This window comes from Papaver somniferum, chromosome 6, assembly GCF_003573695.1.
Source record: "Papaver somniferum cultivar HN1 chromosome 6, ASM357369v1, whole genome shotgun sequence".
NCBI classification, from domain to species: Eukaryota; Viridiplantae; Streptophyta; class Magnoliopsida; order Ranunculales; family Papaveraceae; genus Papaver; species Papaver somniferum.
In genome coordinates, this window is record NC_039363.1 from 7505909 (window position 1) to 7650087 (window position 144179).

The 144179-nt window shown below is 36.4% G+C and overlaps 8 protein-coding genes, 4 long non-coding RNA genes, 1 other non-coding gene and 1 pseudogene across 13 annotated transcripts; 6 read left to right on the forward strand and 8 right to left on the reverse strand.

Annotated features, from left to right (window-relative positions):
• Positions 1-20352: 20352 nt before the first annotated feature.
• Positions 20353-23739, reverse strand: LOC113285389. Its single transcript, XM_026534289.1, has 6 exons — positions 23562-23739; positions 23148-23459; positions 22303-22467; positions 22169-22222; positions 20969-21115; positions 20353-20831 (listed from the first exon to the last, which is right to left on the reverse strand). The coding sequence occupies exons 1-6, from the start codon at positions 23736-23738 to the stop codon at positions 20454-20456; spliced, it is 1233 nt and encodes a 410-aa protein (XP_026390074.1). The 5' UTR covers position 23739; the 3' UTR covers positions 20353-20453.
• A 2315-nt stretch (positions 23740-26054) lies between these two features.
• Positions 26055-27478, forward strand: LOC113285390. Its single transcript, XR_003328628.1, has 2 exons — positions 26055-26298; positions 27041-27478. It is a non-coding gene; the product is annotated as an uncharacterized LOC113285390 (long non-coding RNA).
• A 15850-nt stretch (positions 27479-43328) lies between these two features.
• Positions 43329-45180, reverse strand: LOC113286838 (7-deoxyloganetin glucosyltransferase-like). Its single transcript, XM_026535463.1, has 2 exons — positions 44571-45180; positions 43329-44460 (listed from the first exon to the last, which is right to left on the reverse strand). Exons 1-2 carry the CDS (start codon positions 45073-45075, stop codon positions 43532-43534), a joined length of 1434 nt encoding a protein of 477 aa, XP_026391248.1. The 5' UTR covers positions 45076-45180; the 3' UTR covers positions 43329-43531.
• An 880-nt stretch (positions 45181-46060) lies between these two features.
• Positions 46061-47755, reverse strand: LOC113286839 (7-deoxyloganetin glucosyltransferase-like). The gene is made up of 3 exons (XM_026535464.1): positions 47210-47755; positions 46561-47112; positions 46061-46419 (listed from the first exon to the last, which is right to left on the reverse strand). The coding sequence occupies exons 1-3, from the start codon at positions 47712-47714 to the stop codon at positions 46163-46165; spliced, it is 1314 nt and encodes a 437-aa protein (XP_026391249.1). The 5' UTR covers positions 47715-47755; the 3' UTR covers positions 46061-46162.
• A 357-nt stretch (positions 47756-48112) lies between these two features.
• LOC113290411 (7-deoxyloganetin glucosyltransferase-like) lies at positions 48113-49687 on the reverse strand. The gene is made up of 3 exons (XM_026540018.1): positions 49186-49687; positions 48691-49069; positions 48113-48587 (listed from the first exon to the last, which is right to left on the reverse strand). Exons 1-3 carry the CDS (start codon positions 49685-49687, stop codon positions 48113-48115), a joined length of 1356 nt encoding a protein of 451 aa, XP_026395803.1.
• A 914-nt stretch (positions 49688-50601) lies between these two features.
• LOC113290412 (UDP-glycosyltransferase 85A8-like) lies at positions 50602-51318 on the reverse strand. Its single transcript, XM_026540020.1, has 2 exons — positions 51158-51318; positions 50602-50836 (listed from the first exon to the last, which is right to left on the reverse strand). Exons 1-2 carry the CDS (start codon positions 51316-51318, stop codon positions 50602-50604), a joined length of 396 nt encoding a protein of 131 aa, XP_026395805.1.
• A 3215-nt stretch (positions 51319-54533) lies between these two features.
• LOC113285391 lies at positions 54534-55347 on the reverse strand. The gene is made up of 3 exons (XR_003328629.1): positions 55122-55347; positions 54992-55031; positions 54534-54835 (listed from the first exon to the last, which is right to left on the reverse strand). It is a non-coding gene; the product is annotated as an uncharacterized LOC113285391 (long non-coding RNA).
• Positions 55348-59569: 4222 nt separating this feature from the next.
• Positions 59570-59932, reverse strand: LOC113286596. Its single transcript, XR_003329369.1, has 3 exons — positions 59896-59932; positions 59709-59803; positions 59570-59630 (listed from the first exon to the last, which is right to left on the reverse strand). It is a non-coding gene; the product is annotated as an uncharacterized LOC113286596 (long non-coding RNA).
• A 1405-nt stretch (positions 59933-61337) lies between these two features.
• TRNAR-UCG lies at positions 61338-61408 on the reverse strand. Its single transcript has one exon. It is a non-coding gene; the product is annotated as a tRNA-Arg (tRNA).
• Positions 61409-99121: 37713 nt separating this feature from the next.
• Positions 99122-99221, forward strand: LOC113292194 (annotated as a pseudogene).
• Positions 99222-105273: 6052 nt separating this feature from the next.
• On the forward strand, positions 105274-106369 carry LOC113285392. Its single transcript, XR_003328630.1, has 2 exons — positions 105274-105719; positions 105830-106369. It is a non-coding gene; the product is annotated as an uncharacterized LOC113285392 (long non-coding RNA).
• Positions 106370-107660: 1291 nt separating this feature from the next.
• Positions 107661-108624, forward strand: LOC113286840. Its single transcript, XM_026535465.1, has 2 exons — positions 107661-107904; positions 108008-108624. The coding sequence occupies exons 1-2, from the start codon at positions 107758-107760 to the stop codon at positions 108449-108451; spliced, it is 591 nt and encodes a 196-aa protein (XP_026391250.1). The 5' UTR covers positions 107661-107757; the 3' UTR covers positions 108452-108624.
• A 20544-nt stretch (positions 108625-129168) lies between these two features.
• Positions 129169-131845, forward strand: LOC113285393. The gene is made up of 8 exons (XM_026534291.1): positions 129169-129321; positions 129415-129456; positions 129723-129831; positions 129935-129996; positions 130381-130647; positions 130862-130958; positions 131329-131437; positions 131601-131845. Exons 1-8 carry the CDS (start codon positions 129259-129261, stop codon positions 131677-131679), a joined length of 828 nt encoding a protein of 275 aa, XP_026390076.1. The 5' UTR covers positions 129169-129258; the 3' UTR covers positions 131680-131845.
• Positions 131846-135923: 4078 nt separating this feature from the next.
• Positions 135924-136964, forward strand: LOC113285394. Its single transcript, XM_026534292.1, has 2 exons — positions 135924-136277; positions 136389-136964. Exons 1-2 carry the CDS (start codon positions 136053-136055, stop codon positions 136827-136829), a joined length of 666 nt encoding a protein of 221 aa, XP_026390077.1. The 5' UTR covers positions 135924-136052; the 3' UTR covers positions 136830-136964.
• Positions 136965-144179: the final 7215 nt, after the last annotated feature.

Sequence of the window (144179 nt, forward strand, 5' to 3'; positions counted from 1 at the left end):
GGACCTGCTGTATCATTGTAAAACTTGAGCAAGAAATGCTAATAAAAAGGAGTTTACAGAAAATTAAGTCTTGATCCACCTCTCCTTCACAACAAATACAACTCTATCAAACCACGAGAGTTTTAAAATATCAAAAATTCAACAAATATCTTCGGAATTTGTGTAGGTACACGAAATAGGTTTGCCACGTGTCAGATATAAAGGGAAGAAATAAGGATAGAAAATTTCCCTAAAAGATCCCAGTCAGAAACTTGTCAATTCAAAAATCAGAGTTATCTCGTCGTCGATCGCCCTTGCGAAGTAGAAAGAGAGTGCGTGCGGAAGCGACGAGACTCGCACCAAGTTGAAGTATCCAACAAGATATCAAGGACGAAGTAAGATTACTTGGCTGAAAAGACAAGCCACGAGATAGATAAATTATGGAGAAAGAAAGAGACAGGTGTCCCGACAAGCCCATGTGAAGTTAGCGAAAGAAGGGGAAAAACTTTATGAAAAACGGTCTGGGCGATGTATAAAGCACTACAACGAGAACGTGACGAGATAAAATGAGTTGTGTTCCATTAGGGTTAGATGGCCTATAAATAGAGGTCCTTGGGATCGGATTTTGTGGAGAGTGGGAGATCTAAGCCTAGAGTGAGATTAGGGTTTCCTTGTATTCAAGAACTTGTATCTTTGTCACTTTGGGTGATTCTTCAATAAATATTTATGTGTTTATATTACTTAGTATGTCTTAGATCTTGGTTAATATCATTTTGGGTGTGCTGATGGGTTTCCAGTAGTTACATTTTGGCGTCCAGAAACAGGGAACTTAGAACGGGGATTCATCCTCATCTAAGGAGTGGAGAGAAGCTGAAGTTGTAGGAGAGAGAGATCTTAGTGAGACATCCCTTTTAAGAGTAGAGTTTAAAGGATAGCCGATATTGAAACTAGGATAAGTTGATGACTAGAACACCAGATCGAGCGGCACACATGATAGCGACGGGGAGAAGCAAACGATTGGAGGCCAAAAGAGGAGGAAGAATGGAAAGAGGAGGAACATCAGCTGTAGGAGAGAGACAATGCGTGAACTAGCGGGATACTGAGGAGGCCAACGAAGATCATTTTGGAGAGGGTTCTGTACACACTTCTGACACGAACACCATCGTAGAAGAAGAAACAACTCGTGAGGAATTGGAGGAGAATATCGGTGAAGAAGACATGACGTTGGATCAGCTGAGGGAAACGCTCCGTCTTGAAAAGGAACGAGATAGGTATGTAGCGGAGAAGCATGCCCGATTAACGAGGCAAAATGCCAGGTTAATGTTCCAGAATCGTCAACTGAATAAAGAAGCGGCAGCGGACGCCACGAATTCGGAGGTGAACGTGATATCATCAGGAGAATAAGATTTACGAAGAAGGAGATACACCCGCGAGGACGACAGAGGAGAGAGAATAAGGAAGCGACGAAGAGAAAGCAGTGAAGAGATAAGACTAAGAAGAGCATTGGAAATATCAAGCTGGGAATATCAAAGGAGAAGATATGAATAAGAGAAGAAGCATGAGGAAAATGAGAGGAGAACAGAAGATGAAAGACAGCTCTAATTCAACCGGAAGGATGAGGAAGAAAGGAGACGTGGCGAAGGAAGGCTCAGTGTGATGATAGGAGACCGTTGGGAGAGAAACGGAGGGAACCTGAACCAGGAAGTCTTGGATGAACTGCGAGATATGAGAATACTGATAAACAATTCGCGAAGAGGCAGCAGAGTGCAGCTGGAGGAGGCAATAGAAGAGGCCGATAAATCTCCATTTACCTATGAGATAATGTATGCGGACATCCCATAGAAATGCGTGCTACCAATGCTACCAAGCATATTCAGCGGATCTGAGGGTGCTCTGCAGCACTTGAAACATACACCCTTTCATTGATACAATGGGGACGAAATGATGTGGTACTTTGTCGATACTTCCCCGCGATCTTGGCCGGGGAAGCGTTGGCCTGGTTTGATGGGTCACCAGAAAGATCGATTTCGTCGTTCAAAGACTTACAGAGGATATTCCTGACCACTTATATAACTAACAACATGTTGAGGCCAGGAATTGAAACTCTATTCAATTTGAGAAGGAGACCCACAGAAAGCCTGCGAGGATTGGTGACGAGGTGGAGAACGGTATGCAGCGAGCTTGCAGGGAGATTTGACGAGAAAAATTTCATCTTAGCTTTCGTGAACGCTTTAATCCCAATTGACTTGTTGTACACTCAAATATTCATTATTCGAAACTCTTTTACGATGAATGAATTGAGAGAGTACCAAGAGGAGTACATAGCCTTGGAAGAAAAGCAGAGGCAAGTTAGCGACGTGGCACCGATTCCAGCGAAAGAATGAAATTCAAGGCTATTACCAAGGACAGTTCATGTCGTGGAGAATGATTCGAAACATGAGAAGGGAGATCATTCAACTCCAGTCCCAGCGAAGCTTGTAGCTGTATCAAGTGGAGATCAAGAATGGATCGATCAACAAAGGTATGAGGAATCAAGACAAAGGAATTACGAGCCACGAAGTTACAATACAGGGTATCAACAAAGGAATAATCAAGGACCTAGATTTGGAGAGCGGAGACCAAATGCACCAGATTTTGAGGATTTGAAGCTCCCTAGGCTTAACACGACTGTGGAAAAGGTATGGGAGACAATAGTGTTAACAGAAGATATCCCACCACCACCCAATTTGGGAAGAGAGCCACCCCAAGGGACTAGGAGTCACGAGTTTTGCAAATATCATCGTTTTCATGGGAACTACACGAAGGACTGTCGAAACATTGCCGATTATACTTCATCTGATAGAGCAGGAAAAACTCGCACATTTTCTGGAAGGCTATGTGCCACCACCACTTCGTGATAATCAGCAGATATACCGAATTAAAATAGATCGGGGAGCACAAAAGCCAAACTGTAATACAATAATACATGCAACGAAGAGCATCCAAAATTTCCATGACAAAATACTTAAAAGGGTACATAAGAGGGACTTTGAAGGAAACGAAATATTCAGCGTTACAACAAGAGAGCCATTAGAGGAATGGCAGAAAAGAGAAATAACGTTTTCAGCAAAGGATGCACCCGAAGGAGGAAATTCTCACACAAACCCCTTGGTTGTAACCCTGAATTTTGGGAAGTACTCAAAGTGGGAATAGGATCAAGCCGAAAAGAAGAAAATATAGGCGATTGACAGAATCTTGGTAGATACGGGGAGCTCGTCGATATACTATTTTATCATACCTTTAGAACCACGGGGTACAAGGACTCAGATCTCGTGCCATCCACGTACAACATATATGGGTTTAATGGAGTTGCATCTAAGCCGAAAGGAGAACTAGTTGTAAAAAAATTCGCTGGTGAACTGGAAACGAAAGTCGCAGTCTGCGTGATAGACATAGACTCACCTTACAATGCTCTCATAGGAAGACTGTGGATACAAAGGATAAAAGGGATTGCATCTACATATCATCAGGCAATACGATTTCCCATGCCAAGTGCGATTGGCGAGATAAGAGGAGATCTCCTGGACGCGCAAGATTGCATCAAAAAGGATGTCCATAATTATGAGGAGAAACAAAGAAAAAATATTGAGCAAAGGAAAAAGGCGTGCGAAGAAGAAGAGCGGAGCAACTGATGGTATTAACAATCGGGACATGTGAAGAGTTGGATGCAACATAGAGGGACTTGGACGAGGAGGAAAAAATGACGAGTAATGGTGAGAAGGAACACGAGATGACTTCATAAAAGGGAGGTCAAGCTGAGGTAAAGCAAAGTGGAAAGGAAAAGAAAGGACTGAAGGAAGCGATGCATCGAGAAGTGAGAAACAAACCCCTATCGTTAAAGGAAAAACGAGCACCGCGAGGAGGAGCAAATATAAACACTTCTAAGTGTAAAAGGGCGTTGAAATAAGAGGCTGATGAAAGCGTTGAATTGCATGATCCTCTAGGTAAAGGGAAAAAGTCTTACGAGGAAGAATAAATGCAGCGGTTGAAAGAAGAACTCTATCAAGAAAGACGAAAGAGAGAAGACTTAGTGAGGGAACACATAAGGTTGGAAAGGCAAAATGAGAAGCTTATAACTAAGAACAACCATTTAAAAAGAAAGCAAGAGGGGAGTAGTGCCCAAAGAGGAGAATATGCTCCGAAAAGGATAGCTGAAGGATGTCGCGACTATCGGCGAGATGACAAGGGGCGACGGGAACAAAACGAACGAGAAGACTTAAAGAGAGCCATAGAGAATATCATGAGGGAATTCATAGAAAAAGATTATATAATGCAGCAATCGATGGTGGCCGGAAGGAGAGGAAACAATACTCAAATAATAGAAAAGGTAACCGGGCTGCAACCCAAACTAATGAACAGATGTGCAAGAAGGGAACCATGCAAACCAGAAATAGCAGCATTGTTTTCGTTAAGGCAAAGAGAAAATGAAAATATGCAAAGTCTAGTGGCGAGATGGGACGCTATCTGCAGAGAACTAAAAGGAAGGATTTCAGAGGAAGATTTAGTGCGCTCATTCATCTTTGTGTTGTCAACTAGGTAGTTATTATTCACAATGTTATTTAAGATCAGAAACGAAGTAAATATGAAGGAATTGAAAAGATATCAGTCTGAGCACATTCACATGGAAGAAGAACACTGATAATCGAGGAAGAGTGATAGAAACCAGATGAATATACTTAATTCAATCTATCAATTGATAACGTATCAAATTTCAAAAGGATAGCAGTGTAATTTTTATGAATTTTGATAAATCGTATCATGAATATGAATTTCACAAGAGCAAGGTAAGACCTCATGTTAGGAGGAAAATAAGATTTATGAAATAAGCAGTTTCTAGGGAAACTTAAAACCTTCGCCTAGGAAGGCTGAGAATCCACGGCATGCACCCTAGTTCGCATGAAAGTGCAAGAGGCAAGAATTAACGCATGTCGTGAACAACTCTCAGAGAAATAAGTTAGGGGCAATGATAAGACCTACCCGCTGAGGGTCCATTTTATAACGGCCTTCAGTAAGGGGTGCAGAAATATGACCAAGGCGCCGACGTATTCGGTTTAGCTGCGGGTGTCTGGGACGTCTGGAGCGTTACCGGACATGTCCATATGGAAAGTCTTGGCTACGATGCACTCGATCCCAAAGAAACCCCACTTAGGGTGTGGCTTCGTAACCCCAATCCATATCGGCGAAGGTGATAAGAAGCCACGAAAACAACTGAATGTCGTAATAACTGGATGGAAGGAGACCAACATGCATGTTAGGGTTAACCTCCTTGAAGGGGCAATCAGGGGGAATATAAAGGGATGGAACCCTCCAAATTAGGGAGTTGTGTGACCAAAAAAGACGGCAATGTCATGGGGCTAATGTTCATGGGACCAGCTAGGCCCGTCGCATTGTCGCGGAGAAAAATAAAACAAATGTTAAGACGAGGTTGATGGATTATTATTTGAAAGAGTAATAAGCGCATGAGACTTCGTCGAATTAAAATCCTTCAAAAAGGATGAGGCAAAATAAGACCTTAATTAGGAGGCGCACTAAGACCTTGTATAAAGTAACATATAACAATCAGAAAGTGAATAAGAACTAAAGGCGGCGAAATAATTCTTGGAAGGTAAAGGCAAAAAGGTAGCAAAGGTAAGGCTGTCAGAGGAAAATAATATTTTTTACATTTTATATTCTTCTTTAACATTATCCACACGAGACTTAGCTTTTCTCCCCGACGATAAAGGCAAGAGGCAAAGGCAAGAGCAAATAACATAAGAAAATCGATGATGAAGACAACATGAGAGATGCAGACGAAATATAAGATAAGATGTGGCGAGATACTCCGTGAAGGATTTAGCAAGTCGAGGCTGGGGAGGTATCGATTAACTATACACCCTACCTCGGAAACACACAAAAGAATAAGAGGCAAGTATATACTTTAAATTTCATTATTCTTTTGAGTATTCCCTCGGTAAGTATATACTTGGAAAAATAGAAAATCATGGTGATAACATAAAATTCAATCAAATTTCTACCCAAAAAAGTTAAGATATTTTGCCCCCCAAGCTTGGGAATGCCCAGAAAGATAAATTGTTTCCAAAGTAGTCAAGCATAAAACAAAAATATGAAAGAAGAAAACTAAGACTGTTGCTGAAGAAGTAAGTCGTCAGTAACTGTTGTCTCAGGGATTTCATCACCCGTTCCAGCAAGACCAGCACCAGTACTAGCGGAGGCACCCTTGGACTCTTCCCCCTAAACCTTAGTATCATCGATCTTTTGCTCCTCGCCATCTTCAGTGAGCCTATCTTCTTCACCCGATATGACCCTATCATCCTTTGGTTGCTCGTCATCAGAGAACACCTCCAGAGGAAAAGTAGGATGAGGAAGACCCTGCTCGTCGCAGAAGTTGCCGATAAGAGAGACCAGATAGTTCTGAGTATTCTTGCGAGCACACTTCGGTACCTTCGCAGATGTCTCAATCATCTCGTCCATATCAACGTTCAAGTCATCGACCTCATTCTTGAGATGAGAAACCTCTGTGTGAAATTCATCCATTTCATGAGAAATGTGAAGGACTTGGTTCTTATGGCGCTCTTCGGATTCTGCAAAAATAAAAAAACGAACAAAGCTTCATCAGAAACTGGAAGTTTGACATCATCAATAATATTTCGCACTGCACCTAAATTTACCTTCCATCTGCAAAATAGTGGTATTCAAGGTTCCTTGGACGTCGGTATACAAATGATCCAGCATGGAGATCGCTAGATCCGACTCTTGGAGTTGGACACACAGCTCATGATATGCATTGTCCCAACCTTTACCATGGCCATATTTTGAAGTATCTTTATCAGATTGAATGATAAGATCACCCTTGTTTTGGCGAGAATCTGCGGACTTGGCTTGAGAGGAAGATTTGATGGACTTCGGGCGAGAGGAGTTATCTAGCTGAGACTGAAGGAGTTCGTTTAGACCAGCTACCTTATTATGAGACTTGCGAAGATCAATCACAACCTTATTTTTGTTAGTGATCACGCGCTCGTTATCTTCTTCCAATCTCTTGTAGGCAGTTAATGACGAGGAATGAAGATTCCGCGACGTGAGGAGGGAATTGTTGACTCGTTGAAGTTCCAGCTTGAGGCGCTCATTGTCATCATGAAGATGGTGATTCAGCTCCTTATTACGAGAACAGTCAATGGACAGAAGATCTACTTGCGAAAAAAGAGTTTCGACATTCTCATTTAAAATTGTATTCTCGGACACATAACAGTCATTTTGGGTCACGAGGTTCATGTTCTCGGCATGAAGATTTCCTAATGATGCGGATGCTTCGGAGGCACTTGTTTGGCGTTGCATGCACCGATATTGACGAAATACGAAATAAGAAAATATCAGAAGTAAAGACAAAGGAAAAAAACGAATCTGCGAGGGGAAGGAACTTACTTAGAAGCTTCTCTATCTTCTGACTTTGCCTGTTGGAGTGCTCCTTCTCTTTGAGATCCTTTGCCAAAGTTTGATTTGAGCTTCATCCTTCTTGGCTTTCTCACGGACCAGTCTAATATCCACGAAACTGGCCATATTACGATTGACCTCTTATAAATCAAAGAACCAAAAGTTAGAAGCAAGCCTCGGAGTGAGAGGGAGGTCGAACTGAGGAGATACAAAGGATTCACCTGGCATATTAAGGCGGAATGTTGCTGGACAGACAAGTTCATAGAACCGTTCAGCATCACAGAAGAATCTTGGGAAAGAAAATCGTCAAAGCTAAAGGTCACCAAGGATTCTAAGGAACGGGACCTCAGAGCTGGATCTTCGTGAGCTTTGTCATAAACATCCCAAAGAAACTTCATGTCAGGATCATAAATGAGGTTAGACATCACCGACGAAGCCGCTTGCTTCTTCTGCTCGCTGGCAGAAGGATCCTCAGTGGGCTTCTTGGAGTGCTCATCCTTGAGAAGAACAGGAGGATCAACTACATTAGAAATGCGGTCGCGCGAGGCTGAGAAGGTTGAGGCTTGGGAGGATTAGAGAGGCTTGTAAGTATGGAAGATTTCGGAACTGCGATCAAAGCAGCTAGATCCAGGACCTTCCGTTGCCTCTTATGCTCGCCTGAAGGAGGGGCACTAGTCTACGAAATAAAAAGATTAGAAGGAAGATGGCTAAGAGTTCGAATCAAGCGAGGTAGTAATGATGACGAAGTAGAATACCTGAGAAGAAGAAGGAGGCGGAGTAGGGTGATAACGCCTTTTTCGCCCCTTTGTTGACCCCGAGGTGGGATGCTTAACAAGAGGAATATCGTCCTGCAAGGAGAAAAGGATTAGGATTTAAAGATATCGCGAGAAGAAAGTTATAGGCGAGGTGGGTACCTGTTTGGGAGTTGGGGACTTGGTGGTTACAACCATTTCCTTTCCCATCCTGAGAAAGTCAGCGGCATTGCATTGAGAACTTAAAGAAAGGAGGAACATGAGAACTAATCGAATCCCGAAGCAAGGAAGATCCTAAAGAAAGAAGTCATACCTCGGCTGGCACAGACCACCGAAGCCTGCAAGGGTCGCAACCAGCGAGGTAGAAATGTTTAGAAAGAGGGCTTTGGCGAGGAAACCCTTTCTCGTCAGAACAAGCTCAATGCCCCACTCCTGGTGCTCTCTCATGCTTGTGAACTTCGCCGAATAGTTAGCCACGAAGGTTTCCACGTTGAAATCGCGAGAATCGAATTATTCATCCACTGATGGAACCTGCGAGATACCACTACCAGAACGGATTTTAAACTCGTTGGAGATGCGAATTGCGTTACCCGAAAGCTGAAAATCCCCGCAATGCAGCTTTCCCAGAATCTCGAGGAAGATGGGGTTGGAAGGATCGTAAAGTGGGAAAGTTAATCCAGCCCTCAAATGACCAATCGTGACGATCATCTTATCGGCCGTCCAAGTATCCGACTGAATCCACATGTAGTTAAGTTCCATATCCTGAGTAGCAATAACAGGAGGACTCACAGAAGAGTCAACATCAGGAGTTAGGGTTAAACCCATCTTTTAAAAATCTGCTTGGAAATCTTCAAAGGATTTAAGAGAGGTAGTTGCGGAGACATTCTTGAAAGCCATGATAATGAAAGAAGAATAGAGGAATAAGAAGCGGAGCGACAATGGCAGAAGAAAGTAAAAACACAAAACCAGATAAAAGCAAAAAGAAAGAAGAGGAAAGGAAACCCCAGACTTAGGTCAGGTGGGATATAAATAGTACAAGAATGACGACTGGCTTAATGGGTTGACGGCACCATAGACACGTGGAGGCAGGGAAGTGGAGAACGTGGCGGCTAGGGAATCCGAAGCGGTTCTTATTCCATTCTCGTATGACTCGAAAAGAATAAGAAAAGGAAAAATGTAGGTACACGAAATAGGTTCGCCACGTGTCGGACATAAAGGGAAGAAATAGGGATAGAAAATCTCCCTAAAATCTCCCAGTCAGAAACTTTTCAATTCAAAAGTCAGAATTGTCACGTCGTCGATCGCCCTTGCGAAGTACAAAGAGAGTGCGTGCGGAAGCGAGGAGACTCGCACCAAGTTGAAGTATCCAACAAGATATCAAGGACGAAGTCGTAAGGGACGAAGTAAGATTACTTGGCTGAAAACACAAGCCACGAGATAGATAAATTATGGGGAAAGAAAGAAACAGGTGTCCCGACAAGCCCATGTGAAGTTAGCGAAAGAAGGGGAAAAACTTTATGGAAAACGGTCGGGGCGAAGTTTAAAGCACTACTGCGAGAACGTGACGAGATAAAATAAGCTGTGTTCCATTAGGGTTAGATGGCCTATAAATAGAGGTCCTTGGGCAATGTATTGGGGATCGGATTTTGGGGAGAGTGGGAGACCTAAGCCTAGAATGAGATTAGGGCTTCCTTGTATTCAAGAACTTATATCTTTGTCACTTTGGGTGATTCTTCAATAAATATTTATGTGTTTATATTACCTAGTATGTCTTAGATCTTGTTTAATATCATTTTGAGTGTGCTACTCGGTTTCCGGTCGTTACAACTTGTCAGGGGAAGTATCAGTCATTCAGCTCAATATTTCTTTAACATCCCCGGGAATATCAGAAGCTGTTGAGAAGCAAACCAGAAGAGAATGGCTTGATTTTTCAAGTCAACCCATTAATGATGTCGTAGGTGTTTGGACATTTTTTGGTCCTACCATACGACAACGTAAGATGAATGGTCGTAAGACCTTAAACAAACACGTTACTAAATATATCGGGCCGCAATACAGTAGCACACAATGGTTGCAAAAAAAAAAAGATTTTTTTGGGATCATGGTTATTTTGGGGATCATGATTTTATTTTGAGTAAAGATATTAGAAGTAAATTTAGGTCATCCCATATCTGATATTTATATTAATATCTAAATTATCCTCATAATTGGGCCGACCGACCGAAGGGCCTGAAGGGAGGGAGTCCCTTTTATGACTACTTTTTTGTAAATGTTAACCTATCAAAAATGTTCAATTTGATAAAGAAATTTACATGTCCATGGTTACTTTTTCACTAGACAAAATTGTCCCTTCCTTTTAGTCCAATTACTATAACTCCTTTGTGTATCCTATTTTTAGGGGTATAATTGGAATTTAAACTTTAATATAACATATCTAAAAATCCTTGTCTTGGAATTTTACAAATTTTATCTCGTTGGAAAGCTTATAAAAAAGTCTTCGCAACGAGTATAAACAACAATATCAAATTTGGAACTTTTATGAAAAATTCGGAAGTGTTTATCATTTCCATTATGCAAACTACCATATAGGATGCATAACATATCATGCAACCATATTTTGATTTATGGATCGACTAATTTTCCGTTTCTGGAAAAGTGATAATTTAGTTCAGTTTCATAACATATCATGTAACTTTTTCTGAAACGGAGCTAAAGTATCACTTTTTCTGAAACATAGCGAAAGTATCATTTTTTCTGAAACTAAGCAAAAGTATAACTTTTTCTGAAACGGGGCGAAAGTAGTCGCAGACAAACACCATCTTCAAACTCTTCTTCGGTCGGCCCTCCTACCGTGACAACGGTTGTACTAGTTAATTTCAGGTTATGATTAGTTAAATGATTTAGTTAAACATAATTAGTGTAAAATAAAAAGATTGGTTTTTTATTAGATGAGTAGAATTATTGTGAGAGTAAAGTTAGAGAAGATGAAGGAGAAAAACATGGAAAATATATTTTTTTTCCAATTCACTAAGTTTGGGTATTCATGTGATGAAAACTCATCTGATTCTTCATCTCCATCCTCTGCTAGAGTATTTGTTAATCTTCACAGTGATCCAGATATGAGTTATTTCTTAGATGGTAATTTTATTCTTCCCCAAACTCAATCTCAAGATGACTATGATGGATTTTATCAACCACAACCGGAGGAAGAGTATTTGGGTGTCTAGGTATGCTCCAAACTTAGATAATGTATGTTGAATTGGTCAAAACTTTCCTAAAAATGTAAATTTTTCAAGTGGATTTGGGCTTGTTCGGTTACCTTATGTGAAGAACAGGTAACCAAACTCATCTGGAAGTGTAGTTCGGTTACTTTAGCTAAACACGCAAGTAACCGAACTCATCTGAAAGTGTTGTTCGGTTACTTTCTCCAAACACGCAGGTTACCGAACTCTCCATTAATGAAAGTTTCTAGGATTCAAGTGTTAGGTTCGGTTGGTTCGTAAAAAATTAACAAACCGAACTTTACGTAAAAATTAGATCTAACTTAGTGTACAAAGTTCGGTTAGTTCGCAACCAATTAACCGATAACTAACCGAACTTACGTATAAAGAATAATTAACTTAGTGTACAAAGTTCGGTTGTTTCGCAAACTGCATGTTTACGACCTAGCTAACCGAACTTTACATAATATAAGAGTACGAACTTAGTGTACAAAGTTCGGTTGTTTCGCAAACTCGAAACAACAACATAAACAACCGAACTTAACAAACAAACAAAAAATGTGAAGTTCTAGGGTTCTATTCGGTTACCTAGATAAAATAGGAAGTAACCGAACTTTTTATTTGTTATTTGTTCGGTTACATGTCAACTTTGCTTTATGAACCGAACCTTGAGTTCGGTTATTGCAATAAAATTTACAAGTAACCGAACTCTAATGTAATTCCAATTGATGTTGTTACATTTCTTGTAGATGGAATGCCAACCTATACCAATGGATGATCAACCTTCTCCGGTTGATATGTTATTCGAAGATACATATCATCACTATGCTAATGAGTTGGTATTTGACTTACCTATTGATGCGAAGAATAGGGATAGAGAACATGCTAAGAGAGTCAAGTGCGTCTTAGTTTTGAATGGAAAAGAAAGCCAAACTCGTTTTGAAATGGTTTGTGAGAGAAGTAGAGATCCTGATGTTAGTCACAAGAGGAAGGGTTATGAGTATAAAGGAAAGACGACGAGGAAAAACACAACATGCTCAAAGAAAATTAAATTCCCGTTCAAACTAGTATTTAGCAAGAGGAAATTAACGAAGAAATGGTTTCTAGCTATGGATAAGGTGGTAGGTCGTTATAACCACCCTCGTCCGGAAGATCTTGAAGGACATGCAATGGCTGCAAGGCTCACTCCTCAGGAAATGGAAAAAATTGCTAAGTATAGGAAAATGAGTATTGCACCTTCCGTTATGCTTTGCTTCTTAAAGGAAGATAACCCGGATAACGTATCATCTTTGTTCACCATTTACAATGCAATTGAGACAATTAAAAGGAATGAATGGAAGGATAGACAAGTAATGCAACAATTGTTTTTTTTTTTGCTCAAGAGAAAGGCTACGCGGTTCAAAAGAAGGTAGGTCCGGAAGAAGAAATAACCCATCTCTTCATTGCTCATCCGAAGAGTGTTCAATTGGCTCAATCCTTCCATGAAGTTCTTATAATGGATTGCACTTACAAGAAAAACAAATACGAGATGCCATTGTTGAACATTGTTGGTCGGACGTCGACGAAGTCACCGTTTACCGTTGATTTTTATTTTCTAAAGGACAAGCAAGAACCAAGTTACCCTTGGGCGCTACAACAAGTGAAGGCGATCTACCGAGATGATGATATCCCCGGGGTTATCATGAAGGACAATGAGGTAGCATTGATGAACGCAATAGAGAAAGTCTTCTCATTGGCACATAATATGCTTTGTACATTTCATATATGGTGCAATGTGATGAATAAGTGCAAGCCTCAACTTTGTCCACCTAAGAGGATATGATTGGAAGAGATTACTAAGCTACCGGAAGATAAAAAAGCGGATGCAAAAGAGGTATTCGATAAACAGTACACCATAAATCACGTTAAATGGGTACCCTTCTCCGGGGAATGGGAGGCATTGACTTGATCTCTCACGGAAGAAGAGTATTATCTAAATCTTGTCGAATTTACCGAACATTGTTCTAGACCCGAATATCCCGAGGATATTGTAACGTTTGTGGTGGATAAATAGTTGGAACCGCACAAAGATCGCTTCGTTTATGATTTTACCAACCACCATAAACACTTTGGGAACCAAGCGACAAGTTTGGTAGAATCGGCTCACCACCAGTTGCAGAAAAATCTCTTTGGAAGTGTCGATAATTTTGTGCTTGTGTTTAACGCAATGGAGAGTTACTTTAACCGCGAGATTGAGGGTATTAAAGAGAATTTTCAAAAAATCCGCATCATGAAGTACAAGAAGATTGTAGACAAAGGTGGTAACATCAAGAAAATTGAGGACCTTCGGTTTTTCAAGGGACTACACTATAATGTTTCACATGCTTGCATTAAGATTTTAATGGTTAAGGTGAATTTGATAGACATATGGGGAACCAAGCCGGACGAGGTGTGTGTTTGCAACATGATGAAGTTTATGGACTTCCTTGTCGCTACATGATAGCTAAGTTGAACATGGTATAATCCTTTTAAGCGATATAGATCCACATTGGCAACAATTAAGTTTTGTCCCTCCTCCAAAGGGCGATGTCGGAGAAGAGTTATATGACAATGAAATGGGTAGAATAGTTATCGAGATGTACCGGAACAAGAACAAACTCGAAAGGCAAATCTTTTGGGATGAAATGGGACCAATCGTTTATCCACACACTTCGGAGAATGTGCAAGAACCGAATAAGGGCAAGGGCAAAGGTAGGTCAAAAACCAAAGAAACAAAAAAACAAGTTAGAGAATATGCAAAGGTGTTAGCTAATAGGAAAAGTGAAATGACCCCTTTTACTAGAGATCCTCCATGGCATGAGCATATCGCGGCGAAGTACCAAGAAGATTCTAAGAAAAGGGCTAGGAATATTATTAAAAAAGGCGAGACAAGTGATATGAAGAAGAAAGGACCAACGTTACACTCTCAACCTACTCCAATTAATGATACACCACCTCTTCAAGAAAGGACCAATCTTGATAAAAGGTTCTTGGAAGAGATACCTCCTTACATTAGAGATTACGTCATATCCATCGATGACGTCCCTCCGGATGGTAACTGCGGTTTCCACCTTGTCGTACAACAATTAGGGCCTTTCACTCACGGTTCCAAGTTATATAATGATAATCAAATCACTTATGTCCGTCAAATGTTGTTGATGAAGCTAAAGGAGAAACCGAAATTTTACAAGACAATGTTGGCCGATGGGGATGCTAGTCTCAATATGCAATTTGTTAGGTATCAAATCCGTCTCCACGGGGCCAATTCAATCACAAGGGATCATTGTATGGGAATGCCTATATGTTGGCACTTAATCACCGAAACATTCAATAGCGTGGTTCACTATTTCTCAAAAGGTGTTAGTTTCTCATACAATCCGAAAACAACCATATGTGTCGAGCAACTTAGACGTAGAAGAGTGGTGATTGCGTTGATTGACAACAACCATTTTATCGTCCTCAGGTTACAAGACAATTGTCCATTGCCTCCGATATGCGGTCACTCTTATTGGAATGGATTTTAACCCCGACATAGTGTTGGGTTAGTGCATTATGTATGAACATAACATAGAGATGTGGAAAGCTTTGCAGGAATCAGACAAAATTATACACGAAGGAAAATTTTCACTTGAGGATGATTAAATGTACCATTCGTTCGACTAAGTATGCTTTGAATATCAACATATGAATGAAAGATTGTGTTTTTTGGTATTTGGTCTTTTTTTTGTGTGTTGTTTGCAATGCAATTTATATAAGTTCGGTTAAGAAATAACATTACATGACATTACCGAACTATTACATGACATAAGTTCGGTTTGGAAATGAAATTACAGGACATTGTCGAAATTAAATTACAAAAGACTTAATACCCAAAACACGTTATGAAAAAGTCTCTAAGGATGCGGAAATGATCTTCATATTTGAAATCCTTTCCTTTCCATCGTCACTATTCATTCTTTGACATTAAAACGATTTCCTCGTATGTTTCACCTCTAAGTCGACTCTTCGCAACAATCCGATACAAAATCAACAAATACACAACTCTTTCTCTAATCTTTTCAAATCGAATGAACAAAGGTAGTTGGTCAAGGTTACCTGTGTCGTCGCAGAATTTCTCATGAATTTTCCCCCAAAAAGTATTACTCATAACACTATTGCCTCTTCGTTCTTCATCCCTCTTTGGAAAGCATAGAACGTAGTTTCTACAAATAGAAAGATCTTCTTGTAGAGTAAATTTATGACTAGGAATTGCCATTTTTATGAAAATTTGATTGAAAATGTTAACCATGAGAGGCATATATATACCATTAGGGTGTAAAACGGATATAAAAATAACCGTTCTTTTTGTCAGAAGAAGTACATTGTTGTCTCAACCCTAAAGTTCGTTAACATAGCAAATTTCCATATAACCGAACTCCATGGTTAAACAAAAATCAGAATCTCAGAGTTGGGTTCGGTTACCTGGAAAATTTTAGCAGGTTACCGAACTAATTTGTTCAGTTTACCAGGTAACCGAACTACACATTGGCTAATACCTGGTTTTGGCACCCCATTGTTCGGTAACCTGCATAAACTTACCAGGTAACCGAATCCAACTCTGAGTATCTGAATTTTATTTAACCTTGGAGTTCTGTTATATGGAAATTTTGCGATGTAACCGAACTCCAAGTTCGGTTGCTAATGTTTTTTTGCGAAACAACCGAACTACCGCATTGAATAAGAAAAATTTGAATGTAATAAAACACATGACATGAGTGTAACATCAAGAACATAAAAATACCATAACTAATTGTTTTAAGTCTTCCAAACGCAAGATAACAAACTACCAAATCCGCAATTAAAAAGTCTTCCAAACATAAGAAAACAAACTACCCAATCCGCAATTAAAAAGTCTTCCAAGCATAAGAAAACAAACTACTAGTTGTTTCAATCACTCATTTACGACGACCACTACGAGAAACTTTTCCACTCTTGCCTTTACGAGCTTTAGCTTTTCCATCGTCACTAAGAGTGTCCTCTTCACTGCTTTGTTGTTCAACCATTCGCCTCGAACCTTCCCCTTATTGGCGACTCCTCTTCACCGACATTGGATCAACAACATTGGGTGAAAAATCATTAGTCAATTGGTTGTAGTGGTCCGTTTTATTTCGAGTGTTCATCGGCTCTCCACTCCGGATTTTTTTTCATCAGTTTCTTCAACAATTTAGCATCGGACTTCACCTTTTTGCAACCAAAGTCATAAACAAATGACTATTATTTTTTAATATTTCATAGCATTTTGAAAATAAAAAAGAAGAGTTAATATCTTGCCGCCGAATTCCATAAAACCAAGGACTTATCACCACAGGTAGGCGTATTCTTCATAATTCTCTGAGCCTCTTTCTACACGAACTTTGCTTTCTCTTTCTCAGCACGGGCTTGTTGGACTTTGTTTATTACACGAGGATGAGAAAAAGTTTCATACCATTCAATATATCCCTCGTCAGCAGCATTTGGATCATCATACAAATCGTGCAAGTCTTCAGTTGGAACAATATAATACCCCATGTTGTTCCAATGGTCCACTGATAGAGCAGGTTCGTATTCGGGAACAAAATTCTTTTCGATGTCCTTAGATCCCCGCTTCTTCACCTTGAAGTTGAATTTTTCCTCTTATGGGACAGTTTGGACGCAAGAAAATTGTCTCAATACTCTTCGAGGATAATACATTGTACAACTGCCAGGATAAAACAACGGTCCATTGTAACCCGCGACAGCTGAGAAATCAATAACCTCAACATCTTCCTCTTCTTCATCCGAATTAAGGTTGTATGGGTGGAAAACCACATCTTCAGCCGTTAAAGTTCTCCCTCAACCTCAACACATTTTGTTCCTTATTCTCTTCCTGTGAGTTCAAAAATTCATATTTACAAGTTGTAGGCTTCCCATATTTCCAAGGACTGTGAGCATGAGACAATTTCAGTTTAGGGAAGTGGTCGTACACCCAAACCTATGAGAACAACCCACAAATGATACATTCGCAGTATGATTAGTAACAATACACATTCATTCATTCACTTAATGAAGTTTCAAACACACAAAGGATAATTCAACGGCGTACCTGGACAAGGGTGTATAACTCTCCAAAGAAAACACTCCTAAGCCTCGAAGCTTTTCTGAGCTCCACTATAATAAATGAAAGAACCGCAATGCCCCAATAGTAGTTGTTCACCTCATCAAGGGGGTCCAATAGCTGGATGTAATGGGCATTCACCACGTGACCTGAAGTATCGGGGAAGAAAATGGTTCCTAGTTGACATAACAAATAAGCAGTCACATGGTGCTTAATCTTCTCCTCGGTCATCATCAACTTTCCTTCAAGAAACAAATTTCTCGTCCCACTAAACTCATCAAACAAGGTTGTTATCTTGATCTTTTTCAACGTCTTCTTGGACATGCGGTCTTTGTTAAACGGGTTATGCTCATCACCTTCGTCAGGCTCTTTTGCAGCCTTTCTAAACTCAAATTGTGCCTTGTCAGAGCTCCATCCTAGACACTTTTCGACCAACTTTTCAAGACGTTCATAAATCATTGAGGGATCATAACCTTCTCGAATACTTGTTCCCGTAATTGGTAGGCCTGTGATTCTAAAAAAATCATCCGGAGTTATTGCCATCTCGCCAAACGGTAGATGAAAGGTATTCGTCTCTGGGTAAGCCCTCTCGAAAAATGCAGTAACAGTGACAACATCAAATTTTTGGTGCGTGTGTTGTATCGCTTCCAAAGTACACAATCATATACCGCCAACTGGACCGCATCACACTCATTGTCTATATTCCATAACTTGTTCTTTTGACATTTTAAATCACGAGCAACATTATTATGGTCCTACAATAACAACATCCTATATTATATACTAATATATATATATGTCAAAATATAATAAAATCATTGAGAAATCTTCATGGTTAAGATTCAATACCTTTGTCGAATATATCTTGGCAGCCCATGAGTTTTTGTAGCTAAAAAAGACCTCCCCTCCATCTCTTGGAGTACCATAAGTTGGGTTCTTTGGTGGCAAACACAAATATTCATCAGGAATGTATGCATATCTAGCACAAGGTATTTTAGGCGTCTTTCTAGGTTTTTTCTTGATTGTTCCTGTTCAACTTCCTCTTCATCTGAGTCATTCTCTGCTTCGTCATCTTCATTGTCTCCATCCTTATCTCCATCTTCCTCATCTTCTTCATTGTCATCCCCATCATCCTCATTTCCTTATACGACTTCAGCTGGTTCCTCTTCTCCTCCTTGATTATGTTCTTGATTACCCATGTCTTCCACAATTTCTTGATTAACTTGTTGTATTACATTGTCAACATTATCTCTATTGACATCGTCTTGGATGACAACACCTGGTAATGACCCACCTCCAAACTTAGCATTTTTTGCTCCAAGCTTATCGGCACCTAAGTGTTTTGGGCCTCTAGGCGTGGGAGTTCTCAAATCTTCCGGTAATGGTTGGTTGGATTTCTTAACTTTTCCACTAAACAAAAAAACAAAAGAAATTAGCTTAACCGATAAATGATTGACTGAGTCAGACGCAACATAAGGTACTCTCAGCATAAGGTTTGGTTAGTAGGATTAATTCAAGAAAAAAAGGCCAACTCAAGAAGAAAAAAATGTGTTTCAGGGTTGAGTTCGGTTTGTCCAGCTTTTTTGCGAAAAAATGAAACTCCACATATATATGTAATTAACAAAAAGTTCGGTTACACTACAGTATTTCAAATTTATGCGGAACAACCGAACATCTTGGGTAGAGTTTGGTTATAAGAGAACTCAACGTAGGGCGAAAAATAGTAAAGTTCGGTTACTTGAAAAAACAATTTTTCTTTTGCAGAGTTCAATTACAATAAAGTTTTTCAAGTTTATGCAAAACAACCGAACCTAGTGGGTAGAGTTCGGTTATATGGGTACTCAATATATTAGGAAAAATGAAAGAGTTCGGTTACATAGAAAAATAATATATTTTTTTGGTAATATGCGTAGAGTTCGGTTACATGGCAGTTTCAACAAGTTTTGTGAAATAACCGAACTAACAGTTCGGTAACCTGGTTTTAATTCCTATAGAACCAAACTGTTCTTCATGTTCTTCATACCAGGTAGTTCGGTGAAGAAACTAGGGTAACAATAAAACATGAAATAACCGAACTTTACCCTGTAACTTCCATATGAACACTATTTTGATGATTTCTACTCAATTGAACCGATGAAAATCAAACTAAAAGTAATGGGTTTGTCGGGAAATACCTGCGAATCGGTTCCATGGAAGATTTAGGGTTGTTCTTGCGACTGTTACGCGGAATCAATTGTTCACCTTCCGGTTCAAGTTCTTCCTCAATTTCATTTGCTTGATTAGCTAGATGTCCTATTGGTGGACCTGCTCCTGTAAGTATTTTAGTTTGCTTTCGAAGAACCATTTATATAGTTGATTGATTAATCGACGATGAAAATTTTATGAATCGACGATTAATAAATGAAAACGATGTTGAAACGAAGAAGAAGAAGAGGAGAGAACAGGAGGAGTGCAGCAGTTTTTGTTTTGTTTTGTTTTGTTTTTCAGATTAGCCGATTTAAGGTAGGGTTAATGTTAATTAGGATAAGGTACAAATTAATAAACTCACTACGTAGGGTTAGTGTTAGGACACCCCGTACGATTGTAGGGTATATGTCGTTATAAAACAATGGTCACAAAAAAAAGGATGGTGCCCAAAAAGAATGGTCCCAAAAAATGCACCTTGTGCTGGAGCCCAAGAAGCCCCCTCCAGAATCGGGCCTGTTATTAAAGCTTCTATCGAGGGTCAATGCGTAAGCGAGTAAAAAATCTACCCTATGTCGTCCTAAAAATTATGCAAATGGAAAAGCAACCCTTTACAAAATGAAGGGAGTATATATGAAGTAAAAGATACTTGAAATTTTAAAAATATCTTTCCACTACAAGAAAATTACTAACTTAAATATTATTCAAGTGTATTAATTTCTATGGACACATACCACCAGGTCCTCCGAATGCCATTGATATCTCCCAGTCTGATCCTAAATTACCAGCGAACAAAATATTATAGCAGTCTAATGATGTATCTTGCTTAGTTTGTACTCCATATGGATTTATGTTCACAAATTGCCCTTTTTCGTCAGCATATTTCATTCTAGTCATATAAGCTGTCTTCAAAAAGTCTTGAAGTTGAGGTAAATATCCGTTTCCCATCGACGGTGTTGGCATTTGAGATTTTGACCCTGCTATACCTCCATATCGTACAACTGAAGCATGACTTGCTAAATGAGTAAAGATTTCCTTTGGCCAATATCCTATATTGATGCCGTCAACGATCAACCACCAGTTACCAGTTGGTGGGTCCTGATTATTTTTTGTGAAGAAATAATGCAAGAAAATCAACTTATATTGGGAATAAGAATGTATATAAACATCATGATTTTAAGTTGTTGTAAAAATTTATTTACTAAAATTTTAAAATGAAAATGGTTCACACTTACCCGACGTACTTGGAAAGATACTACACAGGCATCTTCTCCATAGACTGATATTGGGTCAAAATCCGCACCAAAAGATATCTCATTATGAACTTGAACAAAACCAGGACAAAGCATATTGAAACATCCTGTTTGTTTGCTACCATCAGCCTGTAAATTAAGATTTAAACAAAAAAACAATTACTGTAATGAAAAATATATCAGGGTAAATCTATCCACACTCACGGGGAAATCATATTCAATATATACATATAAGAATTGAGATTAAATATGAAGCTTCCAGTATGGGCGTATAACGGTTTTATGGTTATACAATAGGACTTTCTTAATTTATCTAGGATAAATTAACAACTTCTCTAAAATAAAAAAGAAACTTCGATCATGACTGGATTGTGTGATAAAGTAATAACCCTGCAAAAATTAAAATTAGAATACGAACTTTAAGTTTTCTATAAAGCCTAAATAATGTATAAATTAATAATTTGTATCATAGCATTGCGTTATTTTGTCTTATTTCCAACAGCTGTCTAGCACATTGGTAAAAGCACCGCTTTGCATCCATATTATGGGTGGGAGGTAGGGGGATCGATTCCCATTAGGGAAGGTTGGATCCACTACTTTCACCAATTTCCTACATACATAGAGTTGAAATTGGGTCATTTTGATGGATGGCGGTTGAATTAGTAGTGGGGACTAGCTATGCCATGTAAAAAAACAAACGGTTATGCCGCCTTATTAAATTAGAAAAATCCAAAATTGTTTATTTCTTATTCGCATTGACATGGTATTGGACTTTATCTCATTTTCTCTATCCCCTTGAGAAGTTCCGAAGTGATTTTAATTTATTGGTCTTTTTATTGTGATTTAATTTTAACATCAAAACGTATGCATTTAGACACAAGGATATACTTGCTCATATTATATCATAAATGAATTAGAAAGTAATTTGAATTGAAAATAAATTCTTTGGATATTTGTTATTGTTAGAATATGATTCTGAAAACTAAATTAAAATTTGAAATGTCTCAATATATTAACAACTTATTAATTTATCTATAATTCAATACTTTTCTAAATTGATAGTATTTAATAGTCAAAACTATTAATTTATCAAAATGTTACGGTGTCAAAAATATATTAAGAATGAGCAGTTGAATAAGGCGCAAAAAGTAAAACAAGAAAACAATTAAAGATTGAATTTACCGTCCAATAACCAAATAATCGACTGCTGTTATCACCAAAGAATGTAGGATATGCCTGAAAGTATGTAAATGTAGAAGTATATTATAGATAAATGTTAATATAAATATTTTTAGTAGTAGAAATAGATGACTTACCATCCACCCAAATTCAATGCTATTTAATTTTTCTGACGGACCATTTTGTATCCAAATTTGGGAAGTGCTGAATTCATCGGAATTTAGTTCAAGTCCATGTACACTCATATTAGCTGCCCCTCCAAAGTATGCTTTTCCTTCGCTAAGTTCTTCGACCGATACAAACTATAGATAACAAAGCACGACATGTACAATATCTTAGAAATTGGTAGACAATTTTCCTCGGAAAAAGTTTATTTTAGAAATTAGGTAACATAATTTAGCAAAAATGGTTGCACATCAATGTCTCATGCATGTGATCCCATTATTACACAGAATATACATAAACCTTTTTATGAATCGTCAAAATGAACAACACTAAAATACCTCACTCACAAAAAATGGGCCAAAAGCAAGTCCCCCTCACCTCAGAAAACAGGTTTATGTAAGTGGACGGTTCTGGTATTATCTATTTTGACAATTCACGGAGAATGATTTTGGAAGTTGATTGTTTTTGATGACCCACTAAGAATTATTCTAAAAAAATTAATTGCTTTTAATTATGTTCCCCTAGTTAATCAATTCCGATCGACAATAAGATAATTGAAAAACCAAGTTTATGCCGTGATCGATTACTGTTGGTTCGTGTTCCCATACATCCAATCATATTTGTCTTTTTTGGTATAAAAATCCAAACCAGACAATGTAGACTTGTTTGTGAGATGATAAAACATGTAAGGGTGACAATAATTCCGATAAATGAGATTATGACCTAACGAGCATATCAGTAAAATCCAAATCCATTTTTCTGATAATTAATTAGAGAAAAGCGACAACACACATAAGGAATGGAGAACGATACTTACATGGTGGTTCATATGCGAGAATGTGTAAGCATTTGTATGGATTTGATCGGCCTTCCGTAATAGCTTTTGGGCTAAAACTAAGTCTTCTTTTTTCGTCCTGCGGACAGGTATTGTCCCTAATGGGCATCGTTTACTCTGAGACCCATTGTTGATTTTCCAAACTTGGAAAATAGTTGTTGAATTGTGTTTATTGCTTGTATATTCTGGAAATGAGCTTGGGACCATTTGAATCTTATGATTTCTTAGCAGTGGATGATCGAATGCTGGTTGTTTATGAATGTTTATGCAATCGATTGTATCTCCAAATTTGGTCTGAAATTATATTAAATACATGTAGAAGTTAAATATATTAAATTTTGGTTTTTCTTAACAATACTTAAGTTTAAAGAGCAAGGAAACCAGAAAAACTCTTACCGTGATGGTTTTAATTGGCTTTTTGTTTAGAACTTGCAGTTGTCTTTCCAGATTTACATCTTCTTTTTGTTTTCTCGATGTACTTCCTTCTATTCCATCTATAATGTGTGTTTCAGCGGTAAGAATAAAAGATATTAGGAGAAATAGCACCACCAGACTATGATTTGAGTACTCCATCGTATAGGTAACCTTGTATCTGCAAATCAAAGAAAAGTAACCCCTTAAATATTTTTTTTCTTCGTAAAATGTTAATTAATACCCGTTATTTTTGGTTAATTGCATTCAATACGGGTTATATTTTCAATGCTAGACAAGTGCACCGTTAAACTTTTGTCTTTTATAACCGTGCATGCGTGATCTTTCCAAAAATTCATTTCATTCTTAAAAGAATAGGATCGTTTTTTAATAAACATTTTAATTAATAACATTTATTATTAACAATATGCCAGAGAAATGAGCCATTAAACCTCTTTTATAACCGTGCATGCGTGATCTTTCCAAAAATTCATTTCATTCTTAAAAGAATAGGATCATTTTTGAATAAACATTTTAATTAATAACATTTATTATTAGCAATATGCCAGAGAAATGAGCCATTAAACCTGTCTTTATCCGCTTTACGTATTTTGAGGTCATTTGCATCATTTCAAAATGATGCTATAATTAGCTCAATAATTTTTAAGCTGGTTAAGGGCAATTCCATTTCTTTTGGTGTTGATAATTCATATCAATAGGGTATAGGGAAAATCAGAATTTTATAGATATTTTTTCCACCATGGAAAATCTAGATAAATATCCATAAATATAAACTCACATTATATTTTTCTATTTTACATAAAAGAATTAAAAATATATCATCCAGTTAAAACCAATCGGGTTAGTTTTCAAAAAAAAAATATATATATTTTAATAAAGTTGTTATATCCGGCGAATTAGTGATCGGACAAGCAAAAACACAAATTTCTCCCTTCGTCCCTATTATATAGGCGGAGAAGTAAAAATTGTAGTCTCTCTATATATATAGGCGGATATCTATTTTCAATGTGATTTCTTCCCTATATACCTTTATTAACGAGTATGATATTCACAAACTAAGTTAATGCCTGTAGTAAGTTTATCCGAGCATGACTTGTTCTTATGGCACAGTAACCGGCTTCCTTATGCCATGAACTTCCTCAAAGCTATTCCTATTAGTAGGCTTGGCCAAGCCGTTGGGCCTCAACAATTTCGAGTTGTCCTCCAATATCGCCTCGGGATACCGTTTTTCAATGACGATAGTCTCTGTTCGATGTTTTCGGCGATGACGTTCTACACTGTGCCAAGGATATAGGGACTAAATATCGACATGATATTGCGAGAGATGTCGTGTTTGATATATGCCACAAAGCCAATGTACCTGCCAGAAAAGAAGCCTCCTTAGGACTTCGATCTGACTCCGACAAAGAATTAAAGCTAGGGGATATCATTGTGCTGAATTGGGAAGGAGGGAAGGACGTTTGCTTCGATGTCACAGTAGTTTCTCCCTTTACCAGTGCTGGAACTCGACGCTTCACTCCTGGACACGCTATTTCCATGGCCATCAACCGCAAATGCAACAAATACCTCGAGAAGTGCCCCACACATGGTTACGGCTTCGGTGTGCTCGCATTTACTACTCTAGGGGAATTAGGTGAAGATACAATTGCCTTTCTGAAAAGATTAGGGAACTGCTTCACCAGTCACAATGCGAATTACAAAATAGGCGGTGCCCTTTTCCATAGATTAGGAATTATAATTCAAAAGGGGGTTGACGCTCAGCTTGTAGCCAGGCTTCCTTCCACCGACTTGTAACTGTTTGTTATATGATATGATCAATATTAATGCACTACATTTTTTAATGGGATATTTTTTTTAATATATATATTCATATTTTCCACATTTCCTAGATAAATGTATTGGAATTGGTGAGGGTAAATTTGGTACAATTAGGAAAATTTATAAAAACGATATAGTTCATGCTTGTACATGTGCAGTTTTTTAATACGCAGATTAGCAAATACTCCCTATGTGTCTATCATACAGGCGGAGAAGTTAAAATCTCGTAGAATAAGAAATTGTTTGCTTTTCATAAAATTTCATGTTTTTTTCTGTTTTTATCCTTTGTCTTATTCTTAATACAATTTTCAATGCAATATAAATAAGGTTATATGGATCAAAAGATATCTTGAAATTAGAATTCCGCCTGTTTAGTGGGAATAGAAAAATCCAATATTCTACCTATATAAGGGACGGAGGGAGTAGTTTCCAAACCATGACATGTTATGTGACAACAAAATCACAAACTAAGACCTAAATCTTACTGGTCAATCCCACTCGTCAAACCCACTGCTTATGTGGCAATAATTTGACTTGACGTTTTCGTCTTCTTCTTCAGGTTTTAATCCCTTTCAGATTAACTCTCACTCGGTAAAGCTATGAACTCATTCCGTATCAAAAAGAATAAAAGAAAAAAAAAAAAAACTAGGAGCTCACTTTAATACAAGAGCGTTTGAGAAGGAGAGGGTTGAACAGATGGAAGGAATCAAAAACGCAGACTTGCTCTCCTTCAGGTTCACAAATAATAAACCCTAATCTCCCTTTTCAATTTGTGTGTTCCTCAATTGTTTCGTGAATTTTATGCTCAAAAAGGAGTTCAAACCAAACAAACAAAAATCAATTTATCATGCAAAATTTCAACAATCAGATCCATCAAACAAAGGTATGTAGTATTTGAACAGGTCAGTGCAGCATCGAAATTTAAGATTTTAGCTTATATGGGTTTGTGAGAATTTATATCAATCTGTGTTCGGTGGTAGTGATAAACTTAAGCTGCCATTTGGTTTGTTTATCATTATTTGTGTTAGCTTGGTTAATTTTCCTACTCTAACTTGGTTAAACTTGATTGTGGTTTTATCATTATTTGTGTTTGCTCAATATGTCGAGCTGTGACCAATCGGATGCTTTATGGGACAGATGCATGAACTGATTTGAGTACTAGGGAAATGTTCATCACCGTCTGCAGTTGGAAGGATTTTTAGTTATTCATTTCTTAATAAAGTTCTCATTTTCTGATTTAACTGAGATTGTGTATATGTAAGCTAGCATTGATAGTTATTATTTGAATTGCACCGAATTAGTATTTTGCATAATGAAATGTGTAGGATATAGCTATATTTAATGAGATGGTCTTAAACCCTTATGGCTGTCTTATATGTGTGATTGCGTCGTATCGGGCCATTTATGTTTGCTGTCAGAAACAAACAAGAAACCTATTCTTATTAGTTTAGATTGTGTGATCAAATGATGGCTACTAGGATTGTTATCACTTACCCTTATTATGGTTTGCACATAAAGTGGTTGGAGTGTGAATACGAGTTGTCATCTTTGAATTTCACTCGTTCATGATCTTATCTATGTTAGTATTCTGTACAGAAAATAACGAGTTATCCTTGTGATTACAGAAGGAAACCACAACCATCCTTTCGCCGCAAGACACATCATTGGATCACACAACCACTGCAGCTACTACTAGGCTCCTCTCAGGTTCAACCATCAGCAAACAGTCCCTTCTCTTCATCATCAAGACATCAACAGCTCCTTTATTCCCTTACACTGCTAACATTGCTACCCTGTCAGCCTTCCGCACTCTAAACTGCACACTGGTTGGCTTATAACATTAAAGTTTTAATCTTTTCGTGGCTTAAAGTCTATCATCCTGCAACTGCAATACCCTTCAGCAACTGGAGTTGGTTTTGTACTTGATGTTCTTTTTGGGTTTTTTGATCATTAGAACTTGTCTGTATTGTTAATACATTGTACAGTTTTTCTTTTCTTTGTAATAGAAAATGTAAACTTTAAACGCCTACTTTAAAAGATATGGTATTTTTCCTTATGCTTAAGAATGTTCCTGTGTTAGGAGGTATGATGCTTTTAGAATAGGATCAAAGCCATAAGCATCTTTCAACAAGTCATAAGGTAGTTAATTCGAATAGGATCAAAGCCATAAGCATCTTTCAACAAGTCACTCATCTTGTTAATGTAAAGAAAAGGATTATGTATTCCAGTTAAGCATCTTTTAACAAGTCACTCATCTTGTTAATGTAAAGAAAAGGGTTATGTTTTCCGGTTCTACAAGAATGACTAAACGTAAACATCCTAATAGAATATATTTTCCCTTATTTAACGGTCACAGGATATTCTCATTGATTGACCGTATTCATAATAATATATATTGCCTAACATCCCTCTAAGGACAGGGAGGCGTGTTTTACCAAAACCAACATGGTATCATCCTAACTACACGATCCTCTTCTTCCTCTTCCATTATCTTTTCTTCTTCAACAACATCAATCATGGCAGGAGATAAAAAGACACTACACCCGGCGTTTACCATCAACAACATCAAAACCCTCATCCCTATTCTCCTAGATATCAAACAGGATGAATACTCTTCTTGGGTTTTTCTGTTCGAGCTCCATCTTCAGGCTCATCGTCTTCTCTTTCTCATTGATGGATCCACACCACCACCGGATGTCGACGCTCCCACCGTGCTTCAACCTGACGCTCTCTGTCGTCAATGGATGTTCTCCACCATGACCAAGGATTTAATGCTCACCGTCCTCAAATCTGGCAAAACTGCTCAAGAGATTTGGGATCATCTCAAGAAACTTTTTCAAGACAACAAAGGTAACCGTGCTGCGACTCTTGAACGTCAGTTTGTTAACCTTAAGTTTGTTGACTGCACTAGTATTGATGATTACTGTGATAAAATTAAATCCCTATCGGATCGATTACGTGATCTTGATTTTCCTATGAATGATAAACGACTTGTGATTCAACTCGTCAACGGCCTTCCGGAGGAATACAACAAGGTGGCCTCCTTTATCCAACAAGCTATGCCTACATTCGATGCCGCTCGCTCACAGCTGCGAACCGAAGAGATCCGCCGCTCTCAACAGACCTGTACGTCTTCACCTACAGCGCTTGCAGCTACAGCTTCGACCACAGATCGTGGAACTCAGCGCTCACAGCGCTCAGGCTCAGCCAAACGCAGTGGCAGTCGATCGTCCTCCTCAACTGCGGATCCACCACTGCTGCCAACTCCACCACATCCTTACCAGCTGTATCGTGCACCAAATCCGGCTTACAGCAATCACTGGACACCACAGTGGGCAACGCCACCTTGTCCGTATCCCACAGCACCTCCGGAAACAGCATGGCAGCAACCTTTCAGTCACAGCTCCTACCGAGGACGTGGACGCAGTGGACAGTCACGCGGTCGACCTTCCAATATTGGACGTGGACAGGCATATGTCACTCCATCCACGGAATACCTTCATCCCAGTGACATTGCCGAAGCGTACAGTTCGATGAGTTTACACTCTCCTGACGACGCCTTTTATATGGATACCGGTGCCACATCGCATCTCACCGCAGACTCAGGTACCCTAAACACTGTTTTTAATACTAGCAATGTTCGTTCCATCTTAGTTGGCAATGGTAACAGTATTCCAGTCATTGCTTCCGGTACCAAGTTCATCGACATTCCATCTCGCACCCTAAAGCTAAAAGACACTCTTGTTGCTCCTGACATTATAAAAAATTTGGTTTCCGTTCGTAAATTCACCACTGATAATCATGTGTCTGTTGAATTTGACCCATCTGGTTTTTCTGTGAAGGATTTGAGATCGAGGAAGATTCTTCTTCGATGTAATAGTTCCGGGGAGCTCTACCCTATTACTCCTTCTGTCGTGCCACCTTCAACTTCGATCTTGCCTCATCCAATATCCCTTCTCACGTGCTCCTATGATGTTTGGCACAGCCGACTTGGCCACCCAGGGAAAGCTATCTTAGATAATTTACGTGCAAACTCTTCAATTCTATGTAATAAAAATCAGTCTACTAAACTTTGTCATTCCTGTCAAGTTAGTAAACATATTCGTCTGCCATTTTCTGATTCAAACTCTGTCACTTTTGTCCCATTTGATATAATTCATAGCGACTTATGGACATCTCCATTGCATGTCGAGACTGGTTTCAATTACTATCTTATATTGCTAGATGACTTCACAAATTATCTATGGATCTTTCCTTTCAAATTAAAATCCCAAGTTTATACCAAGTTCTTAGAATTTCGCTCTTTCGTTGAAACACAGTTTGAACGTGAAATCAAATCTTTCGTTTTCACTTAATTTTTGGTAGATTTTCTCACGACATTTTTTTTCGTTGTCATCAAGTAATGTAAGATTTGAGCAACATGTCTATGCGGTAAAACCGTCCAATATCGACATTTATAATCAATATGACAAAGTACTATTTCAGTTATTTAATGCCTACTGCAACGAAAATATTTTCATAGAATTCAATAACGAAAAAGAAAAAAATCACACCGGTTGATTGTGATGTTGTTTGATAAAAAAATGTAAGAAAAGCTCTCCAGCCAAAAAAATCCTCAAATTTAAAGACTAACGTCGAGAAACAAAATCCCGAGCAGATCCAACTATGCTCGGACATCCCTTTTTAGCATTTGGATATATATTGGACAAAATAGGCTTGCCATTCTCTCTCCAAGGTTCTTTTATTTTTGTATCAACAATTCTAGACACACCAGACTATGATTTTTCCCAAGGAAAATCTAATGGCCTTTGGTACGCCCTCTAGTAATGAGATTACAGCCACAAAAGAGTGAATATGCCTTCCACGTAGGGAAATTCTAGTCAATCACTTTACCTTGAAAGATTGTTGGAGTTTATTTTTGGGGTGGGGTGTAGTGGCGGAGCCGGATAACGAAGTAGAGGGTGGCTAAAAAAATAAAAAGAAAAAGAAGGGCATTTGGGTGGACCAAATCTAAAATAATAAGGAGATAAATGCAAATTATAAGATAAATGTAAATGTGTTTCATGGATTATTTTGATTTTGAAGAGGCTAGATCCAGGATTAATCAACTCTTGACTTCTCACTGTGGGGTGAGGAATATATACAAATACCAATGAGAAATAAATATCTTACAGAATAGAAAAAATTTATGCTCGTTGCACAGATAATTTCAAGAGCTTCTCGAATATATAAAGTTAACTAAATCCGATATATAATAAGATGTGATATTTTTGAGTTTTTTTCTTAATTATTATGAAAACAATGATTTTTTATAAATATGGTAAAATTAATCCAACGGCTGATCTTAAGAAATCCAACGAATGTAGTCAATTGTTCACATGGAAAAAATAGTTACCCATCGGATGATCGAGTTTTGATCTTAGGAAATTTAGTGACCGACTTTTAGAAATAATTTTTTGAACTTTCATTTGTGTTGTTTGTCGTAAAAAAGGAAAGTGATTTAAATCTTCCCCACTTGTTTTATCTTTATCGAGGAATGAGCTAAATCTATCATTTTCTTTTTTAAATTTTGAAATAAAATAGCAGAGCAAACCCTCAAACATCCTGGTTGCATTTTATTTGGGTTCATACTTTCTCGGACGCTGGAAAGAGAATTTCATTCTTAGGCCTACTAATATACACTATGTCAAAAAATTTATTGGTCGTACCAGGTGGCATGGTAAACCATCTACACCATTATGATAAGTATGACGGTGATGCAAGTGACGCATAATGATTACGCGTTACAGAATTGCAGGCAAAGTGAGTGTGCATCCAGGATGGCGCGACACTACGTAGACTGTGAAGTGCCAAGAATGGCATAACCCACAGGACCAATGAAGTGCAAGAGCAACACTACATTGTAAAGACATTTGACTAAGGAATGAAGCTATTGACCGACACAATGGAGCTTCATTAAGGCAAAGGCAAGACTAGGCCAAAGTTGCGAGATGCAACATGCAACATGCGAGTTGGCATGTTGACATGTCCGTGGAATTGAGTATGCCCAAACTGAAGGACGATTCAAAACAAGTGGAATAGACTAAGAGTTAGTCTATGCATTAGTTCCAAGCAGGGCCAAAAGCTTGGACACATGAAAACCAGTTGGTAACGGAAGAGTGGCATTGCCGTTGTCATGCGAGTTGGCATAGTGAAGCATATGACGTCACGAGTAACTAGAGTGAGTTCAAGGACTTGGCACGGATGCTGGAAGCATAAGAATGGTACGTGCATCATTTTAAAGCAAGAAATTGGCAGTTCCAAGGTGGATGGCATCAGTTTCAGGCCAAAGTCTGGTATTGCACAACAAGTAGTGCAATACAGCTTAAGTGACGGTTATGAGTGGGTTGCGAGTTTCAAGCATGCCAAACATGCGAGACAAATAGAGGACGGTTGTAAAGGGAGTTTATGATCGTGGGAGAAGGTTGCCAACTGCAAAAAGACAGGTGTTGGATGATTGGAGAGACTTGGAGAAGAACTGGCCAGTTAGCACAGTTATTGGCGGTTATGCAACTGCTCCATGGGACAGATGGCTGTCTCCAGCGTGTGCAACGGTTGTGCACGATTTTGGCAAGTTTAGCTACTGTATAAATGGTCCTAAGGCATGGGAAATTTTTCAGGCTGGCACATGAGAGTGTGAGACTCAAATTGAGAGAGTTTTTGTAAGGTTAAGGCTTGGTTCAAGGTGAGCAAGACTATGCAAGTCCCTAAGTGGGCAAGTTTTGTATTTCTTTCCTTTGATACAATAAAATGATCTAATTGTGTCATGTTCTAAGTGTTCTTCGTTGGCTGATTGTTGTCAGCAAAGTATGGTATCAATTGAATGCATTATGGAGTGCATTTGAGAAGTTTAAGTAAAGAGAAAGAAGAGTAAAGGCTTCCGCTAGTGAACTGAAGAGTTGGCTGTTTGCATTGGTGCAAACTTATAAGGATGAAGTGCAGGTGGGCGAAGTTTTATTCGCAGAACCACTGTGCTACCGGGTTACACTTTCGCAGAAAATATCTGGGGTGTTTGAAGGTGTGATAGTTCGGGTATCAGAGATGTGTTTGGTACACAGTTCAAGTATATTTGTTGGATAATACGCTGATATTTCTTTCTCTCTTAAGCTATTTTCCTGTGATCATGTAAGTTATTGCATTGTGTTCAGAAAGTTTGCAATAGAAATGGGTTCTAATGGCATGATGATTGACGAAGAACTACCGGGTTCGTTTGATCAACTAAAGGATTATGGTGATCTTGGAAATACGACCATTGACTTTGGTGCAAAAGGCCTTGACATTCCTCTTATTTCTGAAGATAGTGTCAGGTTAGATTTACTTGAAGGAAGAACGTCAGATTGGTTTAATTAACTTGACGAAAGGGTAGGTGCAGTCGAGGACAAGGTGTCCGATGCAACCCTATTGAATTGCGATACCAATGCTGAAGTAACTGAATTGAAGGAGCAATTAAGTTACATAAATACCATGCTAACAAGTCATAGGATGCAAATGTCAGACGAGATGGAAAGTATTCGCAAGTTAATTAGTGATGGCAGGTGCATGGAGAAAGCGCTGATCTTATCTCCGAGCCAAGAGTTTACGCTGGTTCCAGAAATGCTAGAGAAATTGAGAATTTCTTGTATGACATTGAAGCATACTTTGAGGCAAATGGAACTGGGGAAGGATAAAAGGTAACTCTCGCAGGCAATCACCTTGGTGGTGATGCAAAGGTTTGGTGGAGAACTATGTTGCAAGAAGATGAAGCTGCTGGTTATACCAACCCTATGTCATGGAATGACATGAAATATGGACTGAGATGTCAGTTCTGGCCAAGCAATGGTGCTTGGTACGTAAGATAAAGTTTGCGTAGGCTAAAGATGACAGGTACACCATAGGCCTATGCTGAAAACTTCCTTGTATTGGTGCAAGAAGTATGTGGCATGAGTGAAAATGATCAGATGTTCCAATTTTTGAGTGGCGCGAGTTCGCAGGTTATTGTTGAACTCAAGAGGCGCAAAATTCAGAATATCCAGATGGTTGTTCAGGCAATAAGAGAGCTTACTAGTTCCACAACGATTGAAGATGTGCAAAGCTGTGAAGGTAAGGCCAAAGGAAAGGAAAAATATGTTGGCATCAAGCGTAAGCATGAACCGAAGGAAACTGAATTATTCCCTTCATCCCAGAAGTATAGGGGATGTTTCATTTGCAAAAGTTTGCATTTCTCAAGAAGCTGTCTACTCAAGGCGCAACTCAATGCATTAGTTGGGGATGATACCACGCAGCGAAGTTGTTGCGCACTTCGAGAAAGGTAGAAACTAAGCTAAAAATAAGAAGGTGTGTTGCTGTCTCCTTTGGCAATACCTAGTGCAGAAAATGTGGCATTTTCTGATCTTGATTTGCATAGCATTAGTTTTTTTGGTTGTTGCAAACTCTTGTGTAGAGTTTGGTTGTACAGATTTTCATTTGAGTTTTCAAGTTTGTATATACTTTGCTTTGGTGTAAGCAAGTTGCTTTGTTGATGAAGTTTTAGCTTTCCAAAAGTGGTCGGTGGATCAATCATGTAATGGTACATGATCTTGTTATGTAAGAGAAGTAATGAATGATGTTTTCATTTATAAAGTCTTGCCTCTTTATTGACGAAGTATATCTAGTTCATGGGGAGATACTGCAAGTAGCATATTTAGCCTAACGTTTGCAATAACAAGATAAGTTGAGAGCTAGTAAGCAAAGCATAGGACAAGGGTCCTAGTTGATGTAGAAGTGGTATTATTTTTTGGGAATTGCAATATGGCACGATGGCAGATGGGCGGCGACAGTGCAAGCAATGCAGCAAGATAAGAATCATTTCATCAGCAAGCATGAGTTGGGTAGAACTCATGGCCGAGAGGTGCACACACTTTCCATGAAACATGCAATGCAGTTCAAATAAATAGTTAGAGACCTATTGGCTTTGAAGGCGATGCATATGGACAGCTAAAAGGTTAGCTTATGTTATGTCCAAATGATAGTTAGTCACAATTGCGGAGATGGGATGTGCAACTCAATAGTTTTGCTTTAGTGGGTTAAGCAAAGTAAAATTGCAAGTTCAGTTCGGATATGCAACATGACATAAATATAAAGAGTATATACTTTGTGGCCAAACCAAGAGAAATGAGTTCTTGGGTGTTGCTGGCATGAACAGAATGTGGCAAGGCATGAAGTGGAATATTTGGGTATTTTGTACGTGAGAAACACCTATGCACTTTGTGACATGTTTAACGAAGAGGAATATAAGACAACAATCCAAAGGCGGGTTGCCAGCAAAACTGATTGAAAATGAAGCCAAGTCATTTATAAGTCCTTCTCATGTTGAGTTAGATGCAAAAGGCAAAGTCGAGATGCGAAAGACTATGGCAATGATCGTGGTGATCAGGTTAAGAAGAATCATTATGTGCGTACACTTAGGCGTAAATGATTCGAGGCAAAATTCAGGCCAAATTTGGAGGGATTGGCAAAAAAAGAATTTCAGCTTGTATTTGGGTATTGATTCATGATTTGAGTAGCATCTGAAGCATAGTGCACAACGCTAATGTGTGACTCAAGTATATGAGATCAATGGCAAAGCAGTAAAGCTAAGTGGTTCTGACGGTAACTCAAGTAGGTTAAGACAAGTATGACGTTCATACTTGGTTGTGTTCAACGAGGACGTTGAACAGATTAGGTGGGGGAGGTCTATGACGGTGATGCAAGTGACGCATAATGATTACGCATTACAGAGTTGCATGCCAAGTCAGTGTGCAACCAGGATGGCGCGACACTGTGTAGACTGTCAAGTGCCAAGAATGGAATAGCCCCGCAGGGACAATTAAGTTCAAGAGCAGCACTACATTGTAAAGAAATTAGGTTAAGGAATGAAGCTATTTACCGAAATAATTGAGATTCATTAAGGAAAAGGAAATACTAGGCCAAAGTTGCAAGATGCAACATGCAACATGCGAGTTTGCATGTTGGCATGTCCGTGGAATTAAGTATGCCCTAACTCAAGGACGATGCAAACAAGTGAAATAGACTAAGAGTTAGTCTATGCATTAGTTCCTAGCAGGGACAAAAGCTTGGACAAGTGCAAACGAGATGGTAATTCAAGAGTGGCATTGCCATTGTCATGTGAGTTGGCATAGTGAAGCATATGACTCCACGAGTAACTAGAGTGAGTTCAAGGACTTGGCACGGATGCTGGAAGCATAAGAATGGTACGTGCATCAACTTAGGGAAAGAAATTAGCAGTGGAAAGGTGGCTGACATCAGTTTCAGGCCAAAGTACGGTATTGCACAACAAGTGGTGCAATACAGCTCAAGTGACGGTTATGAGTGGGTTGCGAGTTTCACAAGCATGCCAAACACGCGAGACAAAGAGAGGACGGTTTTAAAGGAAGTTTATGATCGTGGGAGAAGGTTGCCAACTGCAAAAAGACAGGTGTTGGATGATTGGCGCGAGATGGAGAAGAACTGGCCAGTTAGCACAGTTATTGGCGGTTATGCAACTGCTCCATGGGACAGATGGCTGTCCCCAGCGTGTGCAACGGTTGTTCACGGTTTTGGCAAGTTTAGATGCTGTATAAATAGTCCTAAGGCATGGAAAATTCGGCAGGCTAGCACATGAGCGTGTGAGACTCAAATTAAGAGAGTTTTTGTAAGGTTAAGGCTTGGTTCAAGGTGAACAAGTCTGTGCAAGTCCCTAGGTGGGCAAGTTTTGTATTTCTTCCCTTTGATGCAATAAATTGAGATAATTGTGTCATGTTCTTGGTTGGTTGATTGTTGTTAGCAAAGTATGGCATTAATTGAATGCATTATGCGGTGCATTTGAGAAGTTTAAATAAAGAGAAAGAAGAGTAAAGGCTTCCGCTAGTGAACTGAAGAGTTGGCTGTTTGTATTGGTGCAAAATTATGAGGCTGAAGTGCAGGTGGGCGAAGTTTTATTCGCAGAACTACTATGCTGTTGGGTTACACTTTCATAGAAAATATCTGGGGTGTTTGAAGGTGTGACAGTAAAACATATGAGTTATTCAATCTCTAACGAATAATATTGTCTATTTCACCAATGATATAGTCCATGTCACTGGATATTTTCTGAATATCACCAATGTTTGACTCAACTTATCCAATGGACGACTCTATAACGCCTATAAATACTGCACCTCCACTCCCGTTCCTATTTACACCATCTCTTCTTTCGCCTTAGAAAAATTCTTTAGTTACTTTCTCTTTCGCCTAAGCAAAACTTTTTAGTTACTTCCTTCCAAAATGAGTGAGAAAAAAAAAAGAAACGGAAAAGTCAAAGGATCTACTGGAACCCCCAGACAGTGGATTAAATTATGGCGTGGATAAAGAATATGAGTTTCAACATGTTAAACAACTAGCATATGATGGCGAACACCTTGTACACATACTCGGTCACCCAAAATGAGTTAATTTCGTCGCTCTAAGGGGTGGATAGTATGATTTTTTGTATGGTGTTCAAGTTATTTGCCATTTCTGTTCAAAATAGAGTCCGAAGATAGCTTAGTGGCGTTTACATGATATATAACCTAGAAACTATAAAACTCAAATAATGAAAGTTCTATTCGAACGATGGGTAAAGATGTCTAGTACAATGGTTAGGAAACCCCCTTTCGTCCAAAATACATGCGGGAAGTAGGGGGATCGATTCTCACCAAGGAAGGTTGAATCCCCTATTTTCACCAATTTCCTCTATGGATGGAGATCTGAGATTGAATCTTGTTGTTGGGAGTGGTGGTTGGACAAGCAGTGGGGCAAGTCCAACTTCCTAAGTATGCTTAGAGACTGGGCCTAGCTGTGCCACATATAAATAAATGAATAAATATTCGAACGATGGTGGGGATTACAAATACGTTCTTTTCCAAATATTTTGAATGTGGTAAATTTATTTTTTCTTATAATTAAATTTTTAGATTTTGTTCTTAGTTTTATATAAATAAACAAATTCTAATTATAAATATGTTATTAAATAGAATTTACACCGTTAGATTTCTACATGTTGACGGGAATTCCATGTGAAGGAAATTTACTTCCATTGTCGAAGTGAAATTCCCGGGCTATCCCCTTATCAACAATTGAATCTTTTCGTTATTCCTTTAACATACTAAAGTGGGAGTCGGAAGATAAATGGAAAGAAGACCTCCTTTATACTCAAATGATGTAGAAGGAAATCAAGCATATAGATAAATAAGAGCATATGAATTAAGGAGGATAGGTTGAAAAGTTTTTACAATGTTATTTTAGGTAAATGAATCAAAAAAAGTTAGATAGTAAATAATATTGGTACACCGAACATTATTAGGAGCTCGAACGTGTGTTTTTGTTGTGGACAATAAGCCAATGTTTATTCCCAAATGCCAGTTCAGTGGTGTTAATTGGTTTTCTCGAATCATTAAAAGATTTAGATCAAGCGCCAAAATATGATTGGGGCCCTCAGTAATTGCTCGATGTATGTCAAAGAATCGTTAATGGTTTTTGCGGAGTGTTCTAGGTAAGAACCAATATTTTTCACACTATTTATTTATCATTTTAACATGGTAATGTACTAACCACCAATGTTATTATTTTTAGTATTGGTGGTATACATATTTTCATGTTTGTGAGCCTTCTCTTCACAATCACACCAATGTTTTTCCAAGCATACATAAGTACGATGCCGATAATTTGCGGAAAAAAATGATTAAAGATGGTCAACATGCTTCCCTTGTTCATAGGACTCAACAATTGTGTATATAAAGCCCTAACCTTGTTCATATGTTGTATGCAATAATCCCTTAGTTCGAAGAAATAGAAGCTCAAAGAATGCTAGAGCCGAGGATTGTGTTATAGAGTCTTATTTTTGAAGTATGGCGAAAGACTACTTCTTACTTCACATATGGAACAAGCTGAAAATTTGATCCAAGAGCTTAGTTCTATAGATGATTACCTATATTGGTTCAACACTATTTTCAAGCCCGATGTTGCTATGCAACTGTTAAATTTGGATCAGATGGATTATCAAGCTTTAGATAGGACGCCGCTTGGTGATCCCTTCCTAACCTCCACAAGAGACATGTGATGAATTTTTTACATCCTAATTAAGCAGGTTTATCGTCGACTATGTCACCATTTTCTTGGTACGTAGAGACTCTAGCTAGATTATCCATGTCTGGAGATATAGTTGTTGTTCCGATTGTTCCTAGTGAACTAGAAAAGACTTATTTATAATGGGTGGGTATGGGGGTAGGGGTGGTGATGCTGGTGGTTGATGCTACATCGGAGAAGTTTCAGAACCAGTTGAACGATTATTATGATCTACTACATACATGGATTTCAGAAATTCCATTTGAGTTAGATGCAAAGAGTGAGGGAACGCATAATGTTTATCATGAGTATTTCTCGATATTCCTGTCATGGTGGAATAAGTACGATTCATGGTAGTATAATCCCAAGTCATGGTAGCAGAAGTACGAGTCCCGGTATATGCTCTAGTCCTGGAGGTAAAGATACAAGTCCTGGTGGTTCAACTTAGCGAAGGCGTGGAAGTGAAATAAGTCAAAAAAGTTTAAGAAGTGGTCCCATACGTATTGTAGTGGTAGATAGTTCTACTCTAAATGTAGTGTTAGATACTCAAGTACATGGAGGTAATAAAGTCATGGACATGGAAACCACTACTATAGGTTTGTTTAACCAATTTACAACTAACACTATGACTCCTGCTTGTGGCTTGACCATTGAAGTAATTAGGAAATCTATTTTGTTTACCCCATTTACCTCGACCTCATCAGCATATTACGCATTTCAAACTCACGTATTAATTTCAAGATTTCTATTATGTTCCCCTCCACCCAGTGAACCCGTTTACTTTTGAAGGTTATGACGATTTTGAAGAGACTCAACCACCAAGTCAATATCAAACCGGCTCAATCTTTGAAACGATAAACAACACTCTTGATCTAGAAAGCATGATCAATTGTATCTTTAATGGTGAGGGAGGAAATGATCAGGGAAATAGGTAGTCTATGGATATAATTTAATTTAAATATATTTTTAATGTAATCTTTTTGTTTTTATTAATGAAAATTATATATATATATATTAATGTTCAAATCCAAATTAGTTTTACATTTCATTAAGTTCCAATAATATGTAATGATAATTAACCGCAATTGCTACTTAATCATAATTAAATATCTACAAATGAATTTTGTAGAGTTGATAACATTCATCATGCTTAAACTGTCTTCTTTCGTTGTCTTCAACAAATTTGGTACGAGCTTTAATTTTTAGTTAGTCGATTGAAAACCCAGGATGATCCCCTTTTATCATCCACAAAATTAGCGCATATTTTTTCCCACATCTTTATTGATAAAGCAATATCTTTCTTGAAGACAATCATTTCTTCTTCATGAATTTACACGACTTAGCGCCTAAACCTTTGAAACACCGTGTCCCGTAAATCAAAAGTGACTAATTAAAATCTCTATCACTGCAACTGATATCCAACATCGAATTAGAGAAACATCTTCTTCTCAACAAAAGCGAGTACTAGCCACTTTGGTGTAGCCATCACTAGCCATGTTGAAATGATGAAGTTGAAGTTGAGATGGTGTGAGTTGAAATGATATTGAAGTTGCATATTTATAGGGGGTGAGTTCTTGGCCGTTAGATGATGATCTGCCGATCGATGATCATAGCGATGAGCGAAAAAAATACTAGCGTTGACGTTATTCTGAACGTCAAGCAATTCGGGGACCATCAAACAAAGGAATCTCTCTCGCTCTCTAGATGCTATATCGCGTATGCCTAAATGATACTTTCTCCATTTTAAAAGAGATACTTTCAGTTTTTCATTTTAGCCTAAAAATAGGCCAAATTGAAAAAGTGAAAATATTTCTTTTTTAAAAATGAAAGTAATATATTTGACACTTGAGCACATACTTTTGCCATTTTTTCGTATCCATGATGGGTATAAAAGTGGCACATTATGTCGACACATATATAATAATAGGTTTTAGGAACCATATTCTTTGAACCGAGGCAAGGAAGACCAAATCCACAAGCTTCTACAGGTTTTGATTTCTCTGACTTTGTAGGAACCCGTACTTTACTTATATTTTTACGAAAGTGATTTTTATTAAGTGCGTCCATCCTATATTGAATATCTTTAAAATTGATTTTGTGTTGAGTGTGGAAAATTTCCGAAAAAAGAGTCTCGTGCCTAACCAAGTTTAAGAGGGGTCGGCCGGAAGTGATACACTTACCGAGTGTTTATCCGATTTTTCATTCCGAGAGGGAAATCAACAGGGGTCGGCCGGAAGTGATACACTTACCGAGTGTTTATCCCATTTTTCATTCCGACAGGGAAATCAACGGATCCGGTCGCTTTCTTAGCATTGACAATGGGGGAACTTAGGCGCAGACTCAAAAAAATTTATTTTCTTAACGCCAGGCCCATAATTAATTTTGGATACTGTCGCACCCAAAGTTTTTTAGAAAATGCGTAGTTACTCTATTACCCTCAGCGGTTTCTTTTCTCCTCCTCCAAAAACTCTGTAACGGATTTGCAGAGTAAATTTTTTTCTCCATTTAAATCCTAGAAAATCAATTTCATACTCTAAAAAATCAACCTATAAACTACTTACAGTTTACAAATCCTAGAAACAACATTTCGAAAAAAATGAACGAAACACAAACAAAATCAACATTTTATTTTCCTTTGATACTTTCACTTCCAGTTAACGAAAAATAAATGTGGATAACAAGTTATGCAGTACAAAAATAAATGTGGATAACAAGTTATGCAGTAAATTTTTTTTTGCATAACTAGTTATGTAGTACAAAGAAAATGTGCATAACCAGTTATGCAAATGCATTACAAGTTATGCAGTACAAAAAAAGTGCATAACTAGTTATGCAGATGCATCAAAGGTTATGCTTATCATAAATCACTGCGGATGCAAAAAAAAATACATAACTAGTTGTGCAGTACAAAGAAAATGTGCATAACAAGTTATGCAGTACAAAAAAAATGTGCATAACCAGTTATGCAGATGCATTACAAGTTATGCAGTACAAAAAAAAAATGTGCATAACTAGTTATGCAGTACAAAGAAAATGTGCATAACTTGTTATGTGGCACAAAAAAATGTGCATAACCAGTTATGCAGATGCATAAGACACTATGCAGTACAGAACAATGTGCATAACTAGTTATGCAGATGCATCAAAGGATATTCTTATCATAAATCACTGCATATGCAAAAAAAAAAATGCATAACTAGTTGTGTTGTACAAAGAAAATGTGCATAACAAGTTATGCAGTACAAAAATAAATGTGCATAACCAGTTATGCAGATGCATAAACAATGTGCATAATTAGTTATGCAGTACAGAACAATGTGCATAACTAGTTATGCAGATGCATCAAAGGTTATGCTTATCATAAATCACTGCAGATGCAAAAAAAAATGCATAACTAGTTATGCAGTACAAAGAAAATGTGCATAACTAGTTATGCAGTACAAAGAAAATGTGCATAACCAGTTATGCAGATGCATAACTTGTTATGTAGCACAAGTAAAATAAATGTTATGCAGTACAAAAAAAATATGCATAACATCTTATGCATGTGCAATCAAAGACAACAGAAACTCAAAATCCCCAGATTTAAATCGCAGATTTTGAAACAGAAACCCTAGTTTTATTGAGAAGATTATTCAGAAAAGGATTTGGGAAAAGATTTAACAAAGAGAAAGCTATTTTCGTGGTCTAGAGAAAGATTTGACAAAGGGAAAGATCCAAATGTTAAAAACGAAGAATCAGAGTTCACCATTATTTTCTTCTCGCTTCTCTCTGTTCGTCTCTTGAAGAAAAGGATAGTTTGGCCTTTTAAAAATTGAGAAGCAAAATTTCAGAAAATTATGGGTCTGCTACGAATTTTTGACGGAAAAATGGGTGCGCGCCTGAACTTTTCTGTTCGTGAGTTTGACAGTGATGGAAGTTGAGAAAATGGGTTTGTCTCTAGTTTTCACTCGACAATGATGAATGGGTAAAGCCGGCCCAACAATTTATTAGAGGCGGGATTTTTACTCGGGATTTTTGCTCCCCCACATTTTCCACCGTCAATAAACTTTATCGTTTTTAAATTGCCGATCCACTGTCCCACCCACCTCGTTTACCAATTCAAGCGAGAGAAAAATTGGAGAATCCATGGATCAAATGGTTGGCCCCCGAATAGCTATTACTCATCTTCTCCAAATTTTCTCATAATTAAATCTCCAAAACCCTAACTTACCTGTAATTTTGGGTTTTTGTAATCTTCATCTTCGATTTAAGGGTAATTCTTTAAGAATTATCATCTGTAAATTTTAAATGATTTTACTCCGCTTGTTTTTCTCCTAATGCTCTTGATTTTGACTCGTAATGTTTGCTTGTCTGTTTCGATTATAGGGTCCAAATGGTGACCCATCGGAGTACAATAATTGTCGAAGTAATGAAGATAATCCATGAATTGAATTGCTACTTGCTGATTTGTCTTATACAAGTAAGATTTACTATCCTTTCAGTTAATTTGGCATGTGATTTTGTTAATTATCCGTCTGTTTCTTAAACCTCAATTGTTGAGATTTAGGTCCTAGACTGTGATTTAGTTGGCACAGAACATGTCTTGGATTGAAAACTACTTCCATATCTGCGTGTTAAATGATATATCTAACCGCACATGTAGTTTGCGAGCTGGTATTAGTCATTTTCAGTCATGTTCAATGTTTCCCATTCTTGATAGCTATCTGCATCATTAGAATTTTAGGTTGTTCGCCATTTAATGCTTAGAAGTTAGGTGAGGATAATTATTTTATGGATGCCTTTGTCTACCAGAAATTTTAGAAACGGAGTCAATTTATTGCATCATTTTAATACATCTAGAGCAGCGTTAGAGAATTACCATTTTTAAGATTTATGTTAAACACTGAACCCACAAGACCCGTAAACAATAGCTTCTGCTGGAATGATAAATTTAAGTAGCTTTAACAACTGCATTATTATCTGAATGTGAACCTAACACCATTCACATGATAATCACTTTACACTGCTAATAAATTAATTATCTCGTCCACGTTAGCGTAAGAAGAGCCACCAGGTGATGTGGCTTCTTCAGCTTTCTTCTTCAACTCCATGGCCCTGCTCTTCATCTTTTTACCCGTTTCACCTTCCATTAACTCTCTCACCATCTTTTCAACTTCATCTCTCTTCACGTCATTATCAATTTCCATTCCAACACCCCAATGGTTACAAGAGTAACTGCAGTTTGTTAGTTGATCCCCGGAAAATGGCCAACAGATCATAGGAACTCCACTTGATAAGCTTTCTAAAGTTGAATTCCATCCACAGTGTGTTAAGAAACCAGCTATGGATGGGTGATTCAGTACATATTCCTGTGGACACCAACTTGCGAGCAGACTTCTTTCTTTGGTTTCTATTACGAACTCAGGGGGGAGTATTGCAGACTCACCAACTACGAGATCAGGTCGGATAATCCAGAAAAAAGGGTGTTTCGTATTAGCCAGTCCCCAAGACAATTCCACAAGTTGCTGAGTGGTTATAACAGCTATGCTGCCAAAATTAACATACATGACTGAATTGGGTTCTTTGGAATCAAGCCACTTGATACACTTGGTATCCTCTTTCCACATATTTGATCCAATTGACTGCAGCCCATGTTGTGGAATTTGATTGTCAAGATTGTGAAGAGGACCAATGGTGTAAATCTGAGGCAGTGATAACTGAGACTTGAATGCATCCAGTACCTCGATTTCTAACTCATCAAAAGTATTGAAAATCCAGGCTGTGGCTTCATAACTCCGTTTAACTTCTCTTAAAACATAGTTCAGTATGGCGTCATTAGGATCCGTTGTTCGAACGGAGCTAGGAAGATCTCTGAACAAGATATTCTTAATTCCAGGTATCCAGTCAATTTGGGTGTCCATACACCCATTTGTGAAACAACTTTCATCTGCAGTCACAGGACAAAAAAGTTAATGTTTCACAATTAGATCTTGATCTTGATTCATGATTCAAGAATCGAAAATATGTCAATAACACTTGGCTTCCTTATGTGTGTACCTTTGAGTGGAACAAGACCTCTTTCAATGAGATGAGGATAATGCATGAAACAAGCGAGGCTACTGAAGCTAATAGTATGAAACAACAAGTCTGGGATTTCTAGCTCTTTAGCTACTTGGAGTGTGAAGCTCATTCCTGCGTCAGAAACTATGCAGGTCACAAGAGGGACATTCGACACTGAATTGTTGTTTAGTCTATGGACAAGGTTCCGGAAAGGTTCTAAGCAAGTTGTTTGGGTGGATATGCAGAGTGATACAATATCTTGGGTGGCATTTGGATTGGTTGGTGGTGGAAGACCATCAGGGATTGTTTCAAAATGAAAATCAGGCAAGCCTATAAGTGAATCTGGTCCTCTCGAATTGAGTAATCGTTGATGATTGAATTCTGTATTCACGAAGGTTACATGAGATCCTCTGTGATGAAGAATTTTTGATAGCTTCATCATGGGACTTATGTGACCCTGAGCTGGAAATGGGATGCAAACTACATGAGGCTTCTTGATCATCTTCAAATATTGATGTTTCTTCTAGTTTTTCCTTCTTCTTACAAGAAAAATAGCAGGCCTTGAAGTTAAAGCAGAGAGTGTGGATTAGAAGGAAAATGAATGGTCCATAGAGTTAATACAATTAGTTGAGTTTTTAAGGTTGTGGCCTACGTAGTAAATGCAGTTGCCTACTAGCAGTGAATTGTCTTTACTGATTAGTGGAATATATAGCCAGAACGGTTATTGATATTAACCATGTTACTACAGGAGTTCAACCATAGCATTTTACAGTCGTTGTCACCAAATACATTAGCCCATGGTTTATCTCCAAGAAGCTCATACTCACCAAAGATTGTCAACCATTGGATATTTAAGCAAATCATAATGGCAACCATGGCCCATCATGACAGCAAAATATACATAACTCCCTTCACCTGTTAATTATTTTCTAGGATTTTGGATCTTCACATTTCCATACATTGCAAAAAGATTAGTGCTCTTCCTTTTCTTGATTTTGACTAATAAACTTTCTCATAATTTTTACTTTGCTGTCTTTTATTTTATTTAAACTTCAATTACAGGGTGTAAATGGTGAGACATTGGAGTACAAGTATAAGGAAAAAGAACGAAGGAAGGATCCCTGAATTCAACCATTACTTGCTAATTTGTCTTGTACAAGTAAGATCTATTGTCCTTTCTGTATATAACTCGTGTTAATTGGCATGTGTTTATTCTCATTCCTGTCTTACATCCAGTTATTAAGATTTCGGTCCTAGTTTGTAATTTAGTCATTACAAAACATGGCATGGTTCTCAGTCTTGATAGCTTACTGAGTCATTACAGTTTTGGATTGTTTTCCATTTAATGCATAGAAAGTTGAGTGTATGAAGACGGGCTTGTCTACTTAACATTGTTAGAGTCAATTTACGGCATCATTTGAATCCATTTTGAGCAGCATTAGAGGGTAATCATTTTTAAGATTTACGTGGAACGCTAACCCCCCCGAGACGCATGTACATGATTGCTTTTATTGGAATGAAATTTTGCAAGTAGCTTAACAAAGGACCGAGGACGGGTCTAGTACTGGTAGCTAAGAACTTAACATTATTCACTCGGCAGTGATTTTACACTCCCAGAGTAGTTTGTTAATTATCTCGTCAGTATTAGTGTAAGAAGAGCCACCGGGTGATGTGGCCACTTCGGCTTTCTTCTTCCACTCCATGGCTTTGCTCTTCATCCCATTCCCGATTTCTCCTTCCATTAACTCTCTCACTAGCTTTTCAACTTCATTTCTCTTCACCTTATTATCAATCTCCATTCCAACTCCCCAATGGTTACATAAGTAGCTGCAATTTGTTTGTTGATCTGCGAAAAATGGCCAGCAGATCATAGGAACTCGATTAGATAAGCTTTCTAAACTTGAATTCCAACCACAGTGTGTTAAGAAACCAGCTACGGATGGGTGACTCAGTACGTATTCCTGTGGTCACCAACTTGCGAGCAGACCTCTTTCTTTGGTTTCTTCTATGAACTCAGGGGGGAGCATTGCTGACTCACCAACTACCAGATCGGGTCGGATGATCCATAAGAAAGTGTGTTTAGTATTAGCCAGCCCCCAAGCAAATTCTACCAGTTGTTGAGCAGTCATAACAGCTATGCTGCCAAAATTTACGTACAAGACTGAATCAGGTTTCTTGGACTCCAGCCATTCTAGACATTTGGTTTCTTCTTTCCATAGATTTGATCCGATAGACTGCAATTGATGATTTGGAATCTGATTGTGGAGATTGTGAATAGGACCAATGGTGTAAATTGGAGGCAGTGATAACTGTGACTTGAATGCATCCAATAACTCCACATCTAACTCATCAAAAGTATTGAAAACCAATGCCGTAGCTTCATAAGTTCCGGCAACTACTTTTAAAGCAAAGTTCAATATAGGATCATTAGGATCCGTTGTTCGAACAAAAGTAGGAAGATCTCTAAACAAGATATTCTTAATTCCAGGTATCCAGTCAATTTGGGTGTCCATAAACCCATTTGTGAAACAACTTTCATCTGCAAAACAAGCAAAAAGTTAGTCTTGCACAACTGATTCATGATTCAAGAATGGATAATATGTCAATAATATGTGCTCGGTGCCTTATATGTGTACCTTTGAGTGGAACAAGACCTCTTTCAATGAGATGAGGATAATGCATGAAACAAGCGAAGCTACAGAAGCTAAAAGTCCAAAACAAAAATCCTGGGATTTCCAGCTCTTTTGCTACTTGGAGAGTGAAGTTCATGCATGCGTCAGAAACTATGCAGGTCACAGGAGGGACGTTCGACAATGAAGTGTTGTTGAGTTTGTAGACAAGGTTCCGAAAAGGTTCCAAACAAGTATTTTGTGTGGATATGCAGAGTGATACAATGTCTTGGGTGGCATTTAGATCGGTTGGTGGTGGAAGACCATCGGGGATTGTTTCGAAATGAAAATCTGGCAAGCCTCTAAGTGAATCTGGTCCTCTTGAATTGAGCAACCGCTGGTGATTGAATTCTGTATTCACGAAGGTTACATGAAATCCTCTGAGATGAAGAATTTTTGCTAGCTTTATCATGGGACTTATGTGACCCTGAGCTGGATATGGGATGCAGGCTACATGAGGCTTCTTCATCATCCTCAAATATGTGATGTTTCTTCTAGTTTTGGCCTTCCTTTTATAGGTAAAAACAGAAGGGGTTGTAGATAGAAGAATGATAAATGATTTTTAGAGTTAATATAAGTAGTTGAGTTCTTGTGGTTAGGTTAATGTAGCTGCCTACTAGCAGTGAATTGTTCGTACGGATAACTGAGTGCTGGATAACCATAACAATTATAGATGTTAACCATATCAGTATAGTAGTTCAACCATAGCATTTATAGTTATTGTCGTCAAATACATAATCCCTTGGATTGTCACCGAGAAAATTATACTCATCAAAGATTGTTACATTGGATAAACTAAGTGAATCACATTGAAAAGCATGGCTATCATGATAGCTAAATGTACAGAATTCCCTTAACTAGTCAACTACTTTAGGCTGCTTGTTGCTCATCCTTATTTCTGCTAACAAGTACAGTGTTTACAATCTTATTGATATTAACGTACGAAGAGCCACCAAGTAAAGTGGCTTCTTCAGCTTTTTTCTTCCACTCTAAAGCTTTGGTTTTCATTTTCTTACCCTTTTTGCTTTCCATTACTTGTCTCACTGATTTTTCAACTTTATTTCTCTGAACAGCGCTATCGATCTCAATGCCAACTCCCCAATTCTTACATGAGTACCTAGAATTTGTCTGTTGGTCCCCATGAAAAGGCCAACAAATTATAGGAACCCCACTAGACAAACTTTCGAGGGTTGAGTTCCACCCAGAGTGTGTCAAGAATCCAGCTATCGATGGGTGGTTCAGGACATCTTCTTGTGGGCACCAACTTGTTAGAAGCCCTCTTTCTTTTGTTTCTTCCACGAACTCGGGTGGCAGCATCGCTGACTCACCAGCTACCAGGTCAGGTCTGACGATCCATAAGAAATTGTGCTTACTGTTTGCTAGACCCCCATGCGAATTCGACAAGTTGACTAATGGTAATAATGGTGCTGCTGCCAAAATTCACGTACATGACTGAGTTGGGTTCTTTTGAATCAAGCCATTTTAGACACTTGGTATCTTCTTTCCACATATTAGATCCAAGCGACTGCAACTCATTTTTCGAGATCTGATTGAGGAGTAGCGGAAGAGGACCAATGGTGTAAATAGGGGGCAGGGACAACTGAGACTTGAATGCAGTCAAAACCTCCATCTCCAGAGCATCAAAGGTATTGAAGAGCATTGCTGTAGCTTCATAAGCTCTTCCAATGACTTGCAATGAAAATTCAATCATGGCATTATTGGGATCTGTTTTTAAGAAGGAACTCGGAAGATCTCTTATCCGGATATCTTTCATTCCTGGTATCCACTCGACTGGGGTATCCAGGTACTCGTCGGTGATGCTCTCATCTGCAGTACACACATAATAAGGAAAAGCTTAAAACTTTATTATTGGCTTAAGTAAAGTGCAACGAAATTCTCCTTATCAACAATGAACCTGTGGATCATATCACAATTATGCTTACCTTTGAGTGGGACAAGTCCTCTTTTGGCGAATTCAGGATAGTGCAGAAAACTACCGAAGAAACAGAAGCTAATCGCCCAGTATGATATTACTGGGATTCCAAGCTCTCTACCTGCTTGTAAAGTGAAGCTCATGCAAGCATCAGAAATGATGTAGCTTACTGGAGGGACATTTGAATATGTATTACTGTTTTTAAGCTTGTTGATAAGGTTTCCGAAAGGTTCTAAGCAATTCTGTTGGGTTGCACCGACAAGAGCTAAGATATCCTGGCCAGCATTCGGATCTGTTGGTGGAAGACCATCAGAAAAATTTTCGAAGCTGAAATCAGGTAAGCCTTCTAGTGAATCTGGTCCCCTTGAATTTAAAATACGTTGATGATTGAATTCTGTGTTGACGAAGGTTATATGAAAACCTCGGAAATGAAGAATTTTTGCTAGCTTCATCATGGCACTGATGTGACTCTGGAGTGGGTATGGGATGCAAACCACATGAACTTTCTCCATATCTGTTCAGTCTGGTTTTCTCAATCGGTTTCTCAAAACAATAGGTTGTAGGTTCTAATCTTTGTTTACTCACAAAGTTTGCACTACTTCTAAGTTTAGGTGTCTGCCTTCATATATAGAACAAAACACGTGAGGTTCAAGAATACGTGAGATGCAAGAACTTTCCATTTTTTTCAGTACATCAAGGACTAGGACCACCAGGTCAAACATGACAACAGAGCGGGACCCTTACCCTTAAGAAAACTAATATGTGGCTAGATATTATCTTGTTATAGTATGTTTATTGATGTTGTTAGAAAATTCTGAACATGGGTGTTGCTAAAGTATGACTGTTTAGATAAAGTGGAAATAAATAAAATCCCAAGGAATATCTTGTTATCGTATGTTTTTTGAATTTTCTAACTTTTTAAGTGTGTTTTTGGATCTTTAGAACAAGACTAATGAGTCATTAGTAATGACCTATGTATTCCACAAATTGCATAGGCGCGTGAAATTTGCAGCTGCTTGATCGGCCAAATTCTGGTGTATATCGAAAATCACTACCAATTGTTGCCCGACTTTACATCACTGACCAAGTTGGCCAATATGTTTTTGTCGATGAAAACCTTGCTTTTTACAACGTGAGCTTGTTTAGTACGCCCATGTTTGATAATAAATCTTGAAATATGAACTTATCATCTTATAATGTTTTTTTTTTGTCAGATTACGACGGTTATAAATAGAGGATATGGAGCGGCAAGAGAATGATTATAATATAAAGACATGGCACGACAAGAGAATGCTTGTAACATAAAGGTAATTCATATTTATTAGCTCTTCAATCTTTCCTGGTAAACCGTAATATAATTGAGAATGGTGTATACTTTAGTAAGCTAGTCATACATAACTTCAACCGAGTTCTGACAATCATAGTCTTATTGGTATTTGATTTTCCTAACAAGTATTTCATTTATAATCTTGTCCGAAGTAGCATAAGAGGAACCACCAGCTGAAGTTGCCTCTTCTGCTTTCTTCTTCCACTCCATGGCTTTATTTCTCATCTTGTTACCTTTCTCTCCTTCCATTAATTCTCGCACCAACCTAGCAACCTCATCCATCTTCACATTGCTATCAATCTCCATGCCAACTCCCCATTCGTTACACAAGTACCTGCAAATTGTTTGTTGGTCTCCGAAAAATGGCCAACATATAACTGGAACTCCACTGCATATGCTTTATAGTGTCGAGTTCCAACCACAATGTGTTAAGAATCCAGCTATTGATGGGGTATTCGGAACAGCTTCTTGCAGGCACCAACTTGCTAGCAGTCCTCTTCCCTTGATTTCTTCTCTGAACTCAGGTGCCAGCACCACCGACTACCAGATCAGGCCTTATAATCCATAAGAAGTTATGCTTGTTGTTTGCTAGTCCCATGGGAATTCAAGGAGTTCCTGAGTAGTCATAACAGTGACGCGGCCGAAATTGACGTACACGAACGAGTTGGGTTCTTTGGAATCAAGCCAATTCACACACTTGATATCTTCTTTCACAGATTTGATCCTATAGAGTGTCTCATTTTGTGGAATCTGGTTGATGTAACTGGAGAGGACCAACTGTGTAAATATGTGGCAGTGGCAGTCTAAAACCTCCATCTCCAGGGCATCAAAGATATTGAAAATGAGGGCTGTGGGGGCATAAGTTTTTCCCGTTTTTCTTATTGAAGCATGGTGTAGTTGTGGAAAATCCCACAACTCCACCTTTGTAATGATAATAACACAAAGCTTAAGTCATATTAACATTAATGATATTATTCATCACTTTGATGCTTATATGATCTTTCGAAACACATCTATTATGATTGCTCTTACAATGGATTATTCAAATTAGGATTCATACACAACAACTGAGAAATATAAAGATATAAGCTAAGTTGTAAGATTAGTAGCTGATGCAGTGAATCAGGAGAACTTCAACTCAGACGGGAGGATTTACAATTTGATTTTAAACATAAAGAGTATGCTTAAGAATAAAGCTCTCTGACATTGCAATTATGTGCCAAAAGAACAAAATAAGGTTGCTGATATTTTAGCTAAGTTAATTAGCTAGGGTTTCTTTTTTCCGTAGTGTTTGGATTTCATCAATATCGGATAAGATTGTATCTCAATTACAGGAGGATGCACATCATGTAACACGCGGCTCTTAATTAATGAAATTTTCAGCTTCAAAAAAGAAGAAGAAGCTAGGTTGTAAGATGAACTTGTTTTCTTTCTTTACTTAACAATTTCTTAGCCTAATTCTTTTGATTGATCTCTCTCTTTCATTTCTGAATCCTTATATAGGCGAATTTATCTATAGAAGACAATCATAGTTCATGTGCAAGATTTCAGTTGACAGATTTTATTTCAGTTTGTCTTACTCGCCAGGCTTTTAGAAGCTGTCTCTGTCTGTCGCGTTGCTGTTTGATTCTGCGCTCCTTCTGATGTAGTAGTTAGTGATCAGGTTATCTCTGTCGCGTGATTATTCCTTCGTGCTCTCTTCTCATTCGCGTGATCATTCTTCGCTTTGTTTTCTGGTGATTGTTATATCTTCGTGCTTAAGGTTGTTTTATCAAGGACGAAATTTGTCTATTTGTCTTGTGCCATATTTTACCCCACATTTTTCCTCTTCTCGCATTGCTCCACTTATAGAAGAACGATGCGAGAACTCTAGTCAAACTTCGCAGAATTGTTGTTAATTGTTTCATATTTTTTCATGGTGTCTATATATCGTGCGATCACATATTGCAAACATACTGAAAGGCTTTGATGGTTAAGATGATATCCATCAGGTTGGCAATGAGATCGTAGACTCTACACCAATGCTCTGACCTATAAGAGAAAGTTAGTAAAGCATTTGAACTGGTATGAGTATGTCCCTAGAATTGTACTTGTTTGAAAAATTGTACTTAATGTTGTTTTTAAGTGTCTTCGCCTTGTTGCGGGATAATTCTGAAGTTGAGGTCATTGAAGATCATGTGGCCTGAGCCTGTTATCGACCGGCTGTGAAATCCCGAGTTAGTTGAGGGTTCCTTCAGTGACAAAGTTGTGGTGGAGGATGTTTCTCCAATCACTACAAGAATACCTAGCTTAGAGCGTCCACAGTGGTGCGAGCATAACTAAAGACCAAAGACTAAAAAAAAAGATCAAATTTGGGTTTAGTCCGTCCTGTGGCGTAGCGGGTGACGAGTAAATTTGGTCGCGCGTTGATATAAAGTCCGCTTCATCGTCCAGCGTAGATAAAGATTACGCCTGGCATGGGGCGTTGATAAAGATAACGCCTGGTATGGGGCGTTGATAAAGACAACGCCTGTATGGGGCGTGAACTATAGCAACGCCTGGTGTGTGGGACGGAGATTATACGTTCGCCTGGGTTCAAAAAAAAAAAAAAAAATGGGGCGTTGATAAAGACAACGCCCCAAGCAAAGTTTTCAAAACTTTGCAAATTTGGGTGCATGACTATATCAACGCCCCATTCAAATTTGGTGTCCGGCGTTGATTATACCAACGCCCCATCCAGGCGGACATTATACCAACGCCCCATGCCAGGCGTTGATTATACCAACGCCCCATTCAGGCGGACATTATACCAACGCCCCATCCAGGCGGACATTATACCAACGCCCTGCATCAGGCGTTAACTTTACGAACGCGCGGCTACAGGCGGACATTATACCAACGCCCGTCGGGTAGGCGGACATTATATAAACGCCCGACTATATTTGGATTTGGTCTTAATTGCCGACCAAATTTGGTCCGAGTTTTACTCTTTGATCAAATTTTGATCGATGGTCCGTCCCACTACGCCAGCCCACTCGACACCAAATTTGGGTTTAGTCGTCCACTGCAGTTGCTCTTAAGCAACCAAAATCCTAGCAATAACCCAGAATTTTAGTCGCTTCCAGATATGTTTGCTCGCTCGATCTCTTTTGCATGTAATTCATAACGACCAAAAATGTGCTCTTATAGTAACAACCAAAAACAAATGAGTTGGTTAAACTTTTCTTAGCGCCTAACTTCCACCCACCAGCTGTTCAACCGAGAGTTGGTTTTTGAAGTAGGCGTTTGCAATCTTAGTATTAACGCAGCAATCTTATAAAATTTATATGATGGAACATGAAAACTCATTCAAATTAATGCTTTGATTCACATGATCAAATGTTTGGACAAGCAAATGGGAAAAAAAATTACACATGAATCGATTGAATTAACATTTCTCTTTTACAAATCCAACAACCCACATCTCTCAAGTCAGAATCTGAAACTTTTAACACTCAGATAGTCAGATTCAACAATTTCAAAAGTAAAACCCAAGTTTTGCCTTATCCTTGCCTTCTCAATTGCTGGCAAATATATCAAGCCTAAGAATGTCTGAAGTTATGCAGAATAGCTAAATCAATAACTGCCTTATCCTTGCCTTCTCCACTGCTGGAAATTGTTTTCCATTCTCAAACACATGTGAATCAAGAAAACAATGCTTCCAGACATACAAAATAAGCCCCAAATTTATAGTAATTGAACCTACGAATCTACAAATTTATCAATCTTACAAAATACTCAGCACAAGTATAGAATGAATTAAATTTCAATAAACTTGATCAAAAATCAAAACTTTAGAGAACCCAGATCTAAAAACTTAGAAAATTTCATGTACTAACCATACAAAACCTCATAGAATCTACTTAGAATCAAAACTAGCATAAATAGATCAAAATCCATTAATTAAATGCCTCCCTAGCATACTAATTCACACAGCTTGACCACCTGAGTTTGAAATTCATTTACATCTTAATTTAGCCGATAGAAAACAACAAAAGATACCCATACACACATTAACGAAAAACAGATTTCTTTAAACATGAATAAACTATGAAACTCACCTTTAACTGTAAATCTATGTTAAGAACAGAGTGCTTGAGCTTACATTATGCGAACTTATGAACTTACTGACAAACAATAGCACTAAGAAGTCACTGCGCCAACACACACAGTCATACTCATACACTATGATGTATTAACTTAAAGTTTTAAACAAAGAAAAATAAAAAAAAAGTTTTCAGTAGTGTTGACCAAAATTCTCCAATTCATCTTCTAATTTCCTTTCAAACAATCTCATTAAAGATCCAATCTCCATCTGAAAACACAAATCAAGCTCGTCAAGAATAAACTAACAGAGAGAAAATTCTAAGCGTAATTTTGTCAAACAGATTATAAGAACATATAATAGAGATATGGAACGTCGTAAACTTAACTGTCGGTAAATAAATAGAGATGTGCAAATTTCTGATACCTTTCTCCATCAAACTCTCTCAATTTTTCGCTTCATCTCCCTGGAGTGGAAATCATACATATACTTTTTTCAGTAACCGAAATTTAGCAGAACACAGACATAAAAACCCTTCACAAGAACAAAGGTTTACCTATATTTACAAAATCCACTTCAAATATCTCAGATTTCCCCTATTACACCATCACCCAATTAGAAATCTAAACCCTAATTACAATAAAATAAAAACCCACTTTGAATAAAATCATCGATTGATCTTTAATTGTAAGAAAGGGGTTAGGGAAGAAATAAAATCTTTTTTTTTTTTTTTGACGAGTTGAGACCGAGAAAGAAGATGTGAATTTCTTAACGAAAGTGGAGAGAGTTGAGGGGTTTGAATAGTTTTAAAGTTTTTATCAGAATTTATATTTCAACCAAAATTTAATTTGGGCGCCAGATTTGATATAGAGCGCCCAAAATTCCCGCCTAACTTTTCAACCAAAGATGTTTTGGGCGGCAAATCACCACCACCGTTGGATAAGGAATCGATCCGTGTGAGTTTTTGTATTTGCAAATCCATTCGTTCGATAAAACAGTCTAGTTTATTATTGGCCGAAAATGTATCATACGGATTGGACTAGGTTGCGAGCCACACTATAGTTTTCTATTGGCCACAAAATGTATCATACAGATCGGATTAGGTGGTGAGCCTCTTTTTGCTTGGTGATCCAAATTATGCTGACGAATACCTTTCTTATATAGACTCCTTGGGCAATATTGATGTCAATGGAAATTTTATTAAAGTTTAAATAATTGATATTAATCGGAGAAATCGATGGAATCCGAGCGAGGTAAACTGGTATTGGGTAAGACTAACGGATAACAAGTAAAAGTAAGTGAAGTCGATGAAAATTTAGTTTTCTTATGAAAGGGATACAAATTTTCATCACCAAAAGATTCCTCATTTTAATCGTCGTCCAAATTGCTAAACGACTGCTTTACATTAAGGGGACGACAAAGAACCCAAATTGAAGGGTTATATAAAAAACTACCTCTAAATTGAACGAATTCGAGTAAATTTCAAGAAATTGAAAATTTAATCATTTTGAATTAAGACAATTGCGTCGAAATTGAAAAATTAAAACAAGAAATTGATAATTTAATTGTAACAAATCGAAAAATAATTGGAAAATTTTAATTGAATTTGAATAAATTCGAATAAAACTGAAAATATATGAATACTAATACTTAGTTTTCAGTTAAAATGATAGATAATTTGTGGGTAGGGTTTTCTTCTGAATGAAGCGAGGAAGATAAGAGAGAGATGAGAGGAAAGTGAAGGGAAGTGAAGTGAGAGGATTTTTGATATTTTATCTAAAAAGACTTGGACGATGATTAGACGAGGTCATATCGTTGGAAGGTACATATGCAGCTTGGGATTGTCATACGGATCAAGGCAAGTATGTGAGAAAATTGTGTTTCTCTGTTAAATTTCGGTTCATCAACAACCTTCGTTACGACCGAGTATAATAATAGATTTCATGAAGTATATTTTGGTCCATGTTAGAAGATTCAGAGTTCCATCGAAGATTTCAACTCATGAAGGTGATAAAATGAAGATGAAATGTATCAGATTTGAACATCTCAGGTTCAAAGATTATTAGAGTTGGATCTGAGTTTCTCATTCGGATAAACTGAAGATGAAATATATCAGATTTGAACATCCCAGGTTCGGAGATTACTAAAGTTAGACCTGAGTTTCGCATTCAGATGAACTGAAGATGAAAATATATCAGATTTGAACATCCCAGGTTCAAAGATTACTAGAGTTAGACCTGAGTTTCTCATTCGGGTGAACTGAAGATGAAATATATCAGATTTGAACATCCCAGGTTCAAAGATTACTAGAGTTAGACCTGAGTTTCTCATTCGGGTAAACTGAAGATGAAATATATCAGATTTGAACATCCAAGGTTCAAAGATTACTAGAGTTAGGCCTGAGTTTCTCATTAGGATGAACTGAAGATGAAATATATATCAGATTTGAACATCCAAGGTTGAAATATTACTAGAGTTATACCTGATTTTCTCATTCGGATAAAATGAAGATGAAATATATATCAGATTTGAACATCCAAGGTTCAAATATTACTAGAGTTAGACCTGATTTTCTCATTCGGATGAAATGAAGATGAAATATATCAGATTTGAACATCCCAGGTTCAAAGATTACTAGAGTTAGACCTGAGTTTCGCATTCAGATGAACTGGAGATGAAAATTATCATATTTGGAAATCCAAGGTTCAATGATTACTAGAGTTTGACCTGAGTTTCGCATTCAGATGAATTGAAGATGAAATATATCAGATTTGAACATCCCAGGTTCAAAGATTACTAGAGTTGGACCTGAGTTTCGCATTCAGATGAACTGAAGATGAAATATATCAGATTTGAACATCCCAGGTTCAAAGATTACTGAAGATGAAATATATCAGATTTAACTCGCTTCCATATTTCTCGGAATATTTGTTGGCAAGCTTTCGCTTCGACCAAGTTCATCTTACATTCTTGATGATAGTAAGAATATGATCATGTGAAAGTTTCCGAGTAACATCTTACATGGTGTGTGTATTACAATCATTTGATGAAGACTTGGAATGTTTCATTATGATAATTTCAATAACTTGAAAATCGCTTCGATGCTAATAGTATGTGAAAACGACTATTGTCATCCTCTAAGAAAGTTTCAATGATTGAAATAAAGAGTTTAGAATCAAGTAACCATGTTTGGATATAAACATAGTGTGTTTATCACATTTGTATGTAAGTCCAAAACCGGGAGCCTGAAGTATGCGTACCCGTACGCGTGCTGGCGCTTGCTGATGTCTGGGCAAGTATGTGTACCCGTACGCATACGGGTGGGAGTTTCACACCCGTACGCGTACTGGCGTAACCAAACTCGGTCCGGCTACTAAAGTATGCGTACCCGTTTGCATACTTGAGTGGGTTACTTTCTAAAATCAGTTGTGTACATGAACTTAAACATTTATATACACTACACCAAATCAAGGATTTCCTTATAAAAGAAAAGTGTTACAAAAAAATTAGAGCTAATTTCCCTAACTAAGAAAAATGGTTACCCATAGCCAGTTATATAATGTGTTAGTATTTTATTTAACGCTTTTAATTTATTAGGAAACTTAAATAGGCTAACACACGCATTTCATTACAATTTTCCTAACTATTGACATTTTACACTTCATAATTACTTGTAATATAGAGATTGTGTTATAATGTTTGCTAACCCTATGTATAACAGTTCAAGTGACTAATAAAAAGATGACATGTGTCTTGTTTTTCAAAATAGTCTAACTCATTTTCTATGTTAGGAATTCGTTAGATTTTAATAAAAAAATACTGGCTCTTTCAGGTGATCCTTGCCTGAAGCCGGTCACCTGAGAATGCCAGTTCCGGTCACCTGGGAATGTCAGGTTCCGGTCACTTGGGAATTTCAGGTCATCCATATTTTAAAATTCAAATTCAAATTTTGACACTGCAACTTACTGTAACCATTCTTATTTCTGAAACTATAATACATTCAGGAACAATTTACAGTGTAATCATTCACCAAATTGAATGTCTGAAACACATATAAGACATTCAGGTGTTAAAAAAATGATTTAGTTCATGTGCCATATACTAGACAGATTTTATACTGCTTTATATCTACTGGTATTCCAACATCATCAGTCGAAATTACCTCTACCCCTAGCTTAAAGATGTGCTCAGTGCTGGTGTTTCAATTGTACTTGCAAGAGGACTTCTTCATTGACATTGTGAACTGGTTCCTCTTGCTGGAGTTGTAATAACGCAAGGATTCAAAGCTTGATCGTGTATGGGCATCAGAATAGCACTAGGTGATGATGTTTCTAGTACCTGCACAGTTGTTTTAAGAAGTTAGGTGTAGTCTTATCCTTATCTGATACAACATACACATAAAGATGGATATAAATACACTAGACTCTTCTCAGTGTTGTCAATCACCACATACATTCTCATAATGCATTCACACGAAACTAGAACACATGTCAATGACTATTTCCTATAGTTCTTACAAGTTAATGTCGGCATGTAGGTAATAGAATCACATAGATTTCATGAGTAATGGACTGTTGCTTACTATTCTCATCTAAGTACCCAGCTTGTTCCCTCATTTGTGCCTACATTAGAACAAGTATTGATATGTATTAGCATACAATATACGTAACCCAGCATACAAAAACTCATGATACTTTCAAATTACTACACCAGCTGCTTACTATGTAACCCTTACGAGTTATCTGAACTGTCATCATCACTGGATTCTTGCTTCTTTGTTGCTGGTGCAAGGAGCAGCTTTCTTTGCAACTGGCTGCTGCATCAATGGATTTTCTTTTTATCAATAAATCAACCAACCCAATAAAACCAATAAGAAAAATAGAACACTTTCAAATGACTATAGTTCCAATGAAAACTGAACTTATTATATATTACAAATGGTCCAGAAAAACTCACATCCTCAGAGATTGAATCATCTGAACTATCATCAGCACTTGATTCGTTTTCTTCTTGAAATTTCCATTCTTAGTTAAAGGAGCTGCAACCTTTTTAGATGTAGCAGCAGCTAAGAGACAAACTTTTCTCAAACATAACATCTTTTAAATGCAAAATAAACAAACCCACAAAAATAAAAGGTACTCACTTTCTCGGAATCACTATCAAATCCGATTCAGAGCAGCAAGATTCTGGTTTTTCCTTCTTAGCTGCTACTTGTTTTGTAACATGAAACACAGGTTCCTGAAATAACATGTGGGACAAACTAAAAAACTACACATACATTACTTCAAGGGTATAAATAACAGGGAAAGATTGCAGGACCTAGTTCTTACACATTTGCTTCTTCTTATGACCACCTTCTCAAATAATTTCCAGCCTTTTAAGAATTGAAAGCACTTGGTCCTATTGAAAGTAAGTAATCTAAAAGGGAGAACTTAACTGACTCTTCCCTACATCTTTGAGCTAAATATCTGCTGGGTAATGATTTTTGCTTTGCATCATGGTGAACCAGTAAGATCCACCTCTATTAGGACATGGTTTACAGCCTCAAACCTCTTAGACAATAGTAAGATACAAACCATAACCTGGCTCGGAGATTGAAACCTGGCCGTGAGCGGACTACATTAAGTCACAAACTTAGTAAGAACGATGAATCCATCCATTTACAGGTAAGATTCCTTTGAAATATTCCCCAAAACTTTAAATAAACCCTATTCTGGCATTCAGTTTTATTAGCAACTCTGGATAAGAAAGAATTCTAAATAATATATATAAATTAGAATAAATTCGAATATTGTTATCGACGTTCGACTATATATAAATCCGAATAATATATAAGATTGAATTAGAAAATGAGAAATGAATTCACAAATTTCAAATCCTAATTACGATAACTAAGGGTTCCGGTAAACATTCCAACTTAGTGAAAGAGATCATTAAGGATAATATTGCAAACATTGGTAGGTTTACGACTCCGATGTAACTAACAAGGTTTCAATATTAGAAATTAACGCACTCGTCTGAAAATGTATTTTTGACTTACAACGAAATAAATATTGTTCCCGAAAATAATATATACAAGATTTTCAAAATCGAACTGAGGATTATCCTGGTGAATAGTAAAGATAAGTTTCCATAATCGAACTTACAACAAACAAGATTTCGACATAAGTTGCACATATATAAATTGATAAGTAAATTGCGGATCAACGAGGCCGACTTTTTAATTCTAACAGGAAGTTTAAATCGAAAGAGATTAATGAATTAGATGTAAGTGCACCATTGACGAGAAGTTTGAAGATATTGGTAGATATAGTCACATATCAATTGTTGAGGTATGAGATCAACTAAATTCTTGCAGACAATTACGACATACTTACGAATAATTTGAAGATTGCCATGCTATCGGATGGCATAGTTACGAATAATTTGAAGAAATTGGTAAATTACTAAATTTTGAACTATATTGACAAAATATATGTCAATTTACTATACACAATTACGAAATTCTTACAAATTAGTTAAAAACCAAAATCTTTTAACTAAATAGCAGATTGCCATGCTATCAGATGACATAGTTTAGTTGTCTTATATTAGGAAAAAGTGCATACTAAACAAGAAAATGCGCATCTGATCGGCAATAAATCATTTGGTATAGTTATAGATAATTTGCATTACTGAAACACGTTACCATTCCATATAAACTGCACACACAATTTCACACATTTATATAATTTTCACTACAAAGAAAACATTGATGAAAGATGCAAATGAGTGAACCTGGCGTGAATCGAACACGCATTTTTTGCATCGAAGTCAGACGTGCTACCATTGCACCACAGATTCATTAGTATTCAAACACGTATAGTTCAAAGAATTATATGATTATCTTCTGAATTTGTCAACTGCAAACACATTTAATCACTTGGACAGACAACCAAGAAAGAAAAAGTCAATTGGACACGCAGTTCCATGAAACCCCTACGAAAAAGTGATTTGCAGTTTAGTCACTCATGGCACATAGTGAGTTATAAGAGAAATGGAAAATTGTGAGAGAAAAAACTGAAACATAACATTCAGCAGAAAGTTTTAGAATTGTTATCCTTTGGATAATATTTTTAACCTTTGGACATATAGAACTTCAAAATCATATCAACTATTGCACCAGGATTGATGTCGATAACTCATATTGCCGAATAGATAGTTTTGGACCAAATTGACAGGATTCATAAATATATGATTTTACTAACTGTTGAACAATACTACAGTATGAACAATACTACTAGAGGTAAAGTTCTTAGATGCTGAAAAACCCAAGTACAGATTCCCATTGAGACATTTTCACCACCACTCTCTCATTCACCCACTCAACGTGCACTAGCACCATTTACTGACTCTCTCACCACCTTCACCACTCTTTCTTTCACTCACTCACCACTAGTACCACTCTCCCCAGGACCAATGAAACCAAAAGGCTGTAGAGGCCAAAAGAGATATACAAAACAGTAAAACGATCATTTAGCACAGAGGTTGGAAGGGAATATAAAACAGTAAAAGAAATTCTACAAGAATCTATTGACCTAAACAAATAATAGTCATTAAGAACTATTGCCCAAAGAATATCATCCAGCACCATGGATATGAGAATATAAAACCTACGTGCAGGTTTAAAGTTTCTAAAAATCACTAGATAATGTTGAAATAAAATGTGCATAGTATAAATATGATGGCCTTTTCACCTAAATAAATATCACAAGCCAAACAAAGAACAATAGAAATAATTTGCACCTTTGATTTTTTCAGCCTGGATATGTTCTGCACACCAAGAGTTACCCTTCTTTCAAGGAAATCAATGACCGTCTTCGCATCGCGAAAGACATCAATGTCAACAAGATCTTGTAGGAGGATTCCGGTAAGTATCTTCAACAAAAAATATAATTGAAAAGCAATGTGTTACTCTCTATAAATACAAAACCTAAAGAATGATAAAAGAAAAATAAAATCTCCAGAAGTACCAAGTTCAGAAACCCTCTTTTTGCTAACTGCATTCTCCAGTTGTGCAAATGTTAACGGTACAATTACAGTGTGGTTGTCCTTGTCATCTTATAAGGCCTTATAAGAAAGCTCATAATAATGAACTTAGAGGAATTTAGTGACGCGGAACAGTAAGAACTGTAATGTGGTGCACAGAACATGACACATAACAGCAAGAGCAGTAAGTAAGTATATAAGAATTCATGGATTATTTAGTGCATGAGGCTATGTGCCGAAAGTCTGTGGAAACATTTAGTGCTAGACCATAGTAAGTTATCCACTGCGATACCCGAATACCAATGGCAGCAACCTTCTGCCTTCCTAAAGATGAAGCGCAACAGTCAAATCAGAATACCAGTCAGGGGCTAGTAAATAATTCATACAAGTTGTTCAATAAGCACAAAGCTGATTCACTAACTAGTTGATCCCTAACGTTCAATTTGGTGCAGCACAATGTTATAATATCATCCTAAGACGAGTTCAAATATCAGAGAATTACGAGAAAGTGTGATGGCACCAAAAAGACACCAAGGAGTGAGAAGGCTTACCAACCCAAGCGCCAGTTGAACCCATGACGATAGAAATCCTCGAAGTGGTCATGCGAGTACTTTCGATTGATTCAAAATTACGAGATTTCTATATATGCTTGCTACATTCGCTTACACAGTAGAGAAATATAAAGTAGTGGTCTACATGACTCTTGTTGTATTACTATGTTTCTGCAAGATACTATATTTTTATGGCGCAAATTGAGACTCAAAATGATCATCTAAAGACAATGTTTTCATACCATCAGCGGAAAGTAACTTCCTACATTTCCCATAATGGATGTCAATAGAAGAGAGATCAATGGACGCCTAGTGTAATGTGTACCCAAAAGTTCAGCATGAAATTCAAAGGCAGCTAAGAAGTCTGACCAACTTGTACTTAATGGAGCGGCAAAGTGTGCAGGAACTATTCTCTTGAGTTCTCAATCTCTAGTAACCCTGTCAGTCCGACCCCTTACCTGCAAATTAAAACACCCACAAACCAAATGTGTGCATAAATAGGTTAACAAAGTGCATTGAAATCTGAATGCATGAGATGAAGAAACGGTATACACATTCATAATTTTTACATTACCCTCTCAAGAACTTTACATTTTCTACACACACGCGAAAAAAATAAAAAACCCAATCTCATAAAAACCCGCACTAAACAAACCAAAATTCAATCCCTAAAATAAAAATTGAAACAAGAACTAGTTATGGGAACTTAAATTTAAGTATCTCAGCTCCATTCAAACAATTTAACAAACAATTTGATCTCAAAACGAAATTACAACTTGAACGATGTTACAGAAGAATTTTTTAATCATGGGTTCTTTTGACAACAGAAAAACCGACTAAAAGAAACCTAAATTGCAATCACCATCTTAAAGCAACAAAAAAAAGAGAAGAAGAAAACGAACCTGTAATTGATAACTTTCTCGAAAAATTAGGCAAGATTGCTGAGATTTAATCCTATAATTCCTTCAACTATCGTGGTTAGAGTTCTCTTACAGATCGGTATTTGGGGGAGAAAAATTAAACGGATTTGAGTTCAACTGATATAAAGGAAGAAAGATGATCGAGTTCTTCAAGTGTGTAATGGTTGGAAGAGTTGTGTCGGATGTGGTTTCGGTCCTTGGAAGATTTGGGAAAATAGCTATGTTAGGTTGCGGTTCCCAATATCTTCTGGTTCCGGGATATAAGTTATTCTAAGGTTCTAAAACTTAAATTGGTTCCAAACAAAAGATTTGTAAAATCCTATAATTTTATTTTACATTTTCTCAATTTTAAAATAAATCAATGTGTTAGCTATGTAAAATTGTGTTACTATTAAAAATGACAAATAGTTATAAAGATGGGGTGGATTTTGGTATACATGGATTTTGGGTAGGAATATTAGTAATAGTGATTTAGTGTAGAATGTGTTAGAGATGTATAACTAATGATCTCACGGTTTCAACAGTTATTTAGTTTTTATGAGATAATTCCTAATTATGGTAAATATTTCTTAATTTGCTAACCCTTTATATGAGTTACTAGATTTATAATGGATCATTTGAGTTACCAAAAAAAATTTAGTTAGGAAACTCATTGTTAGGAAAACCTAGATTTGGTGTATTGATAATAAGGAATGCAATCTTTGGAAACCGTGGCTATAATTTTCATGAACTGATTCGAGCGAATGAAACCGATTTTGTTTCGATTGTGTTCTTATATACTTCTATGATAATATAGCAATTGAACGACTCTTTAACTAGTTTCATTAGAGTCATTTGAACTAGTTATGGTTAATATGTATAAGGTCGATATATGAGAGTTAATCATATGGCTAACTTCGGTTAACTATTATTGAGCCAACATGGTATACACGTTTGAGTACGGTTACATAAACCTAAATGAGGTACATTGCATTTGTGTGTAACAAGCTAAGTTCGATCTAACGGTTGAAAGATATTAACTTCGCTGAATTAGGTTTTTCATCTAATGGTGAATATTGAATGCTTTGATACCAAGGTAACTTAGATTGCAAACCCTGATTTGAAAACTATATAAAGGAGAACTCTAGCAACTGGGAAACCTGACTTAAAATGACATATTTATCCCTTGTCGGAAATAAGTGCAGTAGATATTCCAGGGGCCGTGAAAATGACTATTTTTCCCCTTATCGAAAATAAGTGCAGTAGATATTCCAGAGTCTATGAAAATGACTATTTTACCCCTTTCCAGAAAGTTAGTGAAATGTCCATTTTACCGCCTATTTGAATTTTTTTTAAAATTAACCATTTTTCCCCCTGACCGAAATTCTACCTAAGATGACTATTTTTTAAAAGACAATTTCAAACACAAGAATGAGAATATATACAAAAAATTTTACACGAAATTTAAAAGACCGTTATCCAAAATTCCAACAATAAATTCACACTAAATGGAATTTACATGAAATGTCTATTTTTCCACTGATTCGAAATTTTTATAAGATGACAATTTTTCCCTCGAACTGAAATTCTACCTAAAATCATAATTTTGAACTTCGACTAGCAAAGAATGAGAATATATTGACATATACATGAAATATAAAAGACCGTTGTAAAGTGTTGCACAAAATGGATGATATTTACACTAAATGGTCGTTGCACAAAATGTTGATAAAACGGATGAAATTTGGAATGGTTGGGTACCCGGGAGTTTTAACGGGTCCATAACTGGGTCCACAAATTAGGAACCGGACCCGGATCCATTGACAGTCCTGATAAAAATGCTTTTGCAAAAGTCGCAACAATACCAAATTAAGAGCTTTCTCAATGGTGGTTGTGTGTGTTTCCTAGGTGGCAACACAAACAAGACATCCTCATTTCAAATTTTCCTTAAGTTTAGGGAGAAAAAATAGTACATCTCCGATGTTGTTTTTTGTGATTTTTTATGCATTAAATGCAAATTCTTATGTAATCACCAACTCGCAGAGACAATTGTATATACGTTCCCAAACATCTACTAATTATATTAGTCTGACTACTGTTATTTCAAACATAGTCCTGTATTAGTATATATAAAGCATACGGGAATAGAAGAGAGAAAGGAATGTAATGTATTCATTACCGCAACTTCTATCTATCAAATTACACTAGTGTTCAAGGCTACTTATAGCCCAAACTCACCGCCTATCTATCTTACAAAAACAAATATGTTTTCCCCAATCCGACAGTTCTGGATGGGTATTCCAGGACAATTTACGTCTCCCGTTTCTCTCAAAATATAGAAAAGGCAAAGAGATAAATCACGGCTAAAAATGCACCCCTTTCCTACGCCCTCATCCAACGTCCCAGAATCAACTTCTTCATCCGTTACGCACAGAAAGGGGAGTTTCACTCTTTACGGTTATAATAGAAGATTCAATACCCCATTCACACTTCCGTTACGCAAATAAAGAATTCGCGCCTGAATGTATTAACACCCTCATTCATGTTTCATCGTTTACTTTACTCCACCAGTATAAAAAAAGCATATCCCATAGCTTTACTTGATCCACTGTTGCCTGTTTATGTTTCCATTCCAGAAATTGCAACTTTAATGGTCTCTCCAATCAGTACTCTAAACCTTTGGTTAGTATTCTACCTGATTATCCTATATCCCTATTCCGTAAATTGGGATTTGGTATAGTTTATTAGATTTATAAATTTTATACATGAGATGTATAGTAATTAGGTTTATCAATCTCTAATAGAGATTTTGAAGGTGTTTTCTAATTAGGAAATTTTCTAACTCTTATGTGTTTGTTCTGCTTTTGATTGACATAGGGTTCCTCAGGTTTTGGATGAAAAAGGTCATTGAGCTAAAAGAAAATCCATCATCATTTGCAGCACACGTATTCAGGTACATATTGCAAAATCCCTTGCATATACAGACACATAAGAGTTATGATACAAGTTTCTTACTGAGGTGATTGATATTTATTAAATATAATACTCTTAACTTCCCTGTTGATGATACAATTTTGTTTTTGTTTTTGTTGTTTCAACTTAAAAAGAAAGGAACAATCTTATTGATATTATTCATTGTCTATTACAGGATGTCCACCATCATTTGATTTTTGAGCTTCGAATGGTAAATCATTTAGTTCATCATGTATGTTTGACATACTATCTACGTTGGGCTGGCTACTTCTAACCTTACAGGTAGTCTTTTGAGTATCCTAATGCATTGACTAATGCAAGTTTGTTTAGGTATTTAAACTGATTTTCCTTGAATGCACTAAATATCAATGAAGCATGCATTGACCCTATGTCTGTGATCTTAAATCGGCGAAAGGTGCATGTATCTGCATTTCCTACAAAGGAGATGGAACTAAAAAACCAAGTGATTCATCTGCAGCAAACGTATACCAACAGAACTTTTACATTTTATTAGTTTTATTAAAATTTGATTAAGTATTATTGTTATTAATATCGGGCTTGTGTACGGATATGCAATGTCGTTAGGTAATACTTTTCTTCCTTTTCGTGTGCTCTAATACGCAATGGTTGGGAAAGTTTTGGAAGTCAGCCTGAGTTTTGGGCATGGTATTTGCATTTGTGTGCTCTATTTCTGTAGCAACAACATAAGCTTTTTGTGTGATTATTCACTTTTCATGCATCTTCTTTTTGTTGCGCTTGAATTTGCTAGAGTCATGTCAATAAAACCAATTTTTATGCATATTCATTCATTTGTCACCTATGCTGCTACATTTGAACTTAATTTTATGCAGATTCATTTGTCACAAGGTATTACATTTGTATCCATTCTACTTTATAGTTTTGCGTAGGGGGTGAACTCTCATTTTTTTATGTTAAGTATTTTGATTTTGTAATTAGAACATCTGATAGTGGTGAATTAATCCTAACGCTGACTTCACTTTACTTATCATCGAAAAGGGCAACCAAGAACAGATGGTTGTTTGAGTCTATTAGGAGCTCAGTTTGACACAAAAGATGAGGCTAGGAAATGATAATCCGAAAAATACTGAATTCGCTGAGTTCTTGCTACAGGTATGTCCATTACAAATGTCAATTACTACCTCAGGTAAGTCCATTACAAGTGTGCTAGGTAGGAAAACAAACATTCTATTCGTTGGTCGTACCAAAGGATACACCATCATTATATATGATGTCCAAGATCTAAGTCCGGAGTTTTATTTGGACAAGATAGGCTTATTGCTCTTTCATGATTCACTTTTATTAGATTTTAAGCCTTTTACACGGATAGATATGTGCATGTACTACAATAGATGATGTTTTACGAATTCTGGTGATGACCTTAGGTTTCATGCTTGCACAGTTAATGAATGAAAGTAATGTCCCACATTTTGATGAATAAACAGTTCTATTTGGCAGGTTGGGCCAGACTTGAAGGATAATATTTGACTTTCCAAGTTCAATACGAAGATGCGCAGTTCTGAAGGACTTGTTTTCACAAATCTGTTGGAGGAAATTAAAATGATGGCCAGTTATTTGACATAAAGAAATACTTTGTCTCCTAAGAAATGCCGACGTTGCTGCAATAAATGAGATCATCCTAAAAATGTATAAAGGCCGTTACTATTCCGACCTAGTGTTTGAGGGTGAAAACGGTTTCTGCTGATTTTGGGTGTGTGGGTGAGAAACAAATTTAAACCCTAAACAATGTACTGCAAGGGAGTACTTTAGATTCGAGAGATCAATCTGTACAAATCCGGCCTAAACCAAGAAATGGCCGTTCCAGACTTGCTTCGGTCATAAAGTGAAGGAGAAGGGTTGACTTTGGGGAGGGAAGCGAAGAAAGTGTTGACACCAGAATAGTTGATTCTGGAAGACTAGTTGTTTCACGACTTGTATCAGAAAGTGGGAAGCTGACAGATGGAAATCTAGCAAATGTTTTCTGAGTGTTGTATCCTCCTGACCTGAACCTGTTGTTCGGTGGAAATAGGTAATGCCTATTTATACAAGTCGAAGTGAAACGTACTCTGGTCTCATTAAGAAATGGAAAACGGGTGAGTAAATGGGAGGAGGTGGTAGCCGGTAACGCTTGGAATTGATGTTCCATAAAAGAAAGCGTTTCACCATTACTCCCTGTATTTACTTACCGCCTCATCCGTATGACACTTTCTTATAACGAACGTAGTGTACGCCGCACGCTGTAAACCGCCAAATCAATACCCAATGAGCATCCCCTAGTTTGTGACATGTGTTGAAGTCTCGAGTGTTTTCGTGGAAAACATATAACATGTTGTTGTTGTCTGACAAGTTGAGCTTGGAAGACTTGCCGGCTCGGTAGTGACCTTCGACGGTCGAGATTTTGTATCTTAAGAGGAAGGTAGCCGTTGATTGTTGCAACCTTTCGTTTGGTAGCCAGTGGCATGAAAGTACGATCAATATGGCTTTAATATGGCCCAGTTTAGGAGCGGCCAAAAGTTAGGGTTTTGGCTTTGTTTAGGCGCGACCAAACTAGGGACAAAGGTTGCCATGTGTTAGCTGGTAACCTTGGACGGCAAAGATCTGCATCTTAGATGAAAAAGTGGTCGTTGATTGTTGCAGGCCTTCGTTTTGGTAGCCGCATAGGGAAGGCCGGCATGGTATGGCGCGGCAAGGTAGTTGGCATGGCATGCCTTGGCGCGATTTGGCATGGCCAAAACTAGGGTTTTGGGCCAAAGGTTACCATGCCTTGTTTGGCGACCTTGGACGGCTAGGATTTGCATCTAGGATGGAAGGGTGGCCGTTGATCATCGCACGCCTTCGTTTTGGTAGCCGCATGGGGAAGTCCGGCATGGTATGGCGCGGCAAGGTGGTTGGCATGCCATTGGCACATGTGGCATGGCATGACTTGGCGCGGTTTGGCGTGGCCAAAACTAGGATTTTGGGCGAAAGTTTACCATGCGTTGTTTGGCGACCTTGGACGGATATGATTTGCATCTAGGATGGAATGGTGGTCGTTGATCGTTGCACGCCTTCGTTTTGGTAGCCTCATGGGGAATGCCGGCATGGTATGGCGCGACAAAGTGGTTGGCATGCCATTGGCACATGTGGCATGGCATGCCTTGGCGCGGTTTAGCGTGGCCAAAACTAGGGTTTTGGGCCAAAGGTTACCATGTGTTGTTTGGCGACCTTGGACGGGTAGGATTTGCATCCAAGATGGTAGGATGGCCATTGATCGTCGCACGCCTTCGTTTTGGTAGCCGCATGGGGAAGGCCGGCATGGTATAGCGCGGCAAGGTGGTTGGCATGCCATTGGCACATGTGGCATGGCATGCCTTGGCGCGGTTTGGCGTGGCCAAAACTAGGGTTTTTGGGCCAAAGGTTACCATGCCTTATTTGGCGACCTTGGAAGGCTAGGATTTGCATCTAGGATGGAAGCGTGGCCGTTGATCATCGCACGCCTTCGTTTTGGTAGCCGCATGGGGAAGGCCGGCATGGTATGGTGCGACAAGGTGGTTGGCATGCCATTGGCATATGTGGCATGGCATGCCTTGGCGCGGTTTGGCGTGGCCAAAACTAGGGTTTTGGGCCAAAGGTTACCATGCGCTGTTTGGCGACCTTGGACGGCTAGGATTTGCATCTAGGATGGAAGGGTGGTCGTTGATCGTCGAACGCCTTCGTTTTGGTAGCCGCATGGGGAAGGCCGGCATGGTGGGGCCAAGGTCAATGGCGCGGATGGCTTGGCATAGTGGGGACAAGGGTTTGGTACGGACGGCTTGGCATGGTGGGGCCAAGGCAAGGTGCGGTTGGCTTGGCATGGTGGGGCCAAGGGTTTGGCATGCCATTGGCGCATGGTGCGGCTAGCATGGTTGGGGCCAAGGCAAGGCGCGGTTGGCTTGGCATGATGGGGCCAAGGGTTTGGGCATGCCATTGGCGCATGGTGCGTCTAGCATGGTTGGGGCCAAGGCAAGGTGCGGTTGGCTTAGCATCTTGGGGCCAAGGGTTTGGCATGACATTGGCGCATGGCGCGGCTAGCATGGGTGGCATGCCTTGGTGCGGAGATGTGGCTGGCATGGTTTGCTATTGGCACAGTGGTGCGGCTGGTATGATTGGCATGCCTTGGCGCGGTAGCATGAGAATTAGGGTTTGGTATGTACGAAGATGATGTCGGTCAACACTAATGGTTCTGCCGTGGAACATGTGTGTATATAAAAAAAGGTACCCTGGTAATTCTTACGTAGGTATGTTGAATGATTCAATAAATGCCCTAGTGGTTGTAGTGACGTCATGTCTGATGTAAGATTTTACGATTTTAACCCTAATCTAAAAACCACCATCAACACCTAGCAGCGGACAAAATGATGGAGAATTTTGAAAAGGTTTCGACCAGGAATACAAGATGTCACAAGTAGGTTGTGCAACAAGACCAGAATAAGGGTGGAGAGATGTGCACCTCATGGATTAGAAGTAACATTGACTCCATGGAGAATTTGTTTATTCAAATTGAGCTCTTAACGGGAGACAAACAGTGAGAATTTCTTTTAATTCCACGGATATCATTTCTGTCATCAAATATCCATGTTAAGATGACCATGAGACAGTTACCAGTTAGGCTATCATACACAATGATAATAAACATCAATCACATGGATAATCGGTTAAATTCGTTGGAATTGAATCTCCATTTTCAGCCATGGTAAACTGTATGCGGCTTTGTCGAGGTGCAACCGCTAGAAGAATCAAAATATTACTACCGGATGCCGATGGAGGACAAAATGAACTATCAATGTTTATTTTGGTGGAAAAATTGGATTTGATGGACTTCTACTTTTGTTTTGTTGGTTTTGGTGTCATTAAGCTTTAACAATCAGTAAAAAAGTTTGTCCTTCCAGAGTAATGACTACCCGAAGTCATATGCTCGAAGGTATCTGGATATATGTATTTTCAAAACACTAATATACAAACCTAACACTACCACCGTCCTTGCATCCACTACGGGAAAAATCATCATTGACGACACAAGATAAGCGTTGTAGTACCCCTACGACAACTCCATTTCATGCATTGTGGAACGGGGGTATTGTAGAAAGTCCAAGTTTTTCTACAATGGTTGACAAGTGTTGTAAAGGGTGATGTGATTCATGGTTCAACAATAGTTTGTCAATGTTGTGATTCTCTTTCGATTTTTTTTGATAACCTAACACAACTCTTGCTTGTATTGTAGAACAATCGTGGACAACATAAGTAGCATATCGTAGAAATTTTTAACACAACACTTATTAGTATTGTGAATATTACAGTTAGTACACTTGTTAGCATTGTAGAAGTACCTTGATACAACTATACTATGTGTAGTAGGAATATCTTGGACAACACATAGTTATGATTGTAAATAAACTATTTTACAATACTTGTGAATAAGATCAAACCCATATTTCAGAATATATATTTCACTTTTGTCACTACTATTTGTGAAATGTAAAGAAACAACTAGATTAAACTGAAATGTAAATAAACAATTGGATTAAACTGAAAGACTCATTCAAATTAAACCAAACCCAGAATTAAAGCATTCACATACCAATGTGATATACACAAAACATACAAAAAAGTGGCAGTGATATGTTTGTTACCAAAAGTTAAGTCTCCAAAAAGATCACAAAAGATTAAGAAGTCTATTGGTAGATTATTCTATCTTTGGGCCATGTGATAAAATTTGAAACAACATCATGAACAGTTATGACTTATGAAGTAGCTTGGTAGACAAGAGCATCATCCACATAAGAAACCTTCACACATACAGTGTAGGCTCCAAGACCGATTGGTTTTCCATGTATCTGCTTACTTGGATCTGTTTCAGCAATTTCAGCCTCTGCAACCACCTCGTCCTCCTTGTACCATCTTAACAACTTGCTGCCAAATAAATGTATCAATACATGAGTCATCAAGAATAGCATAACAACATGGTATTATCTCAGAATATTTCTAAGATAAAACTTTGTAGAGAACTTCAAACAATTATATTTTTAACGATGCAATAGCTTTCACATGGTGAATATCAAGACTGTAGAACATACCAATTTCACCTCCAATCGAGCGTAACCTTCTCGACTTATGGTATGTGGGGTGGTGTGTTTTGAACGATTTTCTTGCACTTTTATTCTTCTGACCTGAATAGAAAAGTAAAAAAATCATTTGACAGACTTTAAAGTTTTTAATACAAATATATAGGCATTCTATATAATAGAAATTACTTACTCTGAATTCAATAGAGTCTACATGTTTCACAAACTCTTCCCACTCCCTAACTGTCATGGTCCTGGGAATTAACTTATCCAGCCGTTTCTTTTGTTCTTCCCCTTGTAGCCGATCCAAAGCGTCGAGTACCAAACCAGCTTTCCCTGACCTTGCTTCTCTAAGATAAGTTGCACAGATGGATCACCAATCGGTTGTTCATTAGCGTTGAAGGAAATTGTTCTTTTCGGATCAGCAGAATCTAAGCCTGTACAATCAGAAAGAATGATAAAGGTAATATTCACAATGTTGAAATGCTTCAAGTAACGCCACAATTAGTCAATCCTTAGTACTGGAAGGTTCACCTTCTGGTAATATAAGAACTATCAATATATTATTATCGTAAAGATCGATTTAGGTGCAAGAGAAGGAACTATCAGGTGTGCCTAATTCTTACTGGTTGAGGTTGATGTTTGTCAACATTGAATTGAGAGTGAGAGTTATCTCTGTAACTCATCTTGCAGGCATGTCTTTGCGTGGAAAGTGACGGAGGCTTTGGCAGTCGAACTCTAGGTCCTCTTTGTTGTTTATGGAACATCATAGAACCAGCTGTATCAAAGATTGAACAAAGACTATCAAAACAGGTTCAACAACTTGTCAATGAAGATCAATTGTCATACAGCATATATGAGTAAGTAGTTAAGTTTGCGACGTACAAAATTCATCATCTCTAGTTCTCTGTGTCAGTGCTGCAACATGAGTTTTCAAACCCGTAAAACCTATCATTCATCTAACCCATTTCAATGAACTTCAACAGCAACAACACAATTGATTCTCATCTGATTCTTCCTGATAGCATCACCAGTTACTCAACCTCAGACATCACCATTTAATGCAATTTCAACTTCAGCTACACCTCTGCAACCTCCACCTCAACTGCAACCCGACATTTCAATCTTAAACTTCATGTGTAGCAATCAAAATCACCACTATCAAATTCATATAAAAACCCTGTGTATTCCTTCCACGAAATCCTTCACAAATATCTACAACATACAATTGAAATTGAATTTTTTTTTTTTTTATCAATTAACAGCAATCGATCCAAACGCATAAACCATGTAAAATCCATGGTTTTTGTACAAGAAATCAACAGCGAAAAGGTGAAGTTACTGAAAATTACCTGATATTCATCAGCACCAACATTTCTTCGGATTCAAACAAAGTCCCAACATCAACCATTCCATCTAACCAGCAACACCAACTCAAAATCAGGTTCGAGATTCTACCAAGCTTGAGCTTCAATTCCGCATCTGCAATTTGAATTTCACCAATATCCTAATTTCTTCATCATAATAACCACAACCATCATATCTTGATTTCTCATCAGTTCAATCTTCTCAAACCCCTAAAATCCAGTGAACCCATCTCTGTAAGTTCAATCCCCACCTTCATTCTCCCACTTATCCATTAATTCAGCAACAGAAGCTTCATTTCTTCGACCTAGTCTTCTCGGTAAAGCAAACTTCGTCATCTGTTGTTTCTTTCTTGACTTGGCCTCAGAGGTCTCTCTAAACCGAACAAGCACATCCTAGATTTCATTTAAGTGAAGAAATCGAAGAAGAATGAGACGTTAATGACAGAGATTTAATATCTAGATTCACCGCACCACTAGGTTTTTCTTCAATTTTTTCGTCTAGAAGCTGTATTTTAAATCTTTAAATTGAGATTCAGGGTCGATTAGAGTTTCAGAAAAAACGGTTTTGGGGGTAAGAAATTTAGAATGAATTGAGTAAGAAACTGGAGATTTAGGGTTATGAAATTGGATTTTCTGAGAGTGATTTAGCCTTAGAAGATGAAAGTTTAGAGTGGGGAAAGAGGAGAAATTAGGGTTTGCAGAGAGAGACGCAGGTAAGAGGCGGAGAATGAGTAGAGGTTTTCTCTCCCTTCTTTAGTTTAGATAACTCAAAAATACTCTGGACCGTAGATAAGGAGGTCATACGGATTGCATAAATTATGGGACGGTGTAGATTAATTTTAAGATGCTCATACGGATTGAGAAACTTGTGTGTTTCTCTTTGTGCTAGTTTAAACTCGTGTATTCGGTTTAATTATCAACTTTCGATATGCATAAAAATCGAAAAAAAATATTAATAAATTTAGGACATTGTTATCGACATTCTGATATAAAAAAATCCAAAAAATATATAAGAATGAAGCTGAAAACTAAGAAGTGAATTTGATAATTGGTGTGTTTCTTTGTGCTTTTATGCTTTCTCTTTGTGCTTCCGGTTTGAATTTCGACTAGTTACATAGGTCATGAAGTAATTTCGACTAGTCATACAGGTCATGAAGTAGCTTTAGTTCACATTAGTAGCATGACATCATCGAAATTGATGAATATGAAGCTTAGTGTCGATTCGAACTTCAAATGTGGTATAACAAGATACAAACTATGAACCAAGAAGTTCTGAGAGGGTTCTGACTTCAAACTTAGCATGATACATCATAAAAATCGATAAGTATGAAACTCAATGTCGATTCGAGCTTCAAACTTGGTATAATGGCATACAATCTATGAACCAAGAAGCTTTGAGAGGGTTATGACTTCAAACTTAGCATTGATACATCATCAAAATCGATAAGTATGAAGCTCAATGTCGATTCGAACTTCAAACTTGGTATGATGGCATACAATCTATGAACCAAGAAGCTCTGAGAGGGTTATGACTTCAAACTTAGAATGATACATCATCGAAATTGACTAATCTAAGTCAGAAACTTGGTAAGAACGAAGAAACCATCCATTTACAGGTAAGATTCCTTCGAAATATTCTACGAAACCTTAAACAAACCTTATTTCTGCATATTATATGCATACCAGGCTCCGAGATCCAAACCTGGCCGCGAGTTGACTATTCTAAGTCATAAACTTGGTAAGAACGAAGAAACCATCCATTTACAGGTAAGATTCCTTCGAAATATTCTACGAAACCTTAAACAAATCCTATTTCTGCATATTGTATGCATACCATGCTCCGAGACCGAAACCTGGCCGCGAGTTGACTACTCTAAGTCAGAAACTTGGTAAGAACGAAAAATCCATCCATTTATAGGTAAGAGTCCTTCGAGATATTCTACGAAACCTTAAGCAAACCTTATTTATGCATATTCTATGCATACCATGCTCCGAGATCGAAACCTGGCCGCGAGTTGACTGCTCTAAGTCAGAAACTTGGTAAGAACGACGAAAAAAAGTAAAGTAAATATTACTGCTTGTGAAAATGACCATATTACCCTTCTTGGAAATTAATGCAATAAATATTATGAAGACTATGAAAATGACCAGACCACCCTTATCGGAAAATAAGTAAACTAAATATTATAAAATTTTAAAATCACCATATAACCTTTACTAGAAATAAAGGTAATAAATATTATGGAGACTGTGAAAATTACCAGACTATCCTTATCTGAAATGAGTAAAGTAAATATTACAGATAGTGAAAAATGTACATCATCAAAATCGATAAGTATGAAGCTCAATGTCGATTCGAACTTCAAACTTGGTATAATAGCATACAATCTATGAAGCAAGAAGCTCTGAGAGGGTTTTGACTTCAAACTTAGCATGATACATCATCGAAATTGACTACTTTAAGTCAGAAACTTGGTAAGAATGACGAATCCATCCATTTACAGGTAAGATTCCTTCGAAATATTCTACGAAACCTTAAACAAACTTATTTCTTCATACTGTATGCAAATCAAGCTCAGTGATCGAAACCTGGCCGCGAGTTGACTACTATAAGTCAGAAACTTGGTAAGAACGAATAAACCATCCATTTACAGGTAAGATTCCTTCGAAATATTCTACGAAACCTTTAACAAACCTTATTTCTGCATATTGTATACATACCAGGCTCAGAGATCGAAACTCGGCCACGAGTTGACTACTCTAAGTAAAAAACTTGGTAAAAACGACGAATCCATCCATTTACAGGTAAGATTCCTTTGGTATATTCTACGAAACCTTAAGCAAACCTTATTTATGCATATTCTATGCATACCATGCTCCGAGATCGAAACCTGGACGCGAGTTGATTGCTCTAAGTCAGAAACTTGGTAAGAACGACGAATCCATCTATTTATAGGTAAGATTTCTTCGAGATATTGTACGAAACCTTAAAAAAAATCCTATTTCTGCATATTGTATGCGTACCAGGATCCGAGATCAAAACCTGGTCGTGAGTTGACTACTCTAAGTCAAAAACTTGGTAAGAACGACGAATTCATCCATTTACATGTAAGATTCCTTCGAAATTTTTTACGAAACCTTTAAAAAAACCTTATTTCTGCATATTGTATGCGTACCAGGCTCAAATATCGAAACCTGGCCGCGAGTTGACTACTATAAGTCAGAAACTTGGTAAGAACGATGAATTCATCCATTTACAGGTAAGATTCCTTCGAGATATTCTACGAAACATTAAAAAAATCCTATTTCTGAATATTGTATGCGTATCCGGATCCAAGATCGAAACCTGGCCGTCGAATCCCCCAAACCTCATTTTTTCCCACATTCTATATTTTAACTTCAACAACACTTATAAATGTTGTTATACGTTTCTATAAAAAAAAAAACCCTAAACTTGTGAACTGTAAGGATGGTTGATGAGCTAGACATCCACACATTAGGTTCATGTTCGAATCTCCCCTCTAACGTATTTTTCATTATCATATTTTTGTGTTCTTCAAAAACACTTGTGAGAATTGTGATAGGCTAAGTCACTACACTTATGAAACAAAGTTGTTATACCTAAATGTCGTCACAACAGTTTTGCTAAAGGAGTTGTCGTTTGTTTTCTTAGCGCAACCCCTTGTTCCTAAGGGTTGGTAGTGATGATATACGACAACTCTTCCTTTGAAACCAGTTGTAAAACATAGGACTTTTTACGATGTATAGCGAAGTGTTGTAAATCTCCAGTTGTAAATGTATATTTTTCCCGTAGTGATCAAATTTTCCATTGTAATGTTTCCCATTAGTGGATTCAAAGTTTTCTAAGTTCGAACAGAGAAAAAAAAAGCGTGTATATTACCGGAGTTGACTGTAAGCTACATCCATTGAGACGGTTGTTATCACACTAATTAAGATAGTTTATACCTTTTTTCTGTTCTCTTGGCAGGATACCGAACAATGGAACAGAACCGCATGTCCTAATTTGTGAAGAAAGTCAACTCAATACGAACAAAAGCACGTAAATGGGGCGGAAGCAGAATACACAGTGGACTCTGTCCATGGATACATTCGTGATCTTGAAGGAGCACATCCAAATGTGGACACGAGAAGAATCCTGCTACCACTTGGAAGGACAAAATCTTTTTATAGCGTCGTTTTTCCGCGCTTAATCTCCATTCCGACACAACGATCATTGGTCTTAAATCAACATCAACATATTAACATGCAATTAGAAGTTTTTTTTTTCTTTTCTGTTTTTCTTTTTTTAGCATTTAGAAATGTTCCCGATTGTATTAACATCCTATTGTTTAGTAATGTCAAAACTCTGTTAAATAATTTTATGGTCAGAAAAAGAAATTTTTTTACGGCCACATTAATTGAGGAATAAGATATAACATCGTCAATGAACATCCCGGGCCGTACGGCACGGGTCATATCTTGTACATATACACATTGGAATGTATTTTATTTTATTAACACATACATAAACTAATGTATTTTATGTTAATCTAAATATGGTCAGCTACACCCAGAAAGTCCGTAATGTATAACACATATTTTATCTTTAGTAATTTTTAAATTTTATTAGAGCTAAAAATGTTATTTAATATACTAAAATTAATCTAGGTAAGACATTCATTTTGACAATGTCTCGTAAAAAATAAGCCATGTAATCTTCACATTAATTTAAGATGTTGAGGTTGAAGAAGAATTTTAGGAAAAATGAATGTTCATCCTATGTGGACTTAGACATTTATCTCCACATATCCCATTGGAGAAACTCTAAGAGCATCTCCAACAGAAGGCGCAAAAAATCCTATATGGATTTTTTATTTGGTCCTTTTATTTATGGGGTCTAAATATAAAGTAAATATAGGACCTCATATCTAAAAAACCATCTCCAACAATAGAGAATATTTTTTAAAAAAATAGTGAAAAATATGACATGGAGGTGGAGACGGAGGTGTAGATAACACTTTCTTGAACACCTTCATATTTAGTAATTGGTCCCCTAGTTTGTAGGACCCTACTATTGGAGATGGATGGATTTATACCAAACGAGAGTCTAAAATCGTATGTGTCACTAGAAAAAAAAAAGAATTCACTTTCTGTTGGAGATGATCTAAGGCTTACATTGATTTCTTTTTATTTTATTTATTTATTTATTTTATTTTTTTGAAACGGGCCTGGTTTACGACCTGCCTAGGCCCAACACCTAAACTCTATTTTTTTACTTTGACTCTAAGGGGATTCAATCCCGGATTTCCTCCCTAATGGAGGGATAGGAATCCACTGTACTACAACGTGGTCCCTCTCGACGTGTCAAAATTCAACATTCTAAAACATCAAACTTTATTACAGCAAATACAATCACTACTCGGATTCTTTGTGATCAGAAAAGATCCAACGGTTGGTAAACTTCCACATGCTTCTCTTTCGCTTATCTCTCTTATACAAACCCCAATAACCCTAAATCTATCTTGTCGCCTCCGCCTCCACCACTACTATAGCGCCCCCAAAGCTAGTAGCTGACTAAATCAAGAGATTAACTAAATAAAGAGGCACCACGAATCTAATTCAAATACTTAAACATTTAATTAAGAAATCTGCTACAATACTTAACCCAAAAGCTAGCCCCGCTCTGAAATATATATATACAAGAGCTTCTCTCAAATGATACATATACAATAGTCATTTAGTTTTCAATTAGAAAATACAACATAATAAACATAGCAGAAGTTAACCAACTACGGACTCGACTCCTCGAAGCTTCCGTTGCGCAACTCTGATCTGTCTCTGAAACTGAAAGTGGGAATGGGTGAGCACATCATCCCTAAAAGGTGTCCCCCGTAGGAATAACATTTAACTTTCATGCAATCATTGGAAATGATTTGAAAACATTTCTTGTTTTCCTTAAACACTAAACACAACCAATTTCACAGAAGTAAACAATCATGTATATGGAACTAACTCCTTCCAAACAATATATAATATGGTGACTCGTCCCGCACCTAGATATCTATATGGTGAACTCATCCCGCACCTATTAAGCATAGCTCGAAAGTGAGTAGATATAAATGAAGGAGCAGGATCCTATATACCACAGATGGAAATTCTCATTTCCAAACAATCAAATGGAAATTATTATTTCCCAAACAATTCATAAAGACAAACAAAGCAATGGGATTCCTTTCCAAGAAATGGAAGGATTAAAAGAAATCAACAGTACTTTCGTAATTGAAAGTTAAACAATGCATTGAATACACAATCAGATAATGCATGAATTTGTTAAACATAAACTTTGGTAAAGAAAATAACAATAATCACAAAAGAGATAACTGTATTCCCACAGGGCACCTCTTTTAGGGATGATGTGCTCACCCATTCCCACTTTCAGTTTCAGAGACAGATCAGAGTTGCGCAGTGGAAGCTTCGAGGAGTCGAGTCCGTAGTTGGTTAACTTCTGCTATGTTTATTATGTTGTATTTTCTAGTTGAAAACTAAATGACTATTGTATGTGTATCATTTGAGAGAAGTTCTTATATATATATATATATATATATATATATATATATATATATATATATATATATTTCAGAGCGGGGCTAGCTTTTGGGTTAAGTTTTGTAGAAGATTTCTTAATTGAATGTTTAAGTATTTGAATTAGATTCGTGGTGCCTCTTTATTTAGTTAATCTCTTAAATTAGTCAGCTGCTAGCTTTGGGGACGCTATAACTACCATCTCCTTCATTTACCCTGTATATCTTACTGTTGTTCACCCTGTATCTCAGTTGACGGCCGCAACTATTTTTCTATCTCGTTGAGTAATTTATCAGTATTCATATATGTGCAGAGTAGATCCAAGAATTTGTTTCTTTACTAGGGTTCTTACTAGCTCATCATCTTAAAGTTGGAGCATGAGATATTAACAAATCAGACGTGGGTTTCGTTTTCACCTTACAGTTTGATTCATACGGTCCGTGACTAATTTATTTTCCATTCTTCACTTTTTTGTTTCAATTTAGTGGTTTTTATGATATTTATTTATAATAGAAATTTCTGATTTGGGTGACTTTTTTTTTTTTTTTTGAAATAGGTTCTGCTTCTTCTCCTCAAATCAACTTATGTGAGTTATACTAGGAGTGGAGATTCAATTTGAGGAAGTGTTGATGGATCTTACATTAGTTTTAAGATTGAGATCTATTTTCCTTGATGTTTGCTTTAAAAAAGATTACCTTGTGCTTCAAAGTTGTGTAAATGGTGTTTTATTAATATAGATGTACAATTGAAGTGTGTTTTTATAAGTTGATACTGTAATTTCTTGAGATTGTGTATATTTCTTTATTTTTAAAATAACTGAGATTTATAATTCTTTAAAATTATAGTTGTTTCTTATTTTTTTGAAAGAAATGAGATTGTAATTCTTTAGAATTGTATTTGAATTTGTTATAATAGAAGTTAATTTTGTTTTTTAATTTTGGTCCATATTTATTTTTAATATAAATTTTAATTTCGTTTTGTATCACATGACTAGGTGATCTAGGGTTGTTGAACTGAACTCTAAGTAGTTTTATTTACAGAATCCCATGTCTTACTTTTGTTGATTGTTTGCAGGACATTGCTGCCGGAAGCAGTAAAGAAGAGGCGTCGTGCTACTAAGAAGCCTTACTCTAAGTCAATTATCGGTGCTACTTTGGAGGAAGAAGTTATAGTGCAGCTTGTGAGGCCACTCTTCGGTATGGTTTCATGATGCGATTGTAATTATTTCCTTTACTTGATTTTGGTGTCAGCCATTTCATTAGATAGAATTTTCTTGCCAATTTTTTCTGCTCCTCAATTAGGGTTGAGTTTTTCGATTTGGGTGTTGACGTTACATGGGATACTTAAGTTTCTAAGTGGGTTTTGTAAATAGAAGTGAAGTTCTGGTATTGTGAACGGTTTTTCTATATGGGTTCTGTATCGGTATTGTAAAAAGAGCCAATTGATTTTTGAAAGAAATTTTGGTACCAATCAAGTTTTAGTGTCAACAAATTACTTCAATTTGAGCAAAGGATTGTAATTGATACAAGGATGTGTTAGTTACTTTACTTATTGTGATGAATTAGTTTTCACTTTTCAGGCAAGTTGTTTAGGTATGTTAGTTACTTTTCAATTTTCTTTTATGCAAATTCTATATGTTTACGTTGGTTCTGGCTCTAAGATGCTCTGTTTCATAAACAAGTATTTCAGGTCCAAAGAATTGATAATATACTCCCCCGAGAGGTTTGTGTATTTGGAGTTATATTCGATCCATTGCTGGATGCAAGGCTTGTCGCATATTGTTGCATTCATTTCATTTATTTGCCTCTGGGAACGGCAAGTGTTGGTGTTATTTAAGAGTTCTATGAAATACTTGTTACTGGAATGAAAATACTAGAAGTCATAGAACTGGTATGTTGTTAACAATGAATGGTTTCATCTAGCAATCAATATAAATCACAAATTATCTTATTGTAAATGTATGTTTTCCCTCGCTAGTCCAATTTCATTAGATAAGGGAAGTGGTGGAGTACCTCAAGCACCCAGGGAAGTTTGCAAACCTTGGAGGAAAGCTGCTCAAGGTATATTTAGATGCTTAAAGTTCTTATAGTGTAGAATTTTATATGATGTTGTAACTTATGTTGTAACTTAGACTTAAGAGATAGTGGTGGTGTTGAAATAATACTTTCTAGCAACCCCTTAACTGGACTATGTGATTATAGCTTGCAATACGTCATTCCAGCAACTGTTCTAGAATAAAAAGAACTAGAACGCCTTTGTGATTACGTAACTCTGTCAAAGTAAGTTTTAACACCAGTTGAAACATCTACTTGCAGTTCAAAAAGAGGGGTTTTTCTCGAATGGTGTAGATGTTCAAGTGTACTTACAGTTCAAAATAAGGCCTTTGTGAACTGGATGGTCTAGAATAAAAATAACTAGAAGGCCTTTGTGATTACGTAACTCTGTCAAAGTAATCTTTAACATCAGTTGAAACATATACTTGCAGTTCAAAAAGAGAGGTTTTTCTCGAATGGTGTAGATGTTCAAGTGTAGTAAATATTTTTGACATGAAGTCTTTATGTCTAAGCGTGGAATTTTTCTTTGCACCCTGACAGTACAACACCTGGTGTGGGGATATCGACAGCTAGGTCTCCAGTAGGTTCAACAGCAGTACCATCCATGGACTATAATATTATTTCATGAACCTCGATGGCCTGCCCACATGCTTCTGTAATTGTCACTATGATAAAAAGTCACCACCCTTTATTGAGTCCATCAGCTTAACATCTGCCATAATGACAACAAGTTAAAATAAAATAGCCTAGCTCACATACTCATATTCGATTTTGAAACTTAACTTGCAATGTATACATGGCCAAATTTACAATTGATAGAGATCCATACATCTGACAGGCGATGAATAAAATTACTGGTTAAATTTCAACTCAATCAATTTCCCTTTCAGTTGAAAACTTGGATTTTCCTTCAAGTGTTAGTAGGATCTGTATGTATGTTTACACATGTTATTTTTGTGTCTAAGGTTTATATTTTTAGTCTAAGTTTGATCTGTTTGTCTCTGATGCATAGTCCATACACCAAATTCGCTAAGTGGTTTCTGTTGTATCTAAACTGGTACTTCCAGCTGATGTATGGTCTGGTTAGAAACTGATACTTCTAACTGCCAAGATTTTCTTTGCAGTTCCATATTTTAAGATTGTCTCATTCATATTAAATCTTTAACTTCTGAAACCGTATTGAGATGAAACTTGACCATGATTTGTGTTCTTTAATGTATTCTTTTCAGGTAACCTCATTCTCCACTCTAGTTCATTCATCAAAAGAGAAAGCAGGCAATAAACCACCGATGCGAAAAGGTTACTGATACCTAGCGTCTGAGAAGGAAAGGACAGGGAAAACTTGCGTTTTGTATTTGAAGTTTCAGGTTTAGGTTATTGTACTAGTAAAAGAATTCAATTTTATGTATATTTAATTCATTTCCATCATGTTCTAAGTATGTATATAGCTTTGAATCATTTTGACAAATAATCCAACCTCCAAATATTAAGAACCGTATAGATCATCATTTTGTCCAGAAAAACCACAATTCTAAATGAAAAAGAGTCAGCCCATCTTTAAGCCCAGTTTTATAGAGAACAATTATCCCATCTCTAAGCCCAGTTTTATTGAGAACAATTATCATCTTATTAACAGAATCAAATCCTAACTATTAATATCGAGTTATTCTTCAGCACTATATTCCCATTTAACCTTCTTGATCTGTGAAATTGCAAGTTTGCTTTGGTTGTAGTGGTTGGTGATAGCTGACGTTGTTGTGATAATAGGTTAGCCTCGTTTTCGAAAAAAAAAAAGAATTTTTTTTTTTGCGACATGAATTTCACCCTAATTTTTTATTGCAACATTGAAACCAAATTTTATAACAATCGAAAATCAGACAGACTAGAAATTAACATCATAAAAGATTGAATGAATTGATTTGACTTCAGAGATTTAAAATTTCAAAGATATTCAGAGAGAAATAGAACCGAAATACAAAATACCCTGCATAATTGACGTATTCTAAGAAATTGACGACGTATTCTATCTGTCAGCTGCTAAATCTAGGTTTGTTGCAGTCTTGCAGTGGAGAGGCGGGAGTCGACAGTAGTGAGGAGATAAATGGGGATGGAATGAGTCAAGTGTTAAAAGAAGAGGGTGTCATGTGTGAAGCGAGTGTGTGAAGTCACGTGTCACAAAACATGTTGATAGGTGTACACATTAAACGATTATTCCCTACTGTGTTCATAATAAAAATCAGTGGGTACACATTCAGTACGTTGTATGCACAATGTGAAACAATGGGTGGACAATGCGAAGAGGGTAATGATTTTTGTATACCGAATGTGAAACAATGGGATCACATTATTACTATCATTAAATACAAAATGATTATTACTTATTATGAACACAATGTGAAATAATAGATATACATTGCTTATACAATGTGAAACAATGAGTACACATTCTTATATTCATCCAATAAAAAATAATTATTATGTGTTGTGCACATAATTTTATGCAATGCGTACACATTATTCACATTGTGCTTACAATTTGAAGCAGTGAGTACACATTTCTGTTGTGTACACAATGTGGAGCAATTGGTACACATTTCTATTATTCATTAAATTAGAAAATGATTAATCCTTATTGGGAATACAATGTGAAGTGTGGGTACACAATCATTAAATTAAAAAACGATTATTCACATTGTGTGCACAATGTCATCCCAGTGGGTGCACATTTAACAAAATAAATATTTTGTATTGTGAACACAATTCTAAATAGTGGGTACACATTCGATAAAATAAAAAATTATTAATTTATATTGTGAACACTATTTTGAACAATGGATATACATTCGATCTATTAAAATATTAATAAAAATTATTCTTTTTTGAAAAAGTAATTCAAAAAATAATAAAAAAACATAATTTGCAGGACACAGATGTCACAACAACAATAAATCAAGGGTAAAATAGACCAAATAAAATTGACAAAACATTTTTGGGAATTTTGAAAAATCTAGCCATTTTTAGTAAAAACGTTTTCCATAAAAACACTTTTGGCCATTGACCGGTTGTTTTCTCCTTATTTTGGTGTAGTGTCTTGCGCAGTAGTTGTGTGCTTCTTAATACAATTCCTTTTGATCGATAAAAAAAAGTTGCTAATCTTCTAATTGTTCATATATTGACAAATAAATTCACAAATTTTAATTAGAGTTCCTTGTATTCAATAAAACAATAAAATGAAACATATCAAAGCTCAACTGTCTGCGTATTTGTTTGTGTTTTTTTTTCAATCGATGATGAATGTTCTTTCATTTTCTTTATCTTAATGAAGGAATCAAATAGTTTTCTAATTTACGGACTTTTCCCCATGCCAGAAGTAAAACACCTGTTGACGCTAATTAAATTTGGGATTAATGGCCAAATAACCACCATTAATGGCAGATCCCAACAGGTGAATAGGTCTCAACTGAAATTTAGCAAGTGAAGAGTAAGTGTTTCTCAGCGAATTAAACGATATAAAAAATTTATTATTTTGTGTATTATAATTAAACATATTTTTGATCTTAGGTAATAGCTTTTTAATGATTTTTTTTTTCTTTGAAGGAGCAAGGGGTTCTGAAGAACCCCAAAAACAACTTTATTAAATTACTTCATTAAAGATGAGGTTTGAAGAAATACAAACAGGAAAGGAATTCGAGTTCCACCATCCTGAGTAGTTTTCACACATAGCAAATTGACAAAGATCATGAGCTATGAAGTTTACACTTTTTGGAACTGAGACAAACGTAATCTCTGAAAAGTATTTGTAGGACCTGACAAGAAGATCAAAATAAAGAAAGAAGAACACACAAAGAGCTTTTCCAAACAAGAGTCTATTAAAACCGATAAACCCTTCTGATGCACATACAAAACTGTCAAGGCATATAGCCTATTTATACTAGTTCAAAGGAAATCTGAGTTCCAGAAATAACTAACTTCCTAGAGAAACAAACTACTAAATAAATGAACAGAGTAGCTTGCAAGTATAGCTAAGAAAACTTCCAGAACATACTAGACAAACTATTAAAATGTAACAACCACGTAAAACTTGGTTTCCTAACTTTGTTGCAGCTCCAATAGTCTCGATTGATCTTAACTTCCAAAAGCCTCCTCAATTCGAGACTATGATGTCCCATCATTTCCAGTTTTCCTCTTAAGTAGATAAATGTGTCACCCTTTAACATTTTTGTGAATATGTCAGCAACCTGCTCATTGCTTTGACAATACTCAACAGTTATCTCTTTGTTGCTGATTAGTTATCGAATATAATGATATTTGATATCAATATGATTACTTCTCCCATGAAAAACAGGATTTTTAGTGAGTGCTATAGTTGATTTGTTATCATACACTATCTGAGTAGGAACCTTTTGTTCATGGTGAAGATACTTCAACACTCTTCTTATCCAAACTGCATGAGCTGCACATGAAGCTGCAAAAATATATTCAGCTTCTGTTGTAGATAAAACAACTACTTGCTGTTTTTTAGATGACCAAGAGAAATAACAAGATCCTATATGAAAAGCATATCCTGAAGTGCTTTTTCTTTGTTCTATATCTCCATCCCAGTCACTGTATGTATATCCAACTAATGCCATGGTTTCTGTAGAATTATATAGAATTCCATAATCAACTGTTCCACTAATATACCTCAGAATTCTCTTTGAAGCTTGTAATGAGATTGTTTAGGTGATTCCATGAATCGACAATATCTGGTCTAGTGGAAGTCAAATAGAGCAAACTTCTAACCAAACACTTATATTCTGTTGGATTCACAAGTTCACCAGTTCCTTCTTTTGTGAGCTTTAATCTACTCTCAACAGGTTTTAAAATAGATTTGCAGTCATTCATCTTAAATCTCTTAGAGTCTCCTTTGCATATCTTTGTTGTGAGACAAAGATTCCATCTTATGTTTGAAGTACTTCAAGTCCCAGAAAATAGGACATTAAGACAAGATCAGTCATCTCAAATTCTTTTATCATGGCCTCCCTAAATTCATTGATCATTACCATGTTGTTTCCCATGAAGATAAGATCATCAACGTATAGGCACACAATAATCATACTACCCTGAGAATCAGTCTTCATATAAAGTGTATGTTCATATGGACACTTTTCAAAGCCACTATCCAAGAATTATATATCAATTCGTGTATACCAAGCACGTGGTGCTTGCTTCAATCCATACAAGGCTTTCTGTAGCTTGTATACACAATTTTCTTCCCCTTCTTATATATACCCATCAGGTTGCTCAACGTACACCTCTTTTTCAAGCACACCATTCAGAAATGCAGACTTCACATCCATCTGATAAATTTTGAACTTGAGTTGCGCAGAAATTACAATTAATAATCTCACAGTATCAAGTCTTGCAACAGGAGCAAAGAATTCAAAATAATCAATTCCAGATTGTTGTTTGTACCCCTTAACAACCAATCTAACTTTAAGACGATCAGTTTCACCATTAGGTCTGTACTTTGTCTTGTAAACCCACTTAACTCCACTCATGCAGAAGTGTAGTGAGTTTCCAGGTTTCATTCTTTTCAATTGCATGAATTTCACTATCCATTGCTTCTCTCCAACCTTTAGTTTGATATGCTTCTTAAAAATTTATTGGCTCACTGTCTCCAAAGAAAGCAAAGTTAATAAGATCTTCATCTTCATGTTCATCATCTCTTGTCACCACATAATCTTCAAGTCGTCTTGGTGAAACACGATTACGCACAGGTCGTGTTGTTACTTCTCCTTCTTGCTGTGTTGCAATTTTCATAGTAGTAGAAGTAGTATCATCTGTAACAGTATCTTGCAAAGTTACAATTTCTCGTTCATCTGCAACCATATTTTCTTTTGTTGAATCCCAGTTCCACTGACTTGATTCATCAAAACTAACATCTCGACTAATGATCATCTTTCCTGTCTTATGATTATACAGCTTATATCCCTTCGTTGCGACATTGTATCCAAGGAAAATACATTTTTCACTCTTGTTGTCTAGTTTCTTTCGAATTTCTGTTGATATGTGTGCATATGCTATCCACCCAAACACCTTGAGATGCCTAACACTAGGTCTTCTCCCTGTTAGTGCTTCTTCTGGAGTTTTGTCTAGTAGACATCTGGTAGGACATCTATTCAACAAATAAACTGCACATGATAAGCTTCTCCCCAGAACTCTTTTGGCAGATTTTTAGCTCTTTTCATTGTACGGATCATCTCTACAATAGTTCTATTATTTCTTTCTGCTACACCGTTTTGTTGTGGAGTGTATCTTGATGTCATTTGATGTTGAATACCACAGTCTTCTAGAAACTTGTCATTCACAGTGTACTCAGTCCCTCTATCAGTACGTAAAATTTTGATTTTCTTTTCACTTTGTTTTTCAACAAATGCTTTAAAGTTCTTAAAAGCATTAGCAGCTTCACTTTTTTATTTTAGTAGATAAACCCATGCTTTTCTACTAAAATCATCAATGAATGTGATGAAATATATGTTTCCTCCACGTGAAATTTCTTCCATAGAACCACAGGGATCAGAATGAACTAATTCCAGAGGTTGTCTTGCTATTCTTGCTTTTCCCACAAGAAAAGGTTCTCTGTATTGTTTACCAAATATGCAACTTTCACACTTTTTCTCAGGATAATTTATAGCTGGTAAAACTGAAACCATCTCTTTTTTTGTTAATAATTGCAAACTGTTAAAATTGACATGTCCTAACCTCATATGCCATAGCCAAGTATCATCCTATGTTGATGAACTTTCTTGTACTGCTGCTGAATTTTCTGGTACTGCTGCTGAATTTTCTGGTACTTCTGAATTATACCATATCTCCTTTTTATATTGTACATTCAAAGGAAATAACCTATTCTTGGTCATATTCACATTTGCAATCAGTTTCCTATTTTTATCACATATTGAGCAAACTCCATCTAAGAGATTCATACTATAACCTCTTTCTACTAATTGCCCAACACTAAGCAGATTTTGATGTAGACCAGGAACATAATAAACATCTAAGATATATAAATAAGCTCCATTCTTGAGAATAATACCAATCTTCCCTTTTCCCATTACAGGTATTGTCTCATTGTTCCCAAATTTAAAACTTGTGGATACTGATTCATCTAAATCCACAAATAGCTCTTTTATTCCACACATGTGATTACTGCACCCAGTATCAAGATACCACTTATTCTTATTGTGATCTTGATATGTAAAACATGCTAGTAAAAGAACTTTAGAATCCTCTTGTTCTTTCTTAACAAAGTTTGCATTATTTCGTTTTTCAACTTTCTTTTCAGGACACTCTTTTCTAATGTGACCTAAATTGTTGCAATTAAAACATCGTACCTTGCTTCTGTCAAAGGTGTTCTTTGATTTTCTATATGAGTTTGATTATTGACCATTACTCTAGTTAATATGACTTTGAAGTGCTTCCTCAGCTGGTTTCTTAAGCAAATTCTCTGTCTTCCTATGTTCATAGGCTTGCAATGAACCTAAGATTTCATCTGAACTCATAGTTGTTGCTGAATTGCACTCTTCTATTGCTGTTACTTTTGCTTCAGTCTCTGGAAAACTCCATAGAATCTTCTCCATAATAGCATAATCTTCTATATTGTCTCCATTAGATTTCATCTCATTAACTACACTTAAAGTTATTGAGAATAAATATGATATTTTCTCTGATGATTCCATCTGTAATAACTCGTATTTTCTTCTTAGGGTTTGTAGTCGTACCTTCTTTACTTTATCAGACCCTTTGTAATATGTTTTCAGAGCATCCCAAGCCTTCTTTGCTTCACTGACGTACACAATTCTATCAAAGAGAGATTCATGTACTCCTTGATGAAAAATATAGGTAGCTTTCGCATTCTTTTTCCTATTTTCTTGTAAAGCTGTTGTTTTCTCAGGAGTTGAAGTTGCATTAGCTTCAGGTTCAACGTAACCGGTGTCAACAATATCCTATACCTCTTGGTATTTGAATATGTTCTCCATCTGTGTTGTGCAATACTCAAAATTCTTCCCTTCAAATACCGGAACCTTTATTGAGCTTGAATTGGATCCATCTTCCCTGCAATTTCTTTCTCACAGTCCTAGGATCTTGTAGCTCTTGATGCCAGATGTAGGATCTGACAAGAAGATAAAACTAAAGAAAGAAGAACACAAAAAGAACTTTTCCAAACAAGAGTCTATTAAAACCGATAAACCCTTCTGCTGCGCATACAAAACTGTCAACTCATATAGCCTATTTATACTAGTTCAAAGGAAATCTGAGTTCCAAAAATAACTAACTGATGTGATTTATAGATAGTGGTAAAAAGTGATTTGATTCTCGAACTTGTGAAGGATAACTTTAGAATTAAATTCAAAACTAAATAGAAAACTCGCTAATAATTATAACAAACACTGACAAAGTTGGTATCAATATTAAAAGAACACTGAGGCTAAGATTCCACTATTGTCCAAGTTCAAAGTGATTTGGTCCAAATATTTATATTCATGCAATTTTCTCGTTTAATTTGATTCTAAAATATTGCAACTAATAGATTTTCAAAAGTAATAATTGTAAATACCAAGTATGAAGCATCAAGAGTCTATAAACTAAGCATACTCCATCAAAATAGATCACAATCACCCAAATAAAAATCATATTCAATAATAGTTCAAGCCAAATAATCATAATAATAATTACAATAAATTAAATAAAATAGATTGTACCGCTTTTTGTTGGAAAAATAGCTTCCTCTATCGCCTCAGCAATGGGGTTTAGCTCCTCATATTAATCATGATCTCAAAATAATTGTTTATGGCTCAAAAAATGATTAAAAAGATGAAAAGTGATAATATAGACGATTCGCAACAGTTTGTTGGTGTTGCAGAATCACAATTACAGGGAGAAATAGTAGATAAAGACCTAATGCAACCGTTGTGATGAATGACACATAGGTACTGCTGTGAAACAACGATAATTTGTTGCGACAGTTGCTTGTGCGTCAATGTTCTTCGTGTTCTTCCTCTTTAGCAGCAGCAGCAGAATATTGTATTTTTCCTGCAACTCGATCTCTGGAGCTCTCTATTCTCCTCTAACTCCTGATACCTATTTCTCGGACTCTCATAACCCTTTTATACACCCACAGGTCGATTTAATTTCCAAGAAATCTCCTTTTTCTTTTTGCCAAAGTTATGGGTTTTATCTATTCTTTCCATATCCTCATACGCGGGTTCAAACACTCCCTGTTTTGCTTTTCATGCGTCTTCCAAGTATAATCCAACGTCCCAGACTCTCTCAAGGGTAATATCGCATCAAACAACTACCAATATTCCCTTATCTCCAACCGGTAACTTCCATATATTCAACCAAAATCCCGTGATACTCTCCAAGCCTTGTTTTAATCCAAAACCCATGTAACTCTCTTTTTCTTCACCCTACGCGTATTCTGTGCTCATCTAAATTCTTTCCATAAATAGAGGAACAAATAATATGGGAAGTATTCTCCAAGAATGAAATAAAAATCCGAGAACAAATACCTCCCTGATTTAACAAGATAACCATGGAAACTTGCTTATTTTCCAACTATGAATCACATACCATCCCTTTTTGAGATTAACAGGCCCATACGAACCTAATCCAACAAGAAAATCCGACAAATATTCAACAGAAACGGATCCAGGGAAGTTTGCTGCGACTAAACTTTTCTAACTCAATTTCCCGCCAAAATCTTGTCCTTTAAGCCGTGAAGAAAGGTAGTCCCCTATCCAGAGTAGGGTGCCCTTAGCCGTGGGTGTAAATAACAGGTCTGAGGTGCAAATAACGGTGAGGTTCCTCTTATCAACAAGTTAACCCTTATCTAAAATGGGGGTCCGAATAGCAGGTGTCCTCCGGAGGTGCCTTTAGCAAATTTTCGAGCCGAATTTTCCAAAAATGTTTATTTCTTCAAAATACCTACAAAAACATAAAATAATCAAATAACTACAAAATCGAACACTAACAATACACATAATTGAGACCAAAATAGACACATAAATGCGTCTATCAAATACCCCCAAACTTATTATTTGCTAGTCCTCGAGCAAATCAAATCTTGAAAATAAAATCCTAACTCACTGTCGCAGGCATCGTCGGTTTGCATTTAGCGTATGCAACAAGCCTTTAAACCCCTAGGTGGCCCTAGTGGCGGAGTGTTGTCTCCGGAGGGCTTACCATAGGTATACCCACAAAACCTTTATACTCCATACTCTAGCTATCTAAACAGAACCTTGGAAGGAACTAAAGAATCTCCTTGATTGGCATACTTATTGACTACAGGAGGAAGTACCCTGATGCGAAATTCCAATTGCTGTACACGAGTTCGCACTCAAGCAAAGTGACAGAGCTCTACTCAGATAGTCGCATCCAAACTCATAACCAAACAAATCACATGGATAGATTAAGAAGATGTGTATAGAAAAACATAAATGGTTTTGATGTTGACTAAGGTGAACGGTGTTTCTCATATCTGTTTGAAGGCCACTGTCATAATGAACCTACCCTAATGGACTGAGATACCGGTATGACTAATATCAACACACTGGCATATACAAGGGTACCAGTGGTCGACAATCCTAACTCTAGGTCAACACAACTGGCATATACAAGGGTTCCAGTGGTCGACTTTATTGAATTTATTCCAGTTGGTCTGATGGTCTGGTCTCAATTTCTCTTCTTTTTTTTCAACTTTTTTTTATGGCTATCTCAATCACTCTATTTCACCCTAGTAATGGTAACAACTTGAATCGTGAGCCCCACCTAATCACTTAGAGATACATATTTTAAAAATAAAAATAGAAGTGAAAAGGACTCAATGAGACATGGCGAAACTACCATGTTATTTCTAACACCTGAGCTCTGTGCTTTTATGAATAGACTCTTTAGATGTTTCCATCTAATCAGATTGGTCCCTCAACTCTACAACCAAAGTGCTTCCATCCACTTAGATTGGGTAGTGCCATCCTTAATAAGGATAAATTTCTAGGCTATGGATTTTATTTATTGCAACGAAAAGGTAACAAAAAGTTCTACCCCACCCCTAAACTTAAATCTAACATTGTCCTCAACGTTTCTAATTAAAGAACAGTACCAAAAATATAAGTAACATGAGGAAATAGTAAAGAGAGAAGTCGGAAAGATAGTACCTGAGTGAAGTGTAACCAAAAACCTACATAAATAATATACAACATACAAAATCGCCTCGATGGTTAATCAAGGTAAACAGGGTCCTCCAGAAGGACCTCCTCAACATCACCTGTAGGAAAATGCTCTATAAAGGGCTTCAATCGCTGAGCGTTAACCTTCGAAGAACTACCACCATTTGGTGTCTCAATCTCAACAGCGCCATGAGAAAAAACAGTATGGACCACAAAAGGACCGGTCCATCGAGAGCGCAACTTCCCGGGGAATAGATGCAACCGAGTGTCATATAGAAGAACTTTTTGACCTGGAGAAAATGACTTTCGTAAAATATTCCTATCATGCACAAGTTTCATTTTGTTCTTATACTCCTTAGCACTATCGTATGCATCACTACGAATCTCGTCCAACTCATTGAGATGGAGCTTTCTTTGAGCTCCTGCCTTGTCAAGTGAAAAGTTTAAGTTCTTAATAGCCTAATAGGCTCGATGCTCTAACTCAACAGGCAGGTGACATGCCTTGCAAAATACTAAACGATAAGGTGACATTCCAATGGGTGTCTTAAACGCAGTACGGTAAGCCCATAAGGCATCAGTAAGCCTCGACGACCAGTCTTTCCTATTTGGATTAACTGTTTTCTCTAGAATACGTTTAATTTCCCTATTGGAAACCTCTACCTGACCACTAGTCTGAGGGTGATATGGGGTTGCTACTTTATGGGTAATACCGTATTGTTTCATTAAAAGAGCAAACGGTCTATTACAAAAGTGTGAACCTCCATCACTAATTATAGCTCGCGGCGTACCAAAACGTGTAAGTATATTCTCTTTCAAAAACTGGACTACGACCCTGTGGTCATTTGTTTTACACGGAACCGCCTCAACCCACTTAGACACATAGTCTACAGCGACAAGTATGTAAAGATAACCAAACGAAATAGGAAATGGACCCATAAAATCAATGCCCCACACATCAAAGACCTCAATCACTAAAATAGGGTTCAAAGGCATCATATTTCTACGGGAAATGGTTCCTAACTTCTGGCAACGCTCACAAGAAACACAATGACTATGGGAATCTTTAAACAACGAAGGCCAGTAAAATCCACACTGCAAAATCTTAGCAGCAGTCTTCTTAGCACTAAAATGACCCCCACATGCATGTTCATGACAAAAGGAGATAATACTAGACTGGTCACTCTCAGATACACATCTCCTAATAATCTGGTCCGGACAATACTTAAACAGATAAGGATCGTCCCAAAAGAATGCTTAACCTCGGCTAAAAACCTAGAACGATCTTGCTTACCCCAATGTTGAGGCATTCGACCAGTAACAAGATAATTCACTATATTTGCATACCAAGGTGATTGGGAAACAGAGAACAATTGTTCATCAGGAAAACTATCCCTTATAGGAAGGGAATTATTAGGGGAACTAACAACTAGCCTAGACAAGTGGTCTGCTACTACATTCTCTGCACCCTTTTTGTCTCTAATGTCTGGACAAAATTCTTGTAACAAAAGGATCCATCTAATCAATCTAGGTTTGGTATCCTTCTTAGACAAAAGGTATTTCAAAGCAGCATGATCAGTATAGATTACGATCTTAGAACCTAATAAATAGGATCTAAACTTATCCAAGGCAAACACGATGGCTAGCAATTCCTTCTCGGTAGTTGTATAGTTCATTTGGGCATCATTCAGAGTTTTGCTAGCATAGTAAATCACATGGAGTAATTTGTTTTCTCGCTGACCTAGCACAACGCCTATAGCATAATCTGAAGCATCACACATAATTTCAAAGGGTAGGTTCCAGTTAGGTGCCTGGACTATCGGGGCAGTAGTGAGTAAAGTTTTAAGCTTATCAAAAGCCTTTAAGCAAGCATCATCAAAGACAAACTTAACATCTTTTGCAAGCAAATTGCAAAGAGGTCTAGAAATCAAGCTAAAATCCTTAATGAATCGACGGTAAAAACCTGCATGCCCTAAGAATGACCTAATATCTTTTACGGTTTTTGGGACCTGTAGAGTCTTAATAAGGTCAATTTTGGCTTTGTCTACCTCTATACCCTTTGAAGAAACGATGTGCCCTAAGACAATTCCTGATTCAACCATGAAATGGCATTTTTCCCAATTAAGCACTAAATTCTTTTCCTTACACCTAGTCAACACTAATGTCAAATGATGCAAGCACTCATCAAAAGATGAACCAAACTGAAAAATCATCCATAAAGACCTCTAAAAACCGTTCTACCATATCAGAAAATATGCTCATCATACAACGCTGAAAAGTCGCAGGGGCATTACATAACCCGAAAGGCATGCGTCTATACGCAAAGGTACCAAAGGGACAGGTAAAAGTGGTTTTCTCTTGGTCTTCTGGGGCAATAACGATCTGATTATAACCGGAGTAGCCATCTAAGAAGCAATGACTATGTCCAGCTAATCGCTCTAGCATTTGGTCGATAAAAGGAAGGGGAAAGTGATCCTTCCTTGTGACCTTGTTCAATTTCCTATAGTCAATACACACACGCCATCCCGTGGTCACTCGGGTTGGGATTAATTCATTATTATCATTCTGGACTACAGTGATACCTGATTTCTTGGGGACAACCTGAACAGGGCTGACCCACTTACTGTCTGAAATTGGGTAAATAATACCCGCATCTAACAACTTAAGCACCTCTTTTCGAACTACCTCTTTCATGTTAGGGTTCAGTCGACGTTGCATCTCCCTAGAAGGTTTGGAGTCTTCCTCTAAATGAATCTGATGCATACACACAGTAGGACTTATACCCTTAATGTCTGCTATAGTCCACCCTAAAGCTTCCTTATTGTCTTGAAGTACTTTTACTAGCCTACTTTCCTGATCACTATCCAAATCGGAAGCTACAATCACAGGTAAAGTCTCAGATGGGCCTAAAAACACATACTTTAGAGTATCGGGTAGTGGTTTAAGGTCCAACTTTGGGGGTCTTCTAAAGAAGGAATTAGGGTAGTCTCAGAAACTGGTAACGGTTCGAACCTAGCTTTCCATCTATCAGTGTCTAACACAGGGGTAGAATCTAATAGAGCATTCACTTGTTCAATAGTGCTATCGTCATCAAAATCTAAACCAAAATGGGATAGACAACTTTCTAATGGGTCTTCAAATAAAATGTTTGGTAATGACTTCTGAACTAAGGCTTCTATCATGTTCACCTCTTCAACACATGTGTCATCTAGCTCATAAGGTAGCTTACTGACATTAAAAATGTTCATCTCTATAGTCATATTACCAAAAGATAAATTCATCACACCATTTCGACAGTTAATGATCGCATTCGACGTAGCTAAAAACGGGCGACCTAAAATCACAGGTATCTGGTTCTCTGGGTCAGGGACAGGTTGGTAGTATCTAGGACCACGAAATCCACTGGATAGATAAACTTGTCGACCTCAATAAGGACATCCTCAATAACACCTCGAGGAATTTTAACAGACCTATCAGCTAACTGCAGTGTTATCTGAGTAGGTTTCATTTCACCAAGTCCTAGCTGTAAGTACATGGTACGGAAGTAGGTTCACACTGGCTCCTAAGTCAAGTAAAGATTTTTCTACCCGGTGTTTACCTATTGTACAAGAAATGGTAGGGGAACCTGGGTCTTTGTACTTTGGAGTTGTAGTGTTTTGAATAATTGAACTTACGTGACTAGCTAAAAAAGCTTTCTTATGGATGCTAAGTTTTCGCTTTCGCGTACACATATCCTTAAGGAACTTGGCATAAGCAGGAATTTGCCTAATTGCATGTAATAAAGGAAGGTTTATGGTAACTTGCCTAAAAACCTCCAATATGTCATTAAAGTTCGATTCCTTCTTTGTTGGTGCTAATAGCTGAGGAAATGGGGCTCTAGGCACAGAATCAGACCTCTTAGGAACTGAGTTGGCATCATCAGAAATTTTATCAGTTTCCTTAGCTAGTGGTCCTGAGGGGTGAACTACAATATGTTCACTATCGGGCATGGTTACCTGATTGTCTACTATTCTACCACTCCTAAGGGTTCTAATAGCATTCAATTGATTCGATGGTTTTGTACCTACTTCATGAACTCCTCTAGGATTGGGATTAGTCTGACTAAGGAACCTACCATTATCTCTCTCACTTAAGGTCTTAGCTATTTGGCTGACTTGAAGTTCTAACTTAGCAAGGCTCTGAGCATTAGTTTGAAAATTCTGCTTGGTTTCCTGTTGAAAACTAACATGGCTCTGTGCTAACATTTCCTTAGTTTTTGCTAATATCTTAATAGATTCCTCTAAGCTAGTCGTTTTATTTTCTGGGCCTGATGTATTCCTAGTGTAACCAAAACCTGGGGGAGCATTAGAATTATTAGACTGACCCTGACTCTGGCCCTTAGACCATGAAAAGTTCGGATGGTTTCTCCAACCAGGATTATAGGTTTTTGAATATGGGTCAAACTTCTGACGATTATCAAACCTAGTGTTATTATATAGAGCATTGGCTTGCTCTTCATTATTCTGGCCTTCCCAAAAAGGCTCCAATCTACCATTAGTGTTACCCACTTCTAAAGCTTCTAATCTTTTTTCATAGCCTCCTTCTACCCTATTAACGTTTCCTCTGCCGAGAAGAATTGTTTTCTGGGGTCCCCTACTACTTTCCCATTGTTGGGTCTTTTCGGCGACTTCATGCAAATATTTCATCGCGTCATCAACTGTTTGGTTCTCAAATCCACTAGTACACATAGATTCTACTGTGGTTGTGGTGGGATAATCTAAACCCTCATAAAGGATCTGAACTAACCTAACCTTCTCTAAACCATGATGAGGACATTGGGCTAATAAATCATTGAACCTTTCCAAATACCTATACAAAGTTTCTCTCTCCTGTTGAGAAAATGTGCAGATTTGCGTCCTAATAGACGATGTTTTGTGCCTAGGGAAAAATTTGTTCAAAAAGGAAGATGTAAGTTGTTCATACGTTTCGATTGACCCGGAAGCCAAACTATATAGCCACGATTTAGCTTTATCTTTCAGGGAAAAGGGGAATAACCTAAGTTTCAAAGCATCATCATCTAGTTTTCTAATCCTGAGGGTACTACAAATTTCCTCAAAGTCCCTAACATGGAAATAGGGGTTTTCATTTTCTTTCCCTAAAAAGATTGGGAACAGCTGTAAGGTCCCAGGTTTAAGTTCATAAGTTGCTTCCGTCTCATCTAACCTGATACATGAGGGACGAGTAGTCCTAGTTGGATTCAACAAAGCTTTCAAGTTGCCATTTCTGGCGCTATCGGAGCAACATGGATTCTCTCCTCAGTCAAAGGACGTTCAAAAACAGACTCTTCAAAAGTCGTACTCTCTAGATTAAGGTAATCGAGACGCTTAGAACTACCAGGTTTCTTTTTAACAAATCTACCTAGTGCCTCTCTTTTACGTTCAGGCATACAATAGAATTTTCTAAATTGGAAGGGTAAGCAAACACAGATCAAGGACGAATCAACAAAATCAAACCTATTGATTTCTAGCAAACAAAAAGCATGATGGCTCCACTTAGATTGTTTCTAGACCATCTTCTAATCCTTCGAACGGGAATTCGTTACAATTTAAGCAAACCCCTCTGGAATCAATCCGAGTTAAAGTAAGTTGAATAGAGGCGAGGGAAGCTCGGTGGAGATTTGATACCCAAGGCCTCACCGGTATTACAAGGCGACGCAGTCACACATTCAACTTACAGAAACCGTCAAGAACTTCGAAGTATGCTTAAAAGAGTAACCAATATTTTTCGAATGACTTTCCTGTTAAGCTCGTTACCCTATCGGTCTCGTTCTAGTCAAAATTTTATGCTTAGGTTCGCATAGGTTACATGTTCCTAAAGCGGGCAAGAAGAGAACGGTGATGAAATCCGAACCCTTATCTTGTATGGCCAGGCCTTGCCCTTTAATAGAAAAATAAATGTCTGTATTCAGTCGTCAACATATATGCATACGAAGGAGTCCAGTAACTCGCTGACAGGGGATTCGCGAGTGTTTATAATCTTACCTCTCGTTCCAGATGGGGGATGAATCGGTTGTAGTCGACTCGGGCCACTGACTCCGATGTCAAGTGTACGAACCCAAGGTGCAGAGACAATATCGTAATTGTCCTCCTTCTCTGCAAACAGTTTATATTTAAAGTACCCTTCCGTAAGGTAATAAAAAAATAATGTCCCAAAGTCCAAAAGTCCAAAAAGAAAAGAAAAATTACAAAAATAATAAACCCTAATACAGTTTTTTTTTCTAAAAGAAAATAAACAAACCCTAAACTAAAATTGTCTTCTTTTCTGTTCTTTTTGCTTTAATCTTTAGCTCCAAGTCTTTATGAAATCACCAAACTCTTTGGCTCAATTTTCTTTATGATCCAGAACCTGTAGACACAAGATAAATACCCAAAAACATAAAAAAAGTACAAAAATAATAACAAAAAAAATAAATAAATAAAATAATAAATCTAAAACCCTAAAAACAAGTCCGCGTCGGCGGTGCCAAAAATTTATGTGATTTATAGATAGTGGTAAAAAGTGATTCGATTCTCGAACTTGTGAAGGATAACTTTAGACTTAAATTCAAAACTAAATAGAAAACTCGCTAATAATTATAACAAACACTGACAAAGTTGGTATCAATATTAAAAGAACACTGAGGCTAAGATTCCACTATTTTCCAAGTTCAAAGTGATTTGGTCCAAATATTTATATTCATGCAATTATCTCGTTTAATTTGATTCTAAAATATTGAAACTAATAGATTTTCAAAAGTAATAATTGTAAATACCAAGTATGAAGCATCAAGAGTTTATAAACTAAGCATACTCCATGAAAATAGATCACAATCACTCAAATAAAAATCATATTCAATAATAGTTCAAGCCAATTAATCATAATAATAATTGCAATAAATTAAATAAAATAGATTGTACCGCTTTTTGTTGGAAAAATAGCTTCCTCTATCGCCTCAGCAATGGGGTTTAGCTCCTCATATTAATCATGATCTCAAAATAATTGTTTATGGCTCAAAAGATGATTAAAAAGATGAAAAGTGATAATACAGACGATTCGAAACAGTTTGTTGGTGTTGCAGCATCACTGTTACAGGGAGAAATAGTAGATAAAGACCTAATGCAACCGCTGTGATGAACGACACATAGGTACTGCTGTGAAACAACGATAGTTTGCTGCGACAGTTGCTTGTGCATCAATGTTCTTCCTCTTTAGCAGCAGCAGCAAAATATTGTATTTTTCCTGCAACTCAATCTCTGGAGCTCTCTATTCTCCTATAAATCCTGACACCTCTTTCTCGGACTCTCATAACCCTTTTATACACCCACTAGTCGATTTAATCGCCAAGAAATCTCCTTTTTCTTTTTGCCAAAGTTACGGGTTTTATCTATTCTTTCCATATCCTCATATGCGGGTTCAAACACTCCCTGTTTTGCTTTTCATGCGTCTTCCAAGTATAATCCAACGTCCCAGACTCTCTCAAGGGTAATATCGAATCAAACAACTACCAATATTCCCTTATCTCCAACCGGTAACTTCTATGTATTCAACCAAATCCCGTGATACTCTCCAAGCCTTGCTTTAATCCAAAACCCACGTAACTCTCTTTTTCTTCACCCTACGCGTATTTTGTGCTCATCTAAATTATTTCCATAGATAGAGGAATAAATAATATGGGAAGTATACTCCAAGAATGAAATAAAATCCGAAAACAAATACCTCCCTGATTTAACGAGATAACCATGGAAACTTGCTTGTTTTCCAACTATGAATCACATACCATCCCTATTTGGGATTAACAAGCCCATATGAACCTAATCCAACAAGAAAATCCGACAAATATTCAACAGAAACGGATCCAGGGAAGTTTGCTACGACTAAACTTTTCTAACTCAATTTCCCGCCAAAATCTTGTCCTTTAAGCCGTGAAGAAAGGTAATCCCCTATCCAGAGTAGGGTTCCCTTAGCCGTGGGTGTAAATAATAGGTCTGAGGTGCAAACAACGGTGAGGTTCCCCTTATCAACAAGTTACCCCTTATCTAAAATGGGGGTCCGAATAACAGGTGTTCTCCGGAGGTGCCTTTAGCAACTTTTCGAGCCGAATTTTCCAAAAATGTTTATTTCTTCAAAATACCTACAAAGACATAAAATAATCAAATAACTATAAAATCTATCACTAATAAAACACATAATTGAGACCAAAATAGACACATAAATGTGTCTATCACTAACTTCCTAGATAAACAAACTACTAAATAAATGAACAGACGTAGCTTGCAAGTATAGCTAAGCAAACTTCCATAACATTTTAGACAGGCTATTAAAACGTAACAACCAAGTAAAACTTGGTTTCCTAACTTTGTTGCATCTCCAATAGTCTCGATTGATCTTAACTTCCAACAATATTCTGCAAGTTCCCTAATTTTCATTACCAATGCTCTACTACTCCAAGGAATATCTTGGACATCTCCTACGATTGCTTTGGTCACGTTTGAAGCATCATCTTCAATTATGATCTTGGAGAAGTTGTATCTTCTAGCCATATTGATACCCAAAATCACTGCATGGGTTTCTGTCATTAAAGGGGAAGTTGGTTGTAGCACAACCACAATAAATCCGCGCACTATCTTGAGCAACAATACCAGCCGCTCCTTTGTTTGGAATGAAAGCGCCGTCCACATTCACTTTTATGAAATCAGGTTCAGGAGGGATCCACTGAGAAGATTGAGGTTGACTAGCTGACGAGATTGGTTGAGTACACAAATTTATATCAGCAGAAGCTAATTTTAATATCGTACCTGTTGAGAAAGAAGCATTTGAGAAAACCATATTATTTCTCATCTTCCAGATATTCCAAAGAATACAAACCCCAGTCGTGAATACATCTTATATTGTTCTCCATCCATTGAATAATAATGTCTCCTGGATTCATAACCACATCATCAAAAGAAATAACTGGATAACCATTGAGAAAAATAGTTTTCGCCCAAGGACAGTTGAAGAAGAGATGCACCACTGTTTCCTCCTCATGATTGCAGAAAATACAGGAGACATCCATGTAATTGTTGATTCTTTTCAAGTTTCCTTTCACCGCCAGCCCATTATGCAAGAGTTTCCATATAAAGACCAGTATCTTTGGCACAATATAGTTTTTAGACCAAAGTTTCTTCCAGGGATAAGCACTAGCAATCGAAGTATTAGGCATAGAATCTACGAAAATTTTATAACAAGATTTTGTGGAGAACTTGCCAGCCTGAGTATACGTCCAAATAAGAGTATCCTTTTCATCTTCAGACACATAAATATTCTTCACAATCTCAGCTATATTTGAGGGAAAAATACTCTCAATAAGAGGTTCATTCCAATTAGAAGTGCCCTGAATAAGAAGATCCGTAACTTTGACATATTCCGAAGGAGCATTATCAGGTTGAGGCAGTAGTGGGTTAACTGGTTCGAAACCCATGAATCTTCCCAGATTTTAATTGAGGAATCTTTCGATATTTGCCAGAATACATGATTTTCTAGAATATGACGAACTTCTAACATGCTGAATTGTTGAAGAAGGCGATAATTAAAGTGATAATTCATATAGTCAAAACCGATTTGACTTTTGTAGGTTGTAAATAGAAAAAATTAAAATATAAAATAGAATTACTTCAGAAATTTTAATGGGGGTGGCAAATAGAAAAATTGTGGATGACAAATATGTGAGACCTTTTTATATATATCCCAAACTAGTTGAATATATTATCAAAGCCCTAAATAAAAGAAAGGTAAATTATATAATTTTTATAACTAAATTTATATACTCCCTCCGTCCAAATTAGATGATCTAGTTATCGTTTGCACAATTCTTAAGGAAAATAAGAGAGAGGAGAATTGTTTAGTATTTTTTACAATTATATCCTTAGAGATAATTACTAGTAATTTAGAAATGATTTATCTTTCAAATTATTCAATGGATATTCGTAAACATTGTACCATCGTAAAGCGTATTAAAACAACTACATAACGAATATAAACATGACTATCAAACTATATATATATTTCTTATACTAATAATAATCAATTAAAAGCGTAATTTTAGAAATATCCCATTGTTTGATGATATATGTCATCTATTTTGAGACAAAATTTAAAACTAACTAGGTCATCTAATTTGGGATGGAGGGAATAAAATCCATGAAATAATTGATGAATTTTAAGAATACTCAATTTAATATAATCATGATTGAAAAAAGTAAAAGAACATCATCGTAGAATTTTTTATAGAACTATGCTTATGAAGTTTTAGAAAATTAACTGTAAGAGAAGAATCAAAACTTGAGTTATTTTCAAACCAATTAATGTTGTTGTGGAGAACTTTTAAGGAATAGTTAAACTTCGATATTATTGCAATCACGATTTTGAAAAAATAACATCGTTTTAAGAAACCTAAAAAGTTTGGGCTTGGTTTTTTTGTGAGAAAAGTGAAAATTACCATTTATAGTAGCCCAATTCATAAAAATAGTGAAAGAACAACCAAAAATAAAATATAATTTAATTTTGAGATAAAAAAAAAGTCAGATTTATATTTTGATTTTGACGAAGACCTCCTCATCACTTTTTGTTTTTCATTTTTGGATTGTTAGGCGCCCCCTTTATGTCTCGTGCGCGTCTAACGCCTTCCCACAGCGCCTTTTACGAAATAGGCGGTAAAGCTAGTATCACTCCTATTCCATTAACAATCAAATGATAACAGTTTGACTTTTCCTATCAGTTGACTTACGGTACAGCGTCCTAAATCCATCAATGGACAAATGTACGATCCAAACACTAATCTGTGCCAAAATTACGAGCCAAACGCCAAATTATTCTCCTCAATTTTATGGACAAAATTTAGTTTGAAATTTTTTTTCCAACAGACATTATCTTGTATTAGCAATTAATTGAATTAATGTCAAATCATTCATCTGAAATCAACAATAAAAATCATCAAATGCATGGCCTTCTGAGGCTATAAATTAATTAATAACAGAGGGAGAACTTAACGCCTAGGATAGAAAGAACAAAGAGTGGGTGATTCCCGGCCGGCTGGTGCATCTTCTTTGTTCTTGTTCATTCCCGCTTACGGTGGTGTTTTCTTGTACCCCTTCTTTTCCAATCACAAAAGAAACAGAGAGTCAGATCAGAGAGATGGCACCAAGCATGAACAGATTCTGCGTTGTGCTGTTGGTTTTGATCGCATCGACGAGCTTCTTCGTGGACAAAGCTCAAGCATCTGGATACCATAGTTGCATGAATAACTGTGATTCATCTTATTTAATTTGCTTTCACTATTGTCTTGGTTCGGCGTTAGGCGTGAGTTACAAACTCTCGGTTGGACGAACCTTGCCAGAAAGTACTGAATAACTCATTACCTCTTTTTTATTTTTAATGTTCTCCTTCTGATTAATATGTTAACTCCATTACTCAGATGACATAATTTTGTGATTTCTATATTTCTTATAGGTAACTTGAATGCACATTCGGAAAATTACAAAGCACCACGAAAAGTGCAAGGAGGGGAGAAGCATTAACTCGAAACATTCACATTAGAAAACTTACGAGATTTTGAAAGCATCGACGTTCGGAACACTAGCTAGCTCCAAACATGCATGCTCATGATTAAGTCCATGCCTAGCTCTTCAGCAAAAATAAAATGAATTAGGAAACTATCTTGTCTCTCTAAATATTGTTATTTTCTGGCTATCCCGTGTCTCCATTATCACATTGGTCATATAAGTATGCAACCGAAATATCCAAATTTTGGTCATGGTTGTTGTAATGTATTGACTGAAAATGTATTAGGAGACATGTGAGACGTATCTAAAGACTTAAAGGTCTAGACAAATAAAGCTCCACGTTGAGTGGTGATGAAAATCTCGCTTCCTATTGGTCGAATTAGGTTTTTTTGAGTTTTGTGAAACGAGTATTTCGGTAAGGACACTTGGCAATGTATAATTGGTTTAAATTTGTTAAAGAATAGGAAAAACATTAAAAAAATGAAGCCAAATTCAAATTGGAATTCATGACATATTTAGGTGATGACACTTGGCTAAGTATGATTAGTTTAAAAATGACAAACATAAAAGGAAAACCTAACTTACGGTATTTGAAATTTTATGGAAGTCCAAGTACAATTTGGAAATCGAGCAACTACTATATTTGGACTTTTTTTTTTCCATATTATATGAATATATAAAGGAAAAAAATACACATATATTTTACACATATTTTCTGTGAAAATAAAAGGAAAAAACAAATTAAATATGCCAATTATATAATGTATTTGCCCCGCCACACCAAATACATCGCCACGGGGCGGGGCGAAGCCCCGCGCACACCAAATGAAAAATAAATCGCCAGAGGTGGGGCTAAGCCCCGGGCACACCAAATAAAAAATGCTTTTCAAGGAGCTGGGTGAAGTCCCGCGCACACCAAATAGAAAATGCATCGCCCAGGGGCAGGAAAAAGCCCTGCACACACTAAATGAACAATGCATTGCCACGGGGCGGAGCAAAGCCCTGCGGACACTAAATAAAAAATGCATTGCCATGGGCGGGGCGCAGCCCCGCACACACCAAATCAAAAATGCTTTTCCACGAAGCTGGGCGATCGCACACCAAATAAAAAATACATCGCCACGGGAAGAGGTGAAACCCCGCGCACACCAAATTAAAAGAAAAAGTAAAAAAAACCGGATATATGCATAACACGTGCACAAATCTAGTAATATATTAAAAGTATGGTTTTATTTTGACTATATTGATTTTCCATTTTCCTCTCTTGCAACTATTATTTCTACCAATTTTTTTTCTCGTAGACTCATAGTACAAGTTGTGTATCGTACAATTTGTATTCAATTATCGACATCGTGCTAGTTTGATTGAAGCCGCAACAGATCTAATCCAAATCCAAATCCAAGCATTCAGAGTTCAGGTAATTTTTGAATTGATACCCGGACCTGGATTCTAATTGAAAAAAGAAAGAGATACCATGCAGCCTTTACAGGAACAAGCAGCAAACATGTCATGCATATATATCTGAATTCAGAAATGCTATCTACGGGCGCAATCCCATATATAGTCCGTCTCGTTCTTACAAGTCCCCCTCATTGTGAGGGACGTGATAGACGACAGGATTGAACTCGCGGTCAATTAAGCGGTTTTAATCTAAATATGCAGTTAGTCCAAGCAAATAGGTAAGATTTTATTTTCAGGTCAACAGCATTTGACTTGAAAACTTTCTGCTCTTGAAATAAGATAATAAGAGTTTTTTGATTGGCTGTTTTACATTCAACGTGTTCAACCACAACCACTCCATTTAGATAGAAAGAAAAAAAAACTCAAGACAATAAAAAAATAGAGACAGGAGAAGAAGCTTTCAGAAATTCATCAATGGCAATAACAACATCAGCAACTCAGACTGCTGCTAATTTACTGAACTTCAAATCTACTGTCTCCCACTCTACTCCCCGTTTCTCTCCATTCTCAAATCCATGCAGAAAACCCCTCAGAATCGTTGCCATGGCATCCAATAAGAAGGTAAACATACTTTTGGTTAAATTTCTTCACTTCTATAAGAGACTCAATATGTTTCTCTTCATTTTTCAACCTGAATAGTAACAGTTGTGTTTGATTTATGTAGGTAAACAAATATGATTCAACATGGAAAAAACAATGGTTTGGAGCAGGGTTATTTGCAGAAGGAAGTGAAGTACTAGAAGTTGATGTTTTTAAGAAGATAGAAAAGAAGAAATTATTAAGTAATGTTGAGAAATCTGGTTTATTATCTAAAGCTGAAGAATTAGGGATTACATTATCATCAGTTGAGAAACTTGGTTTATTATCAAAAGCTGAAGAATTTGGATTGTTAAGTTTACTAGAGAATGTTGCTAGTCTTTCACCTGCACTATTAGCATCACTTTCACTTCCATTATTTGTTGCTGCGATTTCAGTGATTGTTTTAGTACCCGATGATTCTACAGCTCTTGTGGTTGTTCAAGATTTGATTGCTGGTTTGTTTGTTGTTGGTTCCGTTGGATTGTTGGGTGGTTCTGTTGTTTTGGATGGATTGCAAGAAGCTGATTAAAAGGTTTATTAACGTAATATAGGTGATATTTCTACTTATAATTTCTTTTACTGTTTTTTTGTATAAGAAGAACATACATATATGGATTTTGTCTATCTTTTGCGCGTGGTTGTGAAAGGTTTTGGAATCGAAATCTTGAATGAATGCGGTGGCACCGCTGCTGCCTTTGGTCTGTGTAACTAAACATATATTCTTTGTTGCTAGCTATTTTGTCGTAGTTTAGTTCCAAAAATCTTCCTAAACAAAAGGTTGCCAGATTCAATGGGGTTTAAAAACTAAGCCACCATTCACTCATATGGGGTTTTGAATCGACCTACTCGTACAGGTTCGTAATTCGGGCTTGTAGTTGACCCCTTCATGGAGGGGCTCAGCCCTCAACACCCATGGGTGGGTGACCATTAACTTTTTAAACTTACTCTCCATGTGACTATAATTTAAGGGAGATTTTCTGGAAGGATTTGGCTGAAATAAGGAATTGTTCTACTGAGGCATGGTGTTTGATGGGTGATTTCAACTCAGTAAGAAGTGATGCGGAAAGAAACAAGATTGGTGCAGACACAAGGAATATGCAGTTTTTATAGGACTTCATAGCTGATCAGGAATTAATTGATTTGCCATTGAATGGAGGCTCTTTTACTTGGAGTAATAAACATGATGATCCTTTGCTTTGCAGATAAGACAGAGTTTTGGTTTGCACTGCTTTTGATTCTGAATTTAGTAATTCCACTCAAACATCTTTGGTAAGAACAATCTTTGATCATAATCCCATTCTTTTTGAATTATATTCAGCTGTTAAAGTTGGTTCTAGCTTCAAAATTGAGAATCCTTGGTTGAATCATCCTGATTTTGTAAAACTGATTGAATCTTGGTGGATTGCTATGGGTTATACTGGCACTCCTGGATATGTATTATTTAGGAAGCTACAAAATTTGATGTTTTTCTTAAAATCCTGGAGCAAGAATACTTTTGGTCATGTCAAGAAACAAGAAGAGGAGCTGACTAATAAGATAAAAGTTCTTAATTTGGCTGAGGAAAGTGCTGCTTTAACAGACTTGCAAAGAGATGAGAGAGTTGATTTGTTAAAGAAGTTAAATATGGTGAAGGTTACTAGAGATAGAATGGCTTTTCAAAGAGCTAAAGTTAGAGGGTTTAAAGAAGGTGACAAGAACACTCATTAATTCAATAGAATTGCTAATGCTAAGAGAAAAGAAATTGTATCACTAAATTGGAGATAGATGGAGTTGATATATTCAACCAGGATGCCATTAAGGAGGAGATTAAGGGGTATTACACTAATTTGTTTACATCTTCTAACAATGTAAATTCTTCTTTTGATGATGCAACTCAAAAGGATTGGCTGGAAAGGAGTTTTGATGAAGAAGAAGTGGTTTTGGCTAAGAAGTGTGGCAAAAATAAAGCACCTGGCCCTGATGGATTTAATATTGAGTTTTTTAGAACTTGTTGGGATTTTCTAAATGTTGATGTTATGAAGGCTATAAATGAGTTCTATAGCAAAGGAAAGTTGGATGGAGACTTAACATGTCTTTTATCAAACTTATTCCTAAGAAGGAGGATTCAACAACTACTAAAGACTTTAGACCTTTAAGTCTTATTAGTACTTTATATAAGATCATTTCAAAGGTTCTTGCTGAAAGAATGAAAGTGGTGATGCATAGCTTGGTATCTAATGCTTAAGGAGCTTTTATCAAAAAGAAACAAATTCTTGATGGAATTTTAATTGCTAATAATTGCATTGATAGCAGGTTAAAAAAAAAGAATCCAGGGATACTTTGTAAAATTGACATGGAGAAGGCATTTGACAATGTCAACTGGAATTCTTTATTATCAATCTTGAAAAAAAATGGCTTTGGTGATAGGTGGATTCAGTGGAATTCTTAGTGTATTTCATAGGCTCAATTATCTATTTTGGTGAATGGTCAAGCTACTTCAAGAATAAAGCCATCTAAGGGCATTAGACAAGGATATCCTTTGTCTCCTTTTTAAATTTTTTAGTGGTTGAAGTTTTGTCAATGTTGATGGATGATGTTGTGGCTTCAAATAGGATAAGTAGGTTTCAAGTCAGTGAAGGGACTACAATTTCTCATTTACAGTTTGCAGATGACATAATAGTTCTGATAAATGCTTCCAGATTGGAGGTTAGAAGGTTGTTCATTATTCTTATGCTTTTTGAGGTCCTCACAAGTCTTAAATTGAATTTAGAGAAGAGTTCCGTGACTAGTATTGGTTCTGATGATATAGTTCAAGAGTTGGCTTCAGAATTGTGTTGAAAAATTGATATGTTACCTACAACATACTTAGGTACGCCTATTGGTGCTACTAAAAAAAGTACAACTATTTGGGAGATTATTATTCAGAAAATGCAGAAGAAGTTGGCACGATGGAAAATAAAGTTTTTGAATAAAGAAGGAAGGAGGGCTTTAATAAAGTGTTCATTGGAAAGCATTGTTGTTTACTTTCAATCTATTTATCACATGCCTGTTTCAGTGAAAAAGAAACTAAACAGCATTATGAGAAAAACTTATGGGGTGAGGATGAGAATAAGAAGAAAATGAGTTGAGTCTCTTTCAAGACAGTTTGCAAACCAAGAATCAAAGGTGGTTTGGATATAAGGAATCTAATATTTGTTAACAGATCACTATTGGCAAAATGCCATGGTAGATACTGCATGGAGAATAATGCATGGTGGCCGGAGGAAAATTATCTGTGAGAAGGCAAAATCATATGATGGTTCCACTACAATTTGATGAACCAATTGGTAGGAGCATGTGGATTGACATTCAAAAGGCCAAAAAATATTTTTTTTATGCTGCTACGTTACAGGTAAAAGATGACAGAAGCATTAGATTTTGGCATGACTGGTAGTTATTTAAAGGTTCTTTGAAGGAGAAATTTTTCCAAGACTATGTAGAATCAGTTTGCAGAAGCATGATAAGGTGGCCAGCATTAAGAATATTAACTAGATTTTCTTTTTTTCAAGAGACCTTAACCCTGCTGAGAGAATTGATTTGTTGGAGATAAAGCATGAACTGAGGAATGTAGAGTTGGATCAGCAACAAGAAGACTGTGTGGAAGGTGATTTCTCAGCAAAGTCAATTTATAAGAAGATGGTTTAGGAAGGAACATATTGGGATTATAAGAATTTATAAGAACATATTGGGATTACAATAAAATTGTTTCTAGCAAATTGTCTCCTCCAAAGGTGTGTTTTCTAATGTGGGAAACTATGCATAAATCAATCCCAACAAGAAGTATGCTGGAAAGTAGAAGAGTTATATTACAGTCAAATCTATGTTTGTACTGTAATGCAGCTGTTGAGACTTTGGATCATTTGATGTTCAAGTGCACTGAGGTAGTGAATATCTGGAACTTTTTCATTCATTCTTTAAATGTTCAGTGGGTAATTCCAAATTATTTCTTAACTCTAATGAAGAGCGGGAGGTTAGTCGATCACAAGCTAAAGAAGAGAACAATTTGGCATTTGATTTCATTCGCTATTATGTGGGAATTATGGATGGAAAGAAACAAGAGGGTGCATGGTGCAAGGCGTAAAACTGGAGATGAACTGATATACTCAATTATTCTGGACATTTGTTTATGGAGCTCTTTAGCTGGAATCTTCAAAGACTACTCAATGAATCAAATTGTTCATCACTAGGAAGAAGTAGTTAGCATGTAAATAGCTTTTTCAGTTTTTCACTGGGAGTTACTTTTGACTCAACCCTGTACATATATTTTTTATCTTTATAAATATATCATTTTCTTCTCGAAAAAAAACTTTTTAAACTTACCCAAAAAGAATTGGTTAATCAAGCCTCGAAATAATAATTTTGGGTGTAAAAAGCGGGTATATTTAATACTGTTTAAATACCCACAAACTTTTAAAATACGAGAACTTTCCTGGTTAGTCCACACAATCCGACCCGGTTTATCCTATAATCCAGCGGGAGAAATCATTTAATCGCTGGTCCAAAAAGCTTTAAAAAAACGCTAAATTACCAAACAACCCATAAGAACAGTACGTGCAAAACTTTAATCATCTTCTTTACTTTCATCTTCTACAGTCCAACGGAAGAAATAAATTTCATCTTCTTTATTTTCACTCAAATATGAAAATCTATGGTACGAATTTGAGTTCCCTCTTCTTTATTTTTCCCGATTTCGGTTTCATTGTCTTTATTTTATTAAAAACTGAGAATCTAGGGCACAATTTTGAGTTTTATCTGAAAATCTAGGTCATAAAACCCAAACCAATCATCATCAATGCAAAGTAAATCAACAAGAAACCCCAGATTCGATGAAATCAAATAAGATTTCCCTAGTTGTTTTGATGGAGATTCGTTTTGGATATGATTTTTTGATTCGTTTTCTTGTTACTCCTTCACGAACAACAAAAAGGAAGAGAAACATCGGTATTCCTTCACCATCAATAAAAAAACACATAGAAAAAGTTGTTACTCCTTCACCAACAAAATAGAAGAAAGAAATTTTACCAAAAAAAGGTACAGATCTAAAATTCACTTCTAATTTCGCTTCTAAAAGGAACAATACATTTTAATATGTATTGTTGTGTAGTTAGATTAGTTTTGTATGCATGATCAAACAGTACATATTACATATTAAAATCTAATGTTGGATACTTGGATTACTGTTGCGTGTATGATGCAATACTATGAATATGTCTTGTTTCATTATGCAAAACCCTTTTTTATGCTCTCTATAAGAATCAATACATATCAATACGTACTGTTGTACTGTGTTACTTTGTACATAAGAATATGCGTTGTCGTACTGTGTAGAACATTTTTTTAGTTTCCCTTACTGTTTTGTGTATGGATTTGTACATATCAATACGTTCTATTGTACTATGTAAAACTCTTTTATAGTTCTCCATAAGCATCAACACATATCAATAATTTTTGTTGTACAAAAACCTCTTTTTATGCTCCCCATAAGCATCATTATATATCAATATGTTTTTTTGTAAAATGATTCGTTGATGCAGAACATATACTTATATATCGCGTAGACCCTTATCCTAGTTCATGCTTGAATATGATCCTATAATACATATTGATATGTACTAGGTTTATAATGCTTGAATACCAACAATATATTTTTGGCAGTACATATTGATATGTAGTGATGGATAAAAACATATTTATGATGATAAAATACCAACAACATGTTCTTGACAGTAAAATACCCAACAATACATATTTATATGCACTAACGAAAAAGTAATTTTTGTGATGCTTGAATACCAACTACATGGTTTAATAATTGATATCCAACATAAAACTTGATATGTACTCTTATCTTACAGTATATATCTATTTGTACTGACAAAATAATCTTGTTAATTATGCAGGTAATGCGAAGAATATAAAAAAGATTATCGAAGCACCTGCGAAACTAGTTTCATCCGTGATCGTGGATATGGTGCAAGAGGATGTGAATTGGGAAGCGTTGGTTGATATTGTGGTAGGAGATGACCGAATGAGTATCTAGATATGTGAGTGGTCTGGTGATGGTTTCAACTTTATATGTAATGACACTGGTGGTTCCGGAGATGTTAGCATATGCATAGTGTTTGTAAGGGAATTGTGGTTGGGTATGGATTGATAACTTGTCTCATAACAGTATGGGAGTGGAAACTGGTGGTTAATGTTGTCTTTTGTGTTGTACAATAGTGATTCTATGATAGTTAATGTTGTCGCTTGTATTGTACAGTTGTGATTCTGCATCCTGACAATATGAATATTAGTTTTGTACATTATGTAATGATTTATAATCAGAACTGACTGTACATATTGATATGTACTGACAGTAGATTTTAATATTTACTGCGTAATTGGGTTATATTTTAGTTCGCAGTGCATATAAATTCCTATTGTTAAGTTTTTACTCTAGTTGTCAGTTTTTCTATTTGCAGTATTGTAATGTTGTTTTACATTGTTAGTCTACATATATAGTATTATAACATACTAGTCAGTATGAAAACTGAAAATAGATTATGAAGCCTTGATACAGGCAATACATATCTGCATGTATTGTAAAATCTGGCGCATATAAGAAAACTGGAACTTCAACTCAGAGGTTTTTTTTAAAAAAATGGTTTGCAACAATAAAACTAAATAGTCGCAACGCTTCTTATAGTACTGCTACATACTAGAAGTATAAACTAAGCATAAAATACTAAAAAAGAGTATGAATCTTTAAATACCGACAATACATATCTGCTTATACTGTAAAACCCGACGCAAAGAAAATTATGCCAGAAATATAACTCAACAAACTTTAGTACATATTTATGTACGCTTAGTGAAAACCCAGTATATATATATATATATATATATATATGTATATCGGTATGTACTGAATATCAAATTCATCAAGTTGATGAGATAATTGTTCTAGTCTCTCTTTCTTCCTTGATGCCTGCTAGTCTGGCAACCTCAGTCACTTGTGTTCGGCCATAGCTGCAACTGTTGTTTCTTTTTTGAATTTGAGATTTTTTCAGTCTCCACCATAGATTGCTTCATTTCATCCGATTTCTTCCGCGAAACTGCCAACTGCCAAATACGTAAAAAAAAATACAAAGGTTATGCATTGTGGTTTGTTACCCAATTAAAAATACCAAGAATCTACCAAACTTTGCAAAAAAACATCAGGAAGAAGAAAACACATTAAGAGTTCACGTAAACAAACAAACGAATTAGTACAAATTTATATATACAAAGTGAAAACCGAATACATATTGATATATATCGAGTAATAACCAGTACATATTGATATCTCCCAAGTAAAAACCTAGTATGGAAAATCTTAACAACCATCGGATCTACAAATTCTCTCGCTCCTTATTTGCAATAATACCTGCAATAAAAGATGCAAAATCTTAAATTACTACGTACAGGATGGACGACTTCAATTTCCCGTTAAGAGTCGTGATGGTTCGATTCCTACTGAATTTTTTGATCATTCAAGAATTGAAAACCGAGTACATATTGATATGTACCGAGTAAAAATCTAGAACATATTAAAGATACCATCTATGAGTCCATTTGAATATCTCTTATAAACATAGTATTAATCCGTTAAACATAAACAAAAAGTTACTGACTTACGATGGAAATTACTCACGTGATTGGAATGGATATACACAAAGCTTATTTTAACACGGTACATATGCTTCAGTGTCTTTCTTGCATTACCATAAAATTTATGGTTACCCATCGATCATTGTTCATGAATTACTTAGGATAAACCTCATCCAAACTGATTTCTATTAATTATAAAAACTGTACAAAATGCTTACATCTAAAATAAACATGTAAATAGTAGGAAGGTAGGTTTACTAAGGAGACCTTAAAAGCATCTATGTTATTTTCTAGGTTTGTCTACACAATACATATTGATATCTATTGAGTATAAAACTAGTACATATTAGTATTACACATACCATCCATGATTCCATATGAATATCTTGTAAAATAAGAATCGAGAACTTGCATTCCGAACTGCATACATTGCTCCAAACAAGAACTGTTACTAGTTCTAATACAAGAATTCATAACAAGAGGGCGCTTCCCTCTCAACTCCTGTAAACATGGATAAAGAAAATACAAACAAAAATGTATTAATAATTCAACATTAGAAAACAAATACAGAAGGTCAAGTGGATATAAATCATAATTCAAATAAACCCGAATCAACACTTCTAACATGTCAGTCCACTAATAAGTTCAATTCATATTACAAGTATTAAACTTTATATCTTGACCAGTTTAATACTACATTTTCATACCTCCTGTAATCCATCTAACAATAAATACAACCTGGAACCTAGATCTTGTAAACCCTTAATGTTTCCACCATCGAATTCTACCTCTAAATAATCATATCTAGTAAAACACCACACCAACAACATAATCCTCAATCCAAAATGTATAAACAATTACATAATTTTTATTTTTTAAATGAATTACTCAAGTTCGATAATAAAATGTAATGAATTCTTCAATTTTAATACGATAATACGAATCTATAAATTGGACAATGATAACAAAATGAATTCTAACTTGACAAATTCAGGCACAAAGCTTGTTATGGCTGCAATTCTTCGCAAATTACAAGCAATATGTTGTTCAGGAGGAATTTGTGTCCATGGATTCAAGAGATTTGGATCTCAAACTAAAATGATACCCAATCAAACCCAAAAAAAAAGCCATCATAAGAAGAACATGAAAAAGAAAATTAAAACAACATTAAGTAAATCAACTTACCAATCCAATCAATCGATCTTGAATTCGCAAGTCGCCGGAGCTCAAAGAAATCTTCATCGTTCTTTCAAGATAAAAATTAAGAGAGAAGTGAAATACACAATAAAACATTGAAGATAATTCATTAGAGTAAGGGGTATCTCTGGAATTTAAAGGAAGTACATATCAAGGCGCACACGTGGTTTGGTCATAGGAATAAATTTGTTGGTCCAAAAACATGTTTTTGGACCAGTGATTAAACCACCTTAAATGGGTGGACTAGAGATTAGACGGGTCATTAATAGGATTAACAATAATTCCTAGTTAAAATACTTCTTAAATATTTGGGTATTACACCAATGTTTTATGTACCCGTATAAGTAGAGTATACCAACATTTCCTCGTCTCCAGTCCAATTCTACCTTTGCCATCAACATCCCACTTGCTTTTGGTCGGTTTAGCATCTGACCTTTTTATCTGATAAGTTCTAGTTTAAGCTGCCATTAGCTAAATCGTGCGTATACTATTGCTTGTTACTATGATGTACTAAGTTAATTGATGTCATCAATTTTTCCAAAATGCATTATACCTTACACACAGTATAACCTCCTTGAATATGCACTATATTAGTAACTTTTGTCGTTAATTTAATATTTCTTGTGATTAAGTTATCTTTCTAAATATAAACAATATTTTGGACAAAAATTCATTCCAAAATCTATAATACAAAACAGAATAGGTTTTTGAGCTTGCACAGTCGGATAACATTTTGAGAGACAAACGTTGTATCCGCCCATCCCAGTCTCACCCCAGCGAAAGACATCTGACGGTCGTGGTTTCTGTAACCCCTCTCATTATGAATCAAAATTTATTAATCTTTAATTATTGCATCACCTCTTAACTCAAGATATTCAAAGAAACATTAGATGAAATCATAACATATAATACATGCATTAATTGGATTTAGTGGTAGCATGATGAATCTAATGGGAAATGAGATTTATTTGTGTATTTTTATTCATAACTCACAAGTGATATATGCATATACACTATTACTAAAATGATTTTGCGTTCGTTTTTGGATAATGTATGTGAATAATTTTACAATGTATTTATAGACATTATTTTCGCTTAAAACAAAATGGAAAACTATCTTGCAAAGGAACACGATTTAAAGTCCGGAAAAAAAGAAAAATTACACCAGTGAGATATCATATTAAAGAAGTGTCGTTATGGCACAAGCTATCTCTAGATACTTATTAGAACTCTCTCTTAACCTCATTCCGTGTGCGGGTTATTTCTAGTCCCATATAAGAGGTACTCTACTTGTTCCATATTAGTCCATTCTCTTCGAGAACCATATATCACAATATCGTTGTCAGTGAAAATTTCTCATTGATTTGGGTTGGTTTTGTGTCCATGAGGTCAGCAAGGAGCAACAGTGGCAGAGCCAACCCATGACAAGGATACGCAGTTGACCACCCTGCTGGGATGGCTTCCAAGCCCATTTTTGCCTACGCCAAGGTTATTTTTGCTTATCCCAAGCATATTTCTGCCTTGTTGCCTACCCTGAAAAAAATTTTCCTCCACATAGTAGATATTCTGGCTCCGCCGCCGAGGAGCAAGGTTCTTAATTTCCTGCATGTCATCGTTGTTTTTAGGATATGGATGGTATGTAAACTGTGGTTTTTCTCCAAAAGAGAATTCATAAGTAAGAGGAGCTTAATAAACAATGCGAAACCTATCTCCCAACACCTAAAAAGCTGATATTAGTTGTTTGTAAAAACTCCGAGGAGGAACACGGGTCAAAGTTCTTATTGGCTGCATATTCTGGGATTCATGTTTTCTTGTAATGCAACAAACTGGCTGCATACTCTAGCATTCATGTTTTCTCGTAATACAATGAACATTTTTGGCGTAGCAATTTTATTTGTTTGCATAGCCAATTAATTAGTTTTAATGCTCTTGAAGAGGTGATAACAAACTATATAAATGACCAAAACATTAATTTGTTAAGAAAATTCACCAAAAGTTTGTTTGTTTGTTTTTTTTTTTTTTGACATGATCCGCGCGGGATTCGAACCTCTGACCTAACAACTCGAGAGTTCGACCCTAGTCAACTGAAATCCACCAAAAGTTAATCAATGTAAATTCATAATTGAGGGAGGTTACAAATATATGACTGTCAGATGTCTGTAATTAGGATGAGATGTGATGATTGGATCATCCGTTTATGTCCCAAATGTTATTTGTCGGTTGCTAAAAATAATTTGTATCGTAACGACACTGCTTATATATTTTTTTAGGTCTTTTAGTCTTCCAATTTTAAGAGAGTTCTCTATTTTGTTTCAGACCAAAATAATGTTCATGCATACATAATAAAATTAGTCATATACATCACCAGAAATCCAAAAACCAAATTATTTGAGAAATAGTGTATGTGTGTGTATCTCTTCCCATCGGATTCACCTTACCACCACCAAGTCTATTAATGCATGTATGATTTCATTGTAATGTTTACTATAGAATAAGTAAGTGTATAGTTAGGTACGAGTAAATGTATGGTTAGATATTCTAACCACTAGTTTATGTTTGGTCAAATCTTAAAGTATCTTATCATGTGTTTGTAACCGTAATAGATTGTCACCCTTTTTTTTTTAGAATTTAATATTTAAATTAATATAGTGAGTTATGAGGTGATTTATTAATTAAAGGTTAATAAATTTTGGTTTATAATGAAAGAGGTTACAAGCACCACGATCGTTAGATGTATATTGCTAGGATGAGACTGGGATGGTTGGATCTTCTGGGATGAAATACATCCTAGTTTAAAACCAATATGAAACCAGTTTCATCCTAATATAAACATGACCACCGATTAAACCTGGATGAAACTTTGAAGGAATCTATTTTATCTACTTGTGTAAATGTTTTATGAAATCACCGAATGTTAGGTATACCTTAATGTTTTTTTTTTAAATAAAATAAATAGATGTTCTTCAATTTGTGATTTTGTATGATTAAAATTGAAAGAATACAGGTTTTTATGAACTAAAACCGGATGAAACTGATTTCATCCTACTAAAAAAAATAAAACATTGTTCACAATGTAACTGGTTTCATCATGCATATTTTGACCAAAAAATATACTTTCATCAGGCATATTATTAAGATGATATCAAAATTATCTACAAGATAAATGAATAGGATTAATTAAGTAACGTTTACAAACCAACTGACCACCAATTATGGTATACATTCACAAACGTTTCCAAATTTATCGTTTACTTTTCTTAAGTGTATACAAAATAAAGCTTTACAATCAAAAATTTAAACAAATTACATAAATACCTTTCATGGCGACATTAGACTAGATAACCTTATCAAAAGACATAATCTTAGTTGTTTCCAAGTAAACTTCTTTCGTCGCTATGGATTTCATATATTATATCTACTGATTTTATGTTCATTACATTCCTTAGCTCGTCTTGTTCTTCGAAGGCACAACCGTGTAACCATTTTTCATACTCATTGTATTCCACCATTAGGTTTTCTTCCCTCCCAGATAAGATAATGTTATTTTTTTCCCTGCAACTTCTTTCGCCTAGATGAATCCTTCAGACAAAAAATCCAGATACATCACAGTTTACCACTGGATGAAACCAATTTCATTGTGCATATCACAAGAATCCAGGTACATATCACAGCTTAAAACTGGTTATATTAAACTAACAACAATAAAACTGGATGTAACATCTTCAACCAACTAGCAACAAAATAAATAAAATGCAACCATGTAAACATAAATTTCCACGCAAACAAGAAGTAACATAGGACATAACTGGATTCATCATGTTATAACACGGAATGTAACTGGATTCATCCTCTTATAACAAAAACATTAGGGTTTTGTGTTTACTCTAGACAAGATAAAACCAGGTTCATCCTTGTATAAACCTGGATAAAACCATGCTCAACCAAATTTAACTATATGTATCTAGGTTCATCCATGCTTAATTGAAAAGAACGCTTATGCAAGAAAAATCATACTATCAAAACAAGGTGTACACATGTGCTTAAAGGTCAAGACTAATATCGAATTCAAATAAATTTTATAAACTAGGATGTATTCAATTGCATCAAAAATAAAATTGGGGTTTAATTAAAAGAATAAATTGGTGTCAGGAAACTTACAATTTTTAAGTTTATCAAGAGTCGATGCATATTCTTCATTTTTATCTTGTGAAATTGATGGAAGACAAAACCCTAATTCTCTTAATTTCAAGAAATTTAAGAAATCTTAATTAATTTAGGGCACTTGAAGGAAGAAAAATTCTATCACTGATTGTGGTGGTATCGACGATGGTGTTGTTGGTGTCTTTGCTTTTGGAAAAAAATAATGGATCAGAGGATGATGTTGTTGATGGTGGTGGTGGTTTTCAATCATGGTGGTAGATATAACGTCGATAACGGTAGTGGACATAGTGTCAATGGAGAAAAATAGCGGAACAGATGATGTGGATGATGTTTGTGGTGGCATAGATACTGGAGAGGACGTTGGCGATGAAGGAAAAGGACGAGATGCAGATTTGTTTGAGGAGAAAAACGTTTTTCATAAAATAGACACGAGGCTAAAATTGTCTGTTTTAAAATCATGTGGCATCCGTCCATTTCAACCATCCTAATAGTTTAGGCGTACACCACAACCAAATTTCAAAGGTTTCTCGGCATTTGACCCATTCTCTGAAAATAAATCAAGATTGCTAATGGGGGTGATCGAATTTTGCGGGATGTACCGAGCCCTGGGCAAAACCTATTTTGCTATATATATATATATATATATATATATATATATTTGATAAACGGAAAATTTATAAAAACTAACCGAAAGATCATACATTGTTTTGCTTACATAGTATATTTAATCAGATTTCTTTTTTATATTTCTCCCAACATTTAGAATCAACATGCACATCAGCATGTCTATTAAGGAATTTTGCTAAATTATTCGCTAGACTATTACACGATCTCCGAATATAAACGAAAGAAGAACTAGCATGAAATTTCTTGAGATCTAAAGCTTATATATAAAAAAATGTTTTTTGCTCTTCCCCTCAATAGCAACCTTGAAAAAATGGAGTAATGTATTTCAACTGTGTCAGGGAGATAAATTTCTGCAAACCAAATATCACAAACGAGCAACAAATCCGTATTTCAGAATATTCTCAATTTCGACAGGAGCATAGAGTTTTATAAGAGGAACATGTCACCAAAAAAATAGTTTAAAATTCATTGTCGTTTAGGTTTTATATATAATAAAAAAAGAAAATGGCCTCATCATAGCGTGATAATGTCGATATAATCATGTCACCAGGTCCTACTCCTTTGCCGTATTAATAAGTCCCTCTTTAAAATGTTTCGGTTTATCGGATATGCATATCTTCTCTCAACTATGGCTTTTAGTAATGGCTTTCAACATGTTTTAAAATGTAATTTTTTTACCTTCTTTGGGGTGATCATGTATTTGGTCTAACTTATTAACAACATAAACTTGAGTCAGTGACCCCCTCAAAGATCACTACTCATGGACAATGATCTAAGATGAATCAAATACCCCAAAGGTAAAACTCAAACTCCTTTACATGATTAAAGGTCATTTTTACAACTTTAAGCTGAAAACATTTTCCCTAGACCTTTGTTTTACTTATTTGTTTTCGGGTGATTATGAGGCAGACAAAAGCTGGCTTAGATCAATGTAGTAGCCCCCGCCCGCTCAACCGAAATGATCCGTGTGCCCCAGCATCAGACCTACTAGGTACAGTCAGATGGCCACTCATAGTACACTAATAGTGTACCCAAACCAACCATCATGGCTCACATATTTATTAGTTTATGTGCCTATTTGGATGTTGATTCAGGAAGCACCGACAAAATCCAGATCAGAATAGAATCGAATCGAATCAACTGCGCATTTTCATTAATTAGGAGTTCAGGCAACTTGCTTAGAAAGAAGAAGAAGGTCCGGTACTGGCAGGGTCGGGTCGGGTTTTGCCGATACCATATCCCGTGACTAGTTGTGTAGAAAAAGGGGGGTCATTTGAGAGAGAAGCGTTTCTTGGAAGTTTATGTTATCACATGCTGCAGCCTTTTACAGCAAGAAGCAGACAAAATGGACCGTACATACATGTTTACATCATCAAACGGATGAGAAATTCCTTCTTCTTCAATTCCCAGATCTACCCTTGTAATTTTTTTCCAAAAACATAAATAAAAACGAATATATGTCCAGATCCTAGTTAAATGATGAAAGATTAAAATATAATAAAAGACAATAATGTGGTAATGTTGTGGAGAAGTATTATGCGGATAGTATAGTTCGTTAATTCGTATATACACGTACAATTCGTTTCGGACAAAAAATTCGCTAAACTAAGTCGGAGTTCCATACATACGCCCGCGATATATATATAATACGAATTCAGAAAAATTCGTGTATCATGCGCGTATCATTTGGAGAATTGGCTAATTAGGGTCCACATGATTGTATTCTTGTGAAGCACCTCATCACTAAAGATGGAATTTGGGATGACATTAAACTCCAGGTTTATTTTAACCACGGAGAAAGACAGGTTATTAAGACACCAAGATTCATAATGGAGAAATAGATCAAATAAGATGGGACTTGATAACAATGAAAATTTCCCTGTTAAATCTCTTTACACTGCTATGATGGCGTATATAATCATGATGCTCACATTGTAGATTGGAGTAAAATCTAGAATATGGATACAACCCCGGCTATAAAGCTTTTTATCTGAAAATATGCTCATAAGATCGTCCCTACCGATGCCAAGACAACCAGTTTTTTTATACAAGATTGATCCTTTGTGTAACTTGGAAAAGTGGGGAGGATATTATGATGCATCTTTTCCTTAAATGCCCTTTCGCAGTTCAAATTTGATGGGGCTTATTGACTATAATCTGAACACTGTAAACACCAATGCAACTTTCATTGACTGGTTATACTCCTAGATTGGGGTAAATAAACATCACACTGCTGCTTATGTTACTACTTGATGGTTCATCTGGCAACCCAGATGTGCTTTTATTTTGAAGTTGTTGTTTTGGATGTTAAGCAGACTGTTAGATATCATTAGTCATTTGAGTGACTATGATAGAGTGCAAAACTATTTGAAAAAGCGGGGGTCTAACAACCACACCCAATATTTCGCTTAGCAATCTGTATGGACAGAATCCAATATACTTTCTAGAGAATCAACTAGATAGTTAGACTCAATCCATAGAAAAGTATATCAAAGAGTTTAAATCTCTATCTCTCGATTTAAATCTTACTCAAGCAAACTGCGAGTCTCAATTTAAATACAAGAGAGATAAACTTGGATGGTACCAAAAACCAATATCCAAGTGTCAATCAATTAAAATCAACAACCAAAAGGTCGGATATTCTAATTTATTGAACAACACACAACCTGTATTATTTTAATTATATAACCAAATATAATGCGGAAAATAAATAATACAGACACCAGAAGTTTTGTTAACGAGAAAATTGCAAATGCAGAAAAATCCCGGGACCTAGTCCAGATTGAACACACATTGTATTAAGCCGCTACAGACACTAGCCTACTCCAACGTAGTTGAACCCCAACCAATCTCACACTGATCCAAGGTACAATTATGCTCCAACGTGTCTGATCCCAGCAGGATGCTACGTACTTGATTCCCTTAGATGATCTCACCCACAATTAAGAGTTGCTATGACCCAAAGTCGAAGAATTTAATAAAAAAATCTGTATCACACAGAAAAGTCTATGATAATAGATAAATCCGTCTCCCACGAATATACCTACGATTTTTGTTCCGTCTTTTGATAATGTGAACAGGAACCAATTGATAATCCAGACTTATATTCCCGAAGAACAACCTAGTATTATCAACCACCTCATAATAGTCTTAATCGACGCAGCGAAAAAAGATATTGTGGATTCACAAACGATGAGACGAAGATGTTTGTGATTACTTTTTATCTTGCCTATCGGAGATAGAAATCTCAAGCCAATTATTACAATCGTACTCGTACAATAGAAAAATCAAGATCAGATCACACAACTACAAGAAAAGTAGTATCGGTCTGGCTTCACAATACCAATGAAGTCTTTAAGTCGTTAACCTGGTTTAGAAGAAGAAACCAAAGGTTAAAGGAGAATCGAATCTATCTTAGCACAACTAGTATCACACAGAATGTGTGGGGATTAGGTTTCCCAGTTAGAGTTCTCCCTTATATAGTCTTTCAAATCAGGGTTTGCAATCAATGTTAGCTTGGTAACAAAGTATTCAGTATTCACCGTTGGATGAAAACCTGATTTAGATTCAAGCTAATATTTATCAACCGTTAGATCGAAAACATAGCTTGTTATACCAAATGAAATGCACGTTCCTGGTCTTCTGTAACCGTACCCAAACTTGTACATTAGTTGGTTCAACAATAGTTAACCAAATGGTTAGCCATATGATCACTTTCATATCAACCATATTCCGCTTCACCATAACTAGTTCAAATGACTAAAATGAACTAGTTAGAGAGTTGTTCAATTGCAAGAAAATCTTATGTACTACACAAGACACAATCGAAGCAAAATCGATTCGATTCACATGAATCGGTTCATGATTTCTATAGCCACGGTTTGCAATTGCATTCCTTAGTTTATAAAGATAAGTGCACTAAACATCGCTTTTAGACATAACCTACTCAAGTTCGGGAACTGGGTTCGCGGACTTAAGTTCCCAGATGGAGTTCACAAACTCCAGCAGAAATTATCGGGTTTGAGAACTTCGCCAGTTTGCGGACTGGGTTCGCGGACTTAGCTCACGCACTTCTCCGGTTCACTTGATCAACAAAGTTCGCAAACTTCGGTTCAAGCAATAAGAACTTATACATATATATGTTTCCACAATAATGTTTATATCGTCCAAATGGTTATATAGCCTAAACTCTCATTTCAATCATTGAAACATTCTCAGAGGACGTTATATAGTTGTTATTCACAAACCATTTTTCGTCAGAGCAATTTTCAAAGTGATTGAAACATAACATGACTTTCGTCACTAGGTAAAGATGAACTTGGCTAAAGCGAAAGCTTTACCAACACATATTTCGAGAAATAGATAAGAGAGGTAAACTCGACTCGAAATACCAAATGTGTATAATCTAAGTCTATATAGCAAAACGACTTTTGTCTCAAGATAGGAGATAAATAGACTTTTGAGTGATAGATAAGTTCAAGTCTCCACATACCTTTTAGTCGATGAAGATCCACCAGTTCCTTGAGTAATCCTTCGTCTTGTATGATGATTGCCATAGAGTTCTTGAGCTCAACTACACTTTCTATCCTAGTCCGAGACCTTATCTATAGTAGACTAGAAATCAAGACTTATAGTTTTCATCACGAACATTGACAAACATGCTTGAGATAGCAACGCATGCAAGTTCGACCGAGCAATGCTCTAACACTATTCTACTCACATCCTAAACAATCATTACCATAACAACTCTGATACTTTCCTACCATTTAGCTATAACTTTACTAATATGGAACAGTTTAGGCTCAACATAAAGATATGTAACATTCATACTATTGATATACCCATACTAACTATATAACTTTCTCTACCTTTGACTGTACATGAAAAATCATTGTTGCTAGGGAATATCTATATTATGGATCAGATGAAACAACTAGATGATCTTAATTAGATTTTGATTGGGCTCAGGAGATGCAGAGAATAAATATGGCCATAAAAATCGAAGAAGAAGAAATATTTCAAATCTTTCAAATATTTATATCAAAATGCAGTTCAGGGGCGTTATTCGGTGTTCTATCATGCGAACTACGAGGAAAATAACATTGATAAGATGTTTTAGATATCTTTTGTTCTTACAAATCTTCGGCTTATTCACAGAACTGATAATAGGGAGACATTACAATTAGATTTATTTTGTAAAAACTCTAATTCTAGAGATATCATTACTTGTATGGATATGATAAATCCCATCATATCAGATGCTTTACAACCAAATAGTAATGGCAAAAATATTTTTCCTAGCCAGAGCTTAGGGTTGGGCTGATACTCTAAGTGCATTTTGGATGTAATTCATGCTACTTAGTATTTTCTATGAAGAAAATAAATATTTTAAAATAGGGATATATAGGAACGATGCTAGCAGCAATTAAAGTATGGAAATGAATGACCCTACAACAGTCACCAAGGCTAGCAGCAACAACCTCATCATCCTCACAATCGGTCTTCAGAGTAGATTTACCATGCAAGCAAAATGTGTTTTGGAAGATTAAATTTAGCTTCAAAGAATTTTCGCTTTAATTATGTTTCTAGAACACTAACCAAGCAACCATTGCATTTCAATATCAAAACCAATGCAAACTCAACCTGTCTGTTTAATTAGTAAAGTTTGTTCTTTTTGATGGAAAATTAGATATTATAAATAAAGCAATATAGTACAGTAAGTTTATAATATCATTTTTGTTAAAAAAATATTAGAAAGAATGCTCGATTCTGAACTATTAGCTGCAAATGAGTAGACATATATTGTAGTATTTGGAACTTTGTTTCTTTTGCTAGAGAATCCACCGTTGTATTACCGATGTATCTAACCTGATCTTAAGGAAGTTTCCTTAAGACTGTTTTCACTTCTCGCACTGAGTTTTCTCCTCCCAAGGAATGTCGACTTCTTTTTTTGTGAACGAGAATTTTGCAATCTGTAACTATAGACACACTTGACAGTATATTTTCATTTAAAATAGAAGTCTTTAATAAAGTTTTTGCATCTGTGTGAACCGCTGTTGAAGCTCTTTCTGAGTCCACTGAAAATGTAGAAATTCCTCTTGGTCCACTGAATAGGGCATGAAAGGATAAGTAATCTTATTTCTTGAGCGAAACATCTATAAAGATTATCTAATATGAACTTATCGAAGCCTAGTTGAGTTTATTAATTTTTGTAATTTGGGTATGGAGTCCTTTATGATTATCATTAGAAGGCATCGACTGCAAATATTTCCTAATCGACTGGCGATCTGGATCGATAGAAGATATATGTGCCGCCAGTATGCTACTAGTTGGGAGCCCTTTCTGAGTTAGTTTCCAAAAGACTAATCTGATTCTTGGAATATCTTTCATTTTCCATATTTTCCTCCACAGGAACTTGGTCATATTATTGTCTTCTTAATTAGTAAAGTTTTGTTATTTGAAAAAAAAGAAAAACTTTTATATTACACTATAAAGTTGGTATTTTTATTTGATTGAGTAAATATTTAAAAGACTGATCACACCATCACACTTGTTACGAATCTTATCTCCAATTTCAAAACTACCTATTAACGTAAAACTCGAGATATATCACATAGAAAAGAATGCACAAAATCAGACTGCAAATAACGAGATACAATGACGAAAATATTTTTTTGACAAGTCATGGTATTCAACCCTCTAACAGAACCTTAATGATTTCATAGTCAATTCAAGATAATTGAAATCTCCGCATTTTTTTTTCTTTAACAAGGAACCTTTTCACTAATGGGACAAGGTTACAATGAGTTTCAGATCGAAAATAAGAGAATACAAAGTAACAAGAACATAACAAAGTACAATACCGAGAAATCCGACAAGAGAAAGAGAAGGATTACCGGAGTAAGACAAATACAAGTATGAATAAGATCCGATTAAATCGGAAGAGAGATGGTTTTTCTCGGAATTCAATTCCAACCATTTAGTTTGTTTTTCTTCTATAGAAAGAAATGCTTCAAAAGTAGGACTGATTTGCTCAAATCTCTTGTAACTAGTGATGAAGCTTCCATTTTAGATGACGTTTTAGGGTTTTTTTTTGTTCCAAAATAGATGATGGTTTAGCTATTTTTTCCAGATTCTCACTGATTTACCCATGCTTTGGAACACACCATAATATTTATTCTCTTAGAAATCAGTGAGAGGTAATTAATTCAATTTAAAACTTAAATTCATTCCATATTTTTATGAGAATATATATAACTAAAGATGGTGATGAAACATACTACAATCGCAACACAATCTAATATTTGGTCTGTCTAATGTAAAACACTCTAATCTAGAAACTAAAACTTACGAGGTTTAAATTTTTAGGAAGTCAATAATATGGGTAGATTTGGAAAAAATTTATTCTCTTTGATGTTTCTTAATCTGCTTGAAAAACTCTATAACATGCAACATCATCTAAAGTGGAACGGAGACGGTATATTTATTCGTATGGTGTAAAAGTGATTTGTCATAATCGATCTTGTCCGTGGTTATTGTTGTCATTATCACTTGAGTTGTGCTGCGACTGTAGTATGTTTCATCATCATCTTCGGTTATAACGCGCCACTTCAAACAGAAGACTCCACTCGTGAGTCCGTGACCCCAACTCAATATTTCATCTCTTTCTTTCCTTTTTCTATATAGAAATCAAAAATTTCAATGAAATCTTCTCTGTTGCTTTTACTTATTCACAGATTTTTCTTGGATCTTACTCATTCACATGTAGAATAATAATAGCCTGTTTATAAAAACCCTGCATTTCTTACCAAACCCTTACTTTCTGTCTCTAAAATTAACCTTCTCCTCACTCTTCAGGTCCTCACAGGCATTGTAATGGCGGTTAGTCTCAGTAAAGAAGTGAGGTTTCTTACTCAATTTCATCTTATTAAACTTAATTTTGTAATGCAAACAAAGGGGTTTCATTTCAATCTTTAAGTGTTCTTCTCTTTTCTATGTGTTTTTTTTTTTTTTTTTAATGTTTTGATTTTTTTTTCTTCTTTTTTGAGCTTAAAGATCAAATTTTTGCAAGGGTTTGAGCAATTAATAGGAGAATTAAGAATGGGTTTGAGAGAATTTTCAATTTGTTTCTTTGAAAATGATGTATAACTGAAATATTATTGCAGGGGAAAGCGTACTTGGAAGGAATTATGGATGGAATTGATGATTCTTCATGCTTTCAAATGGTGAATCCAAGTCTTGATGATGCTGAGGATAATCAACATTACTGTATAGGTAACGGAGTACTAAATCATCTGTTCCGAATTTTCTATAATTATGGGATTTTGATACGTTTTCTTGGTTGGGATTTTGATATGCTTTCTTGGTTTGTTCTCAGATGTGTTGCCTGTTCTTGAAAATTCTTCCTTCCCCGCGGTGATGTTGAATGCTGGTTCACATGTAAGTTCATCCTGTTTGTAGTATTGTGCCAGATCTATTTAGTTTCAGTTACATTGTTTAGTTTGTTTGGGTTGGCTAGTTGTTTGTACTTAGAATGTGGGTGAAAAACTTGAACATTGTAGTTTCATTTTCTATTGCGAACCTTTATTGCGTGTATCGTATCCATGACTGTGATGGGGTGAAATACGGGGCAACATGAAAATTTGATATTAAAAGACGTTACAGAATTTTGATTATAAGATTGTAGTTTCACTATCTGTTTGTTCAATTCTGTATGACAAGCAATTCAACCTTGAGTTGGATCTGATTTACAAACTTCTCATGTTGGGTAAATTAGAAGTTGAGATACTGTAGTTAAGCATTATGTATATTGTATGGTTGCAGGGCCAAAACGTATATAATTTCTCGGTGGTGCCTGATGATGGAATTACGGTTTCTAAGTGTCCAACAGAACAAGCTTTCATGAACTACTTGCAAGTTCCTCAACAGAGCCCGATGTGTTTGGTTGCAGAGTGGGATTGCAAGACTTGCAGCATTTTAGAATATTCTGATTGCAGCTTGGAAGTAGACATTGATAACGAAACTACAGAAACACCTAAAACTTATGATGGAACTGTTGGGGAGTCGACAGAAAGTGAGGGAGCATCCGAGGTATGATATCACTCACTCACGCTTAAATTATATCACGATGATGTTTTGACTATCAGAACTCTTATGCTTATGAGAGTTGGTACTGATTATTGGACTACAAGGAGGACACTCTACCAGAGACATTGTTTTTGTTGTTTTAGTCGATGGAAGCTTTTAGTTTCCTCTTTAAATTCCATTAATTTTTGATATTGGATAATGTTATGGCACACTGCAGAGAGTTTCACGCTGGATGAATGGCCTAGAAATTGGTGGAAAAATCACACAGGCTCTCATGAATCACTTCAGTATGCAACTGAAGTGCTCCTCGAAAGGTACATTACCTCTGTGAAAGCCTAAAATTAGCCTCATTTTCGTGACTAGTACTTCTGTCAAATTTTCTCGATGGAATCTGAGATATGATGTCTGTTGAGTGTTCCACAATATCTTACTCATGCGTAGCTGTTCATATAACTTGGTACCATGTCAACCAGTACCACACACTATATGACTATTTTCAGTTGAGTCTGAAATATATCTTCTGTTTGTTAATTCTGCAGACACATGGTCGCAATTTTAGTACAGCTGTAATTGCATTGAATTTCTTCTGTTAAGCGGTCATGATGAGCGTATGATAATATACCACTGTCAAGAATTTACTAGATTGATTAGACCCCTTATTTATTCCTTTGAAATGTTGAACAGACAAGTCAAATCAAGAGAGGGGTCCTGATACACCTAAGAATAGATGCGGGAGGTATAAACGCAGTGCTTCATTCAACTCGAGAAGAGTTGCTTTTCTTTTCTCAACATTGTAAGTATTCCAATACAAATAAGCTTGTTTGTCTAAGCCATACCAAACACATTTTACAAGAGAACTTGTAAATGCAAGAGAATCATGTCCTGTTCCGCTCTGCACCAGCACCGTAAATTTTCGCTGATGTCTATGAAAGCTGATCTGTATTTTTATTTTGCAGGTCAAGCATTGGAACTATTGTGCTGATATATTTGACGCTCCGAGTGAAGCTGATAAACGATGCACTGATTCATGAATAATGTATGTTATTTTGTCGTTTCTCGCTTCGAGCTTTCTCTTTAGTTTTTGATATGACTGTCTGTAATAAAGTTTTTGATTCCTGTTTTGCTTATTCCTCATGTGTACATATATGCTAAACTATCAGAATTTCAGAGTTTTCTATGCAGAGATTATAAATCAAGTACACGAATACGAAAACAAGCTGTCATAAAATTGAAAAATTTCAAGAATTTCTTCAAATACCCAAAAATTATTCTATGATTCCAAGTTTTCAATGATTTTTTGAAAATTTTAATGCATCGAAAATGTACCTTAATTTGTTCGGAAACATTATTACTATCCACTGAGCCGGTGGGTGGTGGTTTTGGGGTAGTAGGTGGATGAAAATACATCCAGACTCTTAGGGTTGCATCAACCACAACACAAGCAGCTACAGTTGCTAAAGAAATATTGATGTAAAACGTACAACTTTTAATGCTCTTGTCTATAGCATTACTTAAGCCATAGTTCAAGACGTTCCCCAGAGTATTTGCTATTTTTCCTCTGGTTTCTGGGATCAATCATGCTAGAAGGTACGAGGGGAGATTGAATTAGAGAGAACATCTGATTTAGCTTCGGTTTAAATAAAATTTCAGAAACAGAGAAATTTCCAAATATAAAAAAAATAATGGTTAGGCCCGTAGTCATGTTTCATCAGGCCCATTTCTCTTTTGTCATTTATGCCGGCAGTCAGTAGGCCCTTGACATTTCATCTCTAGAGCAACGTCGACGACGATGGTGAATGCGGCCATAAAAGATTCGGCTTTGGTTTTGCAAGCTGGGCATTAGAACACGACTGCTAACCAAATTCCACGGAAAGTTACCATTATAATGGATCAAATCCAACCATGGAGAGTTACCAATTTAATGGATCTAGCGGTGTCGTCAGACGGGGTTCGCAAGTCAAGAGGCATACTTTGCGAGGCTCGCACTTAATGTATGCAGCCGGCCAAATTTGGCCACTATGCTTGGTTTAAAAGTCAGTTCGTTTTTTTTTCTTTTTTGGCTACATTGTGGACCTTCCTACACATGCAAATTACACCAACACGCAACAATCTAAATCCAAAATTCAAGTCAAAGCCACATGAACATAATAGAGCCACCATAGAAATTTCTATAGTGTTGAATAAAGTGGAGAGACTGCGGTTAAACAACCCTAGCTACAGCCTTGAAAAATGCAGAAAGAGACATTAATTAATTAAATGAATGACGTAGTAGTGTTTGTCATGAATGCATTACTGTTTCCTGAAAGATGACGGACATAGTTATTTTTAAGACATAACGTCCAGTTAACGAAATATCTAAAAAAAAAGTAGTTGATATACACGAGTGAACCAAGGATGTCAATAAATGTTGATAACGAGTAAGAATGGTGGCTATGTTAGAGTTGATTATATCGGAAGTGCGATAGAGCATCCTCTTCAAAATTTAGTCCGCATGTAACATAATCATATATCCGCATTTGTAAAATAAAAGATTTGCTGAAGTTCACTAAATTGGTAAATGTTGTCCATATTTCAAAATAGTTAGTTGTGATATCGCTAGATCAAATATTTTGTTTTGGCTTGGCAAGATGAATGCATAATGCTATTTAGTCATGCTCACTTTAAGTGAACGCAAATGACAAATTAACGGGGTTCCCAAGCCCTGCTTGCCAAGAGGTATGGTTTTAATTGCGAGGAAAACGTTTTTTTTTTTTTTTTGAATGACTTTAAAATGAGCTTTATCAATGGGGGAGATTAAAGTAGGAACCCCATCATCAGATGCATATTAAAACTGGGTCCAAATCGTTTACACAAAATTGGTCAATTAATCCAAAAACGATAATTTAGGGTGAAAAAGACATGTAAAAATTTGATACTGTTTAAATAGATGAAAATGTAAAAATAGCCAGGATGTAAACAGTTTCATCCTACCCATTTTCAAACATTTTTTCTTTTTTTTCAATTTACATCAGGATGCATCTAGTTTCATCCTCGCTATTTTTTAAATTTAAGCCAGGATGAATCCAATTTCATCTTTGCTATTTTTTTTTGTGTCCATTTCACCCTACTAATTTTTACTCGTCCATTAGAACCATGTTTAAAAAATATTTGGACAAATGACCCATTTTGCGAATCTTTTATCACGCTCACACTTTGTGCAAATGCTAAATTTCACTGCCAATTTTTTGCACATTTGACATCTACCAAATTTGACAATGCTCGAAAAAAGAACTAAGTGGTTTTCCGTGGATTCTGTCTTTACACAGACAACATACAACACCACTAACACAATTTATCATCCCCTTTAAAGATTTTAATACACCAAGGCCTATCAGTCTAAAATTCAAAATTCCAGTCAAGGCTCAACATGAACACAATAAAGGCACCGTACAAAATTTCAATAGGATTGAATAACGTGGACACCACGGATAAACAACTCTAGCTACTTACAACCTTGAAAGAGAGACATTAAATGAATGACAATGGCATCGTAGTATATAATATTGTCATGAATCCATTGTTATCTGGAGATTGATATATAGAAATAAGTAGTTGGCATATATAATGCGAGTGAACCAAGGATGTCAATAAATGTTGATAACTATGAAGTATGGTGAAGATTTGAGACTTGATTTCAATATCTGAAATGCAATAGAACTATCCACCGAAATTTAGCCAGTTTCAAAAAAATGAATAGTAGTATAATTATATGATCATCTCTCGCAGTTACAGTAATCTGATACTTTTTTTTTGCTCGGAATGAAAAGTTAGTTCGACAATCAAATTTCAGAATAACTTAAACGCAACAAAATGAAAACTTTGCTTCTGATTTCTGAAATTAATTTTTGTTTCAGGTTGTTAAACAGGCTCTAACAGTTTCACTATTAGACTGCATTCTAGCTAAGCATGTGTGAAAAGAAACGTATGACATATGCTTGCTCATCAACAATAACTACTGTACACGGTTGGAATTTGGAAACTTGCTCATCAACAATAACTACTATACACATACATATAGGTAGCTCCTAGAGAGACTGCTTTTTTCCAAGTTTAGGTCAGCAATAAACTAAAAGCTTTAAAAGCTAGCTCTTCCTCCACCCCCTCATTGATTATAACACATTTAATCAAACAACCACATCTCTTTACTGCTACTACTACTACTCCACATTAATTCGTCTACATGCATGGAAGTTGGAAGAAGTGTATGGATAAACGTCACCGCCTGTAATAACTGCTCTTTAAGGTTTTTGGCTAGCTTGTTTTAGGATTTTTTCTCTTGGCATTTGTCATGCATGCTCTGCCGATATACTAGTAACTAGCTAACTACTCCTACTCCTCCGTCTCTATTACAAAGGGGGAGTTGTAAAAATTTGTAGTCTCATTAGATAGGCATACTTTCAATTCCCAGATGGGTTTTTTTCATATATTAACCTTATTTATTATAGGTAGTTATCACCACAATTAAGTTAATGTTTCTAGTGTTGAAATTGTACAAAGGATATAACACGAAGAAGGATGAAAATGTAGGAAATCAAAAAAATTTCTTATTCTAAGAGAAACTCATTTCTCCGCCTATATAATAGGGATGGAGGGAGTAGATAGATAGTTACAATCATAAATCGCTTCATGCCAAAATCTAGTTATATACTACTAGTTTTAAGAAGCTAGCAGGTGTGAGAGAAGACACTCTTTTAATATACAACTTATCCTACACTGCACATCCCTCTTATCCTGCACTGCATCATTACTCACCCTACACCAATAAAACGTACGACCAAATACCAACAACTGCAAAATTGTTGTTGCCCACTTGGCCTACCTAGAATTGCTTGTACATGTCTTTCCACAGATAATATAGAAAGCATTGTGCAATAAAAACACAAAGGAACCGAGTGAAAGCCGCAAAAAGAAACTTCTCCAATAAACCGTCAAAAGAAAAAAAACGAACTCAGGACCGTCTTTACATTTTGTGTACTCAGTCGAAGTTTTATCAAAATGGGTTCAAAATTGGTTGAAATCAATTAAGGCTCGAAACGTGTAATGTATGTTGTTAAGCTGCTACTTTGAAAATAGCATTCAATACTAGTCGTGTAACTTAATTACTATTCCTAACTAATTAAAAAGAGAGGTTGAGGTAAGCCAAAGTTGGAGTTATTATAGGGCACGTCATAGAGATGTGGGCGCCTTAAATGTATACTCAACCATTATTAATTGCTCAAAATTTATTTCATTCAGATTTCATTGCTATCTAGTTGGTTCAACTCTCTTGTGGTGTGTATATATATAGTTAGAGCTCTCCATGAATGAAACCACCCTACACATTTATTTGATCATCAAATCTTGAGAGAAGAAACATTGAGTAAGTAACCATGGTTTCATTTCAAGAACAATTAAAGTTTGAGATAATTTCACAGAAGAAGAGAAGATGGGAAGACAATAATAATATTCAAGAAGTAGGAACAGAAGAAGACTTTTTCAAAAAGTTATCTAAAGTTGATCATAGTAATCAAAAGCCATCAACAAAATCATTGTTCTTTGATGAGTATATCAATTTCTTCCGCCTTGAAAACCCCTCAGATGATCGGAAAAATCAGGTAAATTAATATAATGCACTGGATTTGTACACGAAGAAAATATTGTACATTTGTATGGTTAATATTTTCATCCATTAATTGACTACTAATAATATGTATTTTTCTATGCAGTCAGAGAATATACAACATTACAACAGCAAGAATAACCTAGAGAAGATCATAACTACTACTACTGCATGTAACAAAGATCCAATAAAGAAGCGAAGTTCATCATCAGATAGGTTAGAATTGAGTTTAGACCTTGAACTTAATTTACTTCCATATGAGTCCCTTAAGACAACCGCAACTGATCACAATTGTTCCGAGAAGAAAAATGAGAGCAAAGACGCCAACAATGATGTAGTAAAAGTTAAAAGGCGACGTCCTTCGTGGATGTCATTCAATACTGATCAGGACGGAGAGATGGTTGCAGCTGCTTGCATGAGATGTCATATGTTGGTTATGCTTAGCAAGTCATCTCCTTGTTGTCCTAATTGCAAGTTCATTCACCCCCCTGATCACCACAGTCCTATGATCAATCTGTTTAAGCCAAGGTTTAGTTCCAAAGGTTAATCGGATATGTATTACAAACTTAATAATTATATCTGAAATCTATATGTAGGATTGAAATATATTTTTATAGTAATTGTATCATCTTTTCTCTAAAATCCTCTGCCTAGTTATAAATTAAATCACCATTTTTTTTTCCATTAGTTTCCTCAAAAGAAAAACCAAAAGAGGATTGGTTGGAGTTAAATGTCGAAGTATGGACACATCATGCTGTTGTTGCATGGTAGGTCTTAATTTCAAAATAAGATGTCTTTGAGGTGGGACTTGGGAGAGAGTATATGCATAATTGACATCCACAATATGTCTCTCGGGCATAATGCGTCTATGAAATCTCAGTCCTACCTAAATGATAGGTAGCTTAAACTGGCATGAGGAAGGAAAAGAAGTTGGGTAATCTAATTAGATACTGGGTAGTACATGCACACTGTCGACCAAAATTATTATGGTTAAGTGTCTTAAGTGTATCTTGATGGTGCTTGGTGGGTTTGCAATGAATGCATATGGTTAGGTTACAGTTATGATGGTGTGAATGAACCATGATATTAGGCATACCAAAAATTTTCAAGGCATACAAAGAATTAGTCCTAACTTGGGTGACCTTGTAAGGGATACCCTATGGGGTGGTTCAATTACCTATATGTCCTTAAATCCTTTAAATTACTATTAATGTATCCCTAACCCTAATACAAAAATCTATAATCATAAATATAAAATCAGTTTCAACCCCTTCTTCTTCCTCCTCATCCCCCACAGCCGAACCCACCTTCTCCTTTTTTTTTTCATCGTATCATCGCCGAAATTTAATCGTCGATTCGTGAAAATTTAGTCGACGATTAAACTCATCTATATAATGGTTCGCCGTAAGCCAGTATCTCGTTCTAATCGAGCGATTGAACAACCCATTGAAGAAGAAGAAGATTTAGAGAGTGAAGAAGAAACTCAAAATCAACCACAAAATCAACCGGAAGAAGAGATTGAAGAAGAACCAACTCCAGAAATGAGAATAAGAAGGTTAATTTTACAAACCCATCTCGTATTTGATGTTTTTGATTGGTTTGATTGATTTAATTCGTCAAAATCATGTTTCTACGGCGGTTACAGCGTATGGTTCGGCGCAATACAAATCTTAGATGTGCGCCGAGCTGTTCTTGAAACTGAATCCTGAAAGTGCATATGAACGACTCAGCGTATATCTGAAATCCGTTTTGAGCCGAACTTAGTGACACAGAGACTTATATTTAGGATCGGCTTATTCGATGGTGTTAGTTTTGTGCCGAATATGTTTTGTGAATTTCAGAAATTTTGCATGTGCGTAGGATCGGCTTGTATGGTAGTTTTAGTTTTGTGCCGAATAATTGTTGTTTGAATTTCAGAATTTTTGCATGTGCTTAGGACCGACTTGTATGGTTGTATTAGTTTTGCGCGGAATAAAGGTTTCGATTCATAAGTCTAGATTCGGCTTATTCGATAGTATTAGGGTTGCGCCGAATATCATTGTTAAAATACATATTTGAGTTCATAATCATAGATTCGGCTTATTCGACGGTATCGGTTGTGAGCCGAATATTTAGGATCGTCTTATAATTGTTCTGTGGAATGAGCCGATCCACTCTCTGTGTAAACTAATAAAAATTTCAAGACATGATTCGACTCATATGTGTTATTTAGGGTAAGCCGAGCCATCTTATTTTCTTACAAGTTTTTGGCATTCCAAATCTCTTTGTTGTTCGAATTAGTCTTATAACTTTCATACTTGTGTCAGGACCAATGCAGCTACAAAGAGGAAGAAGATGGAGGCAACACCTTCTACTTCTAAAACTCCCGATCCTAGAGAAGGAGGTAAGAAAAAATTGGGAGCGGGAGGTAGAGGAGGAGTTTTAGAAGAAGAAGAAGCTGAACAAGTAAGAATTGAAAGACAAGAAGAATGAATAGCTGAAGATGAAGAAGTTGATGATAATCAAGAAGTTCATCAAGAAACACAACCTCATGGTTATAAGTTGTTGATAAATGAAAAAATAGGTTGCCGCGGGTAGGGAGATGTTGAAAAAAATGAAGGCCAAACTTGGTTGCAAAACACCAATGACCGTGGAAGAACAAAAATACCTCATCAACAAGTGGGATGCAATCATCAACAAAGGACAAGGACCCGAGGAACCTGAACAAAGGCCTACCACTAAGAGGTTTCGACAAGTTGGTGAAGGTACAAGCCAAGGTGGTGCTACCGTCCAACCCGGTAATGATGCGTCGGAAGATGAAGACCAAGGTGGAAGAAGAGGTGGTCGTGCAACTAAGAAGAGGGGTCGTGGTTAAATGCCCTTTTATGTACACTTTTATGGTACACTTTTATGGTACACTTTTTCTTAAGTTTTAAGTACACTTTTATGGTGTTGCAAACACCTTTGCTTTTAGTTCCTGAACTTTGTTTTTAATGGTGCTTGGATTGGGTTATGGACACCTTCAATTTCATGTTTTAATGAATAGCTTAACAGTTATGCGCCGAATTTATAGAGTTCGGCTTATCCTCTAATGTTAGTTACGCGCCGAATCATTTGTCCTTCAGGTTCGGCGCACTCGATAATCACATTATGTGCCGAACTATAAACATTTACAGGTTTCGGCTTATACGATATCCTCAATATGTGCCGAACCACGAACAATATTTTAACCCAAAAATTAACAAATTCATGTTCGGCTCAGACGATAATCATATTATGTGCCGAACCTTGAACATAAGAGGTTTCGGCTGATACGATATTCTCCATATGTGCCGAACCAGTAACAATATTTCAACCCAGAAATTAGAAAATTATGTTCGGCACATACGATTTTGGATATGTAAGCCGAATTAGTAATGATTCTATTCCGGGCTATTCAGGATGTTGTTCGGCTTACTATGAAACTTTCATATAAGCCGAACTAGTGTCTAGCAAAAGGGTTGGAATTGGAAATTATAGGTTCGCCGCATGCAGTAAACAGATTCAGTAAGCCGAACCGTTCATCAATTGGTAGATTCGGCTCATAGATGTGAGCCGAACCTCAACCTGTTTCGCCGAACCATGATTCAAAAAACCTAACTTTTGATAACTGAGAGCTATAGAAGTGAGATTAAGTATAGGATATAAGTGTACATGTGTATTAAAAGCATTGGGTTCCTCATCAATGTCTTCATCATCAGGATTTGGCTCATAAAAATCATCTTGAGTTTGTGTTTGAGTTTGAGCTTGAGTTTGAGTGGGTGTAAAATCATTCTCATAATCTACGAAATCAGCCATTTGGGAATCATTGGTGTAGTTGATGTGTATTTTTCTAGGTTTTTTAGATGATATATGACCCTCCTCATCCTCCATTGAATCAAGAATTATAATTTTCTCACTTTCTCCTTCTCTTTCTCTCCTTCTTAACCAAACCAAAACTTTGATTTTTTTTCCTCAAATTTTTCATCTAAACAACTCTTATAATTCTGAAAATTATTTTAATCACTAAACAAAATATTTAATCACTAATCAAGATTCTTAACACTAATACGTAAAGGGCAGATTTTCCATTAAAAAAATTTTGGGTTAAGGGGTTATCTGATTTTGCTATTTCACAACCTTTTTTGTCTTCATTCAGTATGCCTTGGAAGATTTTGGTATGCCCAATATTATAGTTCGTGTGAATATGTATGGGTGTATACTTGAAAAAGACTTAAACAAACAAGTACAAACATGCTAGAAATAAATACGAGTAGCTGAGAGTTTTGAATAATAAATCTATCCCAGCCAAGTAGTAGTCATGCAAATTCAAAAGTTACGAGGTTATGTGATTTAACTCTCCTTTTAAGGTTGCCATTAAAAATTTGGATTTGAACGAGCAAAGACACTGGGGATAATTGGGCCTCATTTGGGCTTATGATTCTCCCAACCAATTTCATGCATCTGCCCAACATGAAAAGAAAACCATAATTACCGTCAATATGTTGAAATTAAATTGAGGGTCGAATGCTCGTAATGGAAGCTACTGTTCCTAATTTTCATACTTTGGATTCCCCATTCTTTGTTTAAGTAGCTGTATGATACCAAAATTATGGTGAACTTTGAGTTCCTAACATGTAATGCCACCACTACTATGACTGAAATGAAATTATTTGGATTCAATCCCGTAGAGCGTACACAGTGGGCGACTAAACCCAAATATTTGGTCTTTTGAACAGACGTAGTGGAACGTACTATCGATCAAATTTTGATCGACGACTAAAATCCAGAGTATATTTGGTCTGGGACCAAGATTAAACTCAAATATAGTCGAGCGTTGGTATAGTCCACGCCCCACCACCAGGCGGACGTATAGTCCACGTCCAACACCAGGCGGACGTATAGTCCACGCCCCACATCAGGCGAACGTATAGTGCACGCCTGGTTTTTTTTTTTTTCTTTTGTGTGGGGCGTGGTTTATACCTCCGCCCCACTGTTTAACTAATTCAAATTGCATGGGGCGGGCTTAATACCTCCGCCCCATTTTTTTTTTTAATATTTTTTTTTTGAATCTCCCTGCACCTGGCGAACGTATAGTCCCCGTCCCACACCAGGCGTTGGTATAGTCCACGCCCCACACCAGGCGAACGTATAGTATACGTCTGACCAAATTTAGTCTTTCCACCGTAGCGTCACACACCAGACTAAACCCAAAATTTGGTCTTTTTTCCCTCTTTAATCTTTGGTTATACTCGCACCACTGCAGTTGCTCTTAGACGACCACATCATGCAAGCCAAAGTCCCCTCCGATACTATGGTTGAGCCGGTGTGACAATATTGTTACAACATCCAGTTTTTCACTCATAGTACATGCATGCCACTGATCACACAAAACAAAACTCATCTGCAAGTTACTTTAAAATGCGAATATATTCCCAATGCATCATTCAATATTGAAAAGCAACACAATCCCAGAACGGAATCAAATGAATTGTCCTCATCAACAACATTAAAACTCCTCCTCACTCTCCTTGAATCCACCACACTCACCCACACCTTTGTTTCGATAAAACTCATCCACAAAACCACCTTTGCAAAACCACTAAAACCAACACCCTTGAAACAACCAGAAAACTCCATTAAAATGCCTGTTGTCCCTCCTTGCAGTGAAGCTCTTACAAGAAGGACTACTACTGTTTCTTCTTCATCTTCATCAGCTGTGAGAGTGAGAATGTCACCTGGTCATCATAGATCTCTTTGTCTTAACAATGAGAGCAGGAGTTTAAGAGATGATCTCTTCACAGTAATGCCTCAGAACCCACACTATGAACCTCTAGATAAGTACAGTGAAGGTATTCGTGAAGGTATCAAGGTAGGGTTAGATATAGTGTTCATCAACCTTGCACAGAAATTTGTTAGCCTGACTAGTCCTGTTGAGATATTAAGTGATTTAGAGGAATACGTTGCACAACTATCAGAACTCGATGAAATGGGTTATGATTGTACCAAGATATGGGAGCGGTTTGATACTCTGAGAGCACTTTCAGAACAAGAACAGGTTGCTAGATTGAAATTAGAGGAAACTACTTCAACGAGGAGAGACAAAGAAGTTAATGCAACTATAACTCATACTAGGATTTCTGAGTTAGAATCTGAGTTGAAGAAGTTGAAAGCTGTTTCGAAGACTCGAGAGCAAGAAACGAAACTCTGAAGATTATGGAGAGGAGCTACATTGAAGAAAAATAAATTAACTTGCTGGAATTCAGATCTGCTGCCACAGCTCCATGGTAGTAGTAGCATCACACCAAATGGGGTTTTTTCTTTCTACTGGTCTTTCTTGGTTGTAGAAAGTAGTTTAACTTTGTGGATGTATTATGGAGAATTTTTTTCTTTTTTTCTGATTTGTCTTCAAAAATTGGTATGGCCTAATGTTGCTTTTTGATTCTGCCATATTAGCCCTTCTTAATTGACATTGTTTTTTAAGGAAGCGTTGTCTGCTAATGAACAACATATGGTTGTCAAAAACTAAGAGCTAGCTCCTTAAAAATGCATCAGCTGCTGCATTCTGTTCAGGCACAACTGGGGTATTATTACCAGATGTTTTTTTTAATTTAGTTTATATACAGATGACTTTGTGTTCATTTGTTGCGCGATCAACTCCAAATGCAATGCAGTCGACTGCACGTCTACTTTCTCCTCCTCCTTGTTTCCTCCCTTGTAAATTCGTAGTGAATATAAATCTAAATCATGAACATTACCAAACAAGCTGCATAAATTTGTATGATGAGACTGAAATGAAACAAATGATGTATGTATGACAAAGAACCATTTTGATTCAAAACTGACGACTGCCGACTGACCAGGTGATTGATGTGAAGAACCATAAACACGTTGGGGGAATTGGGCCGTTAATGTTGGGCTTATGATTCTCCAACTCTTGACACGATGTAAGATGCATGGATAGTTTTTGAGTCATTCCCTCCCCCAACGTTTTTAAATTGTAAATCCAATCGTAAATCATTTTTGAAATCCGAGAATCCAACCATTTGTTAAATCGTGAATCGAAGTTTCATAGTTGATTATTAAATCATATATATTTTTGTAAACAATATTCAACTATGTGGAGTATCTAGCAAAGATGTAACTATCTCTGTTTCTAAAAAAGAGATATTTTAATTTTTTCAATTTAACCTATTTTTTAGGTTAAAATGAAAAGGTGAAAATATCTCTTTTTTAAAAACGGAGAGAGTATATTTTTGGACTTTGAGCTTAATATATACCGATAAAGTTCGTTAACTATAAAAAAAAAAACAAAAAACAAAAAAAGTAAAGTCGAACCGTGATTAGAGGGCACTATTATGTTAAGGAGGTCATGTGTTGGGACCTTCACATTTTCATTTTTGAAAATCCTTCTTTGATTTAAGAATTTAGTCAAGAATCATAACCAACCCAGATTTACTACACGTTTAGTGTTCAAAACGATTCTTATGTTAGATTTTTATGGACGATTTGCAATACCATGCTCACAACATTTAAGGGTGAGCAAAGGATGGGTAGACGCGGATTTGGTACCACCCGCGTTCAATCCACTCAAATGATCGGTTTTAAAATATACACATGTCCAACCTTCACATTTTCATTTTTGAAAATCCTTCTTTGATTTTAGAATTTAGTCAAGAATCATAGTCAATCAAGATTGACTACACGCTTAACGTTCAAAACGATTCTTTGTGAGATTCTTATGGACGATTTTCAATACCATGCTCACAACATGTAAGGGTGAGCAAAGGATGGGTGGATGCGGATTTGGTACCACCCACGTCCAGTCCATTCAAATGACCAGTTTTAAAATATACGCGTGTCCAGTCCATTAACCGGACGATATTTTATTCGCGGGCGA

Coding starts and splice junctions, on each gene's coding strand:
- LOC113285389 (XM_026534289.1), bottom strand. CDS start 23,738: ATGGAGTACTCAAATCATAGTCTGGTGGTGCTATTTCTCCTAATATCT. Junction 22,223..22,302: donor GCATTGAATTTGGGTGGATG/GTAAGTCATCTA, acceptor ACATACTTTCAG/GCATATCCTACATTCTTTGG. Junction 20,832..20,968: donor TATCTTTCCAAGTACGTCGG/GTAAGTGTGAAC, acceptor AAAAATAATCAG/GACCCACCAACTGGTAACTG.
- LOC113286838 (XM_026535463.1), bottom strand. CDS start 45,075: ATGATCAAGAAGCCTCATGTAGTTTGCATCCCATTTCCAGCTCAGGGT. Junction 44,461..44,570: donor AGGTCTTGTTCCACTCAAAG/GTACACACATAA, acceptor CTGTGACTGCAG/ATGAAAGTTGTTTCACAAAT.
- LOC113286839 (XM_026535464.1), bottom strand. CDS start 47,714: ATGATGAAGAAGCCTCATGTAGCCTGCATCCCATATCCAGCTCAGGGT. Junction 47,113..47,209: donor AGGTCTTGTTCCACTCAAAG/GTACACATATAA, acceptor CTTGTTTTGCAG/ATGAAAGTTGTTTCACAAAT. Junction 46,420..46,560: donor AGAAGAAACCAAAGAAAGAG/GTCTGCTCGCAA, acceptor CATTTTTCGCAG/ATCAACAAACAAATTGCAGC.
- LOC113290411 (XM_026540018.1), bottom strand. CDS start 49,687: ATGGAGAAAGTTCATGTGGTTTGCATCCCATACCCACTCCAGAGTCAC. Junction 49,070..49,185: donor AGGACTTGTCCCACTCAAAG/GTAAGCATAATT, acceptor TGTGTACTGCAG/ATGAGAGCATCACCGACGAG. Junction 48,588..48,690: donor AAAGAACCCAACTCAGTCAT/GTACGTGAATTT, acceptor ATGGATCGTCAG/ACCTGACCTGGTAGCTGGTG.
- LOC113290412 (XM_026540020.1), bottom strand. CDS start 51,318: ATGGAGGTTTTAGACTGCCACTGCCACATATTTACACAGTTGGTCCTC. Junction 50,837..51,157: donor AAAGAACCCAACTCGTTCGT/GTACGTCAATTT, acceptor AACAATTTGCAG/GTACTTGTGTAACGAATGGG.
- LOC113286840 (XM_026535465.1), top strand. CDS start 107,758: ATGGCAATAACAACATCAGCAACTCAGACTGCTGCTAATTTACTGAAC. Junction 107,905..108,007: donor CCATGGCATCCAATAAGAAG/GTAAACATACTT, acceptor TGATTTATGTAG/GTAAACAAATATGATTCAAC.
- LOC113285393 (XM_026534291.1), top strand. CDS start 129,259: ATGAAATCTTCTCTGTTGCTTTTACTTATTCACAGATTTTTCTTGGAT. Junction 129,322..129,414: donor TGGATCTTACTCATTCACAT/GTAGAATAATAA, acceptor CTCACTCTTCAG/GTCCTCACAGGCATTGTAAT. Junction 131,438..131,600: donor GCTTTTCTTTTCTCAACATT/GTAAGTATTCCA, acceptor TTTATTTTGCAG/GTCAAGCATTGGAACTATTG.
- LOC113285394 (XM_026534292.1), top strand. CDS start 136,053: ATGGTTTCATTTCAAGAACAATTAAAGTTTGAGATAATTTCACAGAAG. Junction 136,278..136,388: donor CAGATGATCGGAAAAATCAG/GTAAATTAATAT, acceptor TTTTCTATGCAG/TCAGAGAATATACAACATTA.